The following is a 136,635-nucleotide window of genomic DNA, read 5'->3' on the forward strand; positions in this document are numbered from 1 at the left end:
CCGTAGTTCAAAAGTGGGCTCCTCAAGGGAAGCTAGGGATTGACAACAAATTCTGGATCTTCAGTGTATCTCCTATTTTGCAATCATCCCTTCAATGGACATCACACAGCTTCTTCCATGCTCCGCATTCCTCAGTGCTTCCCTCACTTCTCAGTTCATGGATCCTCAGTTATAAACAAAAAAAACGTTATGGTAGTCTAACAGTTAGCACGACGCCATTACAGCTTGGGGCATCAGAGTCTGGAGTTCAACCCTGGCATCCTCTGTAAGGAGTTTGTACGTCCTCCCCGTGAAATGTGTGGCTTTTCTCTGGGTGCTCCAATTTCCAATGACAGTCCAAAGACGTACCAATTAATAGGCTAACTGGTCATTGTAAATTGTCTCATGATTAGGGTGGGATAGAATCGGGAGAAGACCAATTGGGCTGAGCATGACTATCAAAAATATGCCACCAAAACTTTGAAATACTTTAATATAAATTCAAACATAATAAAAAAAAGTAGCATTATTTGTCGCATCTACATCAAAAGATACAGTGAAATGCACAGTTCATGCCAACAACCAAAGCAGTCAAAGGATCCGCTGGGAGCAGCCTTCAAATGCTGCCATGCGCTCAGCACCAATGTAGCATGCCCACAAATTATTAACCTGAACCCGTTCATCTTTGGAATGTGGGAGGAAAACATAGCAGCCAGAGGAAGCTGACAGTGTCATAGGGAGTATGTGCAAACTCCTTACAGCAGCAGCAATTGAACCCGGGTCACTGTCACTGTAAACCATTATACTAGCCACTACACTACTGAGCTACCTCATGGAAGTGAAATTTGGCCTGCTTATCTCTGTGAAATGAATTGCTCACACTAAATGTTGAACATGTACTGCAGCTGAACAAGAGATTGTCCACCATTGCTGCTTTCATTGAGAAGGGTGTGACTATCAGGTTTGATGAAAACCTGGCACTCTGGGGCTTCGGATCATGGTTGGACCACCATTAAAATAAATCGGCTTTATCTGGGTTCTAATTTCTAGCTACTATAATAAATATTTTAAAACAAAGCAGGCAAATCTTTTCAAAGCTTTATAGAGCAATGTCACTGAAAGGCACCAGAAGAAAATGTGGGTTTCAGGGACCGCTGAAGGGAATCTGTTGAAGACTTGCTCCTGTTTTACCGTATTTTACTGTAAGAGAATTTACTCCATTATTAAATGGAAATAAAGCCACAGATCTCGGTTTAATACGTGACCACGGGGAGCCATTGCATTATGATTCCGCCAATGTCAGGTTACATCTTAAAATTATACAGTAAATTTTGGTCAATAGCCAACAGTTAAACATACTTTGCCAGCCATTTCAAGAAGCACTTGCTAGGTATCAGCCAGTCTATGAATGTTTCTGTGAGGTACACAAGATTGGAACTGCACGTTTACATTCAGATCCCCTTTTAGCCAGACAGACTCGGGCAAAGGTTAGCAATACCTCATTACTGGCATGAGACAGACAGGCTGTAAGGTCAGTAATATCTGGTTGTTGGCATGACCTAATGTTAGCTAGCACAAGCAAGACCGTCTGTCTTTTATTCTGTCACCCTCATGACCCAAATCCTGAACAATACTTAGATAGTCAAGCTTGACAACAAAATTTAATTCAAAATTTAATTTTCTTCCACGGAGTCATAGTTAAAATTCCTCCTGTCACATTAAGACAAGTTGTTTTGTGAATAAATGAGAATTATTCTGATCAATTGCTCATAAATTAATCTTTAGCAGCCATCACATTACATCAAAGATTTTCTACATAATTATACTAAAGTTAAAAATAATTTGGAAGCTCCTCTCTCTGCAATTTAACATGACAGTCTATGCAGAATCATTATATATGTAAACACAATATACACAGTGTTGTTTCTTTTTTTAATTAGTTTTTTTATACATTTTCTACATAACTACAGATAAAAAAAACCCAGATCAAAATGAAGGACATTGATACAGTGCAAAAATAAGCATACAATAACAATCTGATACAGAGAAAGATAATTAAAAGAGCACCCAAATTGAAGACAAGTAAAATTAGTGTCCTCCCCAAGCCCCACAACACAAAACAAAAAAGTAAACTCCAGACCACCCACAACACAATATAGAGAATATAAATCAGGACAATCAAACCCCCAAACTGTGAATACACTTAGCAACAGAAGATATTAATGCCTTCTACCAAAAGAAAAAGGAGCTGAAAGCAAGGGACCGAAAAAAAAACCTTAGTTAGGAGGAAGGTTATGAAAGTACTCAATAAAAGGTCCCCAGACCTTATGGAACTTTAAGTCCGAATTAAGATAAGGAGGTATTTAAATCCTGCTCCCATGCCATTTTAATTTTATCCACAGGGGACGTCATAAGGCTGCTAATTTATCTTGAATACTTGATATTTAACCTTTACCTAGTGGACTAATGGAAAGAAAAAAGTCCATAGCATTTTTCACAGGCATTTCAGGGAAGTTAGGAATTAAAGGAACAATAAAATGTCTAATTTGGAGATATCTAAAAAAATGAGCATTGGGCAGATTGAACTTAGCGGAGAGCTGTTGGAAAGAAGCGAAGTGATTATCAATAAAAAGATCTTCAAAATGTCTAATGCCCTTCCTATACCAATCATGGAATGCTGAGTCATACGTAGTGGGTAGAAAAAGGTGATTATGTACGACAGGGCTGGAAACGGAAAAACCCTGGAAACCATAAAATTTCCTAAACTGAGCCCATATACGCAAAGTGTGTCTAACAAGAGGATTAACTATTAATCTGGACAGACTACTAGGGAGTGCAGAGCCAAGAAGTGCAGAGATAGATAATTCTTTAGTGGAGCTCAGCTCCATCGCCACCCAGTTAGGGCACTCGGGTTGGCCATGGAAGAAAGACCAGAAGGTAGCACAACGTATATTGGCTGCCCAATAATATAAACGAAAGTTAGGTAAAGCCATGCCACCCTCTTTTTTTAGGTTTTTGGAGATAGACTTTATTAATTCTAGAGCGCTTGTTCGTCCACAGATATGACAAAATAATAGAGTCTAAGGAATCAAAAAAAGATTTAGGAATAAAAATTGGGATTGATTGAAATAAGTATAAAAGTTTAGGGAGAACATACATTTTAACAACATTAATACGACCTACCAAAGACATAGATAGAGGTGACCATTGTACCAGACTCTGTTTTATAGTATATGCAAGATTGACAAAATGTTCACGAAAGAGATCTTTAAACTTCCTTGTGACTGTAATCCCAAGATAGGTAAATTGATTATGGACTACTTTAAAAGGGAGATCACGAAATGTTAATTCTTGTGCTTCTTTATTAATTGGGAAAAGTTCACTCTTATGTAAATTAAGTTTATAGCCAGAGAACTGGCTAAACTGGTCAAGAAGTGAAAACATTGGAGGTAAGGATGTAGATGGATTTGAAAGAAAAAGTAATAAGTCTTCAGCATAAAGAGAAACTTTATGCTCAACACCCCCTCTCCAAATCCCAGTCAATTCAGGACAATTTCGAAATGCTATCGTCAAAGGTTCTATAGCCAAATCAAAGAGAAAGGGACTTAAAGGACATCCCTGACAGGTGCCACGTTTGAGGTTAAATAACTGGAACTTCTGAAAATTAGTTAAAACAGAGGCAGTAGGACACAAATACAGCAATTTGATCTAAGAGATAAAACTTTGACCGAAGTCAAATTTTTCTAAAACTGCAAAAAAGTAGTTCCACTTTATATGATCAAATGCTTTCTCCGCATCGAGGGAAAAAACACATTCAGGAATCCCAGCTGGAGGTGAATATAAAATATTGAATAGATGCCGAATGTTAAAAAAAGGGAGACGGTTTTTAATAAAACCAGTTTGGTCATCAGAGATAATAGAGGGGATAACAGTTTCTAATCTATGAGCCAAAACTTTAGCCAAGATTTTAACATCAACATTAAGCAAAGAGATCGGCCTATACGAGGAACACTCTGTTGGGTCTTCACCCTTTTTTAATAAAAGAATAATAGATGCCTCATTAAAAGAGGGTGGCAATTTGCCGCAATTAAATGAGTCAGATAATACTGAGAATGATTTATAAAATTCTACGGGGAACCCATCAGGTCCAGGAGATTTCCCTGAGGACAATGCAGAAATTGCAAAAGAAGTTTCTTCTGATGATATAGGCGCATTAAGTTTGGCTTTAAAATCAGATGAAAGTGAAGGAATATTCAGATTATTTAAAAATTGATCAACAGAGATATTGTCATTCGATTCAGAGGAATAAAGTCGAGAATAGAAATTTTTGAATGCATCATTAATTTCTAAATGATCCGATGTAAAGTCTCCGTTCTCCTCCCGGATCTTTGTAATATGTTGTTTGGCTTTGGAACGCCTCAGCTGATTGGCTAGAAATTTACCAGATTTGTCACCATGAATGTAAAAGCGACTCTTAGTTTCGAGAAGTTGGCATTCGACAGGTTCAGTAGACAAAAGCTTGAACTTAGCTTGAAGTTCTACACGCTTCTTGTATAGTTCAGGATTCTTAGTTTGAGCGTACAGTTGATCCAATTGTTTAATCTGGTTAATGAGGTCTAATCGATCTGCACAGGACTTTCTATTAAGATTTGCTGTATAGGAGATTATTTGACCCCTCAGATATGCTTTCATGGCATCCCAGACAATCTGGGATGACTCTTCAGGTGATGTATTAGTGTTAAAATAAAAGGTTATCTGATCCTTAATAAATTTTAGAAAATCATCATCCAATAATAAAGTCGAATCAAACCGCCAGCGTTTATTCCTCTGAGGGAGACCAGGAAAGTTTAAAGAGAAATTGGGGCATGGTCAGAAATCAGTATACTCTGATAATCACAAGAATAGACAAATGGAATGAGTTGGTTACTGAGTAAGAAGTAGTCAATTCTAGTAAAGGTATGGTGAACATGTGAAAAAAAAGAATAATCTCTCTCAGTAGGATGAAGAAAACGCCATATATCAGAGATACCATAATTAGAGAGAAACGATTGAATAGCTAAGGCAGATTTAGTAGGTGGTCTGGTAACAGAGGACGATCAATCCAAATTAGGATCTAACCAACAATTGAAGTCACCACCCAGTATAAGAGAGTATGAGTTTAAGTCTGGTAGTGAGGAAAAAAAAGGTTAAAAAAAATTAACATCATCAAAATTGGGGGCATACAGTTTTGCTAGTACAACTTTAGTATTATATAGTTTACCAGAAACAATAATAAAACGGCCATTTGTATCAGATATCTTATTATGGAGTTCAAAAGGAATATTTGAGTTAATAAGGATGGAGACCCCCCCCCTAGCTTTAGCGGTAAAGAATGAATGAAAATGCTGACCCGCCCACTTTGACAAAAGCCGGGAGTTATCAAAACAACGAATATGAGTTTCTTGAAGGAAGGCAATGTCAGCTTTGTGTTGTTTAATATGTGAGAAGACCTTCCTTCTTTTAACAGGATGATTCAATCCCTTTACATTCCAGCTCACAAATTTAAGTGTACTAGCCATTATCAATTGTTAATGCATAAAAGGCAGCAGGCATACAAAAAGTCAAGCAATACAATATCAGTCTGGGAGCAGACATGTAAACATAGATTCGTAGAATCAAAACATAAACATGTCCTGAGTAACAAAGAAAAGCAATAGAAACAGTGAGTGATGTTAAAACTAGAAAATCCACCCCACCCTCGCAACCCACAACTAGATGGCTACCTAAAAAAGCAGCTAGCTCTACCAAAAAAATTAACCCAAATATGACTTGCAGATCTGTGTCATTAACAACAGTTCCGTATAAATAATATAGCAAATGGTAGCTAGCTTATGCACTGGAAAACATAATTACAAATAGGAACAACTTCTGCAGAAGTATAAAACTTAATACAAAGAAAATCAAAGGAAAACCAAAACTAACCTACCCACGAAAAATTATAGAAGATTAAAAGGAGAGAAAAAAAAGGAAGGGAGAAAAGGGGGAAATTCTAGGTTTGAGGAGAGTACTTATCAACCATTTACAGAAAAAAAAAGGCAGCAAAACTTAAACTGTATATCAACCAACACGGAGGCCTTCAATAAAAACTCCAAACCTCCAAAACAAGTTAGAGTCAATTGTAGAACTCTATAGATAAAGTTATACAAGAATAAAATAGAATACATAAGTACAATCTAAACGTCTGCAGGGAAGCATTAAGCACAGAATATCTATTTAGAAAAAACGCACCAAGTCCAGGGAGAGATTATCTACATCCCTTAGAGTTTCAATAGATAGTGTCTGAGTTATTCAAGTAAAGTCTGAGTCCGGAAAAAAATACTTTTACTACGACAGGTACTTATCCACTATTTTAGAAGGTCTGACCGGGTTCCGAAGAAGACTGGATGGCCGGAAGACTTCCAACAAATGCCTCAGCCTCCTTCACTGACTTAAACCACTTATATTCTCCATTAGCAAGCGTAATTTGGAGGTTGGCAGGATTGCGAAGTGAGGGTCTAAGTCGATGATCGAAAAGCACTTTCATCACACCTTTAAACTCAGCATGCATCTTCAAAACCTGGGGGGCATAATCATCCACAAAACGAATGATTGAATTTCGAAAAACAAAAGTACCTCTGCAGCGCGCCTCCATAATCAAACGGTTTTTCACCAGGTATTGATGAAAGCACAAAATTACTGGTCGTGGGCGTGAGCCCAAAGTTGCAGGGGGAACGTAGACCCTGTGTGCCCTTTCAAGCTCAGGTGGAGTCGGAAAAAATTCTTTCCCAAAAATCTCACAGAGAAAATCGGAAAAAAAACTTTACGAGGGAACCCTGTTCGGTGGCCTCTGGCAAACCAAGAATTCGTAAATTGCAACGTCTGCTCCAGTTTTCAAGATCCACCATTTTGGAAAAAAGTTTACTATTCTTCTCCTCTAGGCTGGAACAAAGGGTCTTGAGGTAGTCGACATGACGTTTTAAATCATCAGAGGTCAAGTCGATGCGCGATAAATGTACGGCATGTTCGTCCACTCTAGCGCTGATCCCATCCAATTCGGCATCCAGCTGGTTGAAAGAAGTTCTAAATTCCTTTAAAATATCTTCTTGGTGTTGTTCCAGAGCAGCGATAATCTCAGTTGGCGGAGCCGTAACTTCCTTTTTCCCGGATTTAGAGCTTCTGACAGAGATTATAAGATAGATGTGTTCGCAGGCAAGCAAAAGAGACCTAATAAAATTCCTAACTAAGGTTCAAGAATGTAGACATAAAGTGCAAAGATAGGGAAAATAACGGAGCAAAAGTTCGAAGCAGCTAAGCAATCGCCATCTTGCCGGAAGTCCAGTGTTGTTTCTATATGTGGTTCAGTCAGCAGGATATAGTTGTGAGATCTAAGATTGACTGGCAAGGTCACATTACAACACTGGAAGCTGTCTAGTGTAACGTAAAATTTCTGGGAGGAAGACAAGTGGTTTTTAGGGCTGGAACCTTCTAGATTTTGTCTCCGAGGCAAATGTGTAATTGGTCAGCCAAGATCTGATGTAAGTGATAGGGCACAAAATACGTAAAGCCCTGCTTAGCCCAGACAATCTCCGTTGGTGCACAAGCTGAAGTGATGTGGTTAGCTATTGTTATACAAGGAAAATATCAATCAACATGCCTGATCCCAGTTGAGTACAGGATTGTGTGAATAACCAAGGTGACCATAGAATCAAAATAAACCCTAAAGGTTAAATAAATGCCTTCACCGTCTACTTAGCTTAGAGAGTCGCTAACCTTGGTTCAGTAATGACGTTCTTCCCTCTGACTCACAAAATTCTGGTTCAAGCCTAAACCCAGATGCTGTTGGAAATCCTGAGGAAGCACTTTACTGTTATGCGTACATTTCAGATTCTGTGTTGAACTAATACTTTCTTTTCCTTTGCAGCTGGAAGGAAATAACCCATGAGGTCACTTCAAGTTGTTCTGGCTGACATTTATCCCTTGACCAGCATTGTTAGAACCAGATTAGCTGGTCATTATTACATTTCTATTTGAAGGGGCTGTCGCTATGTGAACTGTTTGCTGGAGTTCCTTCGAGACTGTACTGCTGTCATAACTCAATGGTTGTTAAAGCCTTAAAAGTGGGGAAACGTGTTAAGTAAATGCAATTAATTCTATAAGCACTTGGCACATTTGATAATTCATGTGATCAAGCATGTACTCAACAAGGCCTTCAAAGTCCAAGTAATTTGTTATATCATCAGCAGAGGAGAAGTATTAGGTGTTAACAGCTTTAGGCAGACCATTGTTACTGAGAGCATGTGCTCTGTTTGTCAGCCAAGCTATTACAACAAAATCTGAACAGTTCAAACAGAATAAAAATATAGAAATGACTTTCAGCTGTTTATACATCATTTACATCTTTTAACTCACCTACTAAAAACAAATGAACACCTATTATTACCGGTAAAAGAATACAAAATTCTTGTACTTAATTATTTAGAAGTACAAAATTACTTCCAAAATGACTTTTTATTTCAAGTAAAATACTTCGACACGTCCAGATCTGTCCTGAAATGCATTTTTTCCTATAAACTAAACAAGGCAAGTTTGTAACTGATGTTTATATTTCGTAAGGAATGTAGTTTATTCCAGTCATGCAGTTTCCTATTTGGTAACTGCAATCAGCTATGCAGATAGGACGCAAGTTAGAAATTTAGGAGTTTAATTCAGTTTCCAGCGCAGATAATTTAAGATGACTCTTAAGTGTAGCAGTGAGGGAGGGCAGCTCTTTCTGAAATTCCATCCTTTAGTCAAGATATTAATCTGAGTGTCAGTCTGGGCTCTCAGGTAGATGTAAACAATCTCATTTTCCCATTAAAGAAATGCAGGTGAGCTTTCCAAAGGCCATTCCCAAATGTATCTCCCAACCAATGTTATTAAGAGATTATTTCTTGTCAGCAGAAAGTAGTGGACACAGCCCAGTCCAGCACAGACAAAACCATCCCCGCCATTGAGCACATTTACCAGGAGTACTGCACAAGGAAGCAGGATGGTCTTGATGACCCTTATCAAGAACCCCCAGCGTGCCCTCTTCTTGCTACCCCCATCAGGCAGGATGTACCGGAGCCTCGGCTCACATACCACCAGGTTCAGGAACAGTTACGTCCATCAGGTTCCTGAACCAACTTCACTCACCTGAATTCGGAACCAATTCCACAACCTATAGTCTCACTTTCAAAGACTCCATGGCCCCTGCTTTGCAGGATTAGTTATTCTCAATTTGTTGTCTTCCTTTGCACAGGTTGCTTCTCAGTCTTTGTTTTTCATAAATTCCACTGTATTTCTTTGTTTTCCTGAGAATGCCTGCAGGAAAATGAATCTCAGGGCAGTACGTAGTGACATATGCATACTTTGTTAGTAAATTTACTTTGATTTTGATCACATTTTCATTTGTGGAAACTTGCTGTGCACAAATTCACTGCCACACTTTCTACTTTACAACAGTGACTGTACCTAAGAAGTACTTTATTAGTGTAGGGGAATTCCAACATATCATGAAACCAAAGCTCAAAATAAAATTTATTATCAGAATACATACAAGCCACCATATATACCCCTGAGATTCTTTTCCTGCCGGCATACTTAGCAAATCTATAGAACAGTAACTGTAAACAGGACCAATGAACAACAAACTGAGCAAATGCAGATAAAAATAAATAGCAATAAATAATGGGCATGAAATAAGATAAAAGAGTCCTTAAATGAGTGTAGTTATCCCCTTTTGTTCAAGAGCCTGATGGTTGAGGGGTAGTAACTATTCTCGAACCTGGTGGTGCGAGTCCTGAGGCTCTTGTACCATCTACCTGAGAGCAGCAGTGAGAAAAGAGCATGGTCAGCGGTGCGGATTTTTGATAAGGGATGCTGTTTTTCTGCAGCAATGTTTCATGTGGATATGCTCAATGGTTCAGAGGGCTTTACCCATGATGTACTGGGCCGAATCCATTACCTAAAGTAGGATTTTCCACTCAAAGGCATTGGTGTTACTATAACAGACCATATGGTACTAGTCAGCACACCTTCCACCACACATCTATAGAGGTTTGTCAAGGTTTTTAATGACCTGCTGAATCCCACAGACTCCTGAGGAAGCAGAGGCTCTGTCGTGTACTCCTCACCATTATATTGGATGGATGGATCCAGGACAGGTCTGAGATAGTGATAACCCAGGAACTTAAAGTTATTGATCTTCCCCATCTCTGATCCTCCAATGATCCTCTGGTTTCCCTCTCCTGAAGTTCACTATCATCTCCTTGGATCAGATGCTTTCCTTGGATTCACTCTCTTGACGGCAGCCTGTATTGTCACCTTCAGATGCCGAGACCAAAGGATCACCAGGAGACATGGGGGCGCGTGTTCGTTCCTCATTGTTCTGGTGATCAAAGAGAGTATAGAGGGCATTGAGCTCATCTGTAAGTGAAACTCTGCTGTCCCCTCCGTCAAAGATTTAACTTTGTAGGAGGTTATGGCATTCAAACCCTGCCATTACTGTCAAGCATCTCTCATTGATTTCAATCTAGTCCGGAATCTTTTGTTAATTCCAGTCTAGTCACTTCACCAGTGATATGGTTTTCAGGAGGTCAATTCTGCACCTCTTGTAGCATCCTATATGACTGCAACATTCTACATAAAATGAGTGAGGGGTTGCTGTTATCACACCACTCAACCAAATTTTCAATCTCCCTCCTGTATGCTGATTCATCACCACCTTTGATACAGCCCACAACAGTAGTGTCACCAGCAAACTTGTATATGGTATTGTAGCTGTACTTACCACACAGTCATAGGTGTAAAGCGAACTGAGCAGAGGTCTAAGTATACATCCTCGCAGTGCTCCTGTGCTGGTAGAGATTGTGGAGGAGGTGTTTTTGCCAATCCGGACTAACTGGGGTCTAGAAGTGAAGAAATCGAAGGGATATGGAGGCCCAGGTTTTGGAGTTTAGTGATTGGTTTTGAGGGGATGATGATCTTAAATGTTGAGCTTAATTGATAAAGAGCATCCTGATGTATGCACCTTTGCTGACCAAATGTTCCAGGGTTGTGTGAAGAGCCAATGAGATGGCATCTGTTGTGACCGCTTGCTTTGGTGGGCAAATTAGAGCAGATCCAAGTTGCGACTCAGGCAAGAGCTGATGGGTTTCAACACCAGCTTCTCAAAACACTTCATCACTGTGGATGTAAGTGCCACTTGGCAATTGTCACTGAGGCAGGTTACCATGTTCTTCTCGGGTGCCAGTACAATTGAAGCCTGCTTGAAGCAGGTGGGTACCACACACTGCTGGAGCGAGAGGCTGAAGATATCCGTGAATATATCAGCCAGGTGCTCAGCTCAGTTTTCAGTACCCAGCCGGGTACTCCGTCCGGACTGGATGCTTTCCTTGGATTCATTTTCCCAAAGGTTGCCTGCACATCATCTTCAGATACTGAGGCCAAAGGACCATCAGGAGACCTGGGGGTGCATGATGTTCAGGTGATCAAAGTGAGAATAGAAGGCATTGAGCTCATCTGCAAGCAAAGCTCTGCTGTCCCCTCTGTTGCAAGTTTTAACTTTGTAGGAGATTATAGCATCTCAAACCCTGTCACAACTGTCAAGCATCCCTCATTGATTCCAATCTAGACCAGAATCTCCACTTCAACCGTGAGATGGCTTTTCAGAGATCATACCTGCACATCTTGCAGCATTCTATGGAAACTCAGTATAGGAATTCGACATTCCATAAGAATTCAACGTTCTCTTTGCGTTGAACCTACTCTGTGAATTCAAGTTCTTTCTATCAACGTGGCCCAACCATTTATCTATCAGCAAGTTAGATTAAGTGCCGGCAGCTATTTTCAATTCTTGCTCAACAATACTGACCTTTCAAAGAGGTTCAAGATTAGCATGATTATTATGTGCCTAACCTCATGTGAATGTTTACCAGAATTGGCTGCCACAGACATCTTCTTCTCAATGACATTTCTGCTTCACGCTCCACAGGATGTGAGATCATTTCTACCTCCCCTCACTGAACTACATTTGTTCCAATACCATCTGTGAACAAACTGAACAAAAATTCATGTCAGAAATGAACAAAAATTCAACCTGTACCAGGAAAGGGAAAGAAGTTTTATTTATTTATAACATATAAGAGCACAAGAAATGTGAGCAGAATTAGCCTCAGAATTGGGTGCCATGGTGATGTAATGGTTAGCATGACACTATTACAGTTTCGGAGTTCAGAGTTCTATTCTGGTGCCATCTGTAAGGAGTCTGTACAACCTTTCCATGGAATACACACGTTTTCCCCAGGTGCTCCGGTTTCCTCTCACAGTCCAAGCACACAGTGGGTAGGTTAATTGGCCATTGTATATTGTCCCATGATTAGCTTAAAGCTTATCAGGTTTGTCAGGGGTTGCTGGGGCAGCATGACTTAAAGGGCAGGAAGGGCCTCCTCAATGTTCTGTCACTAACTAAATAAATAAGGCTATTCTGCCTATCGAATCTGCCCCGTCATTTAATATTGGTTGATTTATTGTTCCTCTCAGTCCCATTCTCGTGTCTTCTACCTGTAATCTTTGACACCCTCACAAATCAAGAAATGATCAACTCATGTTTTAGAAATCCCCAATGACTTGGCCTCCACAGCTATTTGTGACAATGAATTCCACAGATTCGCCATCCTCTGGCTAAAGAAATTCCTCTTCATTTCCATTTTAAAGAGACATCCTTATATTCTGAAGGTGTGCCCCCACTCCTAAACTCCAGTATTGGAGTCATCCTCTCCATGTCCACTCTATCTAGGCCTTTCATTATTCAACAGGTTTCAATGAGATGCCCCCCCCCCCCCTCACTCGTTTAAACTCCAGTGGTTACAGATCCAGACCATCAATGTTCCTTATACCATAATCCTTTCATTTCCAGGACCATTCTCCTGAACCTTCTGTAGGCCTTCTCCAATGCCAGCACATCTTTTCTTAGAACTGCTCACAATACTCCAAGACTTATAAAGACTCAGCATTACATCTTTGTTTCTATATTGGATAAAATGAATGCTAACATTGCATTTGTTTTCCTTACTACTGACTCAACCTGCAAGGTGAGCTTTATTGCTGGCACTCAGCAGCTTTGATCTGGTCAGAAGGTTACAGTAAGATTCCACTGCTTTGCACAGAGTATCAGCTGTTTGCATAATACAATCAAAATCAACAAATCATCCACAGAATGAGATTCATGCAGAGCTTGTAAAGGAAATTTGAACAATATTTCCAAAATCACTTTTTCACAGGTTCAAGATTGAATTCAGTGCACATTGAAAAGGGCTGAGTTTTATTTTAACCACTCATGCTAAGCCATGAAAGAAAACATACACTCAGTAAATTACAAGTCTTTAAACAGAACTGGAAAGAAAAACATGGTTTTAATTAGTAACATTTGCTGAGAGAGAGAGAAAACTCAACTTAGACAAAATCTGTGCAGGGTTAACTGCATTTTATTCCAGTACTTGCTGCAACAGTCAAACAACTCTCCACATCACAACAATAACCATAAGATTACAACAGTTTTAGACTTCAGGGGAACATAGACAAACATGCAGTAGATGAACATTAACAAACACAAGTACAAAGTGATTTTCTAGGAAGAATGAGGACAAGTTATATAATCTCAAGCGCAGAGATCTAGAGAGTTTCAGACACAAGTTACATGAGCATAAAATATAAGACTAATTGGCAAAACATTTTGGGAAAGAATCAATGGGGTCCTGGGCATGAATAATAAAAGCAGAAAGATCAAAAGTAAGGAGCTTCTGTTATCAGTTTGATGATGACTAGAGCATTTTTCACTATATCAGATATGAAAGCCTTAAAGGAGGTGCTGAAAAGATTTACTACAATGCTTGCAGGGAAGAGAGACATCAGTTACTTTGATAAACCACAAAAGCTATTCTCTTTACAGGAAGGTTAAGCGGAAATTTAATTCAAGTGTCCAAGATAATGGAGAACATGAACCAATGAACAAGAAGCTGTTTCATTGGTGGAAAGTTGGAGAACCAGAGATTAAAGATATATCAAAAAAGTACCAATGGAGCTACAAAGAAAAGTAATTTTTAATGGAGTGAGTAGTTGTAATCTGGAACACTTTGCCTGAAATAGTAAAAGAAGATGCAAATGACACGGTCAGATAAAAATTAGATAAATTTTTAAAGGAAGAGAATTGGGAAGCCATATGCAAAGTACGGGGGAAGGGGATTGAACGATCCCAAATAAAGCTGACAGAAATATAATGGGTTGAAGGGATTTTTCTGTTCTGTAATAATTTTTTTAGATTTTGAGACTTCTAACTTTAAGTATGTTTCGAAGCTGGCTGTAAGGAATGATGATGTTATGAGGGACTATGTAATAACTTCAAACATTTCTCTTCTCTTTCCAAACCAGCTAATAATAACGATATGGCTTCTTTCAGTTGTTGCATCTGATATGAATTTAGACAGAGTTTTCAATCCAGTCCCATTTTTTTTGCCAAAACTACACACTCCTCCTATTCAGTTGAGTTCTTGGAATAGAGGATGAATAACTTCTATTCCAATTCAGTGGGTTTCAAGGTGGCTGACTGGGTCCAGTGTGGAACCTGGAGGGTCTGCCTCAGGTACGGCGAGAAGCATTTGAACCAATTAAGTGCGAATTGAGCTTCAATGGTGGGAATACTGGCTTTGCTTGTTCTCTTGTTCAGAATCAGAATCGGGTTTATGATCACCAGCATGTGACATGAAACTCGTTAACTTAGCGGCAGCAGTTCAATGTAATACATAATCTAGCAGAGTGAAAAAATAATAAATAAAATGTAAAAATAATAATAGACAAGTAAATCAATTACGTATATTGAATAGATTTCTAAAATGTGCAAAAATAGAAATACTGTATATTTTTTAAAAAGCGAGGTAGTGTCCAAAGATTCAATGTCCGTTTAGGAATCTGATGGCAGAGGGGAATAAACTGTTCCTGAATCACTGAGTGTGTGCCTTCAGGCTTCTGTACCTCCTACCTGATGGTAACAGTGAGAAAAGTGCATGCCCTGGGTGCTGGAGGTCCTTAATAATGGAGTTGCCTTTCTGAGACACTGCTTCCTAAAGACGTTCTGGGTACTTTGCAGGCTAATGGCCAGGATGGAGCTGACTAGATTTACAACCTTCTGCAGCTTCTTTCAGTCCTGTGCAGTAGCCCCCACCGCCATACCAGACAGTGATGCAGCCTGTCAGAATGCTCTCTATGGTACAACTATATAAGTTTTTGAGTGTATTTGTTGACATGCCAAATCTCTTCAAACTCCTAATAAAGTACAGCCGCTGTCTTGCCTTCTTTATAACTAGATTAATATGTTGGGACCAGGTTAGATCCTCAGAGATCTTGATGCCCAGGAACTTGAAGCTGCTCACTCTCTCCACTTCTCATTCCTCTATGAGGATTGGTATGTGTTCCTTCGTCTTACCCTTCCTGAAGTCCACAATCTGCTCTTTTGTCTTACTGACGTTGAGTGCCAGGTTGTTGCTGCGGCACCACTCCACTAGTTGGCATGTCTCACTTCTGTACGCCCTCTTGTCACCACCTGAGATTCTACCAACAATGGTTGTATCGTCAACAAATTTGATCTATGCCTAGCCTCACAGTCTGTGTATATAGAGAGTAGAGCAGTGGGCTAAGCACACATCCCTGAGGTGCGCCAGTGTTAATTGTCAGTGAGGAGGATATGTTATCACCAATCTGCACAGATTGTGGTCTTCCAGTTAGGAAGTCGAGGATCCAATTGCAGAGGGAGATACAGAGGCCCAGGTTCTGCAACTTCTCAATCAGGATTGTGGGAACGATGGTATTAAAGGCTGAGCTACAGTTGATAAACAGCATCCTGACATAGGTGTTTGTGTTGTCCAGGTGGTCTAAAGCCTTGTGGAGAGCCATTGAGACTGTATCTGCTGTTGACCCATTGTGACGATAGGCAAATTGCAATCAGTTCAGGTCCTTGCTGAGGCAGGAGTTCAGTCTAGTCATGACCAATCTCTCAAAACATTTCATCACTGTTGATGTGAGTGCTACCAGGTGATAGTCATTAAGGCAGCTCCCATTATTCTTCTTAGGCACTGTTGTTGCCCTTTTGAAGCAAGTGGGAACTTCTGCAGTGAGAGGTTGAAAATGTCCTTGAATACTCCCGCTAGTTGGTTGGCACAGGTTTTCAGAGCCTTTCCAGGTACTCCATTGAGAGCTTCCGCCTTGCGAGGGTTCACTTATTTTGCTGGCACATCTCAGCAATTATAGTATCTGAAATCTTCAAGGGGGAAGGGATCATTGCTGCCCTGTAGACTAGGAGCTTCATACTAAATTTAACGTACTAATCTTCAAACTCTCTTTTCTTTAAAAGGCTAAAGGGTTTGCTCATGAGTCACTATTTACAACCTATTAAGTACCTTTGAAATATAGTTAGTTTTATAATTCTCAAAAACATAAAATGGTTACAGAAGAAGCCAGAACCTTTAAAGAAACAGGAAAAGGGATTAGAGGATTAAGTGATCCTACATAAACCTGACAGGAATACATGTAGCCTTAAAATTATCTTCATTTAGTTCTACTTGCATTGAGTCAACCCCTGAAATATGGGAAGGGATCCATCCTTTTCAAGGTCTTGAGGGCTTTTATTGTTGTTAGTCGGGGTTGTGTGGGTGGGGGGGGGGGGGGGCAGATCTGAACTTGTATCCCATCCAGAGATTCAAGGGTCCTTTCAAATGGAGGAGTGTCCTTGCATGTTGTTTTGATTTGGTATACTGTAATTTGTGTTTTGGATGTGCTTTCATCTGCAATGAAGAAACCAAACACACACTGAATATTGCTCTTCCCGCCACCTGTAACTTTAATCCCATTCTAACCTGCTGTTAAACTGTCATTGATAGTTTAATAAGCGCAATCAGAATAATTGCAAAAGCAATGAAAAATCTGTGAAGTATGCATGGATGTAGGATGCCCTGTTATAATAGGCTCAATGTAAAATGTCAGAACAATTCTTCAACTTCCATCTGAGCACTCAATCTTTAATTAAACAATTTCAGGTAATCTGATTTCTCTACTTCAGGATTGCTTATTCTGCTGTGGGCTACCTATCTAACATTGACTCTGTTTCTCCTGTCTTCACTAGCATGATCTAACTTGCTGGGTATTTCCTATATCTACACATTTTTACATCTTTGTCATTCCCTTCACATTCTCTCCAACTACCTTCATTAACCTGTTAACCTGATGATTTAATCAACACCTTATTATTGCAGGTAAGCCTCGCCTCACCTTTTTGGAGATATTCCCTTTGTTTCCATCCCTCTCTGAAGCTTCTGAAACCTGAATATAATGTTTTCTTGTTCCCAGTTCTAATTGTGAGTGTGCGTGTGTGTTTATTCATTATATTTTAATGTCAATTTCATTATCTTAACCCTTAAGGGGCTCCTGCAAGAGATTTTGCAAAGTTTTTCCATCTCCCTGGAAGGCTAACATTTAATTATATGAAGTTCAAAACATTGAGAGGTGTGGTTGATCTTTTTGGTTTTATAATTGGCTTTTCTGAGTCCTATAAATACTTATGGCATATGCTTGACTTTTATAAATAAGTTTAGGCCTGGATCATCACAATAACCTGAAAAATGAGCAAGATTAGCTTTTCAGTTGCAAGTTTTGATTGGTTTAACTAGTTATTGACAGAGGAAGAGGGGAGAAGAAAGAATGTCCATTATGGGAGGGGTGTTTGACTGTGCTGTTTTACGGTGGTAGTGAGAAGTGTAGACAGAGTCCTTGGAAGGGGGTTTGGTTTCCATGATGTACTGTGCTGCATCCACAACTCTCTGCAGTTTATTGCGGCTATAGGCAGAGTAGTTACCATATCAAGCTGTGATGAATCCAGAAAGGATGCTTTCTATAACGTTTTCTATAATGCAACGATAAAAATTGACAGGGACAACATGGCAAATTGCCTTAGCCTCCTGAGGAAGTAAAGGAACTAGTGAGCTTTCTTGACTGTATCATCAATGTGTTTGTACCAGACTACACAGTCATGATTGTACAGGGAGTACAGCAGAAACCCGAGGACATAACCTTAAGGAGCACCACTATTTAGAATAATGGTGGCAGGGTGCTGCTGCCAATCCATATTAATTTACAGTCTGTTGGTCAGAATGATGGCATATAGGTGGGTGAGAGCAGCCCTGAGAATTGTCAACACTGATTCCAGACCCCATTAAGTCTTATGGCATCAGGCCAAATGTGCACAAGGGAAGCTCCTCTACGTCCTGTCATTTCTCAGCCGAGGCATCACTGCTGCTCCACATTGAATAAGAAGTATTGATAGCAGAAGGGACGCAGAATGTACTCCAGATAGGGGTGTTCTGGGTATCTGAAAGCTTGACGTCGATAATGAAATTCACAGTCGCTTTAGATGTATCCATTGAAGGAAAAGGATCAAGAAGATCAAGACCTCAAACTGTGGCACAAAGCTCCTGGTCTACCAAGCTTGCAGTGACTACCGTCACTGTGTGTGCACCTGAGATTTGGAATACCCATGAGCTGGTGGAGATTTTACATAATTCTAAAGAAGCACTGAGATTTTCAAAGATGTTTGAGAACATATCTCCTCTGTCTATCTGATTTTCTTTCCCCCCCCCCCCACCCCCTGCCTGAGACTCAGGATAGAATCTCTTCAGAAGTCTGTGTAGGATATATGAATTAAATGCTCTACCTTATGGAATTAACTTAATTAGGGCCTCAGTGCTAAGGATGTTAGCCTGCCATATGACATTGATGTTGCTTGTCCTACCAGCAGGTATCAAGGCACTGGGAAGATACCACCAAAACTGTCTGAAAAATTGGGTGCCGCAATAGCATAGCGGTTAGAGTGATGATATTGTACCTCATCGGAGTTTTGGAGTTTGGAGTTCAATTCCAGCACTGTCCTGTAAGGAGTTTATATGTTTGTCCTGTGGAATATACAGGTGCCCCCACCTGCTCCAGGTTCCCCTCACAGTCCAAAGAAGTACCGGTTAGTAGGTTAATGGGTCATTGTAAATTGTCCCATGATTAGCTTAGGGTTAATCGGGTTTGTCGGGGTTTGCGGGGGGGGAATGGCTGGAAGGGCTGCATCATGCTGTAACACTAAAGAAATAAAATACAACTCTCTAAATACAACTCTGGCCAAAGAGCAGCAGCATTTGAAAGCCTCTGGCTAGGATCAGGAGCACACAGAATTCCAGCACAAAGGGCAGGCAGAAGGACTGCATCACCAAAATTCCCAGCATTTTGTCCCCCAAACACCTCCTCTCCCACATGTGGAAGTATCTGCAAGTCCCTCACCAGCTTATGAATATTCCAGGTCTCAAAAGCCCACTTCAGAGCCCACAAAATCTGGGTAGAAGTCAAACTTGACCTGTGTAAAAGCAAAAGGATATTAGAAATACACCCAGATGCTTATGAAACGTGTTTATCTACTAGCACCTTACAGACTCAATTCCCACTTGTTACATACACCTGTTAGGGCGCATTCTCCAGATACCTTATGAGGTAATCGTAGCCTTCAGCCAGGAGCAGATACCACCAGGCGGTCCCCAATCTTCACAGAGTGTTTCAACCCTAAAGTATGACACTCTCCAGTTGGTGGGCCGGCAGTGGTGGCCAAATCACTGTCCATCTGCTCCTGGCTTCCAGCTTCCCTCCTCTCTCCTACTCCAAATCCAACAAGTTCTGCCTCTTCCCCCATCCTACGAGCTGCTTGTCTTTCACCCTGTTCATCCAGGCCCAGAGCTGACAACCACCACCATGCTGATTTGACTTGGAAACCTCTGCAGCCGATCTCCACAGGGAACAACCACATCTGTCATCCCTTGTCTTTGCACTCCTGCACTAAGGGCTGGTACTTCCCATCCCTCCTCCCATGGCACCGTCAGCTCAACCAGAATTATTTTCCGGTCTTCAGTTGACCACAAGACAATGTCCGGACGAAGGGTTGTGTGCACCACCTCCAGGGACTGGGGCCTCCTTCCCACATCGGCCCTCATCTCCCAGGACCCAGCCGTTAGCAGCAGATTTGGCCTTGGCGGTTTGGTTACGAGAGGCCTGGCTCCCTCTTTGATGACGGTGATGGCTTTCCTCAGATCTGTGCCAGCCGTCCTCTTCTTGCATCTCTCTCGCTCTAGTGTGTCAGCAAGAGCCAGCAGCACCTTATCATGGTGCCACCTATACCACACCTGAATTAGAGCTGTTTTACACCTGGACAGTATATGAGCCAGTGTCCCCTTTTGATGTAATGGCGAAGGAAGGGTGTCATACACGGATCGCAAGAGGAAGGAAATACGGAGGAGCTCCAGTCTCCATAACTCTGCCCATGAGATCTTGTGCTTGGGCAGATCCCATTTTGTCCAGGCACCCTGGGACACTTGTTCCACTGCCTCTGACATCCGCTTCTCTTCCTCAAGGATCCGTACTTCTGCCTGTACCATGTCTCGCCTGTTCCTTGTGGTTGCATTTCCCCACTGCTGGAAGTGAACTGAGCCGAGGCCTTGCCGCCCGACATGGGGGTTGCCGATGATATCTCGCAGCTTCAGAGAACACACTGCCTGCTCTACTGCTGCATTGGCTGCCCACTTGTGCCCAGACCTGGTTGTAATGCCTGCTTTCTTTACCTAACTCAACCCGATGAAGGATCTGCACCCGAAACATCTGCTCTTTATTCCTCTCCATTGTTGCTGCCTGACCTGCTGAGTCCCTCCAGCACTCTGTGCGCTACTCTAACTCAACAAAGATCTTACACTACTATTGAACCATTTCTTTTTAATCTGGCACCCTCAGGAAAATTTGGAAGGTACAAATTTGGAAACTGCAATCAAAAGCATCAGAAAACAATCAGTGACTTCATTGTTAATTAAAGAACATCATGTCACTGTATCGTTGACAGTTTCTTGGCCACTGGTTGAAAGGCTGATTCATACACAGCCCTGCCAACAATTACATTCAATCTAAGCTCTTAAATACATCAAATCTTAAATTTGAAAGGGACTGCAAGATTGCCGCAGCCTAGAAACAGAATCACAAAATTCAATTTGGTGCAGGGGCAGATATACACGCAAGTAAAATAAGCCATTAATGGTGGCATTCCCTTAAAAGGGTCAGGACCTGGGACCACATTTTCACAAGGGGTAGTGCAACCTGTTGTTATCATGGCAACAATTTAGTTCCATTCTGAGCCAGGAAAACCTGTTATCAGATGCTGCCTGACCCACCGAGTTCCTCCAGCATCTGTGTTACTGCAGATCGTAGCATTTGCAGGGTCTTGTGTCTTCAAACTTATTACAGCTGTCCTAGTGACCAATTAGCTCAACAGTTACCACATTCATAGCTGTGAAAATCTAGCACTATCAAGGCAACAACTCAAGATCTGTTGTTTCTAGTCACACACAGCAATTGTCTGCAAGAGTCTCCATTGTACAAGCTACAAGGAAAGCAGAAATTCTCCAAATGTTCAGCTACCATGGGTGAAAATCTACAAGACAAGCAAAGTGAAATAACTCCACTCAACTTCTAATTAGTTGAGGGCTGCACAGAGCTCCTTGTTGTCTTCAGGGGAACTTGGACAACTCACACCCATATAACCATAAAACAATTAGAGCACAGAAACAGGCCATCTCAGCCCTTCTAGTCTGTGCCGAATGCATATTCTCACCCCTCTTTGAATCAGCTTGCAATTTCCATTGCTGCACTGCTGATGTAAACACCTAGGAGTGCACATCTCGCAAAACCTCTTACGGCCCTAGAACACATCCTACACAATTAAGACAGCTCACCAACACCTTTCCTTGCTGAGGAAGCTGAAGAGAGCCAGATTTACTCACAACCTTTTACAGGTGTACAGGTGTACAGCAGAAGCATCCTAACATGCTGCAACACTGCATGGTACAGAAACTGCCCTACAACTGGTAGTCAAAACTGCCCAACACATCATCAGCAAAAGCCTACCTGCCATCAAGGACACATATATAGAAAGGTGCCAGAAAAGGCCAACAATATCAAGAAAAATACCTCCCACCCAGCTCATGGACCTTGTCTCACTCCCATTAGAGAGAAGGCTATGTAACATCAACACCAGGAGCACTAGACTCAAAAACAGTAAGGCTGATCAACTAACCCACCCCACTACACCCCCTCCCACCATTGCTTCAAAGTTCAATTCTCAAAGGAAATTTATTATCAAAGTACCTATATGTCACCATTTACAATCACGAGATTCATTTTCTTGCGAGCATTCATAGTAAATGCAAAGAAGCATAATAGAATCAATGAAAAAAATCTGCACAGAAGTTGGACAAACAATCCATGTGCAAAATACAACAAACTGTGCAAATACAAAACGTAATAGAATAAGCAATAAACATCGAGAAGCTGAGATTAGGAGTAATTGAAAGTGAGCCCATAGAGTATGGAAACAGCTCAGAGTTGGGGTGAGTGAAGTTATCCCCTCTGGTTCAAGAGTCTGATAATGGAAGGGTAATAACAATTCCTCAACCTTGTGCTATGGGTCCTGAGCCTACTGACCTCCTTCCTGATGGCAGTAGTGAGAAGGGAGCATGGATGGTAGAGGTCCTTGATAATGGATGCTGCTTTCACATGACCCTGCTCCTTGTCGATGTGCTCAATGATGGGGAGGGTTTTGATGGGACTGGATTGTATCCATGATTGTAGGCTTTTCCATTCGAGGGCACTGGTGTTTCCATACCAGACCATAATGCAACCAGTCAGTATACATTCCACCTCACCTCCTTAGAAGTTTGTCAAGGTTTCAGATGACATACCAAATCTTTGCAAACTTCTAAGAAAAGATTGTTGCCATGCTTTCTTTGTAATGACATTTACGTGCTGGACCCAAGACAAATCCTCTGAAATGGAAACAGCAAGGAATTTAAAGTTGCTGACCCTCTCCACTTCTCATCCCCCTTTGAGGACTGGCTCATGAACCTTGGGTTTCCTCCTCCTGTATTCAATAATCAGCTCCTTGGTCTTGCTGACATTGAATGAGAGGATGGTGTTGTGGCACCGCAGTGGTGTCATTAGCAAACTTAAATATGGCATTGGAGCTGTGCTTTGCCTAACAGTCACAAGTATAAAGTGAGTAGACTGGGGCTAAGCACACAGCCTTGTGGTGCACCTGTCCCGATAGCGATTGTGGAGATGTTGTTGTCAATCTGAACAGACTGGGGTCTGCAAGTGAGGAAATCGAGGATCCAGTTGCACAAGGAGGTATTGGGGCTTATTGATTAGTTTTGAGGGGGTGACCATATAGAATGCAGAACTGTAGTCAATGAATAGCATCTTCGTCATTGCCTGTCACTCAAAATGCAACTAATTACAACTAATCCAGGCAATATGCCAGCAAGTCTCCTCTGCACCCTCTTCAGTGCAATCACAATGTTAGGTCACCGAAGTATATGAAACAGGAAGTAACTTAATGAACTTGGCAGCAGTTTCAGGATGCTGAACATGGGCCATTTGCTACAAGGACAGAATATCAAATATCCACAATGGGGTGGCAAGCTAAGTCACAAACTCACAAATGCATCTTCTCAAATATCTGCAGTGTCACCTGGTGGACGAACAAGCTGGACCAGGATAACTTAGCATTAATCTACAGTCATCCCACTCAGGGACTTGAGGACTATATTATTATTATTTTTTTCTCTTTGTGACTGCATGTTTTTCTGAAATTATAACCATATGTTTTATTTGTGCTATGTTGGTAGTATGTTTTGCACCTTGGGCCTGGAAGAGCACTGTTTTATTTGGCCATATTCTTGTGGTGTTGAATGATAATTAATCTTGAACTTGGAAGATGGAAAAAACATAACTTGATTACGTTATAGAAGATACCTAGCAGAACTATATAAACTAGATTTACACCACGTGTACCATTTAGGGTTGAGATCAAAAAGTTCCACTTTAGTCTCATCTAACCAGAATATCTACTTCCACATGTTTACAGTACCTTCTAAATGACATTTGTGAAGTTTCTATGGGCAAGGATATGCTTTTTTTAAAAAAAATGCTACCCGTGGCGTAGATCTAATACTGCACATCAGTCAGGTGACACCATACCTACTGTAAAGTATGGTGGTGGTAGAATGCTATGGAAATGCTTTTCAGTTGCAGAGACTGAAAATCTGGTCGGGATTGATGGGGAGATGAATGCTGTTAAATACAGTGAGATCCTGGATAAAAACCAACTAGCCTCTGCCAGAAAGCTTAAACTAGGGAGGAAGTTCATCTTTCAGCAGGATAAAGACCCAGCTCAATAAAAATTGAAGATAAGCAAATCTGCAGTACTTTGGGGAGTAAGGTGGGACCAGCTAGATTCCTCTACAGAGAGCTAGCATGGCCTCAGTAGGCAGAATGGCCTTCTTTTGAGCTGCAATGATTGCTATGATTCAATGCATTAGTGAAATCATTGGCAGTCCTTTCCTTTAGGTGGTATTTTGTTATTACACAGCAGAGACATCATCCTGGAGCTACCTCCAATTCCCCAGAGAAGTGCACTCCTCCCTAAGACATTGTTAAGCCAGAAATATTGTTATTGTTCCTTATCCAGCTGTCATAAAGTGTGTGCCATCATATAATGGCAACAGTTCAGACAGCATCACCCTTGAATAACTTTAATAATGCAAACAATTCATAAAACCAGATCGAAATAACTTACTCAGCAGTCAAACTGCTCCTAAAAATGATCTTGCTCATTGTTACTGGCTGAGGAGTAGAGGTGTTGCCCAATTTTCATGTTTACTCTTTGAACTCTTTATCCAAACATCTTGTTTAAGGTCTGCTGGTTTCTACTTCCAACACTTTCAACTTCCTGCCCTTCAACCAGTAACAAGCCCTGAGGCTGGGGGAAGAACACAGGCAAAGAAACGTGTACAGGTGAAGAAATTAGATACGAACCTTACTTCATACTCACATCCAATTTATGGATTGCTTGTAAAGTATCCCTGCTACTTGCCTCATTTCCTCTCAGTTGAGGTCAGTGAAAAGGACAGAAGAAAAAATTTGTATCTTTCATGATCGTTCAAATTATTAGTGGTTTAAACCAATGAAGTTTAGTTATTAATATAATGTAGGAAAAATGAATGCTTATTTGTGCAATACAAGAACATGATTTGTAGAAAAGATGATTAGGAAAATATTCATCATGACACCACAGATAACTTGAAACAGAACAACAGAATCCTTTGCTGCCACACCAGAAGACTTATGCAAAGGATGCCACTTTCAACAACGCAACCCTCTCCCAGCACCGTAAAAGATTAGGTTCTGCTCAGGTTGCTGGAATGGACCTTGAATTCAGACTCTGATTCCCCAGGCAAGCACATCAACCCAGTGTCAAACATTGATACTCATCACGTGCTCGTTAGGATACCTATGGTGATGGCTGATTAGACCAATCCGGGCTTCAAAGTTGCTTTCACAAAGACGACAGGTGAAGGGATATTGCAGCATCAGCAATTCCTGATTTTAGAGATTCTCTTTTCCATCTTGCTTCATATAACAGACTATAGAACAAAATTGCAGCCAGATGATCAACAGGCTGCAAAACTGCAGCTAGCAGGGTATCAGTGTGTTAGGTATGCAGACTCAAAAAAGGCAGCAAATGCAGTACTCAAAGTGTTATATCTCAATACATGGAATATAAAAAATAAAGTGGATGATCTTGTTGCACATTTACAGATTGTTGGATATGATGCTGCGGCCATCACTGAATCGTAAATAAAGGATGGTTATAGTTGGGAGCCGAATGTCCAAGATTACACATTAGATCAAAGGGATAGGAAAGTAGGCAGAGGGGGTGGTGTGGCTCTGCTGATAAAGAATGGCATCAACTCATTAGAAAGCTCCGACGTAGGATCAGATGTTGATTCCTTGTGGGTTGAGTTAAGAAACGGCAAGGGTAAAAGAACTCTGATGCAGTTATATACAGGCCTCCAAACAGTAGTTGGTATGTGGACTACAGATTACAGTGGGAAATAAAAAAAAGGCATGTCAAAAGGGCAATGTTATGTTGCTGATGGGACATTTTAACAAGGAGGTAGATTGGGAAAAATCAAGTTGGTAAAGAATCTCAAGAGAGTGAATTTGTTGAATGCCTGTGAGGTGGCTTTTTAGAGCAGTTTGTCATTGAGCCTAGTAGAGGATCAGCTATACAGGATTGGGTGTTATGTAATGAACCAAAGGAGATTAGGGAGCTTAAGATAAAGGAACATTTAGGAGAGAGGGATCACAATATGATTGAGTTCAACTTGAAATTTGATAGGGAGAAAGTAAAGCCTGATGAAACAGTATTTCAGTGGAGTAAAGGAAACTAGTGGTATGAGAGAGGAGATGGCCAAAGTAAATTGGAAGGAGATACTGGCAGCAGTGACAGCAGAGCAGCAATGGCTCGAGTTTCTGGGATAAATGAGGAAGGTGCAGGATGGATGTATTCTAAAAATTAAGAAATACTCAAATGACAAAATAGTACAACCACGGCTAATAAGGGAAGTCAAAGCTATTGTAAAAGCAAAAGAGAGGGCATACAACAAAGCAAAACTTAGCAGTAAGATAGAGGATTGAGAAGCGTTTAAAAACCTACAGAAAATATCAAAGAATCGTGAGGAGGGAAAAGATGAAATATGAAAGCAAGCTAACAAATAATATCAAGGTGGATAGAAAAAGCTTTTTCAAGTATATGAAAAAGAGATGAGAGTGGATATACGACCTCTAGAAAATGAGGCCAGAGAAATAACAACAGGGGACAAGGAGAAGGCAGATGAACTAAATGAGTATTTTGCATCAGTCTTCACTGCAGAAGACACCAGCAGTGTAGCAGATGTTCAAGGGTGTGAGGGAAGAGAAGTGAGTGCAGTTACAACTTAGAAGGGAGAAGGTGCTCAAAAGCTGAAAAATGTAAAAGTACCTAAGTCACACAGACCAGATGAACTGTACCCCAGGGTTCTGAAATAGGTAGCAGTAGAGATTGTGGAGGCATTAGTAATGATCTTTCAAGAACCATTGGACTGTGGCATGGTTCCGGAGGACTGAACAATTGAAAATGTCGCTCCACTCTTTAAGGAAGGATGGGAGGCAGCAGAAAGGAAATTATAGACCAGTTAGCCTGAACTCTGTGGTTGGGAGAAGTTGGTGTCAATTGTTAAGGATGAGTTTTATGGAGTACTTGGTAACACAGGACAAAATAGGACAAAGTCAGTATGGTTTCCTTAAGGGAAAATCTTGCCCAACAAACCTGTTGGGATTCTTTGAGGAGATTACAAGTAAGATAGATAAAGGGGATGCAATGGATATTTGGATTTTCAGAAGGCTTATGACAAGGTGCCACACTTGAGGCTGCTTACTCAGTTAAAAGCCCAGGGTATTACAGAAAAATTACTAGCATGGTTAGAACATTAGCTGATTGGTAGGAAGCAGCAAATGGGAATAAAGAATCCTTTTTTGGTTGGCTGCCAGTGACTAGTGGTGTTCCACAGGGGTCGGTGCTGGGACCACTTCTTTTTGTGCTCTTTGTGAATGATTTTGATGATGGAATAGATGGCATTATTGCCAAATTTGCAGATGATATCAAGATTGGTGAAAGGGCAGGTTGTGTTGAGGAAACAGGAAGGCTCTAGAAGGACTTAGACAGATTAGAAGAATGGACAAGGAAGTGGAAAGTGAAATACAATGTTGGAAAATGCATGGTCATGCACTTTAGTAGAAGAAATAAATGTAGAGATTATTTTCTAAACTGAAAATCCATTTAAAACAGAGATTTGGAGAAATAGTCAGAGGGTGGTGAATTTGTGACCAAGGGAGCTGTGGAGGCCAGGTCATTGGGTGTATTTAAGGTGGAGATCGATAAGTTCTTGACTGGCCACAACATCAAAGGTTATGGGGAGAAGGCCCCGGGGAGTGGAGCTGTGCAGGGGAAAAGAGCATCAGCCATGATGAAATGGTGGAGCAGACTCAACAGGCCAAATGGTCTAATCCTGCTCCTATGTCTTATGATCTAACATTCAAAGGGAAAACAGTGAACTGGATGAAAAGATGCTGGTTCCTCTAATTCACTAAATCACTGAGGCCTAGAGGTGGTTCTGGCTTTTTAATAGAGGAATCTAGTAGCATTTCCCTGTTCCTCCCTTCTCCCCACAAACAAAACTCCTATTTTTTTAACCCGCAAAAATTTTTCCCACCTGTTCATTTTTCTAGATCTGTGTGCTGCTGATAATGCCAGTATTTATTGCACTTCTCCGACTGCCCTTGATAAGGTGATGGTATGTCAGCACCTTGAGTTGCAGCAGTTCTTCTGGCCATGATACTCCCATCGTGCTCTAGGTTAGGGAGCTCCATGATTTACACCTGGCAATGATGAACGAATGGCAATATATTTACAAGTCAGGCTGGTGTGCAACTTAACGGGGAACATACTATTGGCGGTGTTCCCATGCAACCCAATACCCTGCTCTTTGTAGCAGTAGAGATCATGGGTGTGGGAAGTGCTGTTGAGGCAACTTAAACAAATGACTGCATTGCATTTATAAATTGTACACACTACACCCAAGCAACACACACACACAGTGCTGGAGAAACTCAGCAGGCCAGGCAGCATCTATGGAAAAAAGTACAGTTGACATTTTTCCATAGATACTGCCTGGCCTGCTGAAGTTCCTCCAGCATCTTGTGTGTGCTGTTTGGATTTTCAGCATCTGCAGATTTTCTTTTGTTTGGCACTGCGCCCATTGTATGCCAGTTAGTAATGGAAACAAATATTTAGGATTATGAATAGGATATCAAGCATAATTCATACATCAGACTTAATGGAACAATAAGAACAAGTCAACTCAAGTTTATTGTCATTTAACTATATACAGTACCTGTATACTGTCAAACCACATTTCTCTACCAGGATGTAAAGCACACATTACACATACAGTATACCACACAATAACTTGGGAAAATAACCATTAAATCTACAAATTAATTATGCATAAACAAAGTAAAGTGCATAAATTAAATATTGTAGGGTACAGTATGAATTATCTGGTGACACTTCAAGTGTGACGTGGCGGGAGTTCAGAAGCCTAATGGCCTGAGGGAGGAAACAGTTTCCCACTCTGACTAATCTTGTCTTAATGCACTGGAGTCTCCTGCGTGATGGCAGTAAGTCAAAGACAATGCTCGATGGATGGGTGAGATCCTTAATGCTAAGGGTTCTGGGTATGCAGTGCTTCTGATAAATATCCCCTATGGATTGTAGAGAGACCCCTATGATCCTCTCTGCTGTTCTCACAGTCCTTTGTATGGTCTTCTCGTCTGATGCTCTGTTGCTCCCATACCAGATGGAGATGCAGTTTGTCAGGATGCTGTCAATGGTGCTACTGCAAAATTTAGTTAAGATGAGGAATGGGGGGGTGGGGGTGGAAGAGATCTCACTTGCCTCAATCTCCTCAGGAAGTAGAGGTGCTACTGTGCCTTCTTATTCAGGGAGGTGAAATTGAGGAACCAGGTGAGGTAGTCCGTGATGCCAACTCCCAGGAACTTGGTGCATTTAACTCTCTCATTTCCTTGGTTCAGACGGAGGTTGTTCCAGCTGCTCCACTTTCTCTCTGTACTCTGACTCATAACCGTTATTGATGAGGCCTGCCACTGTTGGGTCATCTGCAAACTTGATGGTACGACATTAGCTGACTCCTGCGACAGTCATGCATCAGCAACAGGCTGAGCTCACAACCTGGGGAGCACCAATGCTCAGTATAATGCGACTAGAGACTTTGCTGGCCACACATTCTGACTGTGGCCTTTCTGGTAATAATTCCAGGATCTAGTTACAGAGAGAGGCATTGAGACCTATCGAGAACAGTTTCCCCACCAGTTTCCGGGGTATGATGTTAAACACCGGACTCAAGTCTATAAACAGCAACCTGACATATGAGACCCCATTTTCGAGGTGGGACTAGACAGAGTGGAGGGCAAAGGCTATGGCATCATCAGTAGTTCGATCTGAGTGATAAGCAAACTGGTAGGGGTCCTACGTAGCCGAGGGAAAAGCTTTATTACACCCCATGACAAGCACTCAAAGCATTTCATAATAGTTGATGTTAATGCCACAGGACAATTGTCATTTAGGTAGGTTACTGTCACCTTCTCTGGCACTGCAATGATGGTCGCTGCCTTGTAAACCAAGGGGACAATCACCTGTTCTAGAGAGAGGTGGAATATATCAGCAGCACCTCAGTTAGCTGGGCTGCAGTTTTTCAGAACTCGATCTGGTATGTTATCGGACTCCATAGCTTTGCATAGGTTGATTGTGGCCAAGGTCTTCCTCACCTCAGTTTCAGCCAGCTGGAAGGTCTGTCTGCTCCTCTGGGGGTGGGGGTGGGAAGGGGTGCCTTCCTCGCCAGCACTTTGTTCTGTGCATCAAACCGGGTGTCAGGGACATTCAGCCTGTTGGTGAGCGAGACACCCTGGTTGCTAACAGGCAGGGTAGACTTGTAGTCTGTAATCCTCTGAATTCTCTGCTACATGTGCCTTGTGTCTCTGATGTTACAGAGACACGACAATGGTTGTAAGTTCTCTGAGAACGCTCCCATTTTGCCTTCCTGATGGAGTGGGAAAACACAGTTCCTGCTTCCCTGAAACTTACTTGATATTAATAGCACTTTTACATGACATGGAATAACATCAAAACATTTTGATGTTATGTATTTCAAAGTTCAAAGTACACTTATTCATCAAAACACGTGTCACCATATACTACGCTAATATTTAGTTTCTTGCAGGCATTCACAGTAAATACAAAGAAACACAATGGAATCAATGAAAAACTGCACACAAAGACGGACAACCAATGTGCAAAGAACAGCAAATTGTGTAAATACAAAAAGAAATAATAATAAACAAACAGATAAATAATACTTAGAGGATGAACTGTTGCGTTCTTGAAAGTGAGTCCACAGGTTGTGGACTCAGTTCAGTGTTGGGGTGAGTGAAGTTCTCCACTCTGGTTGGCCAGTGAATTTATTATTAATTTGTTTTGTGTGAGCTCGGCATTAAAATTTTGCCTTTCTCCTGTTATTTCAGTAAATTTCGACTTTGAATTTCTTCTGCAGTGCGTCATGATATAAAACATAGAACACTACAGCACATTACAGACCCTTTGAACCACGATTTTGTACCAACCTTTTAACAAACTCTAAGTTCATTCTAATGCTTTCCTCCCTCATATCCCTCCATCTTTTCATCCATGTGTCTACCTAAGCGTCTCTGAAATGTGTCTCTATCCCCAACCCTGGCTGCACATTCCACACAACCACAAATCTATGTAAAAAAACTCTACCTCCAACACTCCCCCCTATACTTTCCATCAATCTCCTTAAAATTATGCCCCCTTCACATAAGCCATTTCCATCTTGGAGAAAAAGTCTCTGTCTGTCCACACTAACTATGCCTCTTATCATTTTATACACCTGTATCAAGCCACTTCTCATCCTCCTTCACTCAAAGTTCAGAGTACAAAGTAAACTGTATTTATCAAAATACATAAATATCACCAGATACAACCCTGAGATTCATTTTCTTATGGGCATACTCAACAAATCTACAGAATAGTAACTACAGGAGAACCAATGAAAGACCACTGAACTTGAGCATTCAACCTGAGTCAACAAACTGTGGAAGTGTAAATATAAATAAATATCAATAACATGAAATGAAGGGTCCTTGAAAGTGGGAGCCTTTCAATGATGGTGCAAGTAAAGTTGAGTAAAGTTATTCCTTTTTGTTCAAGAGCCTGATGGTTGAAGGGTAGTAACTGTTCCTCAGCCTGGCAGTGCAAGTCCTGAGGCTCTTGTACCTTTGTCTCGATGGCAGCAGCGAGAAGAGAGCACGTCCTGCGTGGTGGGACCGCTGCTGATGGATGCTGCTTTCCTATGGCAGCATTTCATGTAGATGTGCTCAATGGTTGACAGGGCTTTACCCATGACAGACTGTGCCGAATCCACTACTTTTTGTAGGATTTTCCAAAGAAAGTCAAACTTCAAGGCAGCAGAGTAAAGGGTTGATGGTAGGATTCTTAGCAGTTTGGAGGATCAGAATGATCTTGGGGTCCACATTCATAGATCCCTCAAAGTTGCCATACTAGTTGATATGGTGGTTACATAGCTTATGGTGTTTTGGCCTTCATTAGTTAGGGAATTGAGTTCAAGACCTGCAAGATGATGCAGTGGACCTTGGTCTGGGAAAGAATACAGAAGTTGATTTGCATATCCTTCTAGTGAATTTGAGAGGTTTTGGTAGAGACTTGGAGACACTGGAGGTAATTTTCCAGTGCCTTGATGTGTCTGCTATGCATAATCCACATCTCAGAAATACTTAAAGACATAAATCCTTGAGCTCACTGTACTGTGCATTTTGTGCCACATCTGAAGCCCTGGTCTTCAGATTCCCTTTTCCTGAAATCAACCAAAGGCTGTTGCCAATTTGAAGCAATGGTGAATTTAGATCTCTGACGTCCATTGTCATTGAAAGGTGGCTTCAGAGATACGGAAGTGGTCCACGTTTTCAGAGGACTTGTTTCTGTGAAACAAGAAGTCAAGCACGAAGGTAATAACATATAATGTAGCCCACTGAGCACCTGGAATTTGTAGTGGAGAACCTTTTTTTGTTGGAACTATACAAAGCTAGCTTGCATAAATACTCTTTCTTAATTCCATCAACTGACCTGAATAAAGGTTCCAGAATATATCAAGCATAACTGTAGAGATCCAGTTATTAATCCTAAAAAAACCCACATTACAACTTGGATCAGTCATAGAACTATGGAGAGCAAAATGTATTCACAATCCTAACCATTAAATCTGCAGATTCAAATGCCTGTTCCATCAATCTATGCTATGAATCTGTCTACAGGTTGCAGCTGTTAATGTTATTCCAAGCAATTATCAGCATCACTGAAGCTGAGCTGTAAATTGTGGTCATTCTATTACTTTCTGATACTGGAATTCCGACAATGATTGCCTGATATTTCAATCTCTGAATCGCATACCACTTGTGCATTCATTATTTTTCAACTGCTCAGCCAAGTAAGCCCAAGTGCTGCCTAAGTGGCCTCTGAAAATAAGAAAAGAGTGAAAGATTTAAATGTCAGCACCAACACAAAATAATTATTGCTATGATATTTTAGGTCATCAAGGGCACAGATTTCACTACCAGAGAAATAGAAGACATACAGATCTGAAATAATGAGACAGTTAAGTTGCAGAACGAAACTCACTTCATTCAGGTTCAGCGTGCCTTAGGCCAACTGCAGAATGTCATGGCACACTAATTATAACAAGAAATTCCTTTATCCAAAATGGACAACATGCTATCTTATGCAGTTGAGAAGAGGAGCACAGTTGCATTTAATTAAGTTGTACATGAATTTGCAGGACATGATCATCAGAAGGCTATAGGGAGAGATGAAATATGAAGGGCTGCAATGTGTTAATGCTACAACTTACCTGTAATTCTTTACAACTTGTGTTGGGAGTCAGATTGGGAATTGGAGAGTGGTCCCATACCTACCAGTCACTTGTACGTTAGATAATTCAGAACCAGCATCACCACTGCCTGGAAGCTATTCCAAGCACATGACGGCATGCTTGTTGCCTTTGCTTTTAAAACAAAAATCTTTTACCTCTAAAGTCCCAGTGTTAGAGTAAAATAGTTATTCCATCTTTCTATTACAGGCTGCTCTAATGGAACAAATGGTACACTACCAAATGACCACAGTATACACATCAAATGGAAGAAACAGACAGAAAAAATCTAGGTATTCAGAATTAGTTGTGGTTTGTGAAGAGAGTATCAAAACAATTTGCTATCGAATTGAGAAAGTGACAGTGAGGCACATCTTCTCAAAAATGAGATTCGGAATACAACCAACAACGTTCAGTTATCCAATGAAACTTCTTTATTACGTAGTAAGGTAGGCATGCTGTTACTTCTAGGAGGAAGTGGGAAACAGCATTAAGCAATTTTCTAAAATGCATTTTTCACAATGTGGGCCTTAGAGGCAAGGCCATCATTCCCCTTGAGAAAGATTCATCTTCTCAACCATTGTAGTCCCTCTAGGCAAGATACTGCCACTATGTTGTTAGGGTAGAAATTCCAGTTTGACTCAGAGATGATAGAATGGCTTAATACTTCTGAGAGGACAGCGTGCAGTTTGGAGGGGAACCTGCAGGTGATGACATTCCTATGTGTCTGCTCCCATTGGTGGAGTACTATTGAGCAATTTGAATAAGCAACAGAGTATTTTAAAGATGGTGTGTGTCATTGTGCACAACTAATGGAAGGAAGGAATGTTTGGAGTGGTGGACGCGGTGTAAATCTGTGGGCTGCTCTATCAAGCTACTTCAGCTTTGTAACTACCACCAAGTAGAGTACATTTCATCTTAGTTCCAAATTGCATCTTAAAGATGGCCAAAATAATTTGGGGTGTTGGCCAAGACTATCAGCATAGGATATGAGCCTCTGACTTGTAGCCAGGATTTCAGTTCTAGTCCAGTGCAGTTTCTGGTTAATGGTCACTTCAGGATGTTGATGGTAGAAGTTCAGTAATGCCACACTGAATGGTTACATTCTCCGATTGTGTGGTACTTCTTTGACATGAATGGGACTTGCCTGAGTATTGTCTAAGTCTTGTCAAGGATATGAAGTAGAAGCACAGTTGTTTCATGCAGAGCATAATATTCATTAAACACATCAGAATGCATGTGTATGTGTGCACGCACGCACTTACATCATCCACACCCAGTGGAAGCAGATACCTCCACATCATCAGATTTCTCTGCTGGTAGTAAAAGAAGTACTAAAAATGGCATTAGTGTTTGTAGGGGATTTACACCAAATATTTGCTGTTTCATGTAGTTTCATGCATTTAATTTCATAAAGCTCTCTTGCGCAAATATATTTTTCACCATGAAAAGATCCATCTTAAAAACCACCAGATGGTTTAATTTTTTGTGCAAATTCTGGATGGGAACTGGAGAATAGAATCATCACTTGGGGTAAATTATATCCCATTGCTACTAATGTCAAACCATACCTCACTCATCACTAACAGGCAAGAGAAACTTGAAGTCTTCCTTCATATGAGGAAACAAATCCAGTTTGTTCCTACATCTGAAATTGCCTGCATTCAGATTAATCAAACAGTAGGAAGCAAATTGGTTCCCATCACTGTCTCCAGGATTGAGCAGAGGTGTCCAACAGAAATATCATACCTTCTCCATTTACAGCAATATTTAGGAGAAACAAAACTCATGTTACCAATTGTTTTTTTTTTGCAGCAGTTATTTTTACCTCCAGTTCAAAGTAAATTCAAACTACCTGCATCCAAAATGGAAGACAAAACAACACTATTTCAGGAATAAAAGCTACTCAGTTTCGTGAAGTTTTAACAGGAGGCCAAGTAAATCCTAACACCAAAGAAAAAAGGATGATCTTAACTTTATCCTCTGATATGCATAGCAGAAAATAAACTGCATTGTGCAAAGAACCATTAAATATTGCAGACGATCCCCAGACAATTGAAGGTCTTTCTAATCACAGACCAAGGGATTTTCGCACAGTTTGCTGGGCAATTTTGCAGAACTGTACCCGGTCATCTCGCCACATCTTCGAGGCATCCACATTGGCCCCACTTTCATCATTCGGCTCTGTGTGGGTGGGGGGGGGGGGGGGGGGAAGAAAGGTTAGATGTAAAATGAATAAAATTATAACAATTGCACATCTAGAAAGGTGACTGTATAGTATACAAAAAGCAAGGAAACAAGTATATCTTTATACTGTCAACAGAGATCAAAGCTGAGGTGTTGCATTCTTTTGATCACCTGACCTTTAGGAAAGATGACATAGCATGACATTGCATAGTGTAGGGGGGAGATCTAGTTGCAAAATGGCCATGAAGAGATTTAACAGACTTATTTAAACTCATTTTCAGGTTAAAAAAAAAGAATTTCAGGTTCTATATTGTATAAACAAGCCGGATGAACTCAGCAGGTCGGACAGCGTCTGTTGACTGCACGCTGCAACGGATGCTGCCCGACCTGCTGAGTTCATCCAGCTTGTTTGTATGTGTTGATTTGACCACAGCATCTGCAGTGTAGTTTGTGTTTTGTATATTGTATACATTTCTCTGACATTAAATATACTTATTGAAACTCATGAATGGGTTTGATAGAGGGCATTAACAGTCTATGGAAGGGTTGGTAGTGAGCTGGTTGTGATCCAGAATGTACTGATACCTGAAAGGACGAAAGAAGTAGGTTCAGTAATAACTTTGAATTGAAAATTGGATACATACTTGAAAAGTCAAGTTTTCATGGGTACTGGACAAACAGAGCGGAGAGGGAGGAAAACAAACTTGGGACTAACTAGTTCAAAGGGCCAGTGCAAGCATATCTTGACAGCAAATATGCATATATTAGGATGCTCTTTATTATCATCCTCTCAAAACTAATCAATAGGATCCTCAATTTCCTCACATTCAGACCCCAGTCATTTTGGATTGGCAACAGCATCTCCTCCACAATCTCCATCAGCTCAGGTTATGTGCTAAGCACAGCTCCAATGGTTGTTCAAATTCAAGTCTGCTAATTTCACCACTGTTATAGGGCGAATCGAAGGGGGTGATGAATTTTAGCATATAGGAGGGAGATTGAAAATCAGGCTGAGTGGTGCCATAACAATAACTTCTTACTCAATGTCAGTAAGACCAAGGAGCTGATTATTGACTTCAGGAGGAAGAAACCAGAGGTCTATGAGCCAGTCCTCATCAGAGGATCAGAGGTAGAGAGGGCCATCAACTTTAAGTTCCATGGTATTATTTCAGAGAACTTGTTCTGGGCCCAGCATGCAAGTGCAATCACGAGGAAAGCATGACAGCACCTCTACTTCATTAGGATTTTGCAAAGATTCAGCATGATATCTAAAATTTTGACAAACTTCTATAGATATGTGGTGGAGAGTATATAGACTAGCTGCATCACAGCCTGGTACAGAAACACTAATGCCATCGAATGGAAAATCCTACAAAGAGTATTGGAAACAGCCCAGTCCATCACAGGTAAAATCCTCCCCGTCACTGAACACAGCTACACCAAATGCTGTCATAGAAAAGCAGCATACATCATCAAAGATCCTCACCACCCAGGTCATGCTCTCTCTCACTGCTGCCATCAAGGTGGTGGTACAGGAATCTCAGGACTCATGCCACCAGGCTCAGGAACAGTTATTACCTCAATCATCAGGATCTTAACCCAAAGGGGATAACTTCACTAGCCCCATCACTGAAACGTTCCCACAATAATGAACAGGACTCTTCATCTCATGTTCATGATACTTATTGCTTATTTATTTATATACTATTTTTATTATTTCTTCGGTTTTTTTGGTATTAGCAGAGTCTGTTGTCTTTTGCACATTGGTTGAACACCAATGTTGATGTAGTTTGCTATGGTTATTATTCTATTATGGATTTATTGAATATGCCCACATGAAAATGAATCTCAAGGTTGTATATGGTGACATGTATGTGTTTTGTTAATAAATTTAATTTGAACTTTATTCAAGGATTTGGGAGAGGTAATGGAGGACAGAGATGGCTGAAAGTTTCCAAGGAAAAAAGGCTGGCAAAGGACAGCTAAATTATAATGCTAGATATGAAGAAGAGATTGACATCTGAGGAGAAAATCATTTTATAAATTCAAAATCACATAAACTATCTAGAAACAACGTGTGATGCTCTCTCTGATCATGTTTAATACCGTAGCCATTAGAGCTCTACCTGCCAGCATGCTGACAACAGACAGGAGAATCTTCTCAACACTCTGAACAGGACTCCATCGCTCTGCACTGCTTTCATATCCCATAGGGTCGTCACCCGGCGCATGTAGAATTGAGATGCAAACTCTTCCATCGGGGTAAACTGTAGCAATAAATCAATGATCAAATATAAAAGGAAGTCTCTTTGAAAAAATCCACAGCATACATGAATGTCCTAATTTATTAAATCGTCCCATTGTATAGATTCCTGCTTAAACAGGAAAGAGTTCAGTGAACTTTTCCTAGTAATAAGCAGAAGCCATTGGATCATGTAAAAACAATTGCTTACCATTTGGATGAAACATTTCTCCTGTGAAACGCATTTTTGGTGGACTCAGTGGGTAATCATGTGGAAAACTTAGTATCGCTGGAAACACACCACCTTCGAAACATGTGTCCTCAGGACCCCTATTGAACAAATAGGCAGTCAGATTAATGGCACATGAATCATTCACATGGATCATATCCATTCCTACTATTCCGCCCTTATTTAAAGCTACTGGGAGTCAACCACAATGAGATGACGTTTTAATAGAACAAGATCATGCTTAGTCTCCTTGAGGTTCAGAAGATCATTAAAGCAAAATGTCAAAAGAGTGACCCTATCTCTCAGAATTATTCAATTTAAGGACCTATACAATCTCTCACTCCTGTTTTAAGGAGAACATTGTCTTTTGTTTTTCATTTGAAATTGCCATTCACAAATTGTATTAATAACCTCAATGGTTTCCAACCCTCTTCCAGCTTGATCTAGATCCAGTTCTGAACTTGGAGTTACTTGGATAAGTATTATAATTGAATGGTCTCCAGATCTTTTACTTTAGTAGGCTTGCAGGAGAGACCATGAAAGAATGGTGAAAACATGAATTGTGATACTATATTCTGCATTCTGTTTTCTTTTTCCCTCATACTACCTCAATGTAATGATGTGATAAAAAAAATCAGTATGGATGGCATTCAAAACAAAGTTTGTCACTGTACCTCAGTACATGTGATAATAAAACAATTTACCAAATTAAAGCACCTATACGTGAACAGAGAAGCAATGCACAGGACAGACAAAGGAAGAACACAAATAAAACTCAAGTATTTCATTTAACAGGACTAATAGAAAAGCACAAGTATTTCATTACAACCTTTCAAAATACCATCTAGTTAAGAATATCATGTTTTTGTCATTTTGAAGACAGAATGTTAGCAAAATGCTGCGAAAACCAACAATCGTGTGCAGTTATGTTCAAGCTTTGCATTAAAAAATTCAGTCCAGAGAAATTTTCATTTCTTACAATATACAGCACAAAGGCATTTGACACCAATACTTCAAGGTGGTATTTATGATCAACAAACTTAACCCCATTCTTCAACTATTAGCACAACGCTGTCCTATCTAGATTCCTCTTCCATGTATCTACTCTAATTATTTCAACTTAATGATTTACATATTCTCATAACTTTATGGATAAATAAATTCTCTTAGACTCTCCTATTCTTGCTGATTATCAATCTAATTTTGTTTTTTCCCACGAATGGAAACTATATGCTCACAATGTTTTGATTTTTGAAAGATATCTATCTCTTAGCTTTCAGGTGAATGTTCATCCTTTCTTGATAAGTATTTCATTACAGTTGTGATATTTGTCAATCTTTTTTGGAATCACTCCATAATCACAATAATTTCTATAAAGTATCAGCACTCCCAGGTGGTTGTATTCCCAATAAAGTATCAGTACTCCCAATTTTTTGCTCTCCCAATGGAAAATTTCATACTTTTACAATTATTTTTGCAACTAAACAGGGAGAGCCACTTAGATATCCTACTGTGGGGGCTATTACAGAGACTATGTCCACATTCAACACGTTGTCCAGTAGTGAGCCTCTAATTAGTTTCAGAAACAGAACCGCCACTGTAATGCCCATGATCCTCAGTATTAGTTTGAAGTAGCATTCTCAATGGAACTTCAAAGTACTGTATTGTTGGAGAGGCAATTCTTATGAGATAATGAGTCATGATTAATATCCTTCCAAAAACTGAGAGTCAAAAACAGCATTATATTGTTCCGAGGGCATTGTGAGAAATTTTGGCATATTATATATTTACACCTCAAACATCATCAGAAGCTTATTTATCTAAAGTTCTGTTTGATCATAACAGTATTAACATTGACCACCATGATGGTCAAAGAAATGTGAATTTCTGAAGCACCCTTCACTGCCATGCCCAAGCAACTTACACCCAATGAAGCATTTGTTTGAAAACACGAGAGACTACAGATGATGGAATCTGGAGCAAAAATCAAAATGCTTAAGGAACTCAGTGGATCTCGCAGCACTTGTGGAGGGAAATGGGCTTCAGGTCGAAACCTTCATCTGGACTGACAGCATTTTGTTTTCTGCTCAAGCATTTTTAGAATAGTAGTCACTGATTTACCAAAGGAGAGCAAAATCTATTTTGCTCACAGTGACATCTCAGGAGCAATAACTGATTGTTAGTATAGATTACACAAAATGCTGGAAATACTTAGCAAGTTCAGGCAGTCTAAAAAATACTGTGCATAAGTCTTAGGCACATATACATAGGTAGGGTGCCCAAGACTTGTGCACAGTACTGTAGTAATTTTACGTGATGCACTATGCTGTTGCCACAAAAAAATGAGTCTCTACTGTGGACTGAGAGTGAAAAGGAGGCAGGGAGAGGGGAGTAATGGTTGGGACAAGAGGAAGGGAAAGGGGAGAGAATGGGGAGCACCAGAGGGACATTTTGCAATGATCAATTAATCAATTGTTTGGAATTAAATGACCTTGCCTGATGTCTTAGGGCTGGGTGAGTTTGCACCCGTGCCACCCCCTTCCCCCAACCTGGCACTCCTCTGCCACCTTCCCGTGGCACTCCATCCTTGCCATTCCCAACATTCTTTGCTCCCGCCAGGTAGGTGGGTGGGAGTGGGGAGAGGGGAGAAGAAATGAGCAAGAGAAACCCAAAATAGCAGCTTGATGATCTTTCACTTCTGGATTGCACTCTGCAAGCCCCAGACTTGATAGATTTGAAAGCACAAATTGTTGCAACATTTCACAGCTAAACAATCTAGTCACGTTGAGAATTACACTGGACGGGAAAGCAGTTACCTCCAAAGCCCTCCAACAGCAAGGATTGGTATGAGACCAGAGACCACCATCCCCCACCACTGGCTTAAGTAATATTCTAGCTTAGAAGACAAAAGGGAAACAAATTTTACTTCCAAATTATTTTGTTTTCATTTAACATTTATTAAGCTCCCTCATGTTTTTAATTAATCATAATTACTTTTTTTTTAAAGACATCTCCATATTCTCAGTTACTACTTCCTTAATAATGGATTCCAGTATTTTCCTAATGAAAGATCAGGCTAACTAGTCTATAATTTCTTGTTTTTAATCTCTTAATCTTTCTTCAAGTAAAACAAGATAGTTTTGTTATCTGCTGTGATTTACCAAAATCCAATGCACCTAATTTCTGTAGCCATTGATTTCAAGATCTTTGGGAGCAGATGATTAGGTCAAGGGAAAATGGCAAGATATTAGGAAAAAAGGGAAGTCTGGATTCACAGCTTGAATTAGCTTGCATTGTGCTAATGCAACACCGTCCTACAGCTTTCTAAAACAGCAGCAGCATGTTTCTTTCCAATGGAAGAATTATTATTAATGAGGGTTGTATAAAATATAATTTGAACTTTTGTATTTAGAATGATTGCCAGGACAAATGATCAATTGCTAAGTAAACATCTGCAACAAGTGTAAGCAAAGTACACAAATACTCCCGGCTAGTCCACATGTACACAGGCAAATGCAGTTCAATGCATGTACACCATTCAATTTACCCCTGCACTCCACAGGATTAAGAACATGGCATTCATTCTTTCACCCCTATTCTGCCTATATTTATTTATAATTTGAACATTTGATAAAAAATCTGTGCATTTACACTGGCCTATATTTGGTGGCACATCTTTTCTACTCAAACATGGCCATTCAGCACAAGCCCCTCAATTAAATCATGGCTCACTGTATCTTAATCCCACCCACTAGTCTTCAAGGTCTCCATACTTTCACCCAGGAACACTCAATTAATTTCACTTGCAGAATTGTACAATGACCCCCAACAACAACAACAACAATTGTATTTTTGGAAAAAGTAAGTTAAGTTCTGTGAAGATATTTCCAGCCATCACCAGAGTAGCCAGCTCCCTTTTATAGCTATGCTTATTCTGGATTTACCCACAAGACAAAATAATTTCCATCAATCTTGCCATATCCTTTAAATGTGCAAAACATCCCATTCAGACTATCCAGGAAAAGTGCTTTCATAATTTAATCTTTAGGCTTTGGAGTAATTCTGGTCAATTTGCACTGAATTTCCTCCAACACACTATCCAGAAATGAGCACAGTATTCTAAATGGGGCCTAATCGGAGTTCATTACAGGAAAGCCTTCCCACTCTTACAGAGACACATACTTCAAACATCTCAAATTACTATTACTGTAAATAAAGCTCACTTTAAAAGCTAACCATGGGTTTAACAAGCTTAACCAGTGCCTTTGATATTCATTTTGTTTAAGAACCAAGCACACTCTCTTATTAACTGCATTCTTTCCACTCAGTCATCTCAGACACCCCTTTACTCCAATTGCAGACAACAGTTCTAATTTCAAGAATAATTAAAAACAGTTCGCTCCTATTCAAATTATTATGATTTTTTTTGTTCATATAAAGTCAAACCGAATTTCTTTTCAAGGAAATTCACCCATTTTAATTTTACCTCCCATTCCAATTTTGAACTGTGCCACATTGAGTTTGCACTGAAGACGCCCCAGGCAGAAGCGAGATATACCAGCTAGTTGAGTGGTGTCGCAGCAATAACCTTGCACTTAACGTCAGTAAAACCAAAGAACTGATTGTGGACTTCAGAAAGGATAGGATGAGGGAACACGAACTAATCTCAGAGAGGGATTAGAAGTGGAAAGAATGAGCAATTTCAAGCTCCTGGGCGTCAAGCTATCTGAGGATCTAACCTGGTCCCAACATATCGATTCAGCTATAAAGAAGGCAAGACAGCAGCTATGTCTCATTAAGAGCTTGAGAAGATTTGTTTGTCACCTAAAACACTCAAAACACTTCTACAGATGTGTTGTGGTGAATATTCTGATAAGCTACATCACTGTCTGGTATGGTGGTGGGGGGTTGCTATTGCACATGATCAAAAAGAAGCAACAGAATGTTGTAAAATTAGTCAGCTCCATCATGGATACTAGTCTCCATAATATCCAAGATGTCTTCAAGGAGCAATGCCTCAGAAAGGCAGCATCCATTATTCAGGACCCCCATCACCCAGGACATGTCTTTTTCTCATTGTTACCATCAGGAAGGAGGTACAGAAGCCTGAAGGCTCACACTCAGCAATTCAGGTATACAGGTATAGCTTCTTGCCCTCTGCCATTTGATTTCTAAATGGACATCAAACCCATGAACACTACCTCACTTTATCATTTCTGTTTTTGCACTATTTTTAACTCTTCAGTATAGTGTGTGTGTATGTGTGTGTGTGTGTGTGTGTGTGTGTGTGTACACACTCACACACACACGCACACAGAATCAGGTTTAATATCACCATCTTATGTCATGAAATTTGTACATACCCACACTTACTGTAATTGATATATTTTTCCCTATATTTTCATGCATTGCATTGAACTGTTGCTGCTAAGTTAACAAATTTCACGACGTATGCCGGTGATATGAAACCTGATTCTGATTCTGACATTTCAGTCCATGGCTTCCTCCACTGCCACAGTGAGGACACACTCAGGTTGGGGGAGCAACACTTCATATTCCTTCAACATTCAACCTGATAGCAAGAACATCAATTTCTCTAGTTTCCAGTAATTTCTCTCCCCTCCCTCTTCTCTCTTTTACCATTCTGGCTCTGCTATTACCCCTTCTTTTCTCCCCACCTGCCCACCACCTCCCTCTGGTGCCCCTCCTCCTTCCCTTTATCCCATGGTCCACACTCCTGTCAGATTCTCCCTTCTTCAGCCCTTAACTTTTCCACCTATCACCTCCCAGCTTCTTACTTCATCACCCCTCCCCTGCCCACCCACATTCCCTCTTATCTGGTTTTACCTATCATCTGCCAGCATGTACTACTGCTCTGTTTATTCCTCTCAACAGATGCTGCCTGACCTGCTGAGTTCCTCCGGCATTTTGTGTTTTGCAAAAGCTCAGCCTGGGTCACTCAAAGTAGCCAAGATCAACTGGAGTGCTACTAGAGTTTCAAATTAGAACCTGGAATCAGACCAGGAACTCTAGATATTTGTCTAACTAAACACAAGGAAACCAAATTCGTAGAATCAGGTAAACAGCCTTTGACGAGACTGCAGAATGGATAATTGCATATTCATCTACCTTAACCCCTCGTTTATGTTTGTAATAACAGAGTTGAAAATTATTAATCATCCACAGTCTCAAATGTGAGCCAAATAGCTGGGGAATTCCACAAGTTCAATTCATTTTATGCATGTAAATTGCAGTATTATAACATTATATGAAGATGACTTGCTCCCTTTTACAACAGCACAAGGAAATAGTAAACCACCAAGTCCTCAGTCATGCCCTACCATTCAATATGGTCACGGCTGATCCATGCTGGCCTCAACTACTCTTTTGTGTCAGTTGCCCATAACTCTCCATTCGTAGATCTTTCAAATATTTATCTAAACCCACTTTAAGTATAAGTTATGGCATGACTGGGGGAGGAGGGAATGGAGGTGAGGTGGGGCAGGTGAGAAAGGGAATTCTAGAAATTCACTAACTTTTGAGAGAGAAAAAAAATGACCAACCCCTTACTTGGTAGCCCGTTTCCTTTGATCGTGACTCTCCCAGCAGTGGAAATACCTCAGCAACTATTCTGTCAATCCCCTTGAGATTTTTTACATTTGAATAGGGTAATTTCTCATTCTTCTAAACTCCAAAAAATGCAGCCCTACACTGTCTAGTCTCTTTCAACAAGACAACACTCTCATCCTGAGATTTTTTCTTGTGAACTTCTTTTAGACTGCTTTCAATGCTGCTTCCTTTCCTTTGAACAGAAAAGACCAAATCCGTGTACAGTATTTCAGGTGTAATGTCACCAACACCCCACACAATTGTTATTAAACTTCCCTAGTTTTAAAATCTAACCCCTTTGCAATAAAGACCAAAATGCTGTTTGCCTTAACTACTTAATGAATTTGTCTTTTTGACATTCATGCACTTGAACACCGAAATCTCTCTGAACTTTATAACCTTTTTAATGCCTCTAATCAAAGCACAAAACCTCTCACTCCTCCATATTAAACTTAAATTGCCAGGTTTAGATTAAACTTTTTTTATTTAATTGAGATAAAAGTACTTTAATTCAGATAAAATTAATTAGGATTAAATTTTAGTTTAATCGCTCAAATTATCTATATCCTATTGTGCAAATTAATGCCCTGATTAGAACATGTGCTCCACTATTTCATAATATCAGCAACACACTTGGAAACCTTACATTTTATTCCCCCCCACTAAGAAATTAAATTCAAAGTTCAAAGTAAATGTATTATTGAAGTATGTATACGTCACCACATACAACGGCTGAGATTCATTTTCTTTCAGGCGTTAAACAATTGAGAGCCAAGAACTGATCCTTACACTTGTTACACCCTCCAGCAACTGTTTTTCGACCCATGCTAACACACTTCCTCCAATATCTTGGGCTTTTATGAATCAGCCTCTTGTCAAGTAACTTACATCACATCTACAGGTTTCCCTCCATCAAATATTCCTGCCTCATTCTTAAAGAATTTGAGCATATATTTCATAAAACCATATTGACAAGGTTGATTATATTGAGCTTTCCTATATGATTAGCAATTCCCTTTGATTGATGACTCTCTCATCTTGCTAACAAAAGACATTAAACTGGCCCCTCATTCCCTACCTTCTGTCTTCCTCTGTTTTTGAACAGGAGAATCCCACTGGCTATTTTCCAGTCTTCTGCAACCCTCCCAAAATTTCCACAAAGGGCCAATGGGATTTTCTTGTGTGTGTGGGGGGAGGGGTGAGGGTTGAGGGAAATAAAAGAGCACTGAAGTTTGGTAAAGATCAAAATGTCTGGTTTAGCCAGGCTGTGCCACCTGCCCATTCTTCATGCAATAAAACTTCCACAATGCTGAGGTGTCATATGACAATCAATTCTATTTTATAACAAATCAAAATAAATGATTAGAGAAAGTTTATGCCCTTAGGACAAATACAATGAACCACTAAATTTATCTAATCCAATTCATTCCATCTGCAAGCATACAAAAGAGAGATTTGCAGAACAATTTCAAACAAAATAAACCACTGCCTTTGGTCAGGCTTATTGGCACTGATCCTGTCTGCTTTGCAGAGTCTAACCTGAAGGTGAAATATGGTTTATGACTTGTTTATGACTTGTCTGCTTAGTTTGATGCTGAAACAAGTGAAACTCTAAAAGGGTAGTTCAAAATGGAAATGGAGGTAGTTTCTGATCAATTAAAGATGGAAGGAAAACGATTAGCATTTTTATATTTTTTAAATATAGGCTCAGATCACTCAAAATTATTTACATTCAAAAGGAAGGTTCCAGAAACAGCAACATGAAGTCAAGTTGCTTTTTATTGTTGTTTCAACCATAACTGCTGGTACAGTACACAGTAAAAATGAGACAACGTTTTTCAAGACCGTGGTGCTACATGAACAATACAAAAACTACACTGAACTACGTAAACCAACACACAAACTACACTAGACTACAGACCTACACAGGACTGCATAAAGTACACAGTACAGTGTAGGCATTACAATAAATAATAAACAAGACAATAGGCACAGCAGAGGTCAGTAGTCCGATGGCTTGGGGGAAAATCTGTTACATAAATAATCAGCTGAATGGCGGTGCCCGGAATTCTGCCCGTTTCTGTACTACCACCGAGTACTTTGTTGTCACAGATGTAGTCCAATTTAATGTCCATTTGAGAGCAGAATGGACGGGAGGGCCGGCCAGCTTGGGCTTGATTTTTTTCCTGGCATGGAAATTCTCCTGCCCGCTCGCCTTGCTTCCGCTTCCTTGCACACCGTCCCCAACTCCGGCCACCGGTATCAAGTGACTCCAAGGACTGCAGGCCCGATTCCCTCAGCAAGCCAAGGCCGTGTGATGTACCCAGCAGATTTTCATGAAGGTTTGTTTTTGCGCGAACTCTGTATTGTAGCAGTAGATAGTCACTCCATTGCCCGAAACCCTAATTGTGCCTTAAAATTAAATTTTAATTTAAGATTAAACTTAAAATACTAAATTAATGTAGCACCAGATCCGAAAAGGCCGCTGCTGTCGTGTGCCACGCCGCCTACTGGAAGATGAGTAGATAATACTTCTTAAAAATAAATATTGACCAGAATACCAAGGATAACTTCTCACGGACAATAGAGAGATCACTTTGTGCCTTGGAGTCTGATTCTCTCTCTCTCTCTCTCTCTCTCTCTCTCTCTCTCTCGCCCCTTTAACATACTACTCTGACAAAATGTCAACATTAAGCATGCCTTTATAAATGAAAAGTTTACAAAAAGCCCAATTAGTAGAGCTACTGTCACACAGCTCCAGCAACAGTGGTTCAATACTGTTCGCTGGTGCTTTCTATGTGCAGTTTTCATCCTGTTCCTTTGACTGGATGGAATTTATCTAGGTGCTCAGCTTTCTTCCCATAGTGTTATACGTTCATCCCAAAGACATGTGTGTTAGGAGACAAACTGTCTCTAGTTTGTAGGTGAGCAATAGAATTGGAGATGGGATTAACCCCAAAGGAATGAGTACGAAACTCCTGAATCTGAGGGGAAAATGGAGAAGATAAAATGGGATTAGCATAAATGGGTACTCAATAGTCAATGTGAGCCAATGACCAATCTGCAGGCTCTTTAGCACAGCTTTACTGCCATCTTGAGAGCTGGCAACTTGCTGGAAGCCACCAATGTAAGGTAAGTGGCAGAACAGTGATTTGTTGAAAACTTATTGTGAAGCATTATGACTCACTATCTGAAGTGGCATCAGATTCAATAAAACAAACATTTTCAGCAAAACCTTCAGGGATTGCAGAACAGCAAAGGAAAAAGGCAAAATACTAATTACTTTCCATATATGATTCCCATTAGCTTTACTTTTGCCAAACTAATCATGTAGGCTTCATATCTCATGTCACCGTGATTCTCTTGACATGATTTTTGGTGAAACACTGCACCAAAGCACAAGTGTTGCCAATGAATGGAAAAGATTCTGTGGCATTATTTGTAGATCGAAGGTGACTGGCACCTTGAAGATAAAGAAGGACAAAAGTTATCTCAAAAGAAATGCATATTAAGCTCCTGTAATGTACCGTCTGATACGGTTCAAAGTAAATGTATTATCGAAGTACAAATATGTCACTATATTAAAAACCTGAGATTGTTACAGATTATAAATGTCACTCCACTCTTCAAGAAGGGAGAGAGGCAGAAGAAAGGAAACCACAGGTCAGTTAGTCCGACCTCAGTGGTTGGGAAGATGTTGGAGTTGATTATTAAGGATGAGGTCTCAGGGTACTTGGAGGCACATAATAAAATAAGCAATAGTCAGCATGGTTTTCTCAAGTGAAAATCTTGCCTGACATATCTGCTGGAATTCTTTGAAGTAGTAACAAGCAATATAGACAAAGGACAATCGGTTGAAGTGTACTTGGATTTTCAGAAGGCCTTTGACAAGGTGCCACACATGAAGCTACTTAACAAACTGCAGGCCCATGGTATTACAGGAAAGATTCTAGCATGGACAAAGCAGTGGCTGATTGGCAAGAGGCAAAGAGTGGGAATAAAGGGAGCCTTTTCTGACTGGTTGCCGGTGACTAGTGGTGTTGCACAGGAGCCTGTGTAGGGACTGATGGATTTAGATTAGGAGAATGGGCAAGGAAATAACAGATGGAATACAGTGTCAGAAAGTCTATGGTCATGCACTTTGGTAGAAGAAATTAAAGGGTTGACTATTCTCTAAATGGAGAGAAAATACAAAAATCTGAGATGCAAAGGGACTTGGGAGTCCTTGTGCAGGATTCCCTAAAGGTTAATTTACAGGTTGAGTCTGTGGTGAGGAAAGCAAATGCAGTGTTAGCATTCATTTCAAGAAGACGAAAATATAAAAGCAAGGATGTAATGTTGAGACTTTATAAAGCTCTAGTGAGGTCTTATTTGGAGTATTGCGAGCAACTTTGGGATATTTATCTTAGAAAGGATGTGCTGAAACTGGAGAGGGTTCAAAGGAGGTTCATGAAATGATTCCAGGATTGAATGGCTTGTCACATGAAGAACATTTGATGGCTCTGGACCTGTACTCACTGGAATTCAGAAGAATGAGGGGTGACCTCATTGAAACCTATTGAATGGTGAAAGGCCTTGATAAAGTGGATGTGAAGAAAATGTTTCCTGAGGTGGGAGAGTGTAAGACTAGAGGACACAGCCTCAGAATAGAGGGGCATCCTTTAAGAATGGAGATGAGGAGGAATTTATTTAGTCAGAGAGTGGTGAACCTGTGGAGTTCTTTGCCACAGGCAGCTATGGCGACAAAGTCTTTATGTATATTTAAAGCAGAGGTTGATAGATTTTTGATTGGTCAGGGCATGAAGGGTCACAGGGAGAAGGCAGGAGATTGGGGCTGACAGGAAAACTGGATCTGCTGTGATGAAATGGTGGAGCAGACCCAATGGGCCAATATCTTATGGTCTTATTAATTTCCTTGGGGGAATAAAATCCAATAATCATAATAGGATCAACGTAAGACTGCACCAACTGAGTGTATAAAAGACAATAAATTGTGCAAGTAGAAAAAGAAAGAAATAATAATAATAATGATAAATAATGGGTGTTGAGGATCTATGATGGCATACACTGCTTTCCCACGACAGTATTTCATGTATATGTGCTCAATGATGGGGAGGGTTTAACCCATAACAGACTGGGCCATATCCAATACTTCTTGTAGGATTTTCTTTTCAAGAGCATTGGTGTTTCCATACCAAGCTGTGATACAGCCGATCAACATACTCTCCACCAGTCAGCTACAGAAGTTTGTCTAAGTTTTAGGTACTGTAACATGTCGAATCTTCACAAACTCCGAAGGAAATAGAGGTGCTATCATGCTTTCTTTGTAATTGGTCATACATACAGTGCTTAGGACAGGACCTCTGAAATAACACCACCATGGAGGACCACCAAGTTATTGACCCTCTCCACCTCTGATACTTTGAGGAGTAGCCTCTGGACCACTGGATTCCTCCTCCTGAAGTCAATAACCAGCTCCTTGTTCTTGCTGACCCCCTTACTCAATGTCAGCTGAGGCACTACTCAGCCAGATTTTCCAATCTCCCTCCTATATGCTGATTCGTTATCACCCTTTAATATCAACAAACACTGGAGCTGTGTTCAGCCACACAGTCATAAGTGTAAAGAGAGTAGAGAAGGGGGCTAAGTACACTGACTTCAGGTGCACCTGTGCTGATGGAGATTGCAGAGATGTTGTTGTCAATTTGAAATGACTGAAGTCTGCAAGTGAAGAAATCAAGGATCAATTGCATAAGGAGGTATTGAGAAGCTTATTGATTAGTTTTGAGAGGACGATGGTGTCAAATGCTGTAGTCAATAAAGAGCATCCTGATTTATGCATCTTTGCTGTCCAGATGTTCCAGGGTTGAGTGAAGAACAAATGAGATGGCATCAGCTATTGACTTCTTGTGCTGGTAGGCAAATAGGAACAGATCAAAGTCACTTCTCAGGCAGGAATTGATATGCTTCATCACCAACCTCTCAAAACACTTCAACACTTCATCACAGTGCTACTGGATGATAGTCATTGAGGCTGGTTATCACCTTCTTCTTAGGCACCTGTCAGTATAATTGAAAGTTGCTTGAAGCAAGTGGGTGCCTCATACTGTCAAAGTGAGAGGTTAAAGATCTCAGTAAACACTTCAGCCAGTTGATCAGCACAGGTCTTGAGGACTCAGCCAGGTACACCATCTGGGCCAGATGGCTTCTCGTGAGTTCACCCTCCTGAAGGATGCGTGCACGTCAGCCTCAGAGACTGAAATCACAGGATCATTGGGGGCAGAGGGAGCTTGTGATGGTTCCTCCATGTTTTGACAGTCAATGCCAGCATTGAACTCATCTGGAAGCGAAGCCCTGTCACAACTGTCGAGCATCCCTCACTGATTCAAGTTTAGTCCCGAACTGCCACATTGTCTGTGAGATGGCTTTCTGGAGATCATACCTGTACCTCCTGTAACTTTCTCAATCACCAGACTTGAGTGCCTCTGATCTGGCCCTCAGCAGATTGTGGATTTCTTGATTCATCCAGGGTTTCTGATTGGGGAAAGACTCTGAATGATTTTGTGGGGACACACTTGTCTACAACTGTTTTTACCAAGTCCATAACAACTATAGTGTACTCAATCAAACCTGAGATGAGTCCTTGAATACCGCCCAGTCCACCGACTCAAAGCAAACCCATAGTCACTCCTGTCTCCACCAACCACCTCTTTATTGTCCTAATCTCTGGAGCCTTGCTCTTTAGCTTCCATTGTGTGCTGCGCCTGCGAGGCTGAGTCGGGCGGGGCCTTGGAAGTCCATAGCGGGGTTACTCCCTTCTGCCGCCGGCACGGGATGGCGAGTCTGTCAGGACCCTGGGGACTTGTGGAAACTGTGGTGATTTCTTTTGAACTTACAGTCCTTTAACATCTTGGACTATCTTTACTGTGCCCATAGTCTGTTTTTTTTTATCAATTATGCTATTGTTTGCACTGTTATAACTATATGTGGTTTTGTGTAGGTCTTGTAGCTTTAGTTTTTGGTCGTTTTTATCTGATGGATTTGGAGCTCCTTTTCGGGGAACGTGCTAGACAGTAGCGCGATATTAATACGCAGCAGCCTCTCCGGACTCTGGATTGGGGATTGCCAAACGTTACGTTGATTTTCGGTGTAGTCTGTTTTGTCATATGCTTTTGTATATCATTCTGGGGAATGTTGTCTCATTTTTTAACTGCATTGCATTTGTGGTTTCTAAATGACAATAAACTGAATCTGAATCTGATTCTGATATGCAGGTAAGAGAAAGACAGCCAGGTGATCAGATTTCCCAAAATGTGGTTTGGGCGTGGAATGGTAGGCATTCCTTATCTTAGTATTACAGTGGGACCTCTGGTGCTACAGATTCTATGCTGACTGTAACTGAGCATGGATCTCTTCAAACAAGCCTGATTGGAATCCCTGGGGATTGGAATCCTCGGAGCAGACTGTTTCTTGTTTGGTGACAGTATCATGTGGTATCTCAAGCACTTGATTATAGTTGGCCAATGGTGGTATGTACACTGCAGTCAGGATCATGAAGGAGAATCCCCTTGGTAAATAGAACCGATGACATTTGATCATTAGGTGTTCAAGGTCGGGGGAACAGCAGTTTGACAAAATGCCACAAAGGAGCACCACTGAGAGTTTATTATGAAGCACACACCTTTTCCGAATCAGCAGTTTGGTCCATCCTATGTATACTTAGGGGCAACTCGAGTAGCTGCAGTACCCTCAATGGATACGTTAAATATTCTCGTTTCAGCCTGATACAGCTAAAAAACACACAACTGCTTCCAAGGTCAGTACAGTCAACAAAGAAGTCTTCATGTGTTTAAATGAACTATCGCTGCTTAAAACTGATGGAAACAACTCTGATCGTGGATTGAAGCGCCCATGGAGGAAGTGTGTCTGTAGATCGGGGTTACAAGTGAGTTTAAGAGTTTTAAACTCCTGGCAAACATGCAGTCTCTGATGAATAAAATCAATGATCTCAGAGCTAGGGTGCTGAATCAGAGGGATATTAGGACCATGTGTGTCCTTTGTTTCACGGAATCCTGGTTAACCCCTTCCATACTGGATGCAGCGATTTAGAACTACAGGTTTACTATACACCATCAGGATAGATCTATAGAGTCGCTCAAAAGCAGAGGTGGAGGAATATGCCTCATGATCAACTCTTCTTGGAGCACAAGTGTATCAGTGCTGTCCCAATTCTGCTCACCAGACTTGGAACATCTAGCAGTTAAGTGCCATTATTTTTACCTAGCACAGGAGTTCTCCAGGGTTATTTTATTAGCAGTATACATTCCACCTTACACCAATGTCAATCAGGCTTTAGATGATCTGAGCAATGGGATCAACATGCACGAAACAGCGCATCCTAACACCTTCACCATTGTTTTGGGAGATTTTAACCAGGCTAGTCTGAAAAAAATCACTAAGCAATTACCATCAACAGATCATTCGCAATACCTGAGGAAACAACACACTGAACCATTGCTACACCACCATCAAAAATGCCTACCATGCTATTCCACGCCTCACTTCGGGAAGTCTGATCAGCTGGCTGTACTTCTACTCCCTGAGTATAGGCACAGACTAAAATCTGCAGCACCAGTAGGGAGCACCAAGAAGGTATAACAAGGGAAGCACAGGAGCGCCTACAGGACTGCTTTGAATCAGTGGACTGAACTGTATTCAGGGATCCATCTTTGAACCTGGATTAGTATGCTGCAGTTGATACTGAATTCATTAAAACTTGTGTGGATGAGTGTGTGCCTACAAAAACTTACTGCACATTCTCAAACCAAAATCCGTGGATGAACCAGGAAGTACATCATCTGTTGAAAGCTAGATCTGTGGCACTCAAGTCTGGCAACCCAGGCCTATTCCAGAAAACCAGTTACAATTTGTGAAGGGCTATTTCAAGGGCAAAGAGACAATTTCAAATGAGGTTGAGGCGACATCGGATGCACAAACAGCACTTCCTACAACGCAAAACCCAATAGCATGAATGGCAGTGATGATTTATTACCAGAGGAACTCAATGCCTTCTATGCCGCTTTGAAAGGGAGAACACAACTACAGTTGTGAAGATCCCTGCTGCATCTGATGACCCTGTGATCTCTATCTCAGAGGCCGATGTGAGGCCGCCTTTAAAGACAGTGAACCCTCGCAAGGCGGAAGGTCCCGACGGAGTACCTGGTAAGGGTACTGGCAGAAGTATTCAAGGACACTTCAACCTCTCACTGCTATGGGTGGAAGTTCCCACTTGCTTCAAAAAGGAAACAATTATACCAGTGCTTAAGAAGAATAATGTGAGCTGCCTTAATGACTATCACCTGGTAGCATTCACATCTACAGTGATGAAATGCTTTGACAGGTTGGTCATGACTAGACTGAACTCCTGCCTCGGCAAGGACCCGGACCCGTTGCAATTTGCCTATCACCACATTAAGTCAACAGCAGATGCAATTTCAATGGCTCTCCACAAGGCTTTAGACCATCTCAACAACACAAACACCTACGTCAGAATGCTGTTCATCAACTATACATGAGCATTTAATACCATCATTCCCACAATCCTGATTGAGAAGTTGCAGAACCTGGGCCTCTGTACCTCCCTCTGCAATTCGATGCTCGACTTCCTAACCAGAAGAACACAATCTGTGTGGATTGATGATAACATCTCCTCCTCACTGACTATCAACACTGGTGCACCTCAGGGGTGTGTGATTAGCCCATTGCTCAACTCTCTATATCCCCATGACTGTGTGGCTAGGGATAGCTTAAATACCATCTATAAATTTGCTGACGATACAACCATTGTTGGTAGAATCTCCGATGGTGACAAGAGGGCGAACAGGAGTGAGATATGCCAACTAGTGGAGTAGTGCCACAGCATCAACCTGGCACTCAACATAAGATGAAAGAGCTGATTGATGGCTTCTGGAAGGGTAAGACGAAGCAACGCATACCAATCATCATAAAGGGATCAGAAGTGGAGAGAGTGAACAGCTTCAGGTTCCTGGGTGTCAAGATCGTCGAGAATCTAACCTGGTCCCAAAGTATCAATGCAGTTATAAAGAAGGCAAGACAGCAACTATATTTTATTAGGAGTTTGAAGAGATTCGGCACGTCAACAAATACATTTAAAAACCTCTATAGATATACCGTGGAGGGCATTCTGACAGGCCGCATCACTGTGTGGTATCGGGAGGGGGGCTACTGCACAGGACCGGAAGAAGCTACAGAAGGTTGTAAATCTAGTCAGCTCTATCTTGGGTACTAACCAACAAAATATCCAGGACATCTTCAAGGAGTGGTGCCTCAGAAAGGCAGTGTCCATTATTAAGGACCTCTAGCACCCAGGGCATGCCCTTTTCTCACTGTTACCATCAGGTAGGAGGTACAGAAGCCTGAAGGCACACACTCAGCGATTCAGGTACAGCTTCTTCCACTCTGTCTTCTGATTCCTAATTGGACATTGAACCCTTGGGCAGTACCTCATATTTTTAATATATATTATTTTAGTTTTAATCTGTTCAATATATGTATACTGTATAAAGTATACTGAATAAGATTTACTTGTTTATTTATTCTTCTAGATTATGTATTGCATTGAACTGCTGTTGCTAAGTTAGCAAATTTCACATCACATGCCAGTGGTAATAAACCTGATTCTGATTCTGAGAAGCCTTCAGGTCTGATGACCATATCTGGTGTGCTGGGAGTGAGTAAAACACAAAGCACAACAATTTCACATTTCACTTCGACACACTAATCTTGCCCTCAGGTCCTTAATGTTGTTCTCCAGCAACTGCACATATGCTAACAAGATGCCGAGTACAATAGTGTAGTGGTTAGCACTCATTCCTGAGTTTCAGCCTGGCTTGGATTCCCCTGCTCTTGACTCGCTTCCAGCCATGACAATGAGCCTTCGTCCACTTAAAGTTGCAGTGCCAGTTTGCTTGTTTGTTAAGTCCGTCGAGCTTTCTGAAGATCATGAAATCTGTAGTTCATTAAGTCAATTTAAAAGTACATTGGTTAAAGGGAAATTTCTTGCTGCAGGTTGCAGTGGGAGTAATTCAAAAAAAGAAGTATATTTGGAAGTATTGTAAGTAGCCCACAGAACATCGTTGTGGCTCACTGGCGCCATCTTGCACCAGAGTGGAGGTTCATTTTCAATTGTGGTTTTCAAAATGGGTCATTAGAGCAGGACTTTAAAAAGGGAAAAAACTGAACACCTGGTGAAACAAACTACATTGCTTTTGCAAAGTAGAGACATAAACTCTATACAACAGTTCCATGCTACTGTATAAGTAGATGTAGTAATCAGGCAGATCTAAGTGGCAGGGGCTTAAAGGTCACACAACCTAATCTAACTTTTTATTATGTGCAGCAAAATAAGAACTCAATAGCTTACTCACAGAAATTCCTATTATTCTGTCCGGTCAGCTTTCTACATGCAGTCTCTCAGCAGCTGAAGCTTTAAAAACATATCACATACATGTATTGTCAAACTTTATTTTACAATTTCATACTTGTGTACTTACTCCAATTTATTATGAAATGACATTGCACAAAGATTGGCGATCACTGTTGAACTATTTATTTATTGAAATGTAGCATGGAATAGGACCTTGTGGCACTTAGAGCTGCACTGCCCTGGCCTAATCACGAGACTATTTACAATGACCTATTTACCCATCAAACATACATCGCTGGACCGTGGGAAGAAACTGGATAACCCGGAGGAAACCCCACGTGGTCACAGGGAGAACATACAAACTCTTTACACAGCAGTGGGAGATGAACCCAGGTCACTGGTACTGTAAAACATTGCGCTAACCACTATGCTACTGAGCTGCTCCTTTTCTACTCATCATACTACAGCCACTTCACCTGTTAGGAGATAGTTTTTTCTCACAGCACAGGTTGAATTCCATTTTTTCCAACATGTTCTATTCCATCTGGACAAGCTTGCTAAAATCGGCATCATTAGCAAACAGATTTGTTAAATCACGTATATATGAACATTCAATTAATTATAAACTGCATATTATATGGATTTTCACTGTAACTATAACAAAATTTGTAGAATAGATAAATCTGTCTATCAGCCATACCAAACGGCAATGTAGAAAACATATTTGTTTTCTATCTAGTATACTAAATTTGTGTATGTAAAAAAAATTGTTTTTATAGCACAGCTGTTTCAGGATGTACTGTGGTAATGTAAAGTCAGTTACATAGCAAGGAAAAAGGCCCTTCTGCCCAACTCATCCATGCAGACCAAAGTGCCTACCTTAGCTAGTCCTATCTGCCCCATATCCCTCTAAATCTTTCCTAACCATGTATCTGTCCAATTAAAAAAAAATTAAACACCGTAATTGTACCTGTCTCTACTACTTCCTCTGGTAACCCATTCAATATATCTATCACGTTTGGAAAAACTTGTTCCTGATGTCCTCTAATTTTTTCCCCTCTTAGCTTAAGCACATTCTTTTCATATAAACAAACATGTGATAATGGCCAAATATCCTGATTTAGTGATGTTAATTGAGGAGTGATTAACATTAGATTTAATTGACTTCATTTTAAAATGCAGATCAATGGTTATGATTTTCTTTGAAGTTTTATTTAAGAAAAACATTTGTCTAATTTGTAACCACTGTTAAATGTGGGCACAATTTCAAGTCTTTTAGTTAAGTACAGCAATTTAATCTTGTCCCATGGCTTCTACAGCTATTAAATCATTTCTGTGAGACAGACAATTATAAGGGGCGTACACAATTAAAATCAATCTCTTCAAAATCTCATGCCTGGGGTCCCACTCAAGGACAAGAATGGGCTGTGAATGATAGCTGCAGGCAACAGTAATATCTTAAGAAACAATCAGCAGTGCACTAACTTCCAGCACAAAATATCAGGGGTGGCCTCATGTATTTTTTTCCCTCCTCAAATAGTTTCACTATTAAAAAGACAAGAACAATTAAACACAAATTCAGCTGCACAGACTGCATCTTTCATCAGAGTGTGAAATGTTACAGCTAACTTTTAAGTAACAGATGAGATGGACAGGCCTGAAAAGAATAAAATTGGAGAATCCTCATTGCAGTAATAGAAAATGGACAATAGAGAATGAATTCTATGTGATGATGGAGCAGGAAAGCAAACACCAATAAATAACAAAAATGGAGTAAAAAGCTGAATACAAATTGCATCAGAAATTACAAGGACAAAATGGACACTGAATGAGCTGGAAACACAAGATACATACTAATTAAAGTTACTGAATTTACTTTTGAGTCATGATAGCTATAATGTGCCTAGCCAGAAAATGCTTTTTATGCTTACAGTGAGCTTCTTTGGAATGTCTTCTTACACAGTTCCTCAAGATTGCTGTAAGACATCCACTCCAGTTCAGAGTGTTCAATGCATGGACTGAATTCTTAGAGTGGGGTAATAATTGCACACAACCATCACTTTGACTAGATTCGATGGCAAAGCGGACTAAAATTATTTAAGACCAAGCTGTTATTCGCACATACAGATGCACAAACCTTCTTCTTGGCTCCTACTACAGGAATGCGTTTTGAAGTTGTAATTTTTCATCAATCTGCCATTAAACGAAAGATACTTAGTATTGTATCTGTTCATTTACAGAAATTGCAATTCCAACACCAGTTATTTTTAAGTTAAAGTCAGTTTTTTTTAAACAAGCACAATATTAAATACATACATTTTAGTGAGGCATTATTCCAGTCGCTAAGTACCAACCTTGCTCATTATTATTGTTATTTGCTCTCTAAATAAATAAGTACAAATCAAAGATTAATTCAATTGCACATGATTAAAAAAATTAAATCATTTATTGAGTAAAATGACAGCTTTTAGCAGCAGAAGCCCCAACTAGTTGGTTGAGAGAAAATAATAGTTTAGCGTAGCTCTACCTTTTAAATAATTTAACCTAGGCACTTCAAAGTCAGATGTAATATCATCAATATATATGTGTTTTTGGTGATGGAGGTACTTAATGATGGATGTTGCCTTTTTGACGCATAGCTCCTTGAAGATGTCCAAGGTGCTGGGGAGGCTAGTGCCCACGATATAGCTGAGTTTACAACTTCCCACAGCTTATGCTCTTCACAGTACATCTGCAGAAATCTACAAGTGTCTTTGGTGACGCACCAAATCTCCTCAAACTCCTAATGAAATGCAGCCACTGTTGTGCCTTCTTTGTAGCTGCATTATTATATTTGGTCCAGGAAAGATCCTCAGAGATGTTGTCACCCAGAAACTTGAGATTGCTCACTCTTTCCTCTGCTGATTCCCTCTATGAAGACTGGTATGTGTTCCCTCATCTTACCCTTCCTGAAGTCCATAATTAATTCTTTGGTCTTACTGACATTGAGTACAAGGTTGTTGCTGGAACTCTACTCAACCAGCTGATCTATCTCGCTCTTGTGCGCCTTGTCACCATCTAAAATTCTGCCAACAATAGTGATATTGTCAGCAAATTGATAAATAGCATTTGAGTTGTGCCTAGCCATGAAGTACTGTCAAACTTCATTTTACAAGTTCATACTTATCTATTTATTCCAATTTATTATTAAATTACACTGCACAAAGATTGGCAAATCACGGTTCCTCAGGTCCTCCAATTATTCCCCTCTTAGCTTAAGCACATTCTTTTATGAGAAGTTCATATAAACAAAAATGCGATAATGGCCAAATACATACACTAAATTGACTTATTACATTTGTTATATATGTGCCACTGAACAGAACACACTTTTGTACCGAACAATAACAACACATCGATAATCACCTAGCTGCATGTGTATGAATAAAGGTAGTAAATGTCCAGATAAATGAATTAACTGAGTAGTAAATTCAGGATTAATTTAATCAGTTTGTGAGAAGATTGTGTAATTAGAGAGATCAATTTAGACCTGTGGTCAACAATGGCTTTATACTGCTGGTTGCTAAGCCTGTTAATTCCTTAAAGACATCATATGAGTTTCACATTGTTCATGCATACTTTTCAAGATGCTGCTTAAACCACCAACTGACATCCACAAAATTTGGGCATACTATAAACTTATAACCTTACATGATTAAGGCCTCCCATTCAAAAAAGTTCTCCTCGCTGATTGGTCCTGTGAACAGCAAAATAATAGAGAAAATTAAGATTAAACCCAACTTAAGTATACAAGATGCTTGAAAGATTTCTTAAGTGTAGATCTTAGATCTACAGCTTAGATCTGTGCCAGGTACATCGAGATGTAGCTCCTTAGAGACCGTGTTAGGAAACTGGAGCTGCAGCTCAATGACCTTTGGCTTATTAGGGAAAGTGAAGCAGAGAGAGATGGGAGCTACAATGAGGTAGTCACCTCAAGGCTAAAGGAGACAGATAAATGGATGACTATCATGAGGGAAAGGAGTACGTCAGATAGTGAACACCCCTGTGGCCATTCCTCTCAACAATAATTACTCCATTTTGAGTACTGTTTGGGGGGAATGACTTACATAGGGGAAGCAACAGCAGCCATGTCTCTGACACTGAGTCTGGCTCAGAAAAGGTAGGGAACTGAAGAGGATGGCAGCAGTAATAGGGGACTCTGTAGTTAGGGGAAAAGATACGTGATTCTAGGCTTGTGAAAAGGAAACACGGATGGTAGTTTGCCTCCTAGGTGTCAGGGTCCATGATGTTTCTAGACACCTCCACCATATCCTGAAAAGGGAGGGTGAGCAGCCAGAAGTTGTGGTACATATTGGTACCAATGACATAAGAAGAAAAAGGGAGGAGGTCCTGAAAAAAAAATACTGAAAGTTCAGAAGGAAGCTGAGAAGCAGGATCTCAAAAGTAGTAATCTGGGGAGTGTTACCTGTGTCACATGACAGTAAGGACAGGAATTAAAATGAAGTGGCAGATAAATGCTTGGCTGAAGAATTGGAGCAAGGGGCAGTGGGCTTCAGAGTGCTGGATAATTGAGACCTCTTCTGAGGCAGGTAGGACCTGTACTAAAGGGACAGGTTGCACTTGAATCTGAGGGGGACTGATATTCTTGCAGACAAATTTACTAGAGCTGTTGAGAATGGAGAGTGGTTTAAGCAAACATGGTTTGGGATTGGAACCTGTATGATAGACCGAGGATGAGTCAGCAAGTTTACAAGTAGATGATGAGCGTAACATGAATGTAAGGAAGGATAAGCCAATGATTGGGTACAAGTGTCGACAGAGCAAAAAGCTAAATTGTACCACGGATACAAAATTCAAAAAGGGTGAAGAATGCAGGACTGAAGGTATTGTATTTAAATGTGTCTAGCATGCAGAATAAGGTGGACGAACGTGGCACAATTTGAGATTGGTCAGTATGATGCTGTGGGCAACACCGAGTCATGGCTGAAAGGAGGCCAGAGATGGGAGCTTAAAATCAAAGGATATGCTTTGTATCAAAAGGACAGGCAGGAAGGCATAGGGAGTGGTATAGCTCTGTTGCTAAGAGATGGCATTACATCTTTAGAAAGAAATGACATAGGGTCAGAGAATGTTGAATCTTTGTGGGTGGAGTTAAGAAATTGCAAGGGTAAGACAAAATTATGGGAATCATATTTCGGCCTCCAGATAGTAGCCAAGATATGGGGTTGAAATTGCAAAAGGAGCTGGAAAAGGCATGTAATAAGGGAAATGGCACAATTGTAATGGGGGACTTCAATACATAAGGGATTGGAAAAACCAGGTTGGTGTTGGATTGCAAGACAGGGAATTTATTGAATGCCTACAATATGGCTTTTTAGAGCAGCTTGTGCCTGAGCCTACTTGGGGAAAGGCTGTCTTAGATTGGGTGTTGTGTCATAACCCAGATCTTATTTGGGAGCTTAACGTAAAGGAACCCTTAGGAGGCAGTGATCATAATATGATTGAATTCATAGAAATTTGAGAGGGAGAAGCATAACTTACATGTATCAGTATCGCAATGGAACAAAGTAAATTACAGAGGCATGAGAGAAAAGCTTGCCAAAGTGTATTGGAGGGGAATACTGGCGGTGGTGAGGGCACAGCAGATATGCCCCACAGAGGAAGACGTTCTCAGCTGGCAGGAGCAGGCAACTGTGATTGACAAAGGAAGTTATGGACTGCATAAAAGCCAAGGAAAGGGTATATAAGATAGCAAAAGTAAGTGGGAAGTTGGATGACTGGGAAGCTTTTAAAATCCAACAAAAGGCAACTAAAAATGCTAAAAGAAAGGAAAAGATTAAACATGAGGGGAGACTAGCCAATAAAATAAAGCAGGATACCAAAAGTTTTTTTCAGTCATATAAAGAGTAAAAAGGAGATGAGCGCTGATATTATACCACCAGAAAATGATACTGGTGAGGTTGTAATGGGGGACTAAGAAATGGCAGGTGAACTTAATGGGGATTTTGCATTTGTCTTCTCTGTGGAAGACACGAGCAGTGTGCCAGAGTTCCATGAGTGTCAGGGAACAGGAGTGAGTGCCATTGCTATTACAAACGAAAAAGAGCCAAGTAAACTCAAAGGTCTTAATGTGGATTTCAGATGGACTACATGCCAGAGTCCTGAGAGAGTTTGCTGAAGAGATAATAGATGCATTGATCATGATCTTTAAAGAATTACTTGATTCTCGTATGGCCCAGAAGACCATAAGACATAGGAGCAGAATTAGGCCATTCAGCCCATTGAGTCTGCTCCAGCATTCCATCATGGCTGATCCCGGATCCCACTCAACCCCATACACCTGCCTTCTCGCCATATCCTCTGATGTCCCAACCAATCAAGAAACGATCAACTTCCACCTTACATACATACACAGATTTGGCCTCTACCGCAGTCTGTGGCAGCAAAGATTTACTGCTCTCTGGCTAAAAAAAATTCCTCCTTACCGCTGTTCTAAACGATCACTCCTCAATTTTGAGGCTGTGCCCTCTAATTCTGGATAGCCCCACCACAGGAAACATCCTCTCCATATCCACCTGATCCAGGCCTTTCAACATTCAGTAGGTTTCAATGAGATCTCCCCTGCATTTTTCTAACTTCCAGTGAGTACAGGCCCAAAGCTGCCAAACGCTCCTCTGATGGTAACCCTTTCATTCCAGAATCATCCTCGTGAACCTCCTCTGGACTCTCTCCAATGAGAACACATCCTTAATGAGATATGGGACCTAGATCTGTTGACAATACTCTTAAATACGGCCTGACTAGTGCCTCATAAAGGCTCAGCATTATCTCCTTGCTTTTATATTCTATTCCCCTTCAAATAAATGCCAACATTGCAGTTGCTTTCTTTACCAGACTCAACCTATAAATTAACCTTCTGGGAGTCTTGCCCAAGGACTCCTAAATCCCTCTGCACCTCTGATGTTTGAACCTTCTCCCCATTTAGATAATATTGTTATCCGCACTATTGTTGCTTTTACTAAAATGCATTATCATACATTTCCCAACACTGTATTCCATCTGCTACTTTTTTTTCCCATTCTTCCAATTTGTCTAAGTCCTGCTGCAATTGCATTACTTCCTCAGCACTACCCACCTCTCCACTCATCTTCATATTATCCACAAACTTTGCCACAAAACCATTAATTCCATTATTTAAATCATTGACAAGCAATGTGAAAAACAGTAGTCCCAATACTGACCACTGAGGAACACTACTGGTCACCAGCAGCCAACCAGAAAAGCCCCCTTTTATTCCCACTATTGCCTCCTATCAGCCATCCCGCTCTCCATGCCAGTATCTTTCCTGTAACACCATAGGATTTTATCTTGTTAAGTAGCCTCATATGTGGCACCTTATCAAACGCCTTCTGAAAATCCAACCAAATGAGATCCACTGCCTCTCCTTTGTCTACCCTGCTTTTTACTTCTTCAATAAATTCCGACAGGTTTGTCAGAACAGGTTTTCCTTTACAGAAACCATGCTAACTTGGATCATTAGTCTCCAAGGACCTCAAAACTTTTTCCTTAATAATACTTCCCCAACCCTTGAGGTTAGGCCTTCCTTTCTTTAGCCTTCCTCCCTTCTTAAAGAGAGGAGTGACATTTACAATCTTCCAGTCCTCCATACCTGAATCAAGTGATTCTTGAAAGATCATAACTAATGCATCTGTTATCTTTTCAGCAACCTCTCAAGACTCTGGGATGTAGTCCATCTGATAAGGAAAGGTATCAGCATGGATAGCGGAATGGGTGACAGGCAAAAGGCAGCGAGTGGGAATAAAGGGGACCTTTTCTGGTTGGCTGCTGGTGACCAGTAGTGTTCCTCAGAGGTCAGTATTGGGACTGCTACTTTTCAAATTATTTGTCAGTGATTTGGGTAATGGAATTGATGGTTTTGTGGCAAAGGCTGCAGATGATACGAAAATAGGTGGAGGGGTAGGTACTGTACAGGAATCTCACTGAAACCTACCAAAGGTTGAAAGGACTACATAGGATAGATGTGGAGAGGATGTTTCCTATGGTGTGCCCAGAAATAGAGGGCACACTCAAAATTGAGGGTCAAACATTTAGAACAGAGATAAGGAGGATGTTTTTTAGCCAGAGGGTAGTAAATCTGTGGAATGCTCTGCCACAGACTGCAGTGGAGACCAAGTCCGTGCATATATTTAAAGTGGAGTTTGATCATTTTCTGATTAGTCGGGACATTAAAGGATATGGCAAGAAGGCAGATGAATGGGATTGAGTGGGATCTGGATCAGCCATGATAGAATGGCAGAGAAGACTCAATGGGCTGAATGGACTAATTCTGCTCTTATGTCTCATGGTCTTATTCCATATGCTAGTCACCACTGGTCAGGAGCTTGACTGGAGAGGCTATATAAGTAACATAGCTGAAGGATCAGATCAAGAGCTGGGTATCCTGCAGCAAGAGGCACTTGATACTACACCACCTGGCTACTATTTACACAAGTCAGAAGAGTAATGGAATGCTCTCCACTTGTCTGGCACAGTATCTGCAGTGTGTCTATCCACAAAATGACGTGCAGTTACTTGTCCAGGCTTCTATAAAAGCACCCCTCAAAGCCACGACTTCTACCGTTGAGAACAGTCAATTGATTTCCAAATATCTTTTGCATACTTATGGGGGGGGAGGGGAATATTGAAAACTTTATAATGTAGGATAACTTACCTGCAACAATTCCTTCAGGAGGATTCAGTGTTAATTCTGCAAAGAAACATAGATGGATTACTTATAGAATCACTGTGCTAACAAAGGTACTACACAATATTATAAGTTACACTCTGAAGACTAAAGAAAAATGAGAGACTAGGCACATTGCATAAAATAAAAGCTCATAAGCAGGTTCCCACCGTATTGCAAGTCAGAGGCTGAATGCAATGTACCACCTACAATATCTGCAAATGAAAAATGATTTTTATGTGGCACTTTCATCCAGTCTGAAGCTCGTTACAAATCAGTGATGGTCTAACACTGTCACTGATGTTTTATTCATTTTACAGGGAGGATGGGAGTAGAGACCTTCATTTATATCACAATGCATTTGTTTCATTCAGACACTATGAATGGTCTGAGTATGCTATTAACTTGCATAACAATCATTCTGCATCAATTTTCCAGTAAAGCTTTGTCATTTGTCATGTTGGTTGGAGGAGGAATGTCTATCAGGGGAGCCACCTGCTTTGTTTCAATATTCATTTATTTAGACAGACAGCGTGGTTACAGGTCCTTCTGGCCCAAGTAGCCTGCACCGCCCAATTACAGCCAAGTGACCAATTAACCTACTAACCTAAAATCTTTGAAAGGAGGAAACCCACGCAGTCACGGGGAGAATGTACAAACTCCTCACCGACAGCTGTGGGAACTGAACTCAGGTTTCTGGCACTGTATCAACTTTACACCAACCACTATGCTACCATGCCATCTTCCTTTCAAACGTAAACTCCTTTGGAATGTCCTGGCGTAATGAAAGGTGCTATGAGCTGATCCTGAGGTCAAATCATTCCATTAGCATCCAGCCAAACCATAGGAGACAAAAGAACACTGTTTTCTTCAAATCATCAGCTTGAAACATGAACACTGCCTCTCTGCCCAAAGAAACTGCCTGCCCTGTTGAGCAGTACCAGCTTTTTGTTTTTTTTTTATTTTGGCATTTCCAGCATTTGCAAACTTTTTGATTTTCCAATAGATTGTCAGTTGTTCTTGCAGTAGTTGCCTGCAACTTTTGAGGCAAATACTTCCCACCACTTCTCAGCTAATACCTGAAAGGCATGGAAGAATTCATCTATCATAAAGTTCTGATAAAAATTAATATTGTTCAATTACTAATGAAAATCCCCACTTCAGATATCATGATGCAAAGTCACCTGAGGAGCTGGGACGCCAGACATTCTACAATCACAACCATATTCTCACATGCCAGATATGACTCTAACTTTCAGAGTATTCTCTTCTGGTGTCCCACTGACTTTATTTTTACCAGGGCTTCTTATTGCCCTACACCCAATGAAATACGGCCTTTATGATACAGCAGTTATTCCCTGTCATTTGTGGAATACTGCCCTTTACATACTTATGGAATACTCTGCCATGGTAGAAGAGTAGTTAGCACAATGCTACTACAGCTTGGTGTGTTGGAGTTTCGAGTTCCTTTTTAATAGTTTAATTGCTCAATGATATAATAGATCTTCAAAGTGTGCAAGGAACAACAGCCTTGACAATGAAAGCCTTGCAGCCCTGGTATTATTGATTGTGAAACTGGATTCATCTTAACCCACTCACATGAACATAGGACAAAGTCCACCATGGCACAGCACAGGAACAGGCCGTTTGGCCTTGTATGTGCCAAATATACCAATTTATATCACACATCTGCCTGTACATGGTCCACATCCCCCCATTCCTCATTTGTTCACGTATCTGTCTAATTGCCACTTAAACATTGCTATTGTATCTGTTTCCACCACTTCCCCCGGCAGCAAGTTCCACACATCTTCCACTCTGTGCTTACTTAAGTGAACATGATTTCAACTGTACTTCCTACATAACAGATCCATACAACCATAGAACACCACAGCACAGTACAGTCCCTTCAGCCCTCCATGTTGTACCGACCCATATAATCCTTAAAAAAAGTACTAAACCCACACTACACCATAACCCTCCATTTTGCTTTCATCCATGTGTCTGTCCGAGAGGCTCTTAAATACCCTTAATGTTTTAGCCTCCACCACCATCCCTGGCAAGTCATTCCAGGCACTCACAACCCTCTGTGTAAAAAAACTTACCCCTGATGTCTCCCCTAAACTTCCCTCCCTTAATTTTGTACATATGCCCTCTGGTGTTTGCTATTGGTGCCCTGGGAAACAGGTATTGACTATCCACCCTATCTATGCCTCTCATAATCTTGCAGACCTCTATCAAGTCCCCTCTCATTCTTCTGCACTCCAAAGAGAAAAGTCCCAGCTCTGCTAACCTTGCTTCATATGACTTGTTCTCCAAACCAGGCAACATCCTGGTAAATCTCCTCTGCACCCTCTCCATAGCTTCCACATCCTTCCTATAATGAGGTGACCAGAATACTCTAAGTGCAGTCTCACCAGAGATTTGTAGAGTTGCAACATGACCTCTCTACTCTTGAACTCAATCCCCATTAATGAAGCCTAGCATCCCATAAGCCTTCTTAACTACCCTATCAACCTGTGCAGCAATCTTGAGGGATTTATGGATTTGAACTCCAAGGTCCCTTTGTTCATCCACAATCTTAAGTAACTGACCATTAATCCTGTACTCAGTCTTCTGGTTTGTCCTTCCAAAATGCATCACCTCACACTTGTCCGGATTGAACTCCATCTGCCATTTTTCTGCCCAACTCTACAGCCTGTCTATATCCTCTTGTAACCTTCGACAACCTACAGCTCCACCCACAACTCCTCCAATCTTCGTGTCATCCGCAAACTTACTCACCCATCCTTCTGCCTTTACATCCAGGTCATCTATAAAAATCACAAATAGTAGGAGCCCCAGGACAGATCCCTATGGCACTCCACTAGCCACCGACCTCCAGGCAGAATACTTTCCTTCCACAACTACCCTCTGCTTTCTTCCTTCAAGCCAATTTTTTATCCAAACAGCCAAGGTTCCACTGATCCCATGCCTCATGACTTTCCAGATGAGTCTCTCATGAGGGACCTTGTCAAATGCTTTGCTGTCCATGTAGACCACATCCACTGTCCTACCCTCATCAATTTCTTTTGTTACCTCTTCAAAAAACTCAATCAGGCTGAAGAGGCACGATCTTCCCTTCACAAAACCATGTTGACTATCCATGAGTAGACTATACTTCTCCAAATGCTCATAAATCCTATCCTTAAGAATCCTTTCCAGTAGTTTGCAGACCACTGACGTAAGACTCACTGGTCTACAGTTCCCAGGTTTCTCCCTATTCCTTTTTTAAACAAGAAAACTACATTTGCCATTCTCCAGTCCTCCGGCACTTCCCCTGCAGCCAAAGAGGATTCAAAGATCATAGCTAATACTCCTGCGATCTCTTCTCTCAATTCCCACAACAACCTGGGGTGTATTATATCCGGTCCTGGGGATTTATCAATCTTAATGTTTTTAAGAAGATAAAGCACTACTTCTTCCTTAATCTCCACACTGACCAGCACAATGTGATCCTAAAGCAAAACCATTTTGCAACTTCTGTACGTAGCTTAAGAGGTTACTTTTCTATTTGGACAAAGTAATGGCTACTTTATGAAGTTCCAGCGAGCTAAGCTGCAGTGAAATAAGGCAAGAATGGAAACAAGATTAGAAAGACAGTTCAGAATCAGATTTACTATCACTGGCATATGTCGGGAGATTCATTGCTTTGCAATACATAATAGAAAAAGCTACAAATTAAAATACAGGTGCACCTGTTTTTCGAACGTTCGCTTTACGTCAACTCGCTGTTACGAAAGACCTACATTAGTTACCTGTTTTCACTAATAGAAGGTGTTTTCACTGTTATGAAAAAAGGCAGCGCACGCTGAGCAGCCAAGCTCTTCCCCAGGAACTGCATGCCTGTGAGCATCTGCGCTTTATGTTGATTTATTTTGTGCATCCGTTAGCAAGATGAGTTCTAAGTTATCAGAAAAGACTAAAAGAGCGCGTAAGGGTGTTACACTTAGCATAAAACTAGACATAATTAAGCATTTCAATCGTGGTGAACAAAGTAAGGACATAGTGAGTTTGGCTAAGGGTTTGTGGAAGTTGACAAAGATGATGTTGAAGAGTTTTTGGCATCCCATGACCAAGAACTGAGAGATGAAGAGCTGATGAAGAGGAAAGGATAACAACTGAAGCTGAACGCAGTAGTGAACGGCCCAAAAGTGAAGTCGTCCAGGAACTGAACGGGAAGCAATTGCGTGAGATTTTCGCTGTGATTGACAATACTGCAATGATTGCAGAAAAGTATGACTTTAATTTTGAAAGGGTACGCAGGTTTAGGGCATATTTGCAGGATGGTTTGAGTGCTTACAAAGAACTGTATGATAAAAAAATGCATGAGGCTAAGCAGTCAAGCATACTGTCATTTTTCAAGTCATCCACCATCAGCCACAGCAGATGACAAAACTCGACCTTCGACATTGAGGCAGGCAGACATAGAAGGTGACCTGCCTGCTCTGATGGAAACAGACGACGATGAGATGACACCCCAGTCTCCCACCACCCCAACCTCTGACGACTCAGCCTAACACACCATCATCAGTGTCCTCACTGTCTTCACGATTCCGGTAAGTGAAACTACACTGGGTGTACATTATTTCTACTTTATATAGGCTGTGTATTTTTATGTGTTATTTGGTAGTTTCATAGCTTAAAGGTTACTGGAAAGAGTGCTTCTGCCCGGACCGCTTGCGCCATGAGTTTCTGCCGGGAGCGCTTGCGCCGTGTGTTTCTGTCAGGAGCGCTTGCACCGTGTGTTTCTGTCAGGAGCGCTTGCGCCGTGTGCTTCTGTCAGGAGTGCTTGCGCCATGTGTTTCTGCTGCGAGTGCTGCCGAGAGCGCTTGAGTGAGATTTTCGCTGGAGTGGACAGTGCAGCAATAATTGCAGAGAAGTATTCCTACTTTATATAGGCTGTGTATTTATCACATCATTCCTGCTTTTACTATATGTTACTGTTATTTTAGGATTTATGTGTTATTTGGCATGATTTGGTGGGTTATTTTTTGGGTCTGCGAACGCTCACAAATTTTTCCCATATAAATAAATGGTAACTGTTTCTTCACTTTACGACATTCCGGCTTATGAACCATCTCATAGGTACGCTGTACCTTCGAATAGCGGGGGAAATCCGTATATATATCTTACTGTAATGTGTAGATATATACAAATACATACACACACACAGATTATAGTGCTATAAAAAGAGAATGAAAAGAAAAAGAAAAAAAAAGAGAAAAAAAAGTCAATCAGTACAGGCTTTGTTGGGTGCCACAGTGTTTTTTTGGTTCTAGATAAACTGTGAGCTGGTTCTACTAGATCTATTTCTTGCACCTTTTTCAAGTTCTCAAGTTCAAGTATATCAAAAGGTTAAACAAAAATCATTGTACACACTATGCACAATTAATAAGAGGGGATTAACATTTCAGTTTGATAACCTTTCATCAGAATTTGGAAGAGATAAGTAACAAGATGCAGAGAACAGAAGAGGGAGGAAAGAATAAATGAGAAAAGGAGTGATGAAAGTCAAAGCAAGTGGCAAAGGCATCTATGAACAATAGATGGCAGGTCAAGGAAATGTAATGTACAAGGAATTGTGAGTACAAATACTAGAACTGACAGCACATGGAATACAAAGTGGCCATGCAGCCCCTCATGCTTATTCTGCTCTTCAATAAGACTATGCTATATATTTCAGAGCCACTTTCATGCACTGAACCCATATCACTAGATTCCCTTCATATCTGAACAGCTTTTGACTTCAGTCCCAATTATACTGAACGATGGAACTTACACAGCTCTCCTGACCAGAGAATTACAATGATTCACTATTCTCCCAGGGGAAGGAGTAATAAAAACCACAGGAGGAACTTGGGGGATGAAACTGCATCTATAGATGGAAATGGAGAGCAATGCTTCATTCTTGTCAAGGCACTTCATCTCAGTCCAAAGATGACTCCCTTTCAGATTTCCAGGATTTATAATACTTTGTTTTTGGATATCAAATCATAAATATTGTACTCAGAACTTATGAATTTTAAGGCACCCTTCTCAAACCAAACTCAATTTACAATGCAATCAAAAAGATATTGATGAGAAAAGATGACCTGTGCTTAATACTATCACAATTTCAAAATACTAAAACCATCATAATCAATAGAAACTTTATATCTTTTCACTTTGTGAGGCATAACTCTCTGCACCCTTCAAGGCACTTTAAGCTGATGCGTAACTGTTGACCTGGTCACAGGTAAAATGGTATGGGAATTAACGGAAATGGTTATTGGAAGAGGGTGATGGAGGCAGAAAGTAAGTTTTTTTTGACAAAATTGCTGCTAGAAGATTACTATCCACCCTGTTTAAGCAAGTACGTCTGGCATAGGAGAGAGGAGGTCAGGCCAGATGTCTCATATTGTTAAAAATTCAAAGGGAAGAAATATACCAGGTCCCAGAACATGTACAGACGATTCACGTGCAACTATCCCAAAGTATGGAGAGAAAGAGATACAGTGAAACCTGCAAATTCTCACATGGTTTGCCAATTCATACCTCTCTGCTGTTTCTTGGGAACAGCATCTCACCTTCTTCTCCATTAGTTCCAAAAGATTGCTTCCTTCATACTGTAATTATTAATTAATCTCACTACAGGACGGCTAGGAGCAATATTTAACAATGCAAGAATCTATTTAATAATGAGATTTAAGTTCTTTCTAGGCCATTTTCTTGCTCTGCCCAGAAGGGAAAAAAAATTAAAATGCTGGAGCTTTGACACTACAGGCAGCAAGTTATTCTTAAATTAAGTCACATCATTTCTTCACTTTAAAGGATGGGAGAGAAATAACTAACCTGTTACATACACATTCCGGAAAACTCAGATTATTATTACTTTTCACACGCAAATGGAATGGGAAATAAATGTCAATCCAAGTGAAGTGTAAGCAATTTTGTGAAAACCAGATGAGAAATTTTTCAGTATATAGTTACAACAAAAAGTTTCAGAACCCTTTACAATTACCTGGTTTTCTGCATTAATTACTCATAAAACCTGGTCTGATTTGTCACAATAATCTGCCTAAACTAATAACAAACAAACAATTGTACTTCTTCTCATCAATACTGAGTACATCATTTTAACAATCACAGTCTGGGTTCAAAAAAGTATGTGAACCCCTTGAGTAATGCCTTCAACAAAAGCTATTTGGAGTCAGGTATTCCAGTCAATGGAGATGTGCGCAGTAGAGACAAAGTCAGGTTACTGACAGAGTTTGCTCTTCAAGAAAAATCTGTTTATGTTTATGTTGATCAAAACAACTTTCAGAGGACCTTAGAAGAAATGTAGATGAATGAAGCTGGAAAAGGTTTCAAAAGCATTTCTGAAGATCTGAGTGTTCATCAGTCCACAGTAAGAGAAATTGTCTACAAATCGAGGAAATTCAGTACTGTTGCTACTCTCCTGAGTGGACATCCAGCAAAAATCACACTAACAGCACCAAGTGCAATGCTGAAGGTAGTGAAAAGGACCCCAAGGATAAAAGTAAAAGACCTGCAGAAATCTCTAGAACTTGCTAAAGTTTCTGTTCATGTGTCCACTATATTAAAAAAAATCTGAATAAGAATAATGTTCATGGAAGGACACCACGGAGGAAACATTGCTCTCCAAAAAAAAATTGCTGCACATCTTAAGTTTTCAAAAGGTCACTTCCAGACAATGTTCTGCAGATAGATTAGACAAAAGTTGAACTTTTTTGGCAGAAATGCACAGCACTAAGTTTGGAGGAAAAAGGGCAATGCACACCAACACCAAAACCTCATCCCAACTGTGAGCATGGTGGAAGGAGCATCATGGTTTGGGGCTGCTTTGCTGCCTCAGGACCTGGTCAGTTTGCAAACGAGGGAATAATGAGTTCAAAAATTGTATCAAGATATTTTACAAGTTAATGTCAGGGTAGCCAGAAGCTTAACAGAAGTTGGATGTTACAAGACAATGATCCGAAACGCAAGAGTAAATCAACAACAGAATAGTTTTAAAAGAAGAAAATGTGTGTTTTGGAATGCCCAAGACAGAGTCCACACCTTAACCCAACTGAGATGCTGTAACATGACCTGAAGAGGCCTGTTCACGCAACATATCCCAGAAATACTGATGAACTGAAACAATTTTTTATGGAGTAATGATCTAAAATTCCTACTCGTCATTGTGCAAGTCTGATCAGAAGCCACAGGAAACATTTAGTGGAGATTATGCTGCTAAAGGAAGTTCTTCCAGTTATTAAAGATAAGAGTTCACATACTTTTTCCAGCCTGGATGATAAATGATTAATCAATGTGTTGAATAAAGACAAGAAAAGTACAAGTGTTTGTGTATTATTAGTTTAGGCAGGTTGTGTTTGCCTATTATTGTGACTTAGATGAAGATCAGACCACCTTTAATGAGTAATTAATGCAGAAAATCAGATAATTGCAAAGGGGTCACAATTTTTTTTTCTTACAACTGTATATCCTTCAAAATACAGTAAGCTGACAGTGCCTGAATCTTCAGTAAGGTCTGTGCAAACTGTGAACAACTTATTCAACTTCCAGTCCCAAGTTATAATGATAGTCAATTGAAAACAAAATGTGTCATTAAATTGCTCCATCCATTTTCAGATGCACAACATCCCTTTCAGTTACTTAATTTTATCATAAAGTCGAAAGGGGAAAGAGTACATAAATAGCTGTCACAATGAGGATTTGATGAATCCGGGACAGAGGAACAATTTGTCCAGTTAGAAAACATTCAAACCATTGAATGCAGAATGTATTGTGTTGCAGAGCTCTAAATGTACACATTTCAACTATTCTAGAAAATGAAGACTTTTCCAGTATAATTTATTTAAAAACTGTTAATTATTCAACCAATCTAGAAAGTACTAAAAACTCATAATGCCACTCCCATCATTTCAACTTCCAGTACATTTCACTTTAAATTAACAAAAATACAGAAAAGATAAATGAAGTAATAATGATCAAGTCCGGCATCTCTTATAGCTCACAAGTACCACAAATTTAGACAAACAGCCAAATTTACACAAGATTGTAAATCATCTGTAATGAATAAAAATCAACAGAAACCTGAAATAAAACAGAAAATGCTGAAAGTATGCAGCAGGTCAGGCAGCTTATATGGAGTGAGAAGGTGAGTTTAATTGCTTCACACCCATAACCTTTCATTCAGAACCCAGAGAAGCTAGGAAGTGGTATGTTACTTTGCAGGGAAAGATGAAAGATAGAAAGAACAAAGGGAACTTTGTGGCTATGAAGAAAACAGATTACACAAACAGGTCAATTAGAACAGTGACAGGGGCAAAGAAAGATCAGAGTGGGAGTGGGATGGAGAACTGAAGTGATAGTCAACTGGAAACTCAAGATTACCCTTGCAGAGGTGTCACACAACCTGCATCAGATTTCTTCACGGTAGAGCAGCACTGCTGCTTCACCTGTAAGAAATGTTTGGGACTTTTCTATTTACATCTCCTGGAGGCAATTAACAAACCTTCTCCATTTTCTCTCAGCTAATACCAGCAGTTTGTATTCATCTCCATCCAACTAACTGCAAACTTACTCGCTTTTTAACCTTTCCTTGATGTGTTGAAAGATTACTGATGTGAAACGTTAACTGTGTTTCTCTCTATGATTTAAACACCTGGTCTATAATGTATATCAAGAATCTTCTCAAAGGAAATAAATTTAGTATGAAATTAATGACATTACTAATGATTTAGTATGAAATTAATGACATTACTAATGTTTATGCAAATTGATTACAATCAATCATTCTCTATGTTTAAGCAACGACAATATCTGTATTAAATCCAGTGTTTTAAGCAATGTCAATGCTGGCAAAATATTTCTAACTATACGGTGTTTTTCTCACAACCATAACTTGGAACCGGTATTCCATTACCACAAGATCTTTTGCAAAACCGAAGCCTATGACTACTGGAGACTGTATGGTTCTCAGGAGTTCCAAGAAGCAATCTGTCAGCATTCACAGCGAAGATGAAACTTTATCTGAGCAATCAATATAATAGCTAAACTAGCAGTGTGGGATTGGGAATCAAACTCCAGTCTCAAATTGTGGTATTGCTCATTAAATGGTTGCTAAAATATAGGCAGGCCACACTGTGGGAAAAAGCAAGTCAGCTGGTCTATTGCCAACTAAGTCAAGGAATTCTGCCATGATAGCAAAAAATATAATGCTCCGACCACAAACGTTTGAAGCACAGAGGCTGCACTGAAATCTCACACGATTCCTTCGTTGCTGTTGTTCAAACAATGCAATTTGTTACCTATCAACAATGTAGAAGCAAGTTCAGAATAGCACCTCAACCGCATCTACCTCTGACATCTCCCCTAACCTTTCTCCCACTCACTTTAAACACGTCCTCTGGTATTGACCATTACCACCCTGGGAAAAAGTTGCTGGCTGTCCACTCTATCTTTTGCAGATATGCCTTTTGTAATTGTATACACCCTCTCAATCTGCCCTCATCCTTCTTCACTCCAAACAGAAGAGCTCTTGCTGGCTCAACCTTTCCTCATAAGACATGTTCTTTTATTCAGGCAGTGTCCTGGTAAATCTCTGTACTCTCTCTGAAGCTTCCACATCCTTTTATGAGGTGACCAGACATGAACACCATACTCCAAGTACTATCTAACTGAGCTTTACAGAGCAGCAAAACTACGAGGCTCTTGAACTCAGTCCCCCTTCTAACGACAGCTAATGCAATATACACCTATCACTCCACCCTATCAACATGAGCAGCAACTTTGAGATCTATGGACTTGGTTTCCACACTGTTCCTCCATACTGCCAAGAATCTTGCCATTAACCTTGTGCTCTGCCTTCCAGTTCAATCTGCCAAAGTTTATCAGTTCACACTTTTCCAGATGGAACTCCATCTGTCACTTCTCTGCTCAACTCTGTATCCTGTCTACATCCTTTTGTAAACTACAACAACCTTCTACACTGTCTACAACACCTCCGACCTTTGTGATAACTGAAAACTTACTGACCTGCCTTCCACTTTACCCAAGTCATTTATAAAATTTACAATGAGCAGGGGTACCAGAACTGATCCCTGTAGAACACCACTGGTCACCAATCTCCAGGCAGAATACCATCCATCTACTACTACCCTGTTTTTTATGGGCAAGCCAATTCTAAATCCATGCAGCCAAGTTTCCATGGATCCCATGCCTCATGACTTTCTGGATGAGCTTTCAATGCCAAACCTCATCAAACACAAACCAAGGCAGCTAGGCAAACCTTGACACTTATGACCTGCTCCTTTCAGCAACAGCTGTGAGAGATAGGGAAGGATGTCTTACTCTCTCACATCTGCAAGTTTAATATAATTTCTATCTGATAGCAAGTAACTTTACAGACCCAGCTGCCTCAATAATAAGAAGCACAATTGGTTAGAATTTCAGTGAAGAATAGTGCAACATGTTACAAATGGGTTTCACCTAAAGGACAATCCAAAAGAAGCTTTATATCAATAGCAACCTTGACATGGTAAGCACCATACCAAAATAAGTACAACACCACCCTCTGGTGATAGAAAGTTCTTACCACAAGAATGACATGCAATAGGATTATCCACTCCATCTTCCACATAAACTGATCATTCCTGTTCTTTGCTTGACACAGTTTCTGCAGGGCAGATTCCCATAGGAAATCAACTAATCACACAGTACAGGTTGAGAGGTAGCTGGTGGCATTGTGGCATCAGCACTGGAGGTCCTGAGTTCAAGTCCAGCTGGCTCCCATTAAGAGCCGGTGATCTCTTTAAAAAAACACTGACCCAGCAGAAGGCAATGGCAAACCACTGCTGTAACTTGCCTAGTATGCGATTTCCCACTACATCAGAGCGGCGTGTAAGGAAATCACATCTGATAGTTCTGAGAAGTGACCTAACAAAAAATAGAAAATCACTGCACAAAGTGAAAAATGAAGCTCTTGATCATGGACTGAAAGAGCGGATTCATCAGCATCACAGTGAACATATATCGCTTAATGGTATGTTGATCATGAAAAAAGCAAAGGTCTATCACAACAACCTGAAAATTGAAGGTAATTGCTCTGTGCAAAAAATTATTAAAATATAGAAAACTGTAGAAAATATAGAAAAGGAGTAAGGATCTGGATGGTTCAGGTTGATTATTAGCTGAAATGGCAGGGCAAGTTAAGAGAATATGGAATCCTGGGATTTATATACAGAAGAAAGAACACAAGGAAGTCATGACAAACCTATATAAAAACTCTGGTTCTGCCATAACTGGATTATTGTCCAGTTCTAGCCTCACACATTTGGAAACACACAAAAAACTTTAGAGAGCATACAGAAAATATTTGCTCAACCAATTCTATTGATGGGGGACACCAGTTACAAGGATGTCATTGAGAAGCTAAGGCTACTCTTCTGGAGTAGAAAAGTTGGCAAAGAGATCTGATGGAGTACTTATTAATGGAAGGTTTAGACAGTAGTTTAAGTGAAGCTGTTCCCATGGGTAACAGGGCGACACTGAATGAAGATGATTGACCAAAGACCATTTTTATACACAAATACAGTGAGTGGTTGGGTCTGGAATGCGTTGCCAGGTGAATATGGCAGATTTAGGCATATTCACAAGAGAGATGGATGATTATATGAAGGGAAAGATATTCAAAGCTGTGGAAAGGAGATGAGTGGGAGTAGTTTGCTTTTACATAGAGCTACAGAACCAATATGTCAAATGCCCTCTTATGCAATAACCATTTTTATCTCTCCTCATCTAAATTTATTAGTTTAATTCTGGTCCCTTCTCCTTCACTGCAGCCCATCCTTCCCTTAAATGCAACTGTACTATTTATTTATTTCGCTCACACTGGCAAGAATGTGGAACTTGCTACGACACTCTTGGGTTCTAGAAACATCTTCAAAATTCATTTCAATATAATCATTAATGATACCCTCTGATCCCCTCAAATGGAACATGCTCTCTGCATACATTGACAAAACATTTAACTTAAGACATTAAAAGACATTTAATAGACCAACTGTTAGCCTTCATTTGTCAAGGGTAAAAAGTCCCAATCTGTTCACGCTTCCTGATATGCAAATACCAGCATTTCTAGTATCATCTTCCCTATACAGGTGTCCTCCATTTTTCGAATGTTCGCTCTACAACAACTCGCTGTTACAAAAGACCTACATTAGTTACCTGTTTTTGCTAACAGAAGGTGTTTTCACTGTTACGAAAAAAGGCAGCGTGTGAAAAAGATAGCATGCGCGCCGAGCAGCCAAGCTCCTCCCCCGGAACTTCCCCCGGAAGCCGCCATTGCTTAAACACGTGCCTGTGAGCATCTGTGCTTTATGTCGATTTATTTTGTGCATCCATTAGCAAGATGAGTTCTAAGGTATCGGAAAAGCCTAAAAGAGCGCGTAAGGGTGTTACACTTAGCGTAAAACTAGACATAATTAAGCGTTTCAATCGTGGTGAACAAAGTAAGGATATAGTGAGTTTGGCTAAGGGTTTGTGGAAGTTGACGAAGATGATGTTGAAGAGTTTTTGGCATCCCATGACCAAGAACTGAGAGATGAAGAGCTGATGAAGAGGAAAGGATAACAACTGAAACTGAACGCAGTAGTGAAGTAGTCCAGGAACTGAACGGGAAGTAATTGCGTGAGATTTTCGCTGCGATTGACAATGTTTCAATGATTGCAGAAAAGTATGACTTTAATTTTGAAAGGGTACATAGGTTTAGGGCATATTTGCAGGATGGTTTGAGTGTTTACAGAGAACTGTATGATAGAAAAATGCGCGAGGCTAAGCAGTCAAGCATACTGTCATTTTTCAAGCCTTCCACATCAGCCACAGACGATGAAATTCGACCTTCGACATCGAGGCAGGCAAACATAGAAGAAGGTGACCTGCCTGCCCTGATGGAAACAGACAACAATGAGATGACACCCCAGTCTCCCACCACCCCAACCTCCGACGACTCAGCCTAACACACCATCATCAGTGTCCAGACTGTCTTCCCAATTCCAGAAGTGAAACCACACTGTACGTACATTATTTCTACTTTATATAGGCTGTGTATTTTTATGTGTTATTTGGTAGCTTCATAGCTTAAAGGTTACTGGAAAGAGTGCTTCTGCCGGGAGCACTTGTGCCGTGTGTTTCTGCCGGGAGCACTGTCGAGAGCACTTGCGTGAGATTTTCACTGCGGTGGATAGTGCTGCAATAATTGTAGAAAAGTATTGCTACATTATAAAGGCTGTGTATTTACCAGACCATTCCTGCTTTTACTATATGTTACTGTTATTTTAGGTTTTATGTGTTATTTGGCATGATTTTGTAGGTTATTTTTTGGGTCTGCGAACGCTCACAAATTTTTCCCATATAAATAAATGGTAATTGCTTCTTCACTTTATGACATTCCAGCTTACGAACTGTTTCATAGGAATGCTGTACCTTCGAATAGTGGGGGAACCTGTACTCCTTTGATAGCCTTAGTATTCCTTTATAACTAACACAATTTCCCAGATTATCCCTATATTCTACAAAGCTTTTTTCTCCCAAAATTTATTTTCATTAATTTTCTAAATGTCACACAATTGAGTTTGCTTCAATCACCCTTTCAGCAAGTGAATTTATCATGAAACATTCTGACCGAGCTGACACCTCACTAGTCATCCTCAATAATATTCAAAATAACATTATCTCTCATTGTGAGTGATACTTCATACAGTCACCAGGTCACGTAAGAGGGCTCTGATCATAAGAACTGTTCGTAAGACAATTCCACTGCAAATGAGAAATGTTTTTTTCTAGTGACCCACATCACATTGCTCTATATATTTTGCCAAAATTCTTTTATTTTAGTTAATAACCCCCAAAACTACACATAAGTAAACCAATGGATTAATATATTGCATCAACTCATAAATTAACAGCATGAAACCTTTTACCCAGAAATACACTTAAAAATATGGGTGAACTTGCATAAAGTTGGATTTTCCACAAGTCGGGTCACCAATGACCTACAAAGTCCCTGTAGATACCAGTTTTTATCTTGCACTCTGGCAGGTTGAGCACTTTGCACACAATCATTTACTTATTCCACCTCACCAACTAACAATGTACAGTTTTTCAAGTACAATATTACAATCTGCAGTGCCAGTTTTACAAGCAGTAGCCAAGTCAGAAATGCTTCATTTGAGACTAAAGTAGATAATCCAGATAGTTAGTTCATCATTTAACCAAAATAGTCTAACTTGTAGTCCCATTTAAGAAAATAAAAAGGAAATTCCCAGTGTAGAGAATTCTTCACTACGTCATGGCCAGACCATTCTTCTCATTAATTGATGCACCGATCCAGCACATGATGCTGAAAGCTCGAAACCAGGCATCTATGAGCTGCCAGGAATACTATCTTTTTGCAATAGGAGCAGCATGCTACGTTACACAATGAGAACAAACACAAATTAACATAAACTTAAATTAACATACATTAGACATAACTTATACAGGTTTCAGACTTTAGATGACCATTTCTTTGAGGCTGCTGACCCACTGAGTGTTTCCAACATTTCCCTTTTTTTTAAAATTTCAGGTAGTAAATTGGATTAGACTGGTGCTAGGTATACATGGTGAGGTAGTAAATTGGATTAGACATTGGTTCAATGGGAGAAGTCAGAGTGGTAGTGGAGGATTGCTTCTCTGAGTGGAGGCCTGTGACTAGTGGTATGCCACTGGGATCAGTGCTGGGTCCATTGTTATTTGTCATCTATATCAATGATCTGGATGATAATGTGGTAAATTGGATCTGCAAAATTGCTGATGATACAAAGATTGGAGGTGTAGTGGACAGAGAAGAAGGTTTTCAAAGCTTGCAGAGGGATCTGGACCAGCTGGAAAAATGGGCTGAAATATGGCAGATGGAGTTTAATACAGACAAGTGCGAGGCATTGCACTTTAGAAGGACAAACTAAGGTAGAACAGACAAGGTAAATGGTAGGGCACCGAGGAGTGCAGTAGAACAGAGGGATCTAGGAATACAGATACAAAATTCCTTAAAAGTGGCGTCACAGGTAGATAGGGTAGTAAAGAGAGCTTTTCGCACATAGGCCTTTATAAATCAAAGTACTGAGTATAAGAGTTGGAATGTTATGGTGAGGTTGTATAAGGCATTGGTGAGGCCGAATTTGGAGTATTGTGTACAGTTTTGGTCACTGAATTACAGAAAGGATACTAATAAGGTTGAAAGAGTGCAGAGAAGATTTACAAGGATGTTGCCGGGACTTGAGAAATTGAGTTATAGAGAAAAGTTGAATAGGTTAGGACTTTATTCCCTGGAGCATAGAAGAATGAGGGGAGACTTGATAGAGGTATATAAAATGATGATGGGTATAGATAGAGTGAATGCAAGCAGGCTTTTTCCACTGAGGCTAGGGGAGAAAAAAGTTTGGAATGAGCTGCCAGATGAAGTTGTAAATGCGGGCTCATTTTTAACATTTAAGAAAAACTTGGACAGGTACATGAAGGAGAGGTGTATGGAGGGATATGGTCCAGGTGCAGGTCAGTGGGACTTAGCAGAAAAATGGTTCGGCACAGCCAAGAAAGGCCAAAAGGCCTGTTTCTGTGCTGTAATGTTCTATGGTTCTATTGAGCCCAATAAAACCCTATGAATCAGACTTTCAGCAACAATGCTACTGTTGATTATTATCCTGTATTACCGCCACTGAACCAATTTTGGATTCAATTTGTTGCTGTCCTTTATATTCCAAAGGCTTTCAAGAGGGTTACTCACCACTCTGACACATGGAATCTTGCCAAAGATTCAAAATCAATTGCACTATCAACGACCCACTTCAAAATATACTCAATCATTAGTCATGCAATATCTTCGTAGTTGGCCATGCTGATTGTCCTTAATGAGTTTTTCCAAAAGATCTGTACTGACCCTGAGAACTGTTAATAATAATTTTCCCACTATTGATGTTAGTGTTGATGTCTCTGCCTATCCTATCCCTTTCTCTCTGTTTCAACAGCATGCAAGATTGGTGACCTTCCAAGTCCTCAGAGAATGGGCATATGATGGTCAAAACCATATATAAACCATATAACCATATAACAATTACAGCACAGAAACAGGCCATCTCGGCCCTTCTAGTCTGTGCCGAATGCTTACTCTCACCTAGTCCCACTGGGCCGCACTTAGCCCATAATTTCCATTCCTTTCCTGTCCATATACCTATCCAATTTTACTTCAAATTACAATACTGAACCTGTCTCTACCACTTCTACTGGAAGCTCATTCCACACAGCTACCACTCTCTGAGTAAAGAAATTCCCTCTCGTGTTAACCTTAAACTTTTGCCCCCTAACCCTCAACTCAAAACCTGTGCTATTTCCTTCTGTTGCTTCCTCTTAACAACTTGGGTTGAATTCCATCCTAGCCCTGGAACCTACTTTTAAACTTGCTAAACCCCTTAGTATCTTCACACTCACAAAATTTCTCCAATCCAATATCTGACACATCCTCTTTAACTAACACGTTTGCATCAACTTTTTGAGTTTGATTATCGTATATTTGATAATTTTTTTTGGTTATTTTCTTGATCTTTACACATTTGTAAAACAATTTCTTTCATCCTTTTTTTCAAGCAGTCTTTCAACTTTTCCAGTCTCCATCTTACTTTCATTTCTGCACTTTCTATACACTATTTCTGCATTAATGAACTCTAGATATTGCACATATCCAATATTTTTCTTATTTTCCATTTAACCTCCACAAACATGGCTAGGGTTTTAGATTCAGAAATAACATGCTTCTTTCTTGTGATGAGGTATTTTGGTCAAAATCTCAATATGCCTACAGCATTTTTATGTCTGTCTAAACTTACAACTGCATTTTATCTCAGTAAAACTGGACAATTTTAAGACTCTTTATCCATTTCTATGCATAATCTAATTTCTGAACACTACTACCAAAATGCTCTCCCAATAGTATTCTGGTTTTATTCCTTAAAACCGGAGCTGCACACCAACAAACAAAACCCACAATCATCAATTTACTAAAAGGAATTGTGTGGATACTGTCATCGATAAGATCACCTTCAATTTCACTTTACAGAAAACTAGTTATTCAGCCTTGACATCACTCCCTACAAAAGGAAATCACAAAGGCTAAAGGCCAATTACAAAACAGCAAGACCTTGGGAAAAGATAGTATGACTGCTGAAATTCTCAAACTTGGTGTTGAGGTGCTTCAGTCACAAATTCACAAGCTTATTTTTTTGTATCTGCAAGTTGTACATACCAAGGGACTACAACCCTTGCAATTTTCTCTGGACTCATTAAGATCACAACTTGCAGTACTTGAGTGTTCCACACTCCCTCTTGAATGAAGGAGTTAAAAGGTTTTAGAAGGTTTGAAAAAGACGTACATCCTGAATTTCTCAAGCTGATGCCCGATGAAAATCATGATCATTGTGACTAGGGGAGCAGCTAGAAAGCATTCGTGAAGCACCCTGGTAATGACTTTCCCAGTACCTGATAATAAGGTGACCCGTCTGCAGTTACCAGAGTTGTATTTGTCTCCATCCTTGATGATGGTCATGATTATAGTCCACTGGCAAAATCCTCTACCAACCTACACTCAGTGTCTACACCGTCCTCCAAAAGAAAAGTGGACAGCGACCAGCTGTTGGTAGCCATCTCTTGGAAGATTTTACTGATGAAATTCTCCTTCAAAGTTCCCAAACAGCCTTTGGCTGACTGAGTAAAATGGCATTTGAAATCAAGCTCTCAAATACAGCAGTGATCCTTATCATCTTCTATGCTTTCTAGCCTCAGGCACTGGAAACATGGTCTCCATAAAATCCTAATTCACTGGAAGGACACGTTAAGCCAATAGTGTCTCGAAAGCCAGTATCCCTGGCATCAATCAACTTTGTTATATGGGACATGTTGTTCACATGCCCAACACCTAGCACCTGACTCCTGAAACTTTTTCAAGCATGTCATGGGAAGAGATCAAAGGAAAAGATTCCATAATGGTCTCAAAGCTCCCTTGTAAAAGATAACACACATCTCTATAGTGAATACTATAGAGAGAATGGCATGGCGGTGAAGAAATCCACCACCCCTACAAATGAACAGGTGCTGTGTCTCACTGTGGCCGATGTGAGAATAACCCTGTGCAGGGTCAACCCACAGAAGGCTGCTGGACCAGACAACATCCCTGGTAGAGAGTTCAGAGGATGTGCAGACCAGCTAGCAGATGTTCTCACTGACATCTTCAACATCTCCCTGAACAGCACCACCATTCCAGCGTGCTTCAAGGCCGCCACCATCGTCCCCGTGCCAAAGAAGTCTTCAGTGTCCTGCCAAAATGACCACCGACCCATTGCACTCACATCCATCATCATGAAGTATTTCAAGAGGCTCGTCATGAGGCATATCAAGACCCTGCTGCCCCCCTCACTGGATCCCCTGCAGTTTGCGTACCGTCCCAACCGCTCAACAGACAACTCCATTGCCATCACCCTCCACCTGGACAAAAAAGGCACATACGTTCGGATGCTGTTCATAGACTTCAGTTCAGCATTCAACACAATCACCCCTCAGAAACTGACTGGAAAGCTGAGCCTACTGGGCCTGATCACCTCCCTCTGTAACTGGATCCTAGACTTCCTGACTGGGAGACCTCAGTCAGTCCTGATTGGGAACAGCATCCCCAACATCATCATACTGAGCATGGGCCCCCCCCCCCCCCAGGGCTGTGCGCTCAGTCCACTGCTGTTCACTCTGCTGACCCACGACTGTGCTGCAACACACGGCTCGAACCACATCATCAAGTTTGCTGATGACACGACCGTGGTGGGTCTCATCAGCAAGAATAATGAGTCAGCGTACAGGGAGGAGGTGCAGCGGCTAATGGACTGATGCAGAGCCAACAACTTGTCTCTGAATGTGAACAAAAGAGATGGTTGTTGACTTCAGGAGGGCATAGAGCAACCACTCTCCGCTGAACATCAACAGCTCCTTGGTAGAGATCGTTAAGAGCACCAAATTTCTTGGTGTTCACCTGGTGGAAAATCTCACCTGGTCTCTCAACACCAGCTCCTTAGCAAAGAAAGCCCAGCAGCGTCTCTACTTTCTGCGAAGGCTGAGAAAAGTCCATCTCCCACCCCCCATCCTCATCACATTCTACAGAGGTTGTATTGAAAGCATCCTGAGCAGCTGCATCACTGCCTGGTTCGGAAATAGCGCCATCTCAGATCGCAAGGCCCCGCAGTGGATAGTGAGGTCAGCTGAGAAGATCATCAGGGTCTCTCTTCCTGCCATCACGGACATTTACACCACACGCTGCATCCACAAAGCAAACAACATTATGAAGGACCCCATGCACCCCTCATATAAACTCTTCTCCCTCCTGTCATCTGGGAAAAGGCACCAAAGCATTCGGGCTCTCACGACCAGACTATGTAACAGTTTCTTCCCCCAAGCTATCAGACTCCTCAATTTCCAGAGCCTGGACTGACATCTTACTGCCCTATTGGCCTGTTTATTATTATGCCTGCACTGTTTTGTGCACTTTATGCAGTCCTGGCTAGGTCTGTAGTCTAGTGTAGTTATTTTTTTTCTCTCTCTGTGGTGTTTTTTATGTAGTTCAGTCCAGTTTTTGTAATGCATCATGTAACACCATGGTCCTGAAAAACATTGTCTCATTTTTACTATGTACTGTACACAGCAGTTATGGTCAAAATGACAATAAAAGTGACTTGACTTGACTTGAGTGCAGAGAACATTTACAAGGATGTTGCCTGGATTGGAGGGTGCACCTTATGAAAATAGGTGGAGTGTAGTTGGCCTTTTCTCCTCGGAGCAATGGAGGATGACAGGTGGCTTGATCGAGGTGTATAAGATAATGAGGGGCACTGATCATGTGCATAGCCAGAGGCTTTTTTCCCAGGGCTGAAATGGCTAACATGAGGGGGCATAGTTTTAAGGTGCTTGGAAATAGGTACTGAGGGGATGTCAGGTGTAAGTTTTTCACACAGAGAGTGGTGAGTGTGTGGAATGGGCTGCCGGTAACAGTGGTGGAAGCGGATACAATAGAGTATTCTAAGAGCCTCTTAGATAGGTACATGGGAGCTTAGAAAAATAGAGGGCTGTGTGGTAGGGAAATTCTAGGCAGTCTCTAGAGAATGATACATGGTCAGCACAACATTGTGGGCCAAATGGCCTGTAATGTGTTGTAAATTTCTATGTTCTCTACTTAGACGTGGGAATTCCCAGTACAGGCGCACCATTTGGTATGGTATTGAGAACCTCATTCTCATGAATTGGATGTACATACAAGCCCCAGCAAAAACAGTAAACAACTCACAAAAATACCCATCTGCCCATCTAATCTCTTACGAAACCTGTCACATCGTTTTTAGGTATGACGTTAACTTCAACTTTCATCTCAGGACTGGAGTGGAAACGAGCTACACCTGACCCACCGGGAAAAAAAATTGTTGGATCTTGTGTGCAAATCAACAGCCACGTCTCCTAGTCTGTCTCGGCTAATTACTGTACAACACCAAGAACCCAAAACACATCCAGTACCAGGACTTCAAAGAGTAGGAGGAACCATGAAGTAACGGGACAGAGGTAGGGATGCGGATGGTTGGGGCTTCCGCACCGCAGCGATGGGCCCGAGTCAGGCCCTAGCAACATTACCCCTCAACTACTAAAGCCTCGCCTCTGGCAACGGAGCTTTGAATGGTGGTGGCCTATTCCTGTGTGCATTTCCCACTCACTATCCTAACACCTTCTTTCACTACTCACGCTTGTACTCGGCCATCAGCCGCTTCAGCGCCGTTCCTGCCATTGCAAACAACAGTCCCTTACTGCGCCACAGTGGGGACCAATTACACCGACACACCGTTGCCACTTCCGGTTTGGGCGCCGCTGGGGAGGATGATCAGTGGTGCACAGCTGAGTCCCTCATCACCACAATGGCTGGGCTGCCGCCGTTGCTTTCCTCTCGTCGCATCTGGCTCGTCTGTTTACTGGGTGTTGCGCTGCTTGGTCGTGCTCAACTGGCGGAGGATGGAGGAGTCTTCAACCCCGGACAGACAGCTCCTGGAGACGTGTCTGCAGCCCAGCAGCGCAGGTAATAGAGGAGATGCAGGTCCCCCAGGCCCGGCTGTAGCTTCTTGTTGCTCAATTGAAACAGTGCGGAACAATCCGAAGGAGTTTGTCTGATTCCCTCGTAGTTGCACTTTCTCCGCTTCTGAGCTTTGTCTCAATCCCCCTAACAGTTCTCTGACCTCCCTCTGCTCTGAGTCTCTGGCCCCAAGATTTTCAACCCGTAAGTTGCCCCCGTCATCCAAACTTGTAGGTTTTGTTAGCTTTTCTACTACGATCGGAATCATTAAGCGTTTCTGATAGTTATCTTGATTCGTTCTCCTCCCCACGCATTCTCCTCGACTTTTTTTTCTTGTGTCTTAGAAAAATTGTCAACTTTCAAACTGCAATCGGGCTCAACATGGTGTTTCTGCAACTACAGATCTGCAAAATCACCAACAAAATTCAACAAAATGAGTGTAGGATTAGTGTAAGTAGGGCTCAATGGTTAGCACAGACTTATTGTGCCGAAGGATCTGCTTTTGTGCTGAATTTTTATGTGAGTGTAAGAAATGGGAACACAAGTAGAAAAAAATTACCCCTCAAATCTGTTCGACTATTCAAAATAATTTCGTTTGATCTGATCTTGACTGATTTTTATACCCTTTAACATTCCATTTCATGGTACAAATTATGTTGAGCTCAATCTTAAAAATGTTCAATAATGCAGCATTCCAAAGATTTGTGATTGAGAGAATAAACTCGTATGTTATCTGTCTCAATTTAAATTGGCAATTTAAACTGATAGGCACTTGAATTACAACAAAAGTCAAGAGACATGGAGTTAGAGCAGGAAGGAAGAGTTGAGGCCAAGATTAGGTCAGCCATGATGCTTTGAAGTGGGGAGAGAATACTCAAGGAGCCAATGGCTTACTTCTGTTTTTGAAAATATACCCTTGAGTCTTAGATTCCTGCCTGAGGGAAATACCCTGTTAAGCCTTCTCAGTATCTTATTTGTTTCAGTCAGAACACCTCTCATGTTCCCAAAATCAAATGAATATCAATGCAGGTTGCCCATCTTTTTGTCATAAGCCAACTGTCTCATACCTGATATCCAAGACAATTGTATCCCTCTCGAAACAAGGAGGCCAAAGATCAAATAAACAGCATTTTTAAAATTTTTGACCCAAACTCCTTTAGTGTTCCTGTCTCTAAAACCACTGTCCCTCTTCCCCCTCCTCACATGTCCCCTGCCTGTTTTTGTCACAGAACGTTTCCTATCCCCACTCTCTCATGTCCAAGGTATGCAAATTTGAATGATTTGCAATACATTTGTAAACCATCATTTCCCAGATTTGGATGGACCATTGGATCAGTGTTTTTTTATTATCCACTGCTAAAACTATTAGTTAAGGTTGTCCAGGAATGTAAGGCTCTAATCGTCTTCTCTTCACCATAAGGAGTTTTATGGTGAATCTGTTTGTACATGTACTTGTGCATATGATAATAAACCTGACTTTGACTTTAAAATTGGTATCTTGCCTCTTCCACCAAATACGATGTGCACATATTAACCAGAAAGATTGAGCCCTGAACTTTCTACCCATCACTGGACTTGGTTACTATTTCCTGCTGCCTTGGTCCTGGACATTTTCTCAAAACTACATCACTTCTCTTGCCTTGTTTTCTCTAATCTCATTTTGTCCAAATCCATCTCCTCTTTGTTTCATTCTACTTTGACCATTTAGATTTTAACAAGCCACTTGTTAGATATTTTGACCTTCAGACTCGAGCTTACAAATCTCTCCTGACCAACCTTCCATCTTCTACACAGAAATGTACTTCTCCAAACTTTGATATTGCTAGAGCAATATCGCATAGTTTGATGAAAATAATAGCGATCTGCATCCTTAGAAATGTGCAAACTGTTTGCTACTATCAAATTTACAAAGTAAGTCTTTTGATTTTGATGAAAATTTTTTCAATGTTAGATTGAGAAGTTAAATTCTATGGGCTGATCCATACTGACTGCCATTTTGTGAATTCTTCAGTTTTTCTTCTACCCCCAACCCTAATCTCTGCAGAAACCTCTAATTATTCCTTCTTTCAGTGTCTCAGTAGTCTATCATTGTCTCTTGCACTTCAGTGTCTCTTGCACTTTTGAAATCTTCATTGTTTCATGTTTTGTGGCTGTAGCTTCATCTTCTTTGATTGTAAGCTTTCAAGTTCCTTCCTTGAATCCTTCTACCATGTTCTCACCCTCTAGATACATCAACCTCTTACCAGTGTTTTGGTGTCTATATTTGTTCAAATTTTGAGCATTTTCTTTAGATCTTTTAAGACCCGTGGGATATTTTGTTGGTTTTGACAGCCTCATTTTTCCTTGCAGGATCTTACGTTGTCATTTCAGGCCATACCAGCTTCTGCTGTAATAATTTATAGGTGTCTAACCTGCCAAGTTTATACAGTGGCATGCAAAAGTTTAGGCACCCTGGCTAAAATTTATGTTGCTGTGAATAGCTAAGCGAGTAAAAGATTACCTGATTTCCAAAAGGCATAAAGTTAAAGATGACACATTTCTTTAATATTTTAAGCAAGATTACTTTTTTTATTTCCATCTTTCAAAGTAGCAAAAAAGGAAAAAGGTGTGAAGCAAAAGTTTGGGCACACTGCATTGTCAGTACTTAGTAACATCCCCTTTGGCAAATATCACAGCTTGTAAACACTTTCTGTAGCCAGCTAAGAGTCTTTCAATTCTTGTTTGGGGGATTTTCACCCATTCTTCCTTGCAAAAGGCTTCCAGTTCTATGAGATTCTTGGGTCGTCTTGCATGCACTGCTCTTTTGAGGTCTATCCACAGATTTTCAATTATGTTTAGGTCGGGGAACTGTGAGGGCTGTGGCAAAACCTTCAGTTCTACCTCTTGAGGTAGTCCATTGTGGATTTAGAGGTGTGTTTAGGATCATTATCCTGTTGTAGAAGCCATCCTCTTTTCACCTTCAGCTTTTTTACAGACGGTGTGATGTTTGCTTTCAGAATTTGCTGGTATTTAATTGAATTCATTCTTCTCTCTACCAGTAAATATTCCCCATGCCACTGGCTGCAACACAAGCCCAAAGCATGATCGATCCACCCCCGTGCTTAACAGTTGGTGAGATGTTCTTTTCATGAAATTCTGCACCCTTTTTTCTCCTTTGCTCATTGCAGCCAAAAAGTTCTATTATAACTTAATCAGTCCACAGGACTTGTTTCCAAAATGCATCAGGCTTGTTTAGATGTTCCTTTGCAAACTTCTGATGCTGAATTTTGTGGTGAGGATGCAGGAAAGGTTTTCTTCTGATGACTCTTCCATGAAGGTCATATTTGTGCAGTTGTCGCTGCACAGTAGAACAGTGCACCACCACTCCAGAGTCTACTAAATCTTCCTAAAGGTCTTTTGCAATCAAACAGGAGTTTCGATTTGCCTTTCTAGCAATCCTATAAGCAGTTCTCTCGGAAAGTTTTCTTGGTCTTCCAGACCTCAACTTGACCGCCACCATTCCTGTTAGCTGCCATTTTTAATTATGTTAGCTGCCATTTTTAATTACATTACAAACTGAGGAAATGACTACCTGAAAATGCTTTGCTATCTTCTTATAGCCTCCTGCTTTTCAGAGTGCTAAGCAGCTACTTAGAGGAGCCCATGGCTGCTGATTGCTGGGACAAGGTTTGAGGAGTCAGGGTATTTATAAAGCTTTGAAATTTGCATCACCTGGCCTTTCCTAACGATGACTGTGAACAAGCCATAGCCCTAATACGTAATTAAGGTCTGAGACCTTGGTAAAAGTTATCTGAGAGCTCAAATCTCTTGGGGTGCCCAAATTTTGCATGGTGCTCCTTTCCTTTTTTTCACTCAAATTGCACAAAACGAAAATAATACATTAATCGTGTATATAAAATATTATCTTGTATAATTAATCTTGTATATAAATATAAAAGAAATGTGTCATCATTAGATTTATGATTTTGGGAGATCAGTTTATCTTGTACTCACTTAACATTCACAGTAACAGAAATTTTGACCAAGGGTGCCCAAACTTTTGCATGCCACTGTACTCCTAAGTCATATGGGACCTCCTGCTTTAAGAGCCACCAACCCATTTCAGCAAAACAATCAGAGACCAACAACATGTGTTATCCAGTTGTGATATTGGAAAGGAAAGCTGTAAAAAGAAATGACACAAACTTGTATTTATGTGGTAACTTTCACTACTTTGGATGCCTCAGATAGTTTTAAAGTCAATGTAGAATTTTATTTGTGACAAAGGAAATGCAGCAACTGATTTGCCCACACGTTCCACAAACAGCAATGTAATAGTGACCAGATATCTGTTAGACCAATGAATATTTCCCAGTACAGGGGGGCTCTGCCTCGAGGTAATGCCCTAAGATCTTTTGTATCCATCCAAGTAGCAGGCGGGACCTTGGTTAGTATCTCAATGGGATGAAGTCAGTTTTATTCTTTTTTGCCCTTGCACCCATTTTCAGAGAGTGGGTACAAAAAAGTATGGAGTGCAGAATGTCATAGAAACGTTTTGTGTCCCTAGGTATTTGTTATATGATGTGAATCCACCTGAAGGATTTAATCTTCGACGAGACGTTTATCTACGCATGGCATCCTTGATGAAGAGTCTGCTAAAGAGTGAAGCTTGGGTACTGGTTCTTCCTCCCTGGGGGCATCTCTACCATTGGCAAAGCACAGATCTTGAACAAGTCCGCATTCCATGGAGTGCATTCTTTGATGTGCCTAGCCTAAACAAGAACATCCCTGTTATTGAATATGAAGAGTTCATTGCAGGTATCTGGAATCTTAATGAATCTCAAGGAATTCTACTTGTCTATTGGTTTGGTTCTAAACACACACAAGGAACATAATTTCACTTAAATGAGAGCTTTCTAATCCATTCTTGGCTTGTTTTATTCAATAAGAGCCTTCAGGTAGCCTAAATTATGATGCACTGTCATCTTTATTAACACTTCTCTATTTTTTAAAGACTTCGGTTTGATCACTTTTTCGTTTCAATCATTCATTCATTCTTGACAAAGAAAAATTCTCAGTTCTAAACTAATACTTAGAAATTCTTGTCACATCCACTCAACTTCAAGATCTTTTTCAAGATAAAGTAACAAAATCTCTAAAACATCCTCTCAAGTAAAGCCTAACTAATTTTGACACGATTTCCCTACCTGCCAATTTTCCCCTTCTATAAATGAAGCTCAATGTCATGGTCTGTTATAATCTATCACCACTTTATTCCTTATTTATTTGTGCACCCTTTATTCTTCCTGTCCACTCAAATTCTTATTTCTGACTACTTTTTTCCAATGTCTTTTTGTTTGCTAAAATAGAATAGTGCTTACATGTGTAGAAGTTCATTGTCAATTATTTTCCCATTTTGCAAATTTAATAATATATTGTAATTGATGCAAACCACACATCAGATTGGAATAATCCTCCTGTCAAATTTGTTGTCATAAATGAAATTATTTTAATTAAGCAAACAAGAAATAGCGGATTTTCTTTTATTACACTCACATCTGTGATATATTTTTAATTAAAAGCATGCAAAGGTCCTAGATTACTAGTTTTAAAAGTTGAATTTCTCTTTAATAATTAATCTCTCTGTTGCTCACAGAGTCAGGTGGACCATTTGTACAGCAGATTTATGTTCTGCAAGGATATGCAGAAGGCTGGACAGAGGGCCAGTGGGAAGAAAAGGTGGATGAGCGGCCTTGTATTGAATCTCTTACATATGTGAACGACAAACAAGGATTTTATAGGTATTTGATTGGCATACTTGTAACTTGTATTTAAAGTTGTGTTTCCTTTTTATTAGAAGTAATATTGTAAAAGAGCTATCTTGCTGTGCTTAATAGGGCTTATAATATTAATGCACAGATGGAGACCGTCCACCCAATTGTACCTGTACCAGATGGAGCCATAGAAACAGACTCTTCGGCTCACCACAACTATCCCACCTGTATTTGTTCTGTATCCCTCTAAGCCTTGTTCATTCAAGTACATATCCAGATTCCTCTTAAATGTTGTTACTTCTCCTGGCTCCCTCACCTGATAATAGTGAAAATTATATCCCTCAGATCACTTTTAAACCTTCTCTCTGTCATCTTTAACCCATACTCTCCAGTTTGAGACGTCCCTACCATGGGAAACAAACACAAGTTAGATAGAGATCTTTGCAAGAGTTAACCAATGAGTTCTACCTCCATTCTCTTGCTTTGTAGTTTTCTCCTCAGGACTGTAACAGACTCCATTTTGAAATGTTCAAAAGAGCTAAATGAAATTGAAGAAGAGAATAGAAGCAGTTCAATTCCATTTGGCTAGTCTTCTATGGAAGCTACATATGTTGTTTGTTGACTATTTGTTGGCATCCATTTCTGGAATGTTTACACCTGGATAATTTCTCATCATAGTAAGTACATTTAAAAATGAGAGGACTGGGTCACATCTGTTACAATAAGTGCCTTGGGAGAAGGAAATATGACCCTCAGGTATCATCAAGTTTTGCAGCCAACTTGGCCATTCCCTTTTATCTCTCCTACATCACAGGAGACAATACAAGAGTTTGGAACCCTGGCTGACCAGACTCAATATCTGTTTCTTTCCCATTGCTCTCAGACATATGAACCAATTGCATCTTTCTCGTCCCCTTCCCTGCAGTGCTGCCACATTCTCAACCTTTAGTTCTACCTCTTCTGCGTCTGTCATTTCAGCAGATAGCCCTACCCTGCACCATTCCGTTGTTCTGCGCTTGATGCTGTACTTGTTGCATTTATTGCCATGTATACTATTTATTTTGTGAGCTACACATGAACATGAAATTTCATATGACAGTAAGACACTAATCGAATCAAGATTGCACCACCATTTGATAAAATCATAGTTATTCCTCTTCATCAGCTTCACTTTGTTGCCTGATTTCCCCAGAACTCCAATTAAATGGTCTCATCCTTGACTCAGTGACCGACCAGCCACAATTTTCTGGTAGAAGTTTCAACAAGTTTCACAGCCTGAAGAAGTGTGAAGATATTTTTCTTGACTTGAATCCTCAATGTTTGACTCCTTGTCACTAAAAGCTGTTGATTACCAAATCCATGTAGGTAACAAGCATTCTTAATTATTGTAATAATCAGTTATCAGCATAAACTGTTAACTTAACATTTTCTGGTTTTTTTTAGTTTCACATTTGCAGTATTTTGCTTTGTTTTGTAATTAATCATTAGACTTTTTGCGAAGTAGATGGAGCTGATAAACAGACAGTGATTATTTGTCCTCATTTTTGAAACCAGTTTTTTAAATTTATTGCCCAAATAAATAAGGTTCTTATTCAATGAACTTAAGGTATCAAAGATTTATTAATTATATGGTACATGTAATATATTTATAGTCAGACCAGAAGATAGTTGGAAAACCAAAATGGGATACAGTTCAGTGCTTTTGTTCTGTTCTTGTACATTTCTCATACCACCTCTGTATGGCAGTCCATGCAGTTCCACATTATATAGCTGTATAAAAAAAGATCAGAATAGGGAAATTTTAATTAACATCACATATTATAATCTTAATTTTATCATGTTATTCTTGTGATTGGGTTTACTCTATTAATTTGAGATTTGAGTGATTAAGTTTCATTGTTTAGAATGTAACCCCCTGGGTCACCTCAGGCTCGCTCACACTCGTTCTCGTCTAGGGGGAGCAGCCTTTGGCCCCGCCAAACTGGGTAATCAGCTGGTGTGGATGCTGTGTGATGTCCCCGCCTCGCCCAAAAACAGACAGTACACCATATGTGATTAAATGAGTACAATTTATAAAGGTTACTATAACTAAGTGATTAATAACGATACAGTATATATGAAGAGAAAAAATAAAGAAAAGGCGCCAAACTTATCAAAGTCCAAACTACTTTGTGCACAACTGTTGGAGCTCAATTTCTGAAGTCTTCTGGCCACCATTCGATCCCCTCCGAACTCCTCAACTCGCAGCTCAGGACCCTCCGAGTGGTCAACCAAGCACATCTAGCTTCATCCCCCCTCCTCGGAGTACCTCCCGGCCTCGGACCCCCCGCTTGGGGTCCGATCCTCGCCCAGCTTACAGCATTGCGTCCTCTCTCTCGACCCCCTCGTGCCGATCTCCTCAAAAGCCCGTCAACAAAAGCTTACAGACTCAGAAGAAAGAACATTAATCCCCATTTGGTTTACAAAGGAATAACATTCTCGTTATCAGTAAATTTTAACGAACAAGCTTCCAGCACTCTCTCGCAACAAAGAAACATTCCTGCTTTTAACAAAACAAAGAAACCCTTTCCCAACAGTAACAAAGAAAAAAGAAGAAACCCCCTTTACAAGAATTTATATTCTATCATGAAATTTTTAGTTGCATTTGAGTCTTTATTTAATAATAGTTTGTACCAGGTTTTTCTCTTATTTTCTGAGCTTGATGGAAAATTTATACACTGAATAACTATTTTGACTATTTTGGACACTGAGAGCAGAAATTAATAAAACTACATAATTAAATCATTTTTTTACTTCCTCTCTGCTTAGATTGTTTTAAATAATATTATTCACATTTCAGTACATCTCTCTTAGTCTAGTCAAAAGACAGCATCCTCGCTTACTAGAAACTACTTAGAAAATTTCAGCCCCCTTAGGGGAACGCCAAGTAATTACAGTTTGGCTCACAGATTTTTATGGCACCATTTGGATGTTCCTAGTTTGCACCACTATTGATCTCATTTTATGCCATAATAATTCTAACTTTTAGCCTTTGCAGGTTAAGCTGGAAAGATGGACAATTAATATCTCTGTCCTTCCATCCATGGCAGAGTTAGTCACTTAAGTAGACTTCCATAAAACACATGCCAGGGTGTATCATTGGCTCTTGTTTTTTTTTCACTCCCTCAACACATCTTTATAGCTGAAGAAGTACTTTTAAAATGTAGCCTGTTGCAATGTAGGAATTGTGACAGCCCATTTGCAATGTAGAAAAGTTCCACTAATACCAATGTTAAAATGAATGGATTTTCTATTAAAGATTTGAACATGTGACCTACTGAGGCAAGGTTGGTAACAATAACAATCCAGTGTGGTCTCTGCCCATTACTTAACAAATATTAGAGAATGTTACAACAATGGGATTTTGAGTTTAAAATGTTTAATGCTATTTAACTAAGAGTTATATGAAACTTGCTGCATTTCAGTTAATATAACAGTGGCCACACTTCTAAATATATCAATACCCACAAACAGCTTTGGGGTCCCTTGAAGAGTATTGCCTATATTCTAGCCATTCCTTCTCCCTGCTCATCTGTAAGATACAGAACAAGTCACTAAAGAAATCTGTGGGGAAGAAGAGATCAGCAACTGTGGAAAGTGAGCATTTTGTGTGTTCCTAACTGATGTACGTTTCCTTTCTGTGACAGAGGTTGGTTTTGGGGTTACAAGGAGACAAGAGGCCTCAGTGTCGCCTGTGTGTCTGTTCAAGGTTCAGCCTCCATCATGGTACCAGTTTTGCTGCAAAACACCACAGCACAGTGAGTGAGTGACCTGAACATAAGAATTGCATGATATATCTTTGCATTCGTGATTTTCACAATGTAAGAAAATTGACATGTTGCCATAGGATAATTTGCCTGCTAAATAATTGGGGGACCGCTTTGTCGAGCACCTACGCTCCGTCCGTCACTATAGACAGGACCTCCCAGTTGCCACCCACTTCAACTCTGCCTCTCATTCCCATCTAGAAATGTCCATACATGGCCTCCTCTACTGCCATGATGAGGCCAAACTCAGGTTGGAGGAGCAACACCTCATCTACCGTCTGGGTAGCCTCCAGCCTGGTGGTATGAACATTGAGTTCTCCAATTTCTGGTAATTCCCTCCCCCTTCCCCTATCCCAGGTCCCTCTCTGCCTCTCTCCCCTTTCAACTTTCTGCTTCTTTATCTCTACAGTTTTTTTATGCTTATCCCCTCCCCCTTCCCCCTTTATCTTTCCTCTGATTGGTTTTCCACCTGGCACATCTAGGCCCTACCCCCTCCCCATCTCTATTACTGGGCTTCGGCCCTCTCTTCCCCCCTCCCCCCATTCCTGATGAAGGGTCTCGGCCCGAAACATTGGCTACTCTTTTCTCACGGATGCTGCCTGACCTGCTGAGTTCTTCCAGCGTTGTGTACGTATTCTCAAATAATATCCTCTCCTTCAGGTAAAACTTGTGTACAATATGGGATCTGATAGAAAAGAAGCAGTAGTAGCTATGGAGGCAATCAGAGAGGCTGCTTTCGATCTGATAATGCTTCATAAGACTGAATTAATTACCAATCCTGTTTTTAAAAAAAGAAAGAATCCTCTGTGGAAGAGTGATAATTACATGATAGAATTTTCAATTTTGTTTGAGAGTTTATTACTTATTATTTCCACATCTTTGCTAACTCCTTTAAACTTTCTAAGCCTCTCTAGATTATTTGTGCCCTATTCAGAGTTTGCATGCCAATTTGTATCAGGATACATTCATCCAATTCATTAATATAGGTTCAAATACGTGAGGCCTCACATTTGATCATTGTAATGTCCCAACAATAATAGCTCGCCCACCTGCAAATGACCCGATTATTCATAAGATTTCTGTCATTTAATCTAAATTGTATCTCTACAAATATATTACTCCCAGTCCTGTAAGTCCTTATTGTATGTAGCCATCTTGCCTGTAAAACTACATAAAATGCCTTTTTTCAAAAAATGGTTCAGAGACAAAATTATTTTCTGTGGAATATCAACATTAGTGTTGGTTCTTTGTAATCCACCAATCCTATGGAGCACTATTCTGCTTTATCCTTCTTCCACCTTTGTGTAGGCTTCAACATAGTTAATCTTACTGTCCTCATCCTTTATATCATTTCCATTGTCTATCTGGTTAGGATATCTGGTGGTCATATGCAATGTCTTTTTTTTCCCCATTATTTCTGGTCATCCCAAAGGATCCATGCTTAACTCCGCATTTTTACTCAGCTAAATGTTGGCCTTTGGTGATGTCTCCTGAAAACATAAATCTCAGGTACTTTGTGTATGTTGCCAGTCCTGACTGTAACCCTCCTTTATTTTATCTCACTGCTTGCTTGATATTTTGTATTAGTTGAGTGCAAAGTCTTCTATTTAAAATGAGGACAAAGGTCCAATTTATTTTTCTGAGTTATTGCAGATATAGAGCATATCTTTGCTACATTGCCTTTCTATTATTATTTTGACATCACTGTTGTAGAGACATGCAAAATGTCTAAACCAACAGTGGTCATGTCAATTTTGATGGCTCTGCTTTTTTGCTCTTTGTGTATCGATGTCTCTTCAGGTGTCTTTCTATTTTCTAGATCTGCAACAAGGGCCTTAGTTTAGTTTCTCCTTTCCCGCAATTTTCACTGTTATTTAATTCCCTGGAAAGCAATCCCCCTACAAGAGTTGAAAGCCTGATCTGTGGTACAGCACTGTATGTAGTTTATTGTGTGACAGAATTATCCTGCTTTTGACTTCAAAACTCAATGGATTGAATTTTAAAAGTATTTTATCCTATTTTTATTAATTACTGTAGATACTCTACTGCTGAAAACCTTTTCATCAATTTCAATGTGTTTTGCACATTTTCCTCATTTGTATTCAAATTGCATCTCCTCATGCATTCTGAGTCTTGCTGCAGCTCTCAATGTCAGAAACTTTGGCCTGTTTCAGCAATTCATTTTACAGTCTGTCAAACCTAATTACTTTTCTTGGTTAACTTCTGTTTTAATTTTACTCTCATAAACTAGAACTCAGAACCAACGAGATGAGGATGGAGTTTCTGCCATCACTTTCCACCACACTATGAATCTCCAATCTCAAATAATTGCTGACAAAGATAGAAATGTGAGATAATTCTTGGGAAAGTTGCTCTGGCTCTAGAAGTCATTAGTATTTCTCTTACCTGAATCATCATCACACTTAATATTTGTTCCCATAACCACAAAACACTGCTGCAGAAGTGTGTGTCATCTTTAAAGACATTTCAGTAACTCAGACAGGCTATTAGGCTCCTTCTTAACTCTAGGCTTCTACCTTCAAGGACAAAAGGAGTAGACACATGGGGAAATCACTAAGTGTTGTTTCTGCACCAAGTTACTCTCCATCATGATTTGAAAATATATTGCCAGTTCTGTTTTCTCCTAATACGTAGAGTGGTGTATTTTTACCAGCGGCTCAAGAAAGTAGTTCATTGACACTTTCTCAAGAACATTTAATGTTAGGCAATAAATTGTGGCCTTGCTAGCAACATGTATGTTCTAGAAAATAAAATGTATTTTTAAAAAAGTAACACAAAATGCTAGAGGAACTCAGCAGGTCAGACAACATCTACGTAAATGAATAAACAGTTGATGTTTCACGCTGAGACCCTTCTTTAGAATTGGAAAGGAAGGGGGAAGACGCCAGAATGAAAAGGTGGAGGCTAGGAAAAGTAAAGGGTCGTAGAGGAAAGAATCTGATAAGAGAGGAGAGTGCACCATGGGAGAAGGGAAGAAAGAGGGCCACCCAGGTGAGATGATAGGCAGGTGGGTTAAAGTAAGAGGCCAGTGAGAATAGAAGAAGAGGGAAGGAGAAGGGGAAAATAATTATCATAAGGAGAAATTGATATTTATGCCATTAGGTTGGAAACTATCCAGACGGAGTATGAGGTGTTACTCTTCCACCCTGTGAGTCTTCATCACGGACTGACATGTCGGAACGGGAATGGAAATAAAAGTTGTTGGCCACCTGGAAATTTCGCTTTTGGTAGGTGGAGCAGAGGCGCTCAACAAAGTAGTCCCCCAATTTATGACGGGTCTCACCAATGTAGAGGAGGCCTCATTGGGAGCACCAGATACAATAGATGACCCCAACAGATCTGCAGGTGAAGTGTTACCTCACCTAGAAGAACAGTTTGTGGCTCTGAATGGAGGTGAAAGGGCAGGTGTAGCACTTAGGTATTTGCAAGGTTAAGTGCCAGGTAGAGTATTAATGGGAAGGGACGAATGGACAAGGGAATCAAGGAGGGAGTAATTCCTATGGAATGCAGAGAGTGGGTGGGATGAAGATGTGTTTGTTGGTAGGATCTCTTTAGAGATGGTGGAAGTTACAGAGAATAATGTGTTGGATGCAGTGTCTCATGGGGTAGTAGGTTAGGACAAAAGGAACCCTATCCCTGTTAAGGCAACAGGAAAATCAGGTGAATGTGGATGTCCGGAAAATGGATGAAATATGGGTAAGGGCAGCATGGTGGAAGAAGGGAAATCCCTGTTCTTTGAAGGATGAAGACATCTCTGATGCTCTGAAAACGAAAGCCTCATCCTTGGAACAGGTACGGTGGACTTGAAGGAACTGAGAAAAGGGATTAACATTTTTACAGGAGACAGGGTGGGAAGAGATATAGTCAAATTAGCCTTGGGAATTGATAGGTTTATATTTTTTTTAAAAGTCAATGTCTAGTTGTGGACTTAACTCTTAAACTCCAGTGCGGTAATGAAGGTGTATTGGAATGTAGAAGATGTTGGCCTCAACTGAGATGTTAAACACAAGCTCATTTCTCCTTTCTTTAGAATTTAAAAGTCTTTTAGCATTATTCAAAGAAGCTCCAATGTTGTCTTATTTTTTCCTTGACAACATCTAACGGCAAATCATCTGGTCATTTATTTCATTGCTGTATGTGGGGACTTGCTGTGCTACAATTTCCACGTTTCCACACTGTGAATAATTCAGATGAGTTACATTGGCTGGAATCAAGTTGGGATGTCCTGAGATTGGGAAAGGTACTGTCCAAATTCTGGTGTTCTTTAAATGTATCAATCTGCTAAATTTGGGCACGATGACTTTAAAGTGGGGCCATCTGAGTGCAACATTCATTGTGCTGGAGGAACACAGCAGGTTGAACAGTATCTTTGCTTAGGGGGAGAGGGGGAATTTTTTTCTGAGTTCTTCCAGCATTTTGTTTATTGTTCAAGACTTAAGCATCTGCAATGCCTAATGTCACTGTTGGATTTTTTGTGGTCCAAGGATTCCTGAAGAAGTTTCTGATTTTGTCCTAGGTCTGTAATGATAGACAGAGCTGAGAACCTGCTTCATGACCACTATGCAGGGAAAAGTTACTGGGATGTGAGTACTATATTGATTGAGAACATAGAATAGTACAATGTTTGGGCAATGTTATGCCAATCTTAATGCCAATTTATACTAATTGTCCTCGTCCTGTGTGTCATCTATATCCTTTTGTATTCCTGTGTCTGTCTAAAAGTCTCTTAAATTTCACCAAAGTGCCTGTTTCTACTACTACCCCGGTAACCCATTCTGGGCACCAAACACGGTATAAAAAATACTTGCCCTTCGTGCCATCTTTAAACTCCCTGCACCCCTCTAACCTTAAAAGTATGTCCTGCGGCATTTGATTTTTACCCTAGGGAAAAGATTTTGACTGTCAACCTTATCTATGCCTCTCAATTTTAAAAACCTCTATCAAGGCTCCCTTCAGCCTCCAACACTCTAGGAAATTGGAACGACACAAGTTCGTCCAACCTTTCTTTATACTGTAGTTTATACCCTCTGATCGAGGCAGTGTCATGGTAAACCTTTTATGCACTTTCTTTATAGTCTCCACATCTGTCTCATAATGGGACAACCAGAACTGCACACAGTACTGAGAGTGGTGTGACTAAAGTTTTTTATATAGTTGTTGCATGATTTTCTTACTGTTGTACTCAACGCCCCTGACATTGAAGGCAAGCTCACAAACAAGAGGCCTCAGCACCAATCCTTGTGGAACACCACTGGATACAGCCATCTGCCCCTACACTTTTCTATGGACAAGCCAGGGTTGAATCAAAACTTGCAATTCACTCTGGAACCCATACATCTTTATCTTCTAAATCAACCAACCATGAAGGATTGTTTTTATTGAAAGGCATACTAAAGTCCATGGAGATAACAAGCACGACTTTCTCCACATCAAGCTCCATCAAGTTTGTGCAGCATGAGCTCTCCCACGCAAAGCCATACCGTTCAAAATGCACATAAATCCTATCTCCAAGCTGCCTCTCCAGTAGCTTCCCTACCACTGACATGAAGCTCACTGGCCTATAATTACCTAGATTATCCCTATTTCCTTTCATGAACAAGGGCACAACATTTGCTGCTCTACAATCCTCTGAGACCTCTCTTGTTAATAGTGAGGATCCAAAGGTCTCTGTCTTGGTAATCTCTTCACTTGCTTCTTTCAATATTCTGGGAGATATGGTTAATCCCTGGGGACTTGTACACCTTGCTTCTTTTTAATAGCAAAGGCCAATAAAAAAAAGTTCAAAGTAAACTTAATATCAAAGTACATATATTTCACCATACACGACCCTGAGATTCATTTTCTTGCAGGCAATCACAGTAAATATAAGAAACAGAATAGAATCGATGAAAGACCACACCTAACAGGACAGACAAACGATCAATGTGCAAAAGGTAACTAACAGAGCAAATGTAAAAGGAAAATAAGTAAATAAATAAAGCAATAAATAGCGAGAACATGAGATGAAGAGTCCTCAGAAGTGAATTCATAGGTTGTGGGAACAGTTCAGTACTGGGATGAGTGAAGTTATCCCCTCTGATTCAGGTGTCTAGTGAATAATTACTGTTCCTGAACCTGGCAGTGTGGATCCAAGGCTCCTGTTCCAGCTTCCTGAGAGAAAAGAACATGGCCTGGATGGTGGGGGTCTTTGACAATGGATGCTGCTTTCCTGCAACAGCGCTGTGTGTAGATGTGCTCAATGGTGGGGAGGGCTTTACCCATAATGGACTGTGCCATATCCACTATTTTTTTGTAGGCTTTTTTTGTTCAAGAGCATTGGAATTTCCATCCCAGGCCGTGATGCAACCAATCAATATACTCTCCACCACATAAATATAGAAGTTTCTCAAAGTTTTAGATGATATGTCAGATCTTTGCAAACTTCTAAGAAAGTAGAGATGTCGCCATGCTTTCTTCATAATGGCATTTACATGCTAGACCCAGGACAGATCCTCTGAAATGATAACATTGAGGAATGTAATGTTGCTGACCTCTCCAGCTCTGATCTCCCAGTGAGGACTGGCTCATGGACCTCTGGTTTCCTCCTTCTGAACTTTGTAATCAGCTCCTTGGTCTTGCTGGCATTGAGTGAGAGGTTGATGTTGTGGTACCACTCAGCCAAGTTTTCAATCTCCCTCCTGTATGCTGATTCATCACCACTTTTGATTCGGCCAACAACAGTGGTGCCATCTGCAAACTTAAGAATGGCATTGGAGCCACACAGTCATAAGCGTAAAGCTAGTAGAGCAGAGGGCTAAGCACACACAGCCTTGTGATGCACCTGTGCTGATGAAGATTGTTGGGGGGGAGATGCAGTTGCCAATCTGAATTGACTGAGGACTGCAAGTGAGGAAATCGAAGATCCAATTGCACAAGGAGGTATTGAGGCCAAGATCTTGAAGCTTATTTATAATTTTTGAGGGGATGATAGTATTGAATGACAAGCTGTAGATGATGAAGGTCACCCTGATGCATGTACGTTTGCTGTCCAGATGTTCCAAGGATAAGTTTAGAGCCAATGAAATGGCATCTGCTGTTGACCTGTTGTGAAGGTAGGCAAATTAAAGTGGATCCAGGTCGTTCCTCGGGCAGGAGTTGATGTCTTTCATCACCTGCCTCTCAAAGCACTTCATCATAGTTGACATAAGTGCTACTGGATGATAGTCTTTGAGACTGGTCACCAATTTCTTCGTAGGCAATGGTATAAGTGAAGTCTGCTTGAAGCAGGTAAGTACCTCAGACTGCCTAAGCGAGAGATTAAGGTTATTGGTGAACACTCCAGCTAGTTGATCAGCACAGGTCTTTAGTACTCAGCCAGGTACCTCTTCTGGGCCAAATACTTTCCGTGGGGCCATCCTCCTGAAGGATGGTCATACATCTGCCTCAGACTGAAATCACAGTCATCAGGGGGAGTTTGAAGGTGTCTCCATGTGTTGATGGTCAAAGTGAGCTTAAAAGGCATTGAGCTCATCTGTGTGCAAAGCCTTGTGTTGTCACCTATGTCAATTGGTTTCACTTTGTAAGACGTGATAGCATTTAATCCCTGTTACAGCTGTTTAGTCTGGAATTGCCACTTTGCATGTCAGATGGCTTTCCAGAGGTCGTACCTGGGCCCCTTGTATTTCACTTGGTCACCTGACCTGAATGCCACTGATCTGACCCTTGGTAGATTGCAAATCTCATGGTCCATCCAGGGCGTCTGGTTGGGGATGGCTCTGAATGATTTTGTGGGGGGGACATTTGTGTCTGTGACTGTTCTTATAAAGTCTGACAACCGTGGTGTATCCCACAACAACCTCTTTTTTTTGTCCTTATCTCTGGAGTTTCACTCTAGCCTCTGCTAAAGTGGTGTACTTAGTACTGAGGGGGGGACTCCAAGCCAAGCACAGACAAAAGGACATGAAACTTCCTCTACCATCATCCTGTTAGCAAATGTACAGGAATATGCAGCCAGTGCAGAGTACCCCTGTGGCTGTTCCCCTCAATACGTAGGTATACCACTTTGAATACCGTTAGTAGGGTCGAGAAGGATGCCACAGAAGCCGAGTCTCAAGCACTGAGTCTGGCTCTGTGCTCAGAAAGGAAGGGGGGAGAAGAGGGGTCCAGTAGTGATAGAAGATTCATTTGAAGAGCAGACAGGAGGTTCTGTGGACATGAAAAAGACACCCAGATGGTATGTTACCTCCTAGGTACCAGGTCAGGGCTGTCTTGGATCAAATCCACGGCATTCTAAAGGGAGAGGGTGAGCAGCCAGAAGTCATGGTACATACTGGTACCACTGACAGGTTTTTAAAAAAAAGGGAGGAGGTCCTGAAGAGAGAATATAGGGAGTTGAGTAGAAAGCTGAAAAGCAGGATCTCTATGGTTGTAATATCTGGATTGCTGCCTGTGCCACATGTCACTAAAGATAAAAATGGGATGATTTGGAGAGAAATACGAGGTTGAGGAATTGTTGCAGAGAGCAGGGTTTCAGATTTCTGGATCATTTCTGGGATGGGGTAGGTAGCATGGGGTACACCTGAATCCAAGTGGGACCAATATTCATCCAGGCAGTTTGTTCAAGCTGGCTGGGGAAGAGGATGAAATCGAAGTGATAGGGCTGAGGATGGGGCAGTTGGTATACAAGTAGATGCAGGGTGTAATGAGACTTTGACAGATGACAGGCCGATGATAGGGTGACATTGCTGTCAGTGGGATGAGTTGAAGTGTAAAATGGGGGCAAAATCGAAAACAGTGATGAATACAAGACTGAAGGTGTTATATTTCAATGCACACAGTATATGGAATAAGACAGATGATCTTGTAACGCAGTTAGAAATTTGCAGGTATGATGTAGTGGGCATCACTGAGTCATGACCAAGTTTGCAGATGGTACAAAGACAGGTGGAGAGGCATGTTGTGTTGAGGAAGCAGGGAGTCTGCAGAAGGATTTAGACAAACTAGGAGAACAGTCAAAGAAGTAGCATCTCAATATAGTATAGGGAAGTGCACGGTCCTGTACTTTGGTAGAAGGAATAAAGGCATACACTGTTTTCTAAATATAGAGAAAATTCAAAAACTTGAGGTTCAAAGGGATTTGGAAATCCTCATGCAGGGTTCTTTAAAGGTTAACTTGCAGGTTTGGTGGTGGGAAAGGCAAATGCAGTGTTAGTATTCATTTTGAGAGGACTAGAATTTAAAAGCAAGGATGTAATTCTGTGGCTTTATAAGGCATTCAGCAGACTGCACTTGGAGTATTGTGAGCAGTTTTGGGCCCCTTATCTAAGAAAAGACGGGCTGGCGTTGGAGAGGGTCCAGAGGAGGTTCACAAGAATGATTCCAGGAACAAAAGGTAAACAAGATGAGCGTTTGATCTCTCTGGGGTTGTACTCAGTAGAGTTTATAAGAATGAGGGGGATTTCTTGAAAACTAATGAACATTGAAAGGCCTAGATAGAGTGGAAGTGAAGAAGATGTTTCCTGTAGTAGGGGAGTATAGGACACAGGCTCATAATAAAGCGACATCCATTTGGAACGGAGGTGAGAAGGAGTTTCTTTAGCCAGAGGTAGTGAATCTGTGGAATTCATTACCACAGATGGCTGTGGAGGCCAAGTCATTGGGTATATTTAAAGTGCACGCTGATAGGTTCTTTATTAGTCCGAACATCAAAGCTTACAGGGAGAAGGCAGGAGAATAGGGTTGAGAAAGAGAATACATCAGCCATGATGGAATGGCAGAGCATACTAAATGGACCAAATTGCCCGATTCTCCTCCCGTGTCTTACGGTCTTAGTGCTTTTCAAAAGACCGAGCAGTACCTTCTATTTATTCTCAAGGTGTTCTAGCATATTAGCAGGCCCCATTCTCTTTCACTATCCTTCAGATTCTCCTCCTTGACACAATGGTGCAATCAGCTTAGCCACTTGCTGACTCCAAAGGTAACTGCCTTCCTCTGGCCTTGAGTTGGGCTATCCTTTCCTTATCCTCTTTTTCATAATATAAGCACTTGCTTACTATCTTTATCATTCCACAAGGGCCCTGTTTGACTTCAGCTTCCTGACTAAATTTAGGACCTCTCAGGTCATCCCAAGATTTCCTTACCTTACTGGAACATGCTGACGCTGAACTCTGATCAGTTGGTCTTTAAACAACTTCCACATGTTTGATGTGGGCTTGTCTACTAGCAGATGATTTCAGTCAACACCAAATTGTTCATAATTTGCTCTCTCCCAATTTCATACCTTTCTGCAAGATATGATTTTCTCCATAAATGTCTTAAAACATAATGAGTTTTGGTCACTATTCCCAATGTGTTCATCCCTATCAGGTCTGTTTCCTGGCTGGTGCATGAACTTAAAAATGTCTGTGTACACCCTTGATTATTTCACTCCCCAGTGAGAGGTGTCATCAGCAGCATTGAGTTTGCAATTACAACTGCTTCGCGATCCTCTGCTGGGTTTTCTCCTTCAGTACATTTTTTAATAAGGATCCCCTTCACCTTTCCTAATATGCTCAGTCTAAAACATTATCCAGCATGCTTCTTTGGGGTGCCTTTTACTCTATTAAAGATGATGTGTAAAAAGTATATTGCTCTTGTTTCAAAATGATTTAAAGCCTCTGATCCATACCACTTACCCTATCAACTCCTACCCCACCTCAGGTGTTCCATTAAGTCTCCACAAATATATTGCCATCAGAAAGCTACATAATAATATTTTACATATCTTTGTAAAAAATTGTAAAAGGAGCTTCGTGGATATAAGTTTTCTATTTTTCCTGCCATTCACAGGCTCGGAGAAGCATGGTTTTTGCCAAACATCTACGTGTAGTTGGGGATGAATTCAGGGCTAAGTATCTAAACTCTACAGATGAATTGGACAACACTGTGTACAATGAGGATTGGACTAAGATAAAGGTAGGTTGTGACCAGCTACAGAGAGAAGTATATGAATGTCGAATGATATTTGCATTATTTTTTTTATCTCTGAGATCAGTGGGTGTCAGTTTTAAAAAGGAGCGGAGGTGCTTACATAGAGCATTATGGCATAGTACTACCCCTTTGGCCCATCATGCATGACCAGGAGCATAACATCATGGTATGAGAGGGAAAGCAACCAGAAGTTATGATACAAGTAGGTACCAACGACATAGGCAGGAAGAGTGATGAGGTCCTGAAGTGTGAGTTTCGGGAACTAGACAGAAGGCTGAAGAACAGGACCTCAAGGGTGGCATTGTCAGGATTGCTGCCAGTGCTACGTGATAGTTATGGTAAGAATTGGAGGAGATGGCAGTTGAATGCGTGGCTGAGGAGTTGGTGCAGGGGGCAGGATTTTAGATTTTTGGATCATGGGGATCCGGGGAAGGTGGGATCTGTACAGATTGGATGGGTTGCACCTGAACTCGAGGGGGAGCAATATCCTTGCAGGTAAGTTTGCTAGCATGGTTCAGGAGGGTTTAAACTGATGTGCAAGGGGGATGGGACCCGGAGCAATAGAGCAGTGAAAGAAGTGCATGGAGTAAAGCCAGATCTAACATATAGAAAGGCTTTGAGGAAAGAGATGCAGAATAAAGGGTGTAAAGGTAGTAAGGTAGAAGGGCTAAAGTGTGTGTACTTCAATGCAAGAAGCATCAGGAACAAAGTTGATGAACTGAGAACTTGGATATATTCATGGAATTATGATGTAGTGGCCATTACAGAGTCTTGGCTGGCACCAGGGCAGGAATGGATTCTCAATATTCCTGGATTTCAGTGCTTTAAAAGGGATAGAGAGGGGGGGAAAGGGGAGGAGGGGTGGCATTACTGGTCAGGGATACTATTACAGCCTCAGAAAGGGTGGGTAATGTAGCAGGATCCTCTTTTGAGTCAGTATGGGTGGAAGTCAGGAATAGGAAGGGAGCAGTTACTCTACTGGGGGTATTCTATAGGCCCCCGGTAGCAGCAGAGATACCGATCATTGGGAGGCGGATTTTGGAAAGGTGCAAAGATAACAGTGTTGTTATCATGGGTGACTTTAACTTCCCTAATATTGATTGGCACCTGATTAGTTCCAAGGGTTTGGATGGGGCAGAGTTTAAGTGTGTCCAGGACGGATTCCTGTCACGGTATGTTGACAGACTGACTAGGGGGAATGCCATACTAGATCTATATTAGGTAATGAACCGGGTCAGGTCACAGATCTGTCAGTGGGTGAGCATCTGGGGGATAGTGATCACCGCTCCCTGGCCTTTAGCATTATCATGGAAAAGGTAGAATCAGAGAGGACAGGAAAATTTTTAATTGGGAAGGGCATATTATGAGGCTATAAGGCTAGAACTTGCAGGTGTGAATTGGGATGATGTTTTTGCAGGGAAATGTACTATGGACACGTGGACGATGTTTAAGGATCTCTTGCAGGATGTTAGGGATAAATTTGTCCCGGTGAGGAAGATAAAGAATGGTAGGGTGAAGGAACCACGGGTGACAAGTGAGGTGGAAAATCTAGTCAGGTGGAAGAAGGCAGCATACATGAGGTTTAGGAAGCAAGGATCAGATGGGTCTATTGAGGAATATAGGGTAGCAAGAAAGGAGCTTAAGAAGTGGCTGGGAAGAGCAAGAAGTGGGTATGAGAAGGCCCTGGCGAGTAGGGTAAAGGAAAACCCCAAGGCATTCTTCAGTTATGTGAAGAACAAAAGGATGACAGGAGTGAAAGTAGGACCGATTAGAGATAAAAGTAGGAAGATGTGGAAGTGAGCGAGGTCCTCAATGAATACTTCTCCTCGGTATTCACCAATGAGAGGGAACTTGATGATGGTGAGGACTATATGAGTGAGGTTGATGTTCTGGAGCTTGTTGATATTAAGGAAGAGGAGGTGTTGGAGTTGTTAAAATACATTAGCACGGATAAGTCCCTGGGGCCTGACGGAATATTCCCCAGGCTGCTCCACGAGGCAAGGGAAGAGATTGCTGAGCCTCTGGCTAGGATCTTTATGTCCTCGTTGTCCACGGGAATGGTACTGGAGGATTGGAGGGAGGCGAATGTTGTCCCCTTTTTCAAAAAAAGGTAGTAGGGATAGTCTGGGTAATTATAGACCAGTGAGCCTTATGTCTGTGGTGGGAAAGCTGTTGGAAAAGATTCTTAGAGATAGGATCTATGGGCATTTAGAGAATCATGGTCTGATCAGGGACAGTCAGCATGGCTTTGTGAAGGGCAGATCATGTCTAACAAGCCTGATAGAGTTCTCTGAGGAGGTGACCAGGCATATAGATGAGGGTAGTGCAGTGGATGTGATCTACGTGGATTTTAGTAAGGCAATTGACAAGGTTCCACACGGTAGGCTTATTCAGAAAGGCAGAAGGCATGGGATCCAGGGAAGTTTGGCCAGGTGGATTCAGAATTGGCTTGCCTGCAGACGACAGAGTGTCGTGGTGGAGAGAGTCCATTCAGATTGGGGGGTTGTGATTAGTGGTGTCCCACAAGGATCTGTTCTGGGACCTCTATTTTTCGTGATTTTTATTAACAACCTGGATGTGGGGGTAGAAGAGTGGGTTGGCAAATTTGCAGATGACAGAAAGGTTGGTGGTGTTGTAGATAGTGTAGAGGATTGTTGAAGATTGCAGAGAGACATTGATAGGTTGCAGAAGTGGGCTGAGAAGTGGCAGATGGAGTTCAACCCAGAGAAGTGTGAGGTGATACATTTTGGAAGGACAAACTCCAAGACAGAATACAAAGTAAATGGCAGGATATTTGGTAGTGTGGAGGAGCAGAGGGATCTGGGGGTACATGTCCACAGATCCCTGAAAGTTGCCTCACAGGTAGAGAGGGTAGTTAAGAAAGCTTATGGGGTGTTAGCTCTCATAAGTCGAGGGATAGACTTTAAGAGTCGCAATGTAATGATGCAGCTCTATAAAACTCTGGTTAGGCCACACTTGGAGTACTGTGTCCAGTTCTGGTCACCTCACTATAGGAAGGATGTGGAAGCATTGGAAAGGGTACAGAGGAGATTTACCAGGATGCTGCCTGGTTTAGAGAGTATGGATTATGATCAGAGATTAAGGGAGCCAGAGCTTTACTCTTTGGAGAGAAGGAGGATGAGAGGAGACATGATAGAGGTGTACAAGATATTAAGAGGAATAGATAGAGTGGATAGCCAGTGCCTCTTCCCCAGGGCACCACTGCTCAGTACAAGAGGTAAAAGGTAAGGGGAGGGAAGTTGAAGGGGGATATTAGGGGAAGGTTTTTTACTCAGAGAGTGGTTGGTGCGTGGAATGCACTGCCTGAGTCAGTGGTGGAGGCAGATACACTAGTGAAGTTTTAGAGACTACTAGACAGGTATATGGAGGAATTTAAGGTGGAGCGTTATATTGGAGGCAGGGTTTGAGGGTTGGCACAACATTGTGTGCCAAAGGGCCTGTAATGTGTTGTAATATTCTATGTTCTATGGTGTTGTGTCAACTTTTTAACCTACTATAAGATCAATCAATCTAACCCTTCCCTCCTTTGTAGCCCTTCATTTATCTATCTAAGTTTCTTAAATATCCCTAATGAATCTCTGCCAATACCACCAACTTTGGCAGGGCATTCCATGCACTCAGCATTCTCTGTGTTTAAAAATACCTCACCTCTGCCATTCCCCCCCAAGTTTCTCCCTGCTCTTTCAGGTGCATTGGGCAGCAACCTTGCCATTTCTTTAGCATTTGTCTGTTTTAAGAAGCCAAGATACCATCTTCACACTCAACCTGGCAGAGGGTGTATTTGTGCAAGCAGCCAGCCAGATTCAAACCCAGGACCTCTTGCTCCAAAGTCTGGGTGTAGATACCACTACACCACTAGCACAGACGATCCCCCCTCAAACTCTCCTCCAATTACCTTAAAATTATGCCCTCTTGTATTGGCCAATTTTGCTCTGGGAAAATACAAATACACATACCAAACAATTTACTTCATTTCAGGACCTTTGCTAAATTTCTTGCATTATGTCTTTCCCAATGGTTCAGTTGGTTCCTCATTGCCTGTCAGTATCCTTTTTTATTTGTTGTGGAAGTCATTATACAATGCAAGGCTTTTATTTTAAAGTATTGTGTTTAAGAACCAGAGACTTCTGCAGTTCAAGTTGAGATCAATGCCTTCTATGCTCACTTTGACTGTCAAGGTATGAAGGAACCATTACAAACTCACATAGCCCTTGATGATCCTATGATTTAAATCTCTTGAGGCCAGTGTGCGAATAGCCTTCAGGAGGGTGAACCCATGAAAACCATCCAGCCCAGACAGTGTACGCTAGCCAAGTACTAAAGACCTGTGCTGATCAACTGGCTGGAGTGTTCACTGAGATATTTAACCTCTCATTTCAGCAGTCTGAGGTTCAATTATACCACTACCTAAGAAGAACGTGGTAACCTGCTCAATTATCATCCTGAAGCACCTGCATCCACAATGAAGAAGTGTAGTGTTTTGAGAGGTTGGTGATGAAACCTATCACAACTGCTGATAAGCAACTTGGATCTGCTCCAATTTGCCTACCAGAGTCACAGGTCTTCTCATCACAAGTACCTTCTCATCGGCTCTTCACACACCCTGGAACATCTGGACAGTAAAGATACATAAAGATATTCTTTATTGACTGTAGCTCAGCATTCAGTACCATCATCCCCTCAAAACTAATCAATAAGCTCATAGACCTTGGCCTCAATATCTCTTTGTGTAATCAAATGTTCAATTTCCTTACTTGCCAACCTCAGTCAGTTTGGATTAGCAACATCTCCTCCATGATCTCCATCAACACAGGTGCACCACAAGATTGCGTGTTTAACCCTCTGCTCTAATCACTTCATACGTAATGATTGCGAGGCTAAGCACAGATCCAGTGTCATATTCAAGTTTGCTGATGACACCACCGAATCACAAATAAGCATATGGAGCAAGATTGAAAAACAACAACCTCTTGCTCAATATCAGCAAGAACAAGGAGCTGATTATTGACTTCAGGAGGAGGAAGCCAGAGGTCCATGAGTCAATCCTCATTGGAGGATCAGAAGTGGAGAGGGTCAGCAGCTTTAAATTCCTCAGTGTTATCATTTGAGAGGACCTGGCCTGAGCTCAGCATGTAAATGCAATTGCGAAGAAAGCACGTCAGTGCCTCTACTTCCTTAGGAGTTTGTGAAGATTTGGCATGACATCTAAATCTTTGACAAACTTCTTTCTTACAATAAACAGTGGATACAGCCCAGTCCATCATGGCTAAAGCCCAAAATGTCTACACAAAATGTTGTTACAGGAAAGTAACATCCATCATCAGGGACTGCCATCATCCCAAACATGCTCGCTTCTGCCAAACATTATTACCCCTCAACCATCACGCTCTTGAACTGAAAGGGATAATTTCACTGAACTTCACTTGCCCCATCACTGAGATGTTCCCACAACCTGTGGCCTCACTTTCAAGGACTCTTCATTTCATGTTCTTCATATCCATTGCCTATCTATTTATCATTATTATTGTTATTTATTGATTTATTTATTTATTTCTGTATTTGCCCAGTTTATTGTCTTTTGCACACTGGTTGAACACCCAAGTTTGTGCGGTCTTTCATTGCTTCTACTTGAGTTGTTATTCTAGTATGGATTTATTGATTATGCCCACAAGAAAGTGAATCTCAGGGTTGTATATGGTAGTATAATGTACTTTGATAATAAATTTACTTTGAACTTTTTGAGATACAAGGGATGGCAGATGCTGGAATTTAGGGCTGTATATGAAAAGCAGGTGAAAATGAGTGTGGAAGAAATTTTGTTACTAGCTAGATACTAAGGGGTTAAAGAGGTTTTTTTTTTCCACAGCAGCCTTAAACTGCTCCTGCAAGACTGCTAAAAAGGACTAACTAGCTTATTAGAGGTAATCAAAGCATTATCACATCATGTTCTGTTTTTTTCTATAGTTGAACTGTGTAATTGTCCTTGTTTCAAGGCTGCAGGCAGAAGTAGCTTCAAATAGATAAAGAAAATAGTAACCTGATTATATATTTTTTTACTGTGCTAAGACATGATTATTGAGCAAAGGAGTTATCTGCTTGCATGCTGTATTTCACAGACATGCTTGGAAGCTTTTGGTAACATACACTATGTCTATATAATGAGACAAGTCTGTGTACTCGGGGAGAGTCTCAAGAATTCTGCTATAAGAGGTTGAGCTCTCCATGATACGTATCATGTTATAGTAAAGACTTTCAAAAGCGATCTCCCTTCGTGACTGAGTAATACCTTTTCTGCAACAATGAGTAGGTCAGGAAGCATCTCTGGAGAGATGGACAGTTGATGTTTCAGGTGATAGAGACTTCACAGAAACAGGCCCATCTAGTCTGTGCCAAACTATTATTCTGCTAAGTCCCATCAACCTACACCTGGACCATAGCCCTCTGCGCCCCTCAGTTGAGACCCTTCATCCAGACCAGAAACAGCCAGCATAAAAAACTAGAGCGGAGTGGAGCAAGAGATGACAGATGGTAGGTGGATCAAGGTGAGGTGGGGGAAGAATAGGCAGATGGGGGAGGGACAAGAATGAGAATAGCAGAAGTGGGAGGCAATCAGTGGTAGTGACAAAGAGCTGAAGTTGACGGAATCTAGTGGGAGAGGGAAGGTGGAGAATGGACCCAAAGGAGGGAGGTGGGGAGAACAGGTAGGAACCCCCACTACTCCTATCTGCCCTTCCAATTGCCCTCCCTCTGGATACTGCCTGACCCACTGATTTACCCCAGGTTTGTGTGTGCTGACGGTCTAACTGCCTGCTGTATAGTATTTTCATGATATATCTTACCACATTTGATCCTTCTGCTACAGGTGAAGTTGGGCACTGCCAAAGGAGGCCCCTACTTGGCTGTGCATTTGAGGAGGAAGGACTTTATCTGGGGCCACAGAAAGGATGTCCCAAGCATCAAAGGAGCTGCGAAGAAGATCCACAGCCTAATGAAAGAACTAAAGCTGGACAATGTGTTTGTAGCCACAGATGCTGCTGAGGAAGGTAATAATTTCTGTACAGTCCCATGTGATCTGGTCTGCAACAGTCAAAAATTTCCTGCTCAAAGATCTATCTACTCCAGATGCATAGAGGAGCACCAACATTCAGTACAAGTCCTGCCCAGGTTACAAGCACCCAAATTATGTACAGTCCATATATACAAATTTAGCTTAGATAAACATGAGATTTTATAAACTAGGTTTAAATATGCATTCAAACAAACGTTTAGGATACCAGCAGAATGGATTCTTTGGTGGCTGCAGGGATCTTGTGCCACATGGGTGCCTAGGTTTGTTGTCCTGGGTTGGCCAATGTTTTTATTGAATTGTATTGCTGGGCAACTACACTTCTGACTTGTGAACTGTTTGGGTTGCAGATGGTTCTCAGGAACAGAAATGTGTTTTAACCCGGAGATGGTTGTCAGGAACAGAAATGTGTTTTAACCCGGAGATGGTTGTCAGGAACAGAAATGTGTTTTAACCTGGAGATGGTTGTCAGGAACAGAAATGTGTTTTAACCTGGAGATGGTCGTCAGGAACAGAAATGTGTTTTAACCTGGAGATGGTTGTCAGGAACAGAAATGTGTTTTAACCCGGAGATGACATGTAGTTTGTAATGGGTCTGGACCTTCACTTTTTGCTGTCTTGTTTCTATGTCCTTGTTATAGTCTAACCTTCTCATCTCAGGAATCAATCTGGTGAGCCTCCTTTGCTCTGCCTCCAAAACCAGTATATCCTTCCTCAAGTAAGGAGACCAGAACTGCACAGAGTACTCCAGATGCAGTCTCACCAGTACCCTATATAGTTGCAGCATATCCTCCCTGCTCTTAAATTCAATCCCTCTAGCACTGAAGGCCAACATTCTATATGCCTTCGTGATAGCCTGCTGCACCTGCAAACCAACCTTTTGTGATTCATGCACTAGCACTCCCAACTCCTTCTGCACAGCAGCATGCTGCAATTTTAATATTTAAATAATAATCTGGTTTTCCATTTTTCTTTCCAAAGTGGATGTCCTCACATTAACCAACATCTGCCAGACCCTTGCCCCCTCACTTAGCCAATCTATATCTCTTTACGTACTCACAGTATCCTCTGCACAATTTGTTTTTCCACCCAGTTTACCCCCAGGATGAGGCGATGGTGAAGAAGGAGAATGCAATGTTGGCATTCATTTCTAGAGGTATAGAATATAAGAGCAGGGATGTGATGTTGAGGCTCTCTAAGGCACTCATGAGACCACACTTGGAGTATTATGTGCAGTTTTGGGCTCCTTATTTTAGAAAGGATATACAGACATTGGAAAAGGTTCAGAGAAGATTCACAAGAATGATTCCAGGAATGAAAGGGTTACCATATGAGGAACCTCTGGCAGCTCTTTGGCTGTATTCCCTGGAGTTCAGGAGAATGAGCGTCTCATAGAAACGTTCCTAATGTTAAAAGGCCTGAACAGATTAGATATAGGAAAGTTATTTCCCATGGTAGGGGAATTCTAGGACTAGAGGGCATGATTTCAGAATTGAAGGACGTCCATTTAGAACAGAGAAGCAGAGAAATTACTTTAGTCAGAGGGTGGTAGATCTGTGGAATTTTTTGCCACAAGTGGCTGCGGAGGCCAAGTCATTGGATGCATTTAAGACAGAGATAGATAGGTTCTTGATTAGCCAGGACATCAAAGGGTATGGGGAGAAGGCAGGGGAGTGGGGATTACTGGAAGAATTGGAGCAGCCATGATTTAGTGGTGGAGCAGACTCAGTGGGCTGAATCGCCTACTTCTGCTCCTATATCTTATGGTCTAATTTAGTGTCATCATAAAACTTAGATACACTATATTCAGTCCCCTCTTCCAGATCGTTAATGTATAGTTGTGAGCCCAGCGGCACACCACTCACCACTGATTGCCAAACAGAGAAACACCCATATATCCCAACTCTCTGCTTTCTATTGGTTAACCAATTCCCTCTCCATGCTAATACATCACCCCCAACTCTATGCATCCTTATCTAATGGATAATTCTTTTATTGAATGCCTTCTGGAAATCCAAGTAAATAATGTCCATCTGTTCCCCTCAATCCACTGAACTGGTTATATCCTCAAAGAACTCCAGTAAGTTTGTCAAACAGGACTTGCCTTTGTTGAATCCATGCTGCATCTGCCTGCTGGATCCATTTCTTTCCAGCTGCCTTGCTATTTCTTCTTTAATGATAGCTTCAAGCATTTTCCCAACTACAGATGTTAAACTAATGAGCCTATTTTTATCAACCTTTTGCCTATATCCTTTTTTGTACAGTGGTGTGGCATTCATTTTCTCCCAAACTACTGGGACCTGGCCCAGAGTCCAGAGAATTTTGGTAAATTATCACCAAAGCCTCAACTACAACCTCTGCCATTTCTTTCAGTACCCTGGGATGCATTAATAGCGTGGTTCATTCCATATTTGATATATTCTGTCTTTTACACTAATTCCATTTTGCCTCCATTCAATTGGGTGAAACAATTCAGCAACATAATGGTGAAGAGGAGAGGAATGACAAAAAATAATAAAGCAGGCAAATTACTTTATGAGAGTGGCAAACTAAAGCATTTATTGAGGAACTCAAGAGATTCTACAGATACTGCAATTCTCAAGGAACTCGATAGTTCAGACAGCATCAATAGAAAGAAATAAAGAATTGACACTTCAGGCTACAGGACTAGAAAGTAAAGGGGAAGAAGTTTTATTGTTGTTTTGCAAAGAAAAGCCAGTTTGAGATGTCACAAACTGATTTTGTCCACTTGGACAAACATTGGATGGAGTACAAATACCTTTTTTTTAAATATATAAACAGTTTTAACCAAGTTTACATTTTTTCTTTTAGAGTTGATGGAGCTGAAAAGCTTTCTCCCAAAGATGATTCGGTTTGAACCAACACAAGCAGAGCTCCAATTATACAAAGATGGAGGCGTGGCCATCATTGACCAGTGGATCTGTGCTCATGCCAGGTAGAAACAGGGGTTGACTAGAAATAACAAGAACAGAAAGTTGGGAAAACCCAACCAAGTTAAGCAGCTGATTTAAGGATTAACTTTATTTGTCACATACATCAAAACAAACAGTGAACTGCATTATTTGTGTCAAATCAGATCAGCAAAGGTCTGATGCCATGGGAGCAGCCTACAAGTGAAGCCACTTTTCCTGCATCAGTGTAGTATGCCCACGCTTTACTAACCCTAACCCATACATCTTTGAAATGTGGCAGGAAACCAGATCACACAAAGGAAACCCCCTTGGTCAAGGAGAGATTATACAATTATACAGCAGTAGGAGTTGAACCCCAGTCTTACAGCTAGCACTGTAATAGTGTTACACTGACTGCTACATTATTGTAATGTGACCATTAATGCAGGAAAGGGGAACAAGTGACTGGTGAAAAGGGGGGAGGGGTTGAAATAGCAGGGGAACTCCCTTTAGAAAGAGCAAATGGGCAGTTGAGAGCTGCATCTGTTATGGCAGAGGGGAAGCCATGTACATGCTTCACAATAACACACGAGGAGAAGCAGCGGAGGGAGTGAGGTGGTTAACGTGGAGGGGTGAGAGGGCTGAAGTGATGAACAAAGCTCTGGTGGCAGGAGGTGGAGCCCCGGGGGCTGAGGGCACCTGTTTGAATGTGAGGAATGAACATAAACAGGAGGAGGAAGTGGACATAAACAAGAGGCACCAAAGCAGAACTCATTACTGGAACAAATGCAGCAGAGATGAAGAACCTGAAAGCAGGAATGGTGTTCTTATGGGAGACTAGATCTGAGGGTATATAGACAAGGTAGGTGCAGAAATCTGAGAGTTTGAAAAAGATATTGGTGGCTAGTTTACCCTTTGAAATATGAGAGTGGAGTGGAATTTTTATTCCTTCACTATAGTTAACAAAGGCTTGGGGGAGCTAGCTACTGAACTGGAAGCTCCCAGATATCATGTACTCCATATCTGCTCAAGCATCAAGGAGCAGCTGTGAGGTGAGTTCCTCCAGCATTTTGTGTGTATCACCATCCCTCATTTGCTCTTCACGTTCAATAGAGTATCTTTAATTGGAAGTTGTGGTTCTAAAAGTTCCCTTCACCTGAACACCCACCTAATTTGGCTTTCTGCTTTCCTTACAGATTTTTCATTGGAACTTCAGTGTCAACCTTTTCATTCCGTATCCATGAGGAGCGTGAGATTCTGGGCTTTCAGCCAAAAACTACTTACAACAGGCTGTGTGGTGACCAAGAGAAGGAATGTGAGCAACCAACGCATTGGAAGATAGTCTACTGAACGGGATAATGTTGTAATGCCACTCAATTACCTCAACTGATCCAAATTATCCAGTTACAGGAGAATCAGGCACATTGTTTACAAGAGGCCTTTTACGTCATTTTCACGCAGCCTTCTGGTAATGTTAACCGAACTCTGTTTATGGCATCAATCCCTTTCGTGGCCCACTGAGTCACCAGGAGAAATCTCTTGCCAAGCAGTTCTGGGTAATTCCACACAGATGCAGAGGCAGCTTGATGTCTCCTTTCTTCAGATCCTGTGTAAAGATTCTGTAAAACAATCATGATTTTCATTGGAGCATTAATTACTGCCAGCTTGCACTTTACCTGTAAAAAAAAATGCCTTCCAACTCATTATCATTCCATCTGAGTAAGATTAAGTAGTTAAAAAAATCTTTAACTCTGCTTTACATAATTTAGGTTCACAAGTAGGCTGTAAAGATGTAAAGGAGATATTTACAAATATCAGCCTAGCTGCATAATATTAAGATCTCTGAAAGTTCCTACTAATGTAATTTGCTTGAAAACACTTAAGATTGAGTAATGAAATTCAAACCTCAAGTGCCTGCTCTGATTTTATCAGAATCTACCAGTCTCCAAAGCCTAATTGTGTAAACACTAATCAGGGAACAGCAACATCTAAGCATTTGATTAATCAATCAATGTTGTCCCAAGGAAAACAGAGTTCCCATTGTTCAAGTTTGAATATGTTACAGGTGCTAGAACAATTTCTCCATGAATTCCTCTCTAGCACATTCCTAAATCAGTTCCATTTCACGTTCATATTGTTATTTACCTCAAACATTGAATTCAGAACATTAACAACAGAGCATGAAGAAGTTAGCTATTTCCGAGTGGAGGTAAACCTGGGTGACAGAGGACTCATTTCTTGGAACAATTGAACTAAAGATCTGCAGACAATCACCAGAAAGAATTGAAGTTCAGATCTGCCAAAATCTAAACTGGATAACCTGGCCTATAAAGTTGTTAAACCTAAAGTATTATATACTTTCATCTGTGAATCATAGGACATTATACCATTTTATATTGTAGAATTAATATAAAATTTGCAATCCTTCATTAGAGTTTTAGGTGAATTCCATTCACTTGTATTGAACTAACTTTTAGATGTTTCATGAAACCTTGAGATAGCTGAGGTTGCAACATGTTCTGTGGAGAAGTTTTATTGTAGGTACAAACACCATTGAAACATGTTTTTAGAGTCCAGCTAGATAACTGGATCTCTCCCTTTGAAATATCAGTATTCACTTGGCTGCTTTAAAACTCAAACACATCATACACTAATACGTACTTCAGATGATCTGTTCATCTCTTACTTTCTTCTTGGACATCTCTATCTTTTGTTTCATGTCTTGGTTTATCACATTTGGTCAATTTACATTTGATTCCTCACCAGTGTTCACATCAAGAACTGTAAGCTTTGAAACTGTTCCAATTCACAAGAAGCTTAAAAGTTCTCAGTGCATTGAGCAGTTTGACTTGACTCTTGATTTAGTATTGATCGCCAACTATTTATTAAAAGCAGTTTGTATACTATTTTTGAAATAAAAAGCTCCACAATCTAATTATTTCAATTACGGCTTTCTAATTGCAACAGAATTTTCAGGGACCACGTGAAGAAACCTCCACTTCAGCACTGGTCAGTTATCTTGCATGGAACTTCTGTTACTAGTCATATCATCATCTTTGAGTTCTACTCATTAGCAAATTCAACTTTGGAAGGCCTGCTTCTGCAAAAAAATAGTGACTTCTTTTTCTGAAAAGGAGGCAGTAAAGGTGACCTGGTGTTCAATGCAATTTCAAGTCAATTTTGTTGTCATACAAGGGAAAAAATGCTTGCAGCACTAAGACAAGCACAATGAAATGGACAAAACAATATAAATTATACAAGACAGTTAAGGGACAGAAGGAAAAATGATGCAAAAATAAGATCTTGGTGCAAAAAAAAGACAAGTTCAAGATACACAATCAGAGAACATTGTTTACACAGAGTTGTTGGAATGTGGAAGTGGCTATACCACAGCTAACCAGTAAAGCAAATTGATGCATTTACAAGAAAGCTAGGTAAGCACAAGGAAGAGAGCTGAGGTGAATGGATGACCAAAGACCACATGGAAAATAGACCAAAAGGCCATGTAATTGCCTGCACAAACTATTGAAATCACATAATTGGTTCTCCAAAATGATGTGGTGAAATAGATTTCCAAAAATTGACCCAAATAAAGAGAGGAAATGACACAAGTTTTTCTGTTTTTTTTGGTGCCTTTTAGGATCAGACATAATCACTTGCTGCAGTGGAAAGTCTACCTTTTGCTCTCTGGTAGAAGTTTGCCCACCACCAAACCAGTGTGCTGAGCAGACAGATTCTGACAATAATTACCACAACACTGATTTGACACCAGCACTGTCTTATTCTTAATATCGCCTTTGCACGTCTCAGCTTGATTAAGTTGAATGCGGTGACACAATGAATTCCCATTTCTTCTCATAGACCATGCTTTTAGGTTCACTTGGTTTTCATACTGATGGTTCACATGTTAATCCGTTTGCACTAACATAAACTTTTAGTACTGTCCTGCACATTGTAGAGTAGGGGAACTGTGTGTTGGGGGGGGGGGGGGGTAAGAGAGAGAGAGATTGCCTTTTTAGAAAGCAGGCCATATCACAATTTTCCATGACAAAAATGTTATCTGCACACATCAAAGTTAAAAAAAATTTTGCACTGATATGTTTTTGACATAAATTTTCTTCAGCATCTGAAGTTTTTGGGTAGTAAGTTGTGAATTCTATAAGGGTGAATTTCCCTAATCCAAAAGGCCATAATGTGGCAGAGGCCTGAACTAAAATATTTTTGTTAATTTCAAAGCTGTACTGAGGCAAGTTCTTTTTGGTTATGAGTGGGTTGATTAAACACCAGGAATTAAGCATAGCTAGGCAAATAAAGAGGGAGATATTTAGGGAATTGCAAACATCAAGGAAGTGTGGGGTAGGGAAGCCACATTCATTGGATGATTCGCTCACGTCTACAGCAAGGGTAAGTGCTCAGGACACAGAGCTGCAATGAGATCGTGAATGAAATCTGCCAACTCTCGGAAGCACCAACAACAGCACTTCATAGACTGCACAGTCCGCGGCTGTCAATGGATGTTCTTACATTGTGTCTTCAGATCTTTTGCTGGAAATAAAACCGACATGACACCACAGGAAGTTCATGTAGGAGATTGCCCATTATCCCAGCAGCAGCAACCCGCCTTCATTAACCCACCAAAGCAAGTCCGAGTCGCATTGTAGGACAACCATTTCAATCCAAGACATGCCTCATTGCTCCAGAAATGGAGCCTTTGCCCACAGTGAAACCCATGCTGCCACAAAGAGCATTGCTGAAGACTGCAGTGGTGAACCAAAGCAATGCTCCCACAAACAGGAAGAGCCTTGCATCGGTCAGATGAGGTAAAAAGAGCTTGGCATTGATGGTGCAGCTTGGGGGGAGGGACAGGCGCAGAGTACAAGAGTTAGCAGGAGGAGGATAGTCCCTACTAGCAAGAATACTTGGGCTCCACCGAGGCTGGGTGATGTACTGCTGAGCAATCATGACCGTCTCCCACTCAATCTCTTAAACCACACCACCTCTCTACACCTTAACCATTCTGAACTATCAGCAGGGAAGGTTCAGATCTTAACTTAGCTGTGGGACATTTGATCCTGAGATTGGAGTTAATGTTCACTGGGGGCAGGGAACGTGCATCTTCCCAACACACATCTGCTCGTGCTGGGTCAGTTTGGTTAGACCGGGGGTCGGCAACCCGCGGCTCCGGAGCCACATGTGGCTCTTTTACGTCTGTGCTGCGGCTCCCTGTTGCTTTGGGAAATAATTGGTTGTGGCGACCCTTTTCCTGGCACATCCGAACCGACTCACAATAAGATAGCCTACGGGGGTTTGCGAGCACAGAGCTTTGGAGCCTCTGCGCCATGGGGGGGGGGGGGGGGGGGGCAGGTTGAGGGAGGCTTAAAAGTGAGGCTGAAGATTTCGAATAAAGTTTTTTTCCTTCGACTGCAGTTACCGACTCCGTGTCGTAATTTTAGCGCTGCGTGTAGCACACCGCTACATGGTCAGTATTTAATTAATATGTATTTTATGTTAGTTTGTTAGTTTTTGAAATGTAAATCTAAATTTGAAGATTATGGTGATCTTGTACAATCTAAATAAGACGTTGTGGCGACCCATTTGCTGACACATCCGAACCGGCTCACAATTAGCCAGCGTTCAGGCTAAGGGAGATAGCCTACGGGGGTTTGTGAGTACGTGTCTTTTGCAGCATCCGCGCCCATGGGGGGCGGGTTGAGGGAGGCTTAAAAGCAAGGCTGTTTAGTTCGAATAAAGCTATCTTTGACTGCAGTTTACTGACTGCGTGTAGCAACCGCTACAACGTGTTTTTATCGCTGGCTGTCCAGAGGGGAGGTGCTGAAACGCTTTGTCGCGCGTCTGGAAGAAGTGAAAACTTTCCTGGGCAGCAAAGGGCTCAACTTTCCTGAGCTGGAACAGCCAGAGTGGCTGGAAAAGCTACACTTCATGGTAGACATGACAGCGCACCTGAACACGCTGAACACAGCTCTTCAACGGGGTAAGGACGTACAGCCCTGCACATGTTGGAGGATGTTTTGCATTCGAGCGCAAGTTGACGTTGCTTGCCAGAGATTTACAGAAAGGCACATTGTCTCACTTCCCCAATTTGAGAGAGTTCAAACAATGTCACGACATGATAAATTCGGAGTATTTACATTCTGCAATCATCGCAATGCAAACATCGTTTGGGAAACGCTTCTGTGAGTTCAAAGAGGAAAAAAACACATTATCCTTCCCGGTCACTCCCCTAAGCATCGATCCATCCCTACTGAATACGACTGCATTGTCAGGTGTGAGTCAACCTGAACAAGGATGATAAATATTTTAATTGCATATTATTTTACGTATATTCATATGTTTTCATTGTTCAGTGAAATAGTCCTTTTATTTTTCAGGTTGACAGCTGGCTGACGTTATTTTTGGTTTGCTGCTGGCGGCAAATTTAAGTTTGGCGTTTTTCATAAATACAAGAAGGACTCAAATAGACGTTGAGTATTTTACTTAAAAGTAACCTTCAACCCAACGTCTTTTTTTCGGAGTTCAAAATGTTTTTGTTGCATGCAGAAATGTAATTTCGTTTTCTCTGCAGGAGTTCATCAATTTCATAAATGCAACACATTATAGTTTGTTTATACATAGCATAAAGGCAAAACAAAACGTTGTATGCAGTGTTATTTCATTTTAAATGTCAAACGGGTTTTGAGGCTCCCAGTGTTTTCTTTTCTGTGGGAAACGGGTCCAAGTGGCTCTTTCAGTGGTAAAGGTTGCTGACCCCTGGGTTAGACATTTGCCCCTGTAGTTTAGTCCTGTCACCTATCAAGGACACAAAAGAGATTTACAATGATAATCACGATCTGGATCATGTTACTTTGCAGAAGGAAAATCCTGCAATATTTCAAGAGTTAAATCTTAAAACATCAAATTTCGTTAAGTTTGAATTGCCTGTTATTGCTTAGCTGAAACACCAGGTGGCACCCCATGTCAACGGGATGGGACTCTCACCCAAGACTGCTGTTAGGTCCGAAATGAACCAAAACAAGGCTCCCTCCCACAAGCAGGAAGAGGCTTGCTTGAGATATCTGACAGGCACATCCATATCATGTTCACACAACCATGTCACTATTCACTATCTTTAATTGTTGAAATAAATCAGAAGTTTATAAAATTATGATTTCCTTAAATACTTATTTCATTGGCTTTTTTCAGGCTACAGAATATTTTAACAGTTAGAATATAAGATTAAAGAATAAAGATCCTTATTTGTCACACGTACATTGAAATGCACTGTTTATATCATTGACCAAGGAGCTGCTTCAGGCACCGACATAGCAAAGTTCAGAGCAACTTTATTATCAAAGTATATATATAGACAATAGGTGCAGAAGTAGACCATTCAGCCCTTCGAGCCTGCACCCGCAATTTTGAGATCATGGCTGATCAACTACTATCAATATCCGGTTCCTGCCTTGTCCCCATATCCCTTGATTCCCCTATCCATAAGATATCTATCTAGCTCCTTCTTGAAAGCATCCAGAGAATTGGCCCCCACTACCTTCCAAGACAGTGCGTTCCAGACCCCCACAACTCTCTGGGAGGAGAAGTTTTTCCTTAACTCTGTCCTAAATGACCTACCCCTTATTCTCAAACCACGCCCTCTGGTACTGGACTCTCCCAGCATCTGGAACATATTTCCTGCCTCTATCTTGTCCAATCCCTTAATAATCTTATATGTTTCAATCAGATCCCCTCTCAATCTCCTTAATTCCAGCGTGTACAAGCCCAGTCTCTCTAACCTCTCTGCGTAAGACAGTCCAGACATCCCAGGAATTAACCTTGTGAATCTATGCTGCACTTCCTCTACAGCCAGGATGTCCTTCCTTAACCCTGGAGACCAAAACTGTACACAATACTCCAGGTGTGGTCTCACCAGGGCTCTGTACAAATGTGAGAGGATTTCCTTGCTCTTGTACTCAATTCCCTTTGTAATAAAGGCCAACATTCCATTAGCCTTCTTCACTGCCTGCTGCACTTGCTCATTCACCTTCAGTGACTGATGAACAAGGACTCATAGATCTCTTTGTATTTCTCCCTTACCTAACTCTACACCGTTCAGATAATAATCTGCCTTCCTGTTCTTGCTCCCAAAGTGAATTACCTCACACTTATTCACATTAAATGTCATCTGCCAAGTATCTGCCCACTCACCCAGCCTATCCAAGTCACCCTGAATTCTCCTAACATCCTCATCACATGTCATACTGCCACCCAGCTTAGTATCATCAGCAAACTTGCTGATGTTATTCTCAATGCCTTCATCCAAATTGTTGACGTAAATGGTAAACAGCTATGGTCCCAATACCGAGCCCTGTGGCACCCCACTAGTCACCACCTGCCATTCCGAGAAACACCCATTTACTGCTACCCTTTGTTTTCTATCTGCCAACCAGTTTTCTATCCATGTCAATGCCTTTCCCCCGATGCCCTGAGCTTTGATTTTACCCGCCAGTCTCCTATGTGGGACCTTATCAAATGCCTTCTGAAAATCAAGGTACACTACATCCACTGGATCTCCCCCGTCTAACTTACAGGTTACATCCTCGAAAAACTCCAACAGATTAGTCAAGCATGATTTACCCTTGGTAAATCCATGCTGGCTCGGCCCAATCCTATCACTGCTATCTGGATATGCCACTATTTCATTCTTAATAATGGACTCTAGCATCTTCCCCACCACCGATGACAGGTCGATAGTTCTCTGTTTTCTCCCTCCCTCCTTTCTTAAAAAGTGGGATAACATTAGCCATTCTCCAATCCTCAGGAACTGATCCTGGATCTAAGGAACATTGGAAAATGATTACCAATGCATCCGCAATTTCCAGAGCCACCTCCTTTAGTACCCTAGGATGCAGACCATCTGGACCTGGGGATTTGTCAGCCTTCAGTCCCATCAGTCTTCTCATCACTGTTTCCTTCCTAATGTCAATTTGTTTCATTTCCTCTGTTACCCTATGTCCTTGGCCCATCCAAACATCTGGGAGATTGCTTGTGTCTTCCTTAGTGAAACAGATCTAAAGTACTCATTAAATTCTTCTGCATTTCTCTGTTTCCCATAACAATTTCACCCAATTCATTCTTCAACATTGTTCTTAACTATCTTCTTTCTCTTCACATACCTAAAAAAGCTTTTGCTATCTTCCTTTATATTCCTGGCTAGCTTGCGTTCGTACCTCATTTTTTCTCCCTGTATTGTCTTTTTCGTTAAGTTCTGTTGTTCCTTAAAAACTTCCCAATCATCTGTCCTCCCACTCACCTTAGCTCTGTCATACTTCCTTTTTTTTAATGCTATGCAATCTCTGACTTCCTTTGTCAACCACTGTGGCCCCTTTCCCCCCCTTTGAATCCTTCCTTCTCTGGAGGATGAACTGATTTTGCACCTTGTGCATTATTCCCAAGAATACCTGCCATTGCTGTTCCACTGTCTTTTCTGATAGGCAACTTCCAGTCCAGTCAACTGGCCAGCTCCTCCCTCATGGCTCCATAGTTTCCCTTGTTCAACTGCAACACTAACACCTCCAATCTGCCCTTATCCTTCTCAAATTGCAGATAAAAACTTATCATATTATGATCACTACCTCCTAATTGTTCCTTTACTACAAGATCGCTTATCAAATCCTGTTCATTACATAACACTAAATCCAGAATAGTCTTGTCCCTGGTCGGCTCTCGTACAAGCTGTTCCAAGAATGCATCCCGTAGGCACTCTACAAACTCCCTATCCTGTGATCCAGCACCAACTTGATTCTCCCAGTTCACCTGCATGTTGAAATCCCCCATAACTACTGCGACATTACCTTTGCCACATGCCAGTGTTAACTCCCTATTCAACTTGCACCCAATATCCATGCTACTGTTTGATGCCCTGTAGACAACACCCATTAGGGTCTTTTTGCCCTTACTGTTCTTCAGTTCTATCCACACAGATTCTACTTCTCCTGACCCTATGTCCCCCCTTGCAAAGGACTGAATCTCATTCCTCACCAACAGGGCCACCCCACCCCCTCAGCCCACATTTCTGTCCCTACGATAGCATGTATACCCTTGTACATTCATTTCCCAGGTCTGATCTCCCTGCAGCCATGTCTCCATTATCCCAACAACATCATAGTTACCCATTCGCACCTGGGCTTCAAGCTCATCTGCCTTATTTCTGACACTTCGTGCATTCAGGTATAGAATTTTTAGCCCATTTCTCCTCTCTCTGTTTAAATCACTGCCTATTGTGCTTAACCCAGTTCCCCGAACTCCCATCGGGCTATACGCCCCTAGAATTTTGTTGTCCTTCCTAAATTTACTTATTCTTTCAACACATTTAACTTCATGTTCCATCAGACCATCCCTCTGTACATGTGTCCTCCTTATCACTTGTTCCGCCTCACCTTTCTCTACTACACACTTAATATTCCAGAACCGTGTAGTCCCCACCTGTCCTTTATTCTTCCTCTCACTATCCTCTCTCACATTCTGGATCCCCACCCCCTGCAAATTTAGTTTAAACCCCCCCAAGAAGCACTAGCAAACTTCCCTGCAAGAATGTTAGTACCGCTCCAGTTCAGGTGTAAACCGTCCCTTCGGAACAGATCCCACCTTCCCTGGAACAGAGTCCAATTATCTACAAACCTGAAGCCCTCCCTCCTGCAGCATCCTCTCAGCCACGTATTAATCTGTATAATCCTTCTGTTCCTTGCCTCACTCGCACGTGGCACAGGTAGCAATCCTGAGATTGTTACCCTCGAGGTCCTGCTCTTCAGCTTCGCACCTAACTCCCTGAACTCCCTACGCAGGACCCCCCTCACTCATCCTACCCACGTCATTGGTCCCTACATGGACCACAACATCTGGATTCTTGCCCTCCCTCTCGAGAATAACCTGCACCCTATCTGAGATGTCTCGGACCCCGGCACCAGGGAGGCAACATACCATCCGAGACTCCCGATCTTCCCCACAAAATCTCCTATCCACCCCCCTGACTATAGAATCCCCTATCAATACCGCTCTCTTCTCTTCCCTCCTCCCCTTCCTAGTCAAGGGTCCAACCTCAGTGCCAGAGACAGGACCACTGCAGCTTGTTCCTGGTAGGTCATCCCCACCAACAGTATCCAAAATGGTATACTTATTTTTGATGGGAACGGCCACAGGGGTGCTCTGCTCTCTCTGTCTGCTCCCCCTGCCTCTCTTGACTGTCACCCATTTGCCTACCTCCTGTCTTTTCAGTGTGACTACCTCCCGATAACTCCTATATATCTCTGCCTCTGCCTCCCGAATGATCCGTAGTTCATCCAGCTCTTGCTCCAATTCCCTAACTCGGTCTGATAGGAGCTGCAGCTGGACGCACCTATTGCAGGTGTGGTCATCGGGGACAACTGTGCAAAAGACAACAAACTGTGCAAATACAAAAAAGGAGAAATAATAAATAAATAAACAAACAAACAATAAATATCAAGAGCACGAGATGAATAGTTCTTGATAGTGAGTCCATAGATTATGGGAACAGTTCAGTGATGAGCCTGATGGTTGAGGGGTGATATCTGTTCCTGAACCTGGTGGTGTGGGTCCTGACGCTCCTGTACCTTCTTCCTGGTGGCAGAAGTGAGAAGAGGGCATGTCCTGGGGGCTGCTGATCCTCGATGATGGATGCTGCTTTCCTGCCACGGCACTCCATTCAGAGGTGGAGAGGGCTTTACCCGAGATGGAATGGGCTGTATCCACTGCTTTTTCTTGGCTTTCCCATTCAAGGACATGCCTAAAATGTATTAACTATCACTAACCCATACATCTTTGGAATGTGGGAGGAAGCGGGTGCACTCAGAGGAAACCCACATTGTCACAGGCAGAACGTACCTTCCAGTCAGAGGTGGGATTTGAACCCTGAATGCTGGTACTGTTATGTGCTATGCTAGTTACTGCACTACTGTGCTGTACCATAGAACATTCTTGTATTGCCCTCTCTTATTTTCTCATAGCCTGACTGCTGTCCTACCCTTTAAAATCTGGGGCAAACCAGTAGCTGAAACAGATGTAGGACTCTTTCCACTGGCAATATGGGTGAAGAGAGGTATCTCTAGATCTCAAGTAATAAAATGATTTGTAATTGTTTTATCATTGCTACATGTACCAAGATACAGTGAAAAAGTTTGTTGTGCGTGCCATTCAGACAAATCATTACAAACACAAGTACATCGAGGGAGCATAAAAGGAATGCAGAATATAGAAGCGGAGTAGAATAGAGAGGGTACACAGGAGATTTAACAGGATGCTGCCGGGATTAGAGAGCATGTCTTATAAGGGTAGGTTGAGTGAGCTGGGGCTTTTCTCTTTGGAATGAAGGAGGATGAGAGGTGACTTGATAGAGGTGTACAAGATGGAAAAGTTCAAAGTAAATTTATTATTAAAGTATTTATATGTCACCACATACAGCCCTGAGATTCATTTTCTTTCGGGCATACTCAACAAATCCAATAACCTTAATAGAACCTTTGAAAGATCTCAGCAAACAGCCAGTGTGCAAAGACAACAAACCGCAAATACAAGCAAGAGAAAAAATAAATAATAATAAATAAACAGTAAATATTGAGAACATGAGTTGGAGTCCTTGAAAGTCAGCTCATAGGTTGTGTGAACAACTCTGTGATGGTGCAAGGGAAGCTGAGTGAAGTTATCCCCTCTGATTCAGGACCCTGATGGTTCCAAGAGACACAGATTGAGTGGATAGGCAGAGGCTTTTTTCAAGGGGGAAATAGCTAATTACCAATTTTAAGGTGATTGGAGAAAAATATAAGGTGGGGGGAATGTCAGTGATGCGCTTTTTTTTTGCACGGTGAGCGGTAGGTGCGTGGAACACACTATGAGTGATGGTGATAGAGGCAGATATATAGAATAATAGAAAATAGCAATAATAATATTAATAATAGCAAAATAAATAATAGCACGATACAGGCCCTTCGGCCCACAAAGCTGTGCCAAGCATATCCTTACCTTAGAAATTACCTAGACTTACCCATAGCCCTCTATTTTTCTGAGCTCCATGTACCTGTTCAGGAGTCTCTTAAAAGACCCTATCGTATCTGCTTCCACCATCGTCGCCGGCAGCCCACTCTACACACTCACCACTCTGTGTAAAAAAACTTATCCCTGACATCTCCTTTACCTACTTCCAAGCACCTTAAAACTGTGCCCTCTCGTGCTAGCCATTTCAGCCCTGGGAAAAAGCCTCTGACTATCCACACGATCAATGCCTCTCATCATCTTGTACACCTCTATCAGGTCACCTCGCATCCGCCATTGCTCCAAGGAAAAAAGGCCGAGTTCACCCAATCTATTCTCATAAGGCATGGTAATCAATCCAGGTAACATCCTGGTAAATCTCCTCTGCACCCTTTCTATGGTTTCTGTGCTGGGGATAGTTAAGAAAATTTTAGATAGTCACATGGATGATAGAAAAATACAGTGTTATGTAGGAGGGAAGGGTTTGATTGACCTTCAAGAAGATTAAAAGGTCGGCACAACATCATGGGCCAAAGGGCCTGTATTGTGTGGTAATGTTCTATGGTTCTAAAATAGTGCTACTGTTACAGCAAAAGTGCAGTGCCATTAGATAAATAGTTAGCAAGGGCTGTGACAAGGTAGATTGAGAAATCAACAGTTCATTTTTTTTCCATTTAAGATCCTTGTGACAAGCTGGTCCTTGAGCCTGCTTGTGTATGTTCCCAAATAGATCAAAGCAGTGACATACTGTAAATGTGAGAGGCTATCTTGATTCTAGTGATCAAACGGAACATGGAAATGTTAGTGCAAGAGCAGATGGCACTTTGGATTAGGACAGGTTTCAGAAGTTGCCCAGTGTCAGAAAGGGCACCGCCATCCATGCTCATAGTGTCCAACACACCGTCAGGAAACTCCTGTGATCAGAGCCCAAAACACTTAGTGACATATTACAGAATTTCTCTTCTGTAACACCCATTAAAACAGCTGTAGATGAGTGTGTCTGCACAAAATCTTTCAGGGTTCATAACCAGGACATTACACAGGGTTTTGTGAATAACCAGTGAGATGGCATCTGCTGTAGACCTGTTGCTTTCGTGAGCAAAATGGAGTGGATCCGAGTCGCCACTAAGACAGGATCTGATATGCTTCAACACCAACTTCTCAAAACACTTCATCACTGTGGATGCAAGTGCCACTGGGTGGAAGTTATTGAGACAGTACTCTTCTTGGGCACCGGTACGATTGAAGCCTGTTTGAAGCAGGTGGGTACCACACACTGCCAGAGCAAGAAGTTGAAGATATTTGTGAACGCACCAGCCAGTTGGTCAACTCAGTCTTCAGTACTCAGCCAGATACTCTGGCTGGAACAGATGCTTTCCTTGGATTCAATCTCCTGAAGGCATGTCATTTTTAGATACTGAGACCAAAGGATCATTGGGAGACATGGGGGTGCGCGAAGGGTCCTCCCGTTCTGGTGATCAAAGTGAGCATCAAAGGTGTTGTGCACATCTGGAAGCGAAGTAGGAGGTTGTGGCATTCAAACCCCGCCACAGCTGTTGAGCATCCCTCACTGATTCCAGTCCAGACAGAATCTCCTCTTTGTCTATGAGATGGCTTTTCAGAGATCATACCAACACCTCTTGTAGCTTTCTTGATCTCCTGACTTGAATGCCTCTGATCTGGCTCTTGGCAAATTCTGGATTTCATGGTTCATCCAGGGCTTCTGATTGGGTAAACCCTGAACCCTTAAAACATAATTTTAAGGTGATTGGAGAAAAATATAGGGTGGGGGGAATGTCAGTGATGTGCTTTTTTTTTGCACCCCCGAAAACACTGCCCGGCCCGAGAAGCGACCTGCTCCAGCTGCGGAAAGAAGGGCCATTTCGCCAAGGTCTGTAAGTCTAAACCACGAGCGGGGTCAGGCAGCGCCACGTGTGAGGCATGGGGGCCGCCATCTTGCCTGCCCGCCTTGTGCGAGGCATGGGGGCAGCCATCTTGGTCGCCGCCATCTTGCCTGCCCGCCTTGTGCGAGGCATGGGGCAGCCATCTTGGTCGCTGCCATCTTGCCTGCCCGCCTCGTGCGAGACATGGGGGTGGCCATCTTTGTCGGCGCCACCTCACCCCGCCCTGACCCACCGGTGCTTACCAGGCACCAAGACGGCGGTTCAACTCTGGCCTCCGTAACCCTCCACCAAAGCGCCCCACACCAGCTTGCAAGGTCAATGATGGACATCCTGGTGGAGGGGCACAGGACCAGCTGCCTGTTTGACATGGGCAGCACTGGAAGTTTTATTAACCCGGACACAGCGCAACGCTGAAGACTCGTGACACGACCAGTAAGCCAGAGGATAACCATGGCTTCTGGGTCGCATTCCACAGACATCCGGGGGGTGGTTGTGTAGCGACATTGGTGGTGCAGGGCACAGAATATCGGGACTTTGCGTTACTGGTCATGCCTCAACTGTTTGCGCCTGTGCTATTGGGGCTTGACTTCCAGAGCCACCTGAAAAGTGTGACAATGGAGTATGACGGGCCCCTCCCACCAATCACTGTCAGAAATCCTCAGTTTTGTGGGACTTCGTCATATACCCTGCTACTGACCACACACACACACCGACCCGCACATCCCACCCAGCACCATGCCGACAGCTGCGCTACTGACACCACTTGCAGCCTCTCCATTCTCAAGATCCCTCCCCCACTGCTGTTCGCCAACCTGACCCCCGACTGTAAACCTGTGGCAACTAAAAGCAGGAGGTACAGCGCAGGGGACAGGGCCTTCATTCAATCAGAGGTGCAGCAGCTGCTCAGGGAGGGGATCATTGAGCCAAGCACAAGTCCTTGGAGGGCCCAGGTGGTCATTGTTCAGACCGGGCAGAAAAATAGGATGTTCATGGACTATAGCCAGACCATCAATAGGTTCACGCAGCTTGACGCGTACCCCATACCCCGCATCGCGGATATGATCAACCAGATAGCTCAGTACAAGATATACTCGACAATAGATCTGAAATCCGCTTATCACCAGCTCCCCATTCGCCCAGAGGACCGCCCCTACACTGCCTTCGAGGTGGGCGGCAGGCTCTATCACTTCCTGTGCGTCCCATTCGGTGTCACGAATGGTGTCTCTGTCTTCCAGAGGGAAATGGACCGGATGGTTGACCAGTGCCAACTGAAGGCCACATTTCCATATCTGGATAACATCACCATCTGTGGTCACGACTGGCCGGATCACAACACCAACCTCCAACGATTTTTCCAAGTGGCTAAATTCCTGAACCTTACCTATAACAGGGACAAGTGTGTGTTCGGAACCACCCAACTCGCTATCCTTGGGTATGTCGTGGAAAATGGGGTCATTGGCCCTAATCCCGACCGTATGCACCCCCTGTTAGAACTCCCTCTTCCCACCACCGTCAGAGCCCTCAGACGGTGCCTGGGCTTCTTTTCCTATTACGCCCAATGGGTCCCTCACTACGCAGACAAGGCCCGCCCCCTGGTCAAGTCTACCACATTTCCCCTCTCTGCCGAGGCCTGCGCGGCCTTCAGCTGCATTAAAGGGGACATTGACAAAGCTACGATGCATGCGGTGGACGAGACCATTCCCTTCCAAGTAGAGAGTGACGCCTCTGATTTCACACTGGTTGCTACCCTCAATCAGGCAGGCAGGCCAGTAGCATTCTTTTCTCGTACCCTTCAAGGCCCTGAAATTCGGCACTCCGCGGTGGAGAAAGAAGCCCAGGCCATAGTGGAAGCTATTAGGCACTGGAGGCACTATCTTGCTGGCAAAAGGTTCACCTTGCTGACCGACCAGCGCTCGGTTGCGTTCATGTTCAGCAACCAACAGCGGGGCAAAATCAAAAATGATAAAATTTTGCGGTGGAGAATAGAACTCTCCACCTACAACTATGATATCCCGTACTGGCTTGGAAGGCTCAATGAGCCCCCTGATGCCCTATCCCGGGGAGCGTGTGCTAGCACACAGCTCGACCAGCTATACGCCCTCCATGCAGATCTTTGCCTCCCAGGGATCACCCGATTTTACCATTTCGTGAAAGCCCGGAACCTGCCTTACTCCCTTGAGGACATCAGGACGATGACCAGGGACTGCCAAGTCTGCGCTGAGTGCAAACCGCACTTCTACCATCCTGACACGGCACAACTTATCAAGGCCACCCGCCCCTTTGAGCGACTGAGTGTTGACTTTAAGGCCCCCTTCCCTCCACTGACTGCAATGTCTACTTTCTCAACATTATTAACGAGTACTCGCAGTTCCCCTTTGCCATTCCCTGCCCCGACACCACTACCACGTCCGTCATAAAAGCCCTGTGCCAGCTCTTCACTCTGTTTGGATATCCCTGCTCTATCCACAGTGATAGAGGGTCCTCCTTTATGAGTGACGAGCTGCGCCAGTACCTGCTGGCTAGGGGTATTGTTACTAGTAGGACCACGAGCTATAATCCCCGGGGGAATGGACAGGTGGAGAGGGAGAATGCCACAGGAGCAGTCAGCGGGGGGGGGGGGGGGGCCGCGTCCAGACAGGTATAGGTAGTTCACCACACAAGCAGAGGTTGAAGATCACGGTGGAGTGGTACCCAGGCTGGGGACTAGTAGCAGGCTCAGAAGCTCAGCCAAGATGGGTGGATTTGAGACCATAAGGGTTTGGGTTAGGGAGAGTGACGGGAACATCATCAGCTCGTGATGGTGGGCAGGGGGGAGCAAAAGGAGACCAAAAGCGAAGGTTAAATGTAGACCCTGAAGGAAAGCTGCCCAGAGGTGGTTTCAGACAGCACTCTCAACATCCTTGTATCTTGATATCCGGCCAAAACCAGCCTCCTGCACTGAGGATGCCTTCTCCTGTCCAAGTGGACTGCACCAGCTGTGTCTCTGTAGCAGCCAAAAAGCTGCTGCCCCTGTGCGAGCGATACCACACATACCCAGGTGTGCAAGCACCTCACACAGCCAGCAATGTGCCGCTATTCCAGAACCACACAGTGAGGAGCTGATGATCCCTGAGTTGTTTCCCGATTGGAATATCCTGGCAAAATCTCCATAAGCATTGTGGTTGTCTGGGCTGAGGAGTTAATAGAGGTGGAAGCAGAAACTGGTCATCAATAATCTTCAGTAGATTGTAAAAAATTCCACATCAAATTTCAAGTTATCATAAGGGAAAACCAGCTAAGAGGAATAATGGAATGCAAAAAAACAAAATTCTCAACACTCCCTGGAGTCTTGGTCACTATTTATCACCCAAACAACATCACTAAGGAAGAGTTCTTTATGCAAAACTTGGCTCCCACGTTTGGTAATCGCTGGTTGTGATGGTAACCACTCCTTATTGACTGTAAAGGAAATGCTTAAGCTGTGGAAGAGCTGTACAAATCCAAGCCCTTTTGCACAAAGCCTTTGTTCCTCAGCACGCTGTGCAACTTTTATTTTCTGAAGCAAGCCCATGCTAGCAACATTCTTGGATGAAGAATCAAGTAAATAGCAATTACTGACATTATCGCCTTCAGCCAAACAGTTTACTTCCATAAAATTTTAGCTCCAAAATCAAACCACCACCTAGGTACTGAACTCCTAAGTTCACTGTCAACGTCATGTGTCTATGCTTTACAGTTCCGAGATCCTGACTAAAAAATGTCTTTGGATTTAACCCCATTATCTCCGCCCTTCGGACAAAGGGTGTGATATTGGTGGCACTTACCTCTGACCATGTACCTCAGGGCCATCATACAAAATGCAAAGTAATTTTATTATCAAAGTACATGTACGTCACTATGTACAA

At 41.4% G+C, this 136,635-nt stretch overlaps 2 protein-coding genes across 4 annotated transcripts; one reads left to right on the top strand and one right to left on the bottom strand.

Moving 5' to 3' along the window:
- Positions 1-28,920: 28,920 nt before the first annotated feature.
- On the bottom strand, positions 28,921-87,083 carry ube2g2 (ubiquitin-conjugating enzyme E2G 2 (UBC7 homolog, yeast)). 3 transcript variants are annotated; one of them, XM_059967194.1, is made up of 6 exons: positions 86,965-87,083; positions 65,053-65,088; positions 60,012-60,057; positions 38,249-38,367; positions 37,922-38,062; positions 28,921-35,792 (listed from the first exon to the last, which is right to left on the bottom strand). In XM_059967194.1, exons 1-6 carry the CDS (start codon positions 87,005-87,007, stop codon positions 35,680-35,682), a joined length of 498 nt encoding a protein of 165 aa, XP_059823177.1. In that variant the 5' UTR covers positions 87,008-87,083; the 3' UTR covers positions 28,921-35,679. The 3 variants fall into 3 exon arrangements, with proteins under 3 accessions (XP_059823177.1, XP_059823179.1, XP_059823178.1); XM_059967196.1 differs by lacking the exons at positions 65,053-65,088; positions 86,965-87,083 and adding an exon at positions 58,459-58,514 and having other exon boundaries at positions 60,012-60,028; XM_059967195.1 differs by lacking the exons at positions 60,012-60,057; positions 65,053-65,088; positions 86,965-87,083 and adding an exon at positions 41,083-41,165.
- pofut2 (protein O-fucosyltransferase 2) lies at positions 87,071-121,413 on the top strand. The gene is made up of 9 exons (XM_059967193.1): positions 87,071-87,292; positions 91,833-92,083; positions 92,922-93,066; positions 96,726-96,836; positions 101,383-101,449; positions 107,673-107,798; positions 114,697-114,877; positions 117,733-117,856; positions 119,009-121,413. Exons 1-9 carry the CDS (start codon positions 87,135-87,137, stop codon positions 119,160-119,162), a joined length of 1,317 nt encoding a protein of 438 aa, XP_059823176.1. The 5' UTR covers positions 87,071-87,134; the 3' UTR covers positions 119,163-121,413.
- The last annotated feature ends 15,222 nt before the right edge of the window (positions 121,414-136,635 follow it).

The sequence above is a fragment of the Hypanus sabinus genome, chromosome 4 (assembly GCF_030144855.1).
Source record: "Hypanus sabinus isolate sHypSab1 chromosome 4, sHypSab1.hap1, whole genome shotgun sequence".
NCBI lineage: Eukaryota > Metazoa > Chordata > Chondrichthyes > Myliobatiformes > Dasyatidae > Hypanus > Hypanus sabinus.

Excerpts from the sequence above, each read along its gene's own strand:
- ube2g2 (XM_059967194.1), bottom strand. The coding sequence starts at position 87,007 with ATGGCAGGAACGGCGCTGAAGCGGCTGATGGCCGAGTACAAGC. Across the intron at positions 65,089-86,964 it reads GCTGATGGCCGAGTACAAGC|AATTAACACTGAATCCTCCT; the intron begins GTGAGTAGTGAA and ends GTTTCTTTGCAG. Across the intron at positions 38,368-60,011 it reads GAATGGGAGGCCTTAATCAT|GGGTCCTGAGGACACATGTT; the intron begins GTAAGGTTATAA and ends TTTGTTCAATAG.
- pofut2 (XM_059967193.1), top strand. The coding sequence starts at position 87,135 with ATGGCTGGGCTGCCGCCGTTGCTTTCCTCTCGTCGCATCTGGCTCGTC. Across the intron at positions 92,084-92,921 it reads ATATGAAGAGTTCATTGCAG|AGTCAGGTGGACCATTTGTA; the intron begins GTATCTGGAATC and ends TGTTGCTCACAG. Across the intron at positions 114,878-117,732 it reads CACAGATGCTGCTGAGGAAG|AGTTGATGGAGCTGAAAAGC; the intron begins GTAATAATTTCT and ends TTTTTCTTTTAG.